This window comes from Asterias rubens, chromosome 12, assembly GCF_902459465.1.
Source record: "Asterias rubens chromosome 12, eAstRub1.3, whole genome shotgun sequence".
Lineage (NCBI taxonomy): Eukaryota > Metazoa > Echinodermata > Asteroidea > Forcipulatida > Asteriidae > Asterias > Asterias rubens.
In genome coordinates, this window is record NC_047073.1 from 15,840,672 (window position 1) to 15,984,850 (window position 144,179).

General features: G+C 39.0%; 5 protein-coding genes, 1 long non-coding RNA gene and 1 other non-coding gene across 9 annotated transcripts in view; 5 read left to right on the forward strand and 2 right to left on the reverse strand.

The window, feature by feature from the left end:
• Positions 1–1,740: 1,740 nt before the first annotated feature.
• Positions 1,741–6,228, reverse strand: LOC117297803 (monocarboxylate transporter 13-like). Its single transcript, XM_033780951.1, has 5 exons — positions 6,033–6,228; positions 5,194–5,337; positions 3,591–4,231; positions 2,835–3,000; positions 1,741–2,284 (listed from the first exon to the last, which is right to left on the reverse strand). Exons 1-5 carry the CDS (start codon positions 6,202–6,204, stop codon positions 2,139–2,141), a joined length of 1,269 nt encoding a protein of 422 aa, XP_033636842.1. The 5' UTR covers positions 6,205–6,228; the 3' UTR covers positions 1,741–2,138.
• A 44-nt stretch (positions 6,229–6,272) lies between these two features.
• Positions 6,273–21,090, forward strand: LOC117297802 (39S ribosomal protein L55, mitochondrial-like). The gene is made up of 4 exons (XM_033780950.1): positions 6,273–6,290; positions 17,005–17,054; positions 18,199–18,412; positions 20,448–21,090. Exons 2-4 carry the CDS (start codon positions 17,035–17,037, stop codon positions 20,595–20,597), a joined length of 384 nt encoding a protein of 127 aa, XP_033636841.1. The 5' UTR covers positions 6,273–6,290; positions 17,005–17,034; the 3' UTR covers positions 20,598–21,090.
• Positions 21,091–23,329: 2,239 nt separating this feature from the next.
• On the reverse strand, positions 23,330–37,699 carry LOC117297330 (spermatogenesis-associated protein 6-like). 2 transcript variants are annotated; one of them, XM_033780304.1, is made up of 12 exons: positions 37,562–37,699; positions 36,720–36,857; positions 35,034–35,258; positions 33,912–34,069; positions 32,839–32,956; positions 31,204–31,354; positions 30,307–30,428; positions 28,412–28,490; positions 27,746–27,887; positions 25,764–25,932; positions 25,143–25,264; positions 23,330–24,208 (listed from the first exon to the last, which is right to left on the reverse strand). In XM_033780304.1, exons 1-12 carry the CDS (start codon positions 37,607–37,609, stop codon positions 24,073–24,075), a joined length of 1,608 nt encoding a protein of 535 aa, XP_033636195.1. In that variant the 5' UTR covers positions 37,610–37,699; the 3' UTR covers positions 23,330–24,072. The 2 variants fall into 2 exon arrangements, with proteins under 2 accessions (XP_033636195.1, XP_033636196.1); XM_033780305.1 differs by having other exon boundaries at positions 24,123–24,208; positions 25,116–25,264.
• Trnan-guu lies at positions 28,229–28,301 on the forward strand. The gene has a single exon. It is a non-coding gene; the product is annotated as a tRNA-Asn (tRNA).
• Positions 37,700–37,885: 186 nt separating the features above from the next.
• LOC117297332 lies at positions 37,886–62,973 on the forward strand. The gene is made up of 3 exons (XR_004519868.1): positions 37,886–37,945; positions 51,313–51,538; positions 62,898–62,973. It is a non-coding gene; the product is annotated as an uncharacterized LOC117297332 (long non-coding RNA).
• A 13,650-nt stretch (positions 62,974–76,623) lies between these two features.
• On the forward strand, positions 76,624–77,103 carry LOC117297808 (keratin, type II cytoskeletal 2 epidermal-like). Its single transcript, XM_033780955.1, has one exon. It carries the CDS (start codon positions 76,624–76,626, stop codon positions 77,101–77,103), a length of 480 nt encoding a protein of 159 aa, XP_033636846.1.
• A 12,717-nt stretch (positions 77,104–89,820) lies between these two features.
• Positions 89,821–144,179, forward strand: part of LOC117297427 (KN motif and ankyrin repeat domain-containing protein 1-like) — a 67,247-nt gene continuing 12,888 nt past the window's right edge. Inside the window, exons 1-6 of one of the 2 annotated variants that reach the window (XM_033780463.1) lie at positions 89,821–89,898; positions 110,338–110,474; positions 126,631–126,762; positions 135,579–139,367; positions 139,777–139,992; positions 143,794–143,899. In XM_033780463.1, the coding sequence (XP_033636354.1) occupies positions 126,687–126,762; positions 135,579–139,367; positions 139,777–139,992; positions 143,794–143,899 (4,187 nt within the window). In that variant the 5' untranslated portion in view covers positions 89,821–89,898; positions 110,338–110,474; positions 126,631–126,686. Of the gene's footprint in view, positions 89,899–110,337; positions 110,475–119,359; positions 119,618–126,630; positions 126,763–135,578; positions 139,368–139,776; positions 139,993–143,793; positions 143,900–144,179 lie in introns of those variants that run through there. The other variant, XM_033780464.1, reaches the window with a different exon arrangement.

The following is a 144,179-nucleotide window of genomic DNA, read 5'->3' on the forward strand; positions in this document are numbered from 1 at the left end:
ATTTAACACATCTTGGCAAATCTGCCATTTGCAAAAAAAATGGCCCTCAGTTTTGCAACGCTAACCTTTTGGTAGAGAGCCCTCGCGCGCCTGGGGTTAAAAAGTGATTGTTTCTCATTTGCCAGTCTCTTGCGCGGGGTGTACAAATCTGACATGCGTTTCCACTTTGTTTTCCAATCGTCGGCTTGGTGATGTCAGGGTGAGGGTCCTTCAGTGATTCTTATGATGTGACAAACACCTGCACATCTCGTCATTTGTACGATTACAAGACAGTTCAAGGGTTGTGAAATGTAGCTGACGCGCTGCAGTGTGTTGGATCATGGAGAAATAATCCTCCATAGTTGGATGTGGGAAGTTTCAAAAAGCAGAAACGAAACCCACTCGGCCAAAGGCCCACACTTCGTGAATCACAACTTATAAAATAACAAACCTGTGAAAATTTAGGCTCAAGCGGTCATCAGAGTCGCCGAGAAAATAACGGGAAAACCCACCCTTGTTTCCGCACGTTTCGCCGTGTCATGACATGGGTTTAAAATAAATCCGTAATTCTCGCTATCGAGAGTTTTCTCAAAAAAGTAAAGCATTTAATGGAATTATATTCACCATTAACTTCTGTAAACCCTGTAATTTATTTGTAAATCTGTGAACTTTAATTTTTTCTTCTGTTCCGAAAGTGTATACATGTAATGGCTTTATGAAGAGAATTTTGTTCCCACAGATGTGTGTTGTGCGAATATTTCCCAAAAAAGACTGGCAGTATTAAAAGAATCATGTAAAGATAATATTTATTGACCTGACAAGCCCTCGTAGGTAAGGTTTGTGTAGTTTGTTGGTTTGTAGTACATGTATACGCTACAATGTTTTATTTTTCAAGCCTACAGTGTGTTCCCTCCATAGAGCGATTATATAGCTCTATGGCTCCCTCTTTTCTAGCGATTATTTGAATTTTCCAAGAAAAAAAATCAAATTATTATCAACCCTGAGACTCAGTTTTTGAGTTTCTCCTACTTGGTTCTTACGCAACTATGGCGTTGTATATACAATGTAGTATGGATATAATAAAGAAAAAAATACTTTTTTGAGACCTGATACATTTTGTGGACGCTTTTGCCCACCAACACGAAAAACACAATTGGTGACCAACCACCCTCGTGTGCTAATACCATAGAGCTTTTATATAGCTCTATGGCTAATACCCAAATTTTGAACGACCGCTAGTAACCGGAAAGTCACCAAAATGTAAAAAGTATTTCCATAACGAACCACAAACGGTAAATGAAGAAGTCAGTCACAACCTACCTTCTGCAACTCCGATTTTCATGTGAAAAAAACCCCAAAAGAACCGGAAAATAACAACGCAATCATAGGTATGGACCTGGCTACACCGTCACTAGGGGCGTAGCAACACCCCCCCCCCCCCATTTTATCATAAGGGAGCAAAAGGGCCAATATTAGTTTTAAAAAAAATCCCATTGTCTCAGATTATTGAGTCATTTATTTGCCGTGTAATTTACGTTTCTTTAATTATCTAAGTTCCACAATATCGAATGCATTTTGTTGAAAAACTCTTGTACAAACTATAATTAATCTGGGACCTGACACCAACCCCCCCCCCCCTTCAGATGTGTAATGGTCCATTCGAGGATATCCATGAACTTGAAAGAAGGCAGAAATAAAAGAACAATGCAAACACAGGCTCTTGCAGAACTATATAAATACAATTATTTATTTATAAATTAATAAATATGGGTACAAATACAAACCAATATTTATAAGTTGCGTCACAAACACTTGATGTCTAGTTTTAATACATATTGCCATATCAAGTAATAAACCACAAGGGAAAATGACAGGGTAAATTCATGTAGTTTTTTTTTTAAATCAGATTTTTCAAACCACCTAGGGCAAGACTAAATTCAGGTGACTAATAACGGCTCTCCCAAGTAGCAAACAAAATAAAATCCCGCCAAAAGTGGTTACACAGAAAAATGCCATTTAAACTTCCTTTTTCCTGAGTTCTTGTCCAGAAGATTCACCTTTCAAATTAGTACCTGTCTTATAAAATCTTATAACGTCATGCAAAAGTGAATTCTCTCTCAAACTCGCGAAAGCAATTAATTCGCTTTCATTCCTTATAATCATTTGGATATTGATGCTTTGCTGTCCGTATTTTTTCGTCTCGATGCTACGCCATCTGCAAACGTCAATAAAACCATGACTACACTCACTGCTGCCAACCCGAAGAACGCAGTGTCGTAACTATGCGTCAAATCGTACGTAGAACCTTAACACACACAGGAATAATATTTATGTTATAAGGTTTTTTTTAGTATCACTGTTAATTTTGTTTCAAATAATGAAACTACCTTGAGTTCAAAAAATATCATTGAAGAAACTGATGAAACTTTGATCAAGTTTGATCAAGTTGTGCTCTCAGTTCTTATCATAGGATAGGTCTGTTTGTGTGTGCAAAAAATATCGCAAAAACGATACCACACAAATGTTCACAGATGCATAATAGGGTACGTGTTATCATTGTTCTGTCTGTGTGTCTGTTTGTTGTTTTGTGTTTCCCCTTTTCACCCTTCTCCCCTCCCCCCTTTTTAATCCTTGGACTTTGAAAAGTGAAATGAATGAACGAAAAACAAGCTTACTATTCACGATTTGACATAATTGCCAATCTGATTTGCTGAACACTACCACGGCATGTCTTGAAATAGCACGATCAATACGCCCAAATCCACGGGAAACAAAACGTACACTTTTTGTTTCCGTCAAGACTACCACTTGATGACATTATCAAATGATATTTTTATAAATTAATGTCACTATACCTTCAATAAAAGTGCCTATAGTCTGCCCTACTCCAAAGAAACAATTCCCCAAAACCAACAGATCAGCATGATGGCGTTCATCGTAGATTTGTTTTGCAACCAAGTAGAAAAGAACGTAAAGGAGTCCAATACAGGCGCCGTTCACAGAAGCCAAGGTCAGCAAAACCTGAATAATAATAACCATCAACATCATCATTATCATCATCATATTCATATAACAGCAATATGGAAATGTTTGCGGTAACACAATGTAATGACTATCTCTAAATGAGTTTGGTGGTTCTGAAAAGAACCGTTGGTTTCAACTCGTCGTTTCGACCAGTATGCTCTGAGATAGTCATTACATAGTGTTACCGCAAACCTTTCCATGTCATATTTACACCATGCAACGTTTCAAATCCTACTTAGCAATACAGTTAAAAGGCTCTTGTCTTTATAAACATCGTGTGAATTATCTCGCGTAGTCACTTGGCCCGGTCCCGACATCGGCTAGACTTGGTTCCAAGTCTGTGATCGTGGTTCGCCCTCTTGTGGATAAACCTCCATGATAGCAAATCTGCGGGGGAATTCTGCGCGGCTGATGCAGAGAAATAACCGCAGTCTCAGACTTGAAATCAAGTCTATCATCGGCACGCTAGTCCACGAGCAAGACACTTAATTTCTAATCTTCAACACTGTTTTGAGCACATTTCTCTATTTATACACTGTTCTTAGGACTAAGAAATAATTATGCATAATATTGTAATACTAACTTACCGTGTAGATTTTCCCAGCAAAGATATCTAGAAACATTGCCACTGCGTTAACCAGGCACGTCACCTCAAACATCAAAAGAGGGCTGAATATTTTCCGGGCAAGCAGAGGAATGCTGACCACCCGTGCGAGAACGTTTCCAACACCGCCCCCTGTTGCCAAAAAGGCCGCATCGCTGGGAGATATACCTCTTGCTTCAGCGTGAGGAACCAGGTAGAGTATCCAAGACGCTGTCGTTACGCCCAGCAGGAAAGTGGCACATAGATAAAGAACCACCCTTCGCTCCTCAAAGAAAATGTGTAACGAGAGCCATGAAGTGACGCAGGATAGAGCACCTTCGAATTGGTCACAAAATCCAGGGCTCTTTTTGCTTTTCTCACCGTTTTCTTTTAACTTTGAGTAAGGCTTTCTTGGTGGCTTCTGAAGTGCCCCAAGCACAGACACGCTGAACATTGTAGCCGCAATAATCATCATAGTACCACGCCAACCGTAGACTCCAATGAGTAAATCAACCATTGGGGGGCAAGCCATAGCTCCCAGTGAGCCACCAACTAAAGCTATGCCGAAAACCAGGGGAAACTGCGTTGTGAAAGTGTCCACCAGAACGGCTAACTGTGGTATGTTAGACATTCCCATACCCACTCCTGTATCAAATCAAATCAAAACAAAAGTTATAGACCCCTATCATGTGACGTCAACAATTTAAACAGCGCCCTCACTGCATTGTTCAAACATTGACTCGGGTTCCGAGTTCCGTTAGGCCCGGAAATTGTTTTTAAAAAATGACCAACAAATCTTTCAAACTGACATGAAGTCTGAGGCAGAATCATTTTTTTGAAAGCCAGTTTCCGGGTCAACTTGACACGGAAATCAGGCTCATCGACTTGGAATCCAGATCAATTCTGACCGGGAATGTTTTATAGTGTGAGGTCATAAAGCAAGACATTGGCAAGTCTCTTAACCATTTACCATGATGCTTTGTCCTGCTTTGGACGGGATATAAAGCCGTTGGGCCCGTGTGTTGTGTAACGCACGTAAACCCATTATATGGTGCTATGTTAAAGAAGTAGTTCTCATAATTTAAAAAATAGTCCCACATTTTGCAGGAAAAATACTGAATGGCGCTTAGAAACAACCGTAGTAAAAGGCATAACGCTATTGGTAATTACTCAAAATAATTATAATCATAAAATCTCACTTGGTAATAACGAGTAATGGGGAGAGGTTGATGGTATAATATACTGTGAGAAACGGCTCCCCCTGAAGTAACATATTTTTTGAGAAAGAAGTAATTTTCCACGAATTTGATTTTGAGACCCCAGATTTAGCATTTTAGGTCTCGAAATCAAGCATCTGAACTTCCACAACTTCGCGTGACAATGGTTTTTTTTTTCTTTCTTTCATAGTTATGAAACTCTGACGACCAATTGAGCTCAAATTTTCACAGTTTTGTTATTTTATGCATATATGTTGAGATACACAAAGTGAGAAGACTGGTCTTTGTCATTTACCAATAGTGTCCATTGTCTTAGTGTTGTATATTATTATTTTTTTGAAATTTGTGAAACTTTTATCTTGAGAATCTTTATGATTAACTTCTATTTACCTGTGGTTATTCCTATGGTGACTGATAACTGGAACACATTCGTAACGAATGCACTAGTGAGGTATCCGACTAAGAGAAACACGCTACCTATCATCATGCACACACGGGTCCCGTAACATCTGGATAAGTTGACTGTGATCGGGGCTGTATAAATGATTAAAACAGAGTGTTGCAACGATTTAAATAACTTGGAAAATTAGTTATACCATACCTCAGTGGCCCGGCTCTTTGTGCTATGAAAGAATAATGCAAGAAGAAAAAAATTGTTGCACAAATCTGTGTGCTTTCAGAAACTTTAAAGGCAGTTGACACTAGTGGTAATTACCCAAAATAATAATTAGCATAAAGCCTGGTAACGAGTAATGGGGAGAGGTTGCCAGTATAAAACATTGTGAGAAACGGCTCCCTCTGAAGTGACGTAGTTTTCGAGCAAGAAGTAATTTTCCACGAATTTGATTTCGAGACCTCAGAAATCAAGCATCTCTGAAGCACACAACTCCTTGTGACAAGGGTGTTTTCTCTTTCATAGATATCTCGCAACGACGACCAATATTGAGCTAAAATTTTCACAGGTTTTTTTATTTTATGCATATCATTATGTTGAGATTCACCAAGTGAGAAGACTGGTCTTTGACCATTACCAATAGTGTTCAGTCTTTACTGATATTTTTCTTCAATCCGCATTACAGGTGATATTTTATGGAAGTTAGTATGGAAATCAATGTGTGTGCTTAAAGTGAGTGTTTGAAATGTGCACTGCCAACCAGTCCCCCTGTGGCCAAAGAGCCGGTGGTCCAAAGAGCCACTCCAAAACTACTAACTATTTTTTTGCTACTTACAAATGATGTATCCGATGCTGTTACCGAGTCCGATTGCCACTCCGAGTTGGCCTGCCGTACACTCCAAAGATCCCAGCATTGGGTTAAACAATACACCTAGTGATTTCATAACCCCCATTTCCAAGAACATTACCATAAACGACGTGAACACGGGAAGCAATCTACCCTCCATTTTCCGAAAACTTAACGCTGTGGTCGATGAGTCGAAGTCTACTGTGGGACCTGGCTGGGTCTGTCCATGGAGGAGGAATTAGACAGGTTTTTCTCAAATCTATTGTGTACATATAATAATGGTATCTTTTAGGAGTTGATTTGATGGAACTTTGTGCTCTCAACCCTTCAGTGCTTCAGAATAAGCCCCCGCCCGTGTCGGCTTTAATCTTTTTTATTACAAATTCAATTCAGTGGTTACCTTGGAGCGTCGATCGCTACTGAAAAGTGGGGGTAAGTTTTAAATACACCTTACATTGTTCTCACCCATACCATTACCTTTACAGGGGGTCACTGTTTGTCCGCAATTCTTTTATTTGAACAAACATTGTCAAGAAAATTATGTATATTTTATACTTTGTTGCATGTTTTCTAATGACAGTCAATCAAAAAGTGGGTGGGGCGGGGGGGGGGCATCTGGTATGCTGTTCCCCCAGTCTGAAAAGTGTGGGGGGGGGAACGTAAATGTTACAAAACACAATACAAAAACACACAAACAGAAATATACCAGTGAACATTCCTCCATGATTAAATCAATTGATCAAGTGTATATGGTTAGCTTTCGCATAAAATAGGGTGTGGGGTTTTAGTGTATCCGAAAAATGGCCGAGCTAAAAAGGGACCCAGTGTGAATAGGGGCCCGTCGATTTCACAAAGAGTTAGGACGAGTAACTCGTCCTAACTTACTTGCTACAGTGCAGGGTTGGGACTCGTCCTAAGTCCTAAGATTAGTCTTAAGTTAGGAAGAGTTTTGTGAAATCGACGACTGTCAAATGGCCCAGCGAATAAGGCCGAGGTTTTAGCGCGTCCGTTAAATGGCCCAGCGAAAAGGGATACTTTTTAGCGCGTCCGTTAAATGGCCCAGCGAATGGGGACAGATTTAATGGAGCGCGTCTGTAAAATGGCCGCGCTCGTATGGCTTTACGTTGCCAACACTACACATTTTTGAACGTGCAGTGTCTGAAATTCTTTATTTTTTCCCCCGAACCAACACATCACATTTGTTATTACTGTATAGATCCAAATAGACTTTGTGCTCCCCGTACAAACCTTACTGTTACTCATGCATTTTATTGCCGGCAATTATAAACGGTAATCTTAGAAATATGTTCATCGAATCAGTTTGATTTATTTATGTCCATACAAAGAAAAATGTCGACAAAGACATGTAATAACGGGATAAGGTCAGTCTAAAAATAAGAAACAATATGTAGGAATAATATTGGCCTATTTTGATCAGCAGAAGCTTGTAGAAAACATGAAAACAAAAAAGCTAACAACCAAACACACAAACAACATAAATTGCAGTGACTGTGGGAACAAATAATTGCATGTAATTGAGTAAGGTTTTTTTACCAGACCGTCACGTGTATGGCGTGCCGTGGCCGAGTGGTTAAGAACACCAAACTCAAGCTCTGATATTTCTGATCAGCAGGGTGTGGATTCGCGTCCCAGTCGTGACTTTTGATTACTTAACCACTATTGCTCTGTCCTTCGGACGGGACGTAGAGCCGTAGGTCCCGTCTGTTGTGTAATGTACGTAAAATAACTCAATGCACTTATATCAAAGCGAAGTTCGACCCGGTGTTCCTGGTTTGATCGGCAGCAGTATGGTACCACAGCACCTTGTAAACCACTACATGGTGCTCCAAGGAAAGAACCCATACTTTATAGGAAGAGCTACACACATACATGTTTATTATTCTGTCCAATTTATGTTGAGGTAATAAATGAGAGAATTGAAGGGACTCCGACCATTGTGAGAGGACTCCGTGCGTGGACTTTAGGGCAGTTGGTCTCATAAAACCACTCGTTTTGTCAGCCCTTTAACCACTTTTGCAAACTCGTTTTAGGGTGAAAGACGGGTACTTTCAACTCGATTTAGAGTGAAGTTAGTTCCAATTTCACTCAAAAAGAGTGGCACAAAAAAATTGACTTTACTCTCAAAAGAGCGGAACTGACACCACTCGGACAAGAGAGTGAAATTTTCACTCTTTTACAAAAAAATAGAGTAGACCTAGTACGCAGTACTCCGTAGGCGGACTGCGTGCAAGACGGCCTTGTAGTCAAGGTTTACGAACACAGGATGATCGTACTGCTATTGTACAATTCATAGAAGGTTCACAACCATTATGACATCGGATCTCGAGTGACACAGAAGGTCGTTGAACTGTAGAGCTGTATAACAAAACACTACCGGGTTATAACAGTGCTGAAAGTCTATCGTGCAAAGATTGATACAAACTACTAATGCTTGACTGACAAGAGTGAAAGTTATTCTTTGAAACCGAAAACAGGTTGGCCTTCATATTAATCTGGCTCTTTTACTCATTGTTCAACACTAACTCTATTACTGTTGCTTTACAATGATAACAAAATATTTGTGTGCATTGGCTCCCGAACCTCCGATTATCTACTCAGCGGCAGTAGAATAAAGCAAGACAGTTCTCTAAGAACAACTCTACCTGGCAAGTAGATACACACATGGGGCCGTAACTACGAAAGCCGTTTAACCCATTAGATGCGTATAAATGAGTAGTCACTGTATAAACTCATGTCTAACTTTAAACATGTACTACAAAGCTTGCTTTTAGTTAACCGCGTTTAAATGACCATTAGAGTTAAACATGTGTTTAACAAAAACAATAACAATTCTTAAACATGGTACGGGGGTTGTTTAGTGAGCATTCTGAGTCATTTAGAGGCCAGATATGTACACAGAAAGGTATAAAGGTGGACAGGATGGATGGGCTCCAAATCTTCTTAATTGCACAAGAGGAGGATGACGAACAAGAAAATCGTCATGGTCGCCAACACCAGCGTGCACCAAGAGTTTTTAGGGACTATAGGCCCATTCACACGAGCGCTGCAAACGAGGGTCCCGTGCGATTTCATAACATCGATGTTATGAAATCGCAAATCCACGTCGTGTGAATGCTATGTATGTTACGAAATTACCTGGGTCCCGTGTTGTTCATAACACAGATCGAGACCTCCTCCAAAAAATCGCATCGATGTTATAATCACGGGGAGCCATCGTCTGAACCGAATGCCTGCGATCGTAATGAGGGACCGCTGCGTTGACACGTGAAGAACTATGGAGGAAGAAATGGGCGAACTATAGCATGCATATGTACATGTACATACATGTACATGTATATCTGCTCAACGCTGGACTACGATCCGTTTGGCTGGTGGGTTTTGTGGCCGGATGCTAGACCAGCCCAAACCTTGAAGCAAAAACATTGTTCAAACGGAAGCAGAATACGTCATTTGGCAAAGCTTTTAAAGTTTTAATTCACCATTTGTTATGTCTCATCAATAATTTCATATCTAAAAAACATTCTCATTCAACAATGTAGCGTTTTTAACGTCCACAAATCTATTTGAATCATGGAATTTTGTGTTTTTCTTCGACTCGATCATGACTCGACGTTGCTGGATCGCTGCATTTCAAGACAAGCTCAAACCTTGAAGCAAAAACATCGTTCAATCGCAAGCAGAATACGTCATTTGGCTAAGCTTTTCGATGTTTTAATTCATTATTTGGTATGTCTCATCAATAATTTCATATCTAAAAAGCATTTCCATTCAACAATGTAGTATTTTTAACGTCCAAAAAGCTATTTGAATCGTGGAATTTTGTGTTTTTCTTTTTTTAGCTTCGAAAACGTAACCCCCTTCCCGCCGGCCGACGGGATGAGAGTTACGTTATCGCAAATGTTTTTAAAATATTCTACATTTTATGTGACTTAACTGATTTCAATGAAATTGATTTGTTTTATTCCTTTTAACTGTAAGGTTTTTAACTCAAGCCTCTTGCTTGTAGACTTTTGTCCATGCAGTAGGCCTACCCAAACGAGGGACGTATGTTTGCGTATGTGTGTGTGCGTGTCGTGTGAATACTCGCTAAAAAAATCGCACGCGGTAAAGGTGACAGACGGCTGGCGCCCTTAACCAGGGACCCGCGTTTGCAGCGCTCGTGTGAAAGGGGCTTTTGTGAATCCCTATAAGAGTATGAAGAAGGGCTTTTTCTGATGGTTTAAACAAACAAATAAACAAACAAACAAACAAGATGGACATTTCTGAAGTGATAGCTTTCCAGGCGTCACCTTTTTTCTGGTTTGCTTTGGTGTCACATCGTTTGTAACCAATAATAGAAATGAAGTCCCTCATGGTCTCAACGAGAGCCATCTTCTCGTCAGCGGTGAAATTGTCACTGCGTTGCTTTTTATCAGCCAAGGCTGTAGAGTATCGCAGTAACGACCTGCTGAAGATTTCTCTATACCGATGCCTATCATTATGTTCATGTTGTTGCGCAATCCTCTATCTACATTACATTGTATTTAACAATATGGACCTCGGTCAATAAGTTTAGACTGTCCTATCCTCGTGTAACTAGCTAGTTACACAAGGATAACTAAGCAACTATTTCAGATATTTCGTTAGTCTTATTTAATTCAGGTGTTTAAGAAGACGCGTGTAACTTGGATTTATCCACGTCTATATACTACACTAGTATAAAGATAAACGGCTTTCGTAGTTATGGCCCTTGGTGTTACCGCAAACCAATTATACATTGATACCTCACCATGCAATGCCTCTAAACCTATATACATTGACTTTTTATTACATATTTTTATACAAAATAATCAAAGCGCATGCATAACAGATACCGGAATCCGTGTGCGGACTATCGGGAAAACTTCAAAGGGTTGCGTGGTTTGGTGGTTCAATGGAGAATGAAAATGGTTGTAAAACAAGTATGAAAATCACAGGTACAGACGAAAGGGTCTAGTGACCTTGATGGCAATTGTAAAGAGAGAGTTTTACTGAAGTGTTTAAAAAATAGCACTTAAACACTTTATCATTAGTTTTGAGTAAACGGTTTTTATACAGCTCATGTTCTCCGGCCATCATCTACCGCCCACCAGGAGGAATTCAACTCTGGTCCTATCCCCCGCACTCGCTATGGAAACCACTCCTTCTCAATCGCCACTCCCACTCTTTGGAACAATCTTCCCCCACGCTGGACTCATTTAAAAGCGCCGCATTAAAACACACTTTTTTTAAATCCATCTAAGCTGTTTATGCTATTTCATCCCACTTCTAATTTATTTTTATTTTTTATCGTACACTTCTTGTTCAGCGCTTAGAAACCTGGTATTAAAGACAGTGGACACTATTGGTAATAATTAAACACTCACTTTAAGCACACACATTGGTTTCCATACTTCCATAAAATATCACCTGTAATGCGGATTAAAGAAAAATATAAGTAAAGACTGAACACTATTGGTAATTGTCAAAGACAAGTCTTCTCATTGGTGTATCTCAACATATGCATAAAATAACAGCCCTGTGAACATTTGAGCTCAATCGGTTGTCGAAGTTGCGAGATAATAATGAAAGAAAAAAACACCCTTTTCACACGAAGTTGTGTGCTTTCAGATGCTTGATTTCGAGACCTCAAATTCTAAGTCTGAGGTCTCGAAATCAAATTCTCTGTAAATTACTTCTTACTCGGGAGCCGTTTCTCACGATGTGTTACACTTACTATCAACCTCTACCCATTACTATAGTAATCAATATTAATTTTGGTTTTTACCCATACACCGATGTGTGTTAGCACTGTATACTCAGTACTTTCCCGAGTCCTGTGAAAAAATATCACAGGCATGTTACTCGGTGTATGGGTAAAAACCAAAATTAATATTCTTTATCCCCGATGCAAATTTAACATCTATAATATCGTTGCGGTACCCACTGCCAAAACATAGGATTCGAACTGCCTCTAGCTGCCGGGCAACCTCGGTAGTCTAGTTGGTAAGACACTGCTCTAGAATTGCAAGGGTCGTGGGTTCGAATCCCACCCGAGTAACATGCCTGTGATATTTTTTCACAGGACTCGGGAAAGTACTGAGTATACAGTGCTAACACACATCGGTGTATGGGTAAAAACCAAAATTAATATTCTTTATCCCCGATGCAAATTTAACATCTATTATATCGTTGCGGTACCCGCTGCCAAAACATAGGATTCGAACTGCCTCTTGCTGCCGGGCAACCTCGGTAGTCTAGTTGGTAAGACACTGCTCTAGAATTGCAAGGGTCGTGGGTTCGAATCCCACCCGAGTAACATGCCTGTGATATTTTTTCACAGGACTCGGGAAAGTACTGAGTATACAGTGCTAACACACATCGGTGTATGGGTAAAAACCAAAATTAATATTCTTTATCCCCGATGCAAATTTAACATCTATTATTATAGTAATCAAGAAAAGTTTAATGCTAATAATTATTTTGAGAAATTACCAATAGTGTCCACTGCCTTTAAGCGCTGTATAAATGCACATACCGGGTAGTATTCCGAGAAATATGTGCTGTGGTCGAAATAATAATAATAGTAACAGTATTTATAAAGCGCCAAATTGCCAAAGGATACAAGGCGCTGAGAAGGAAAGAAGAGGGGAAAAGACAGAACAAAGATAAAGATGACCAGCTACGAAGAGGCAAAAAGGTGGGTTTTGAGAGCACGTTTGAAGGCTGGGACACTGTTTGAGCTTCTGGTAAGGGTAGGTAGAGAATTCCATAGTCGAGGAGCAGCAATTGAAAATGCCCTATCACCTGCAAGTTTATGGGTTTTGTGAACTGAAAGGGATTTACCAGTAGTAGAGTGAAGAGAGTAATAAGAAGATGTCTGGAGTGAAAGGAGAGAGGAGAGATAATCCGGGGCACAGTGATTGAGGGATTTATATGTGTGGACCATTGTACGGAATTGAATGCGTTGGGCAACTGGAAGCCAGTGTAATTGCTTGAGAAGTGGAGATGAGTGAGTAAATTTGGGCAGCTGAAAGATAAGTCTGGCACAGCGGTTTTGGAGCCGTTGAAGGCGGGAAACATCTTTCTGTGAAACACCATTCAGGAGGCAGCAGCCATAGTCCAGAAATGTCAGGCCACCGTCTTGTGAAATCACGCAAAACAACATAACAAAGGACAAACTAATCAGATGAGGCTTTCTGTATCACCATTTGTAAATCTCCCTTGTTGGTTCTGAAATGAAGGTAGGCCACAGACTCAAATTTTCGAGGTGCCAAATTTATCCCTCTGGAACCGCGCCTGGCAATAGTTGTCTTTTGGAGGAAGTAGACTCTGCTCAAGCAGCATCCAGCTTTGCATCAAATCGTATGTCGAACCTATGTATGAAATACGATTTGTTAGACGAGAGGCTGAGCAGGGTGCGTTCCTAACATCAGTAAAATATCGAGGAGAACCATGGTATAGACCATGTGAACTTTGTTTACAATAATTGTGAATCACTACATAGCATAAGCGTGACCTTGTGCAATCTTTGGGGGATAACTTTCCGTATGGCGCCACCACTTTTTCACTCATTTTTACAAAAAGGGATATCTCATTGAGGTAAATTAGATACTATATTATGTATATTATTTCATATCGAATGAAAAAGTGGTGGCGCCATACGGAAACTTTTCCATTCCAAGAATTAAGAAAGTAAAAGCTGGACAAGTTTTGAGCTGTGCCCCCTTTCATCATATCAAAACTTGATAGGAATTAGACAGTGCAATCTTCATATAATGTTTGTATGTTTTATTTCATAATAGGCTGTGCAAATCGTCCGGAAGTCCAGGCTCTGTGTCTCTTTTGTAAACATGTGATGTCCGAGCATGGCTACATCCATGGTCCGAGTCACATCGTCTAACGGGGAAGCATATCCCATTTTCCTAGTCCATGAGCTTTTTCACTATAAGCCATCTCAATTTTTCTTCAGCCAATAAGAGGCTTTTCACTAGTCAATCAGGTTTTCGTTTTTACGATCCATACTTTAAATTCTTCGAGAGAATTTTGACTGGTCCCATGTGTTTACAAACGCAACCCGGTGTCCAAGTGAATTCTTTCCGCCAGAGATTCGCCGTCCCCCGCACGGGAAATTAAAATTGGATTGATTCAGAGCATGGTTCAAAAGTGGGCGCTATCAAAATAGTTTGTACACAGTTAACCATAGGCCTATGGGGGCAGAATCTCCTGCTGCAACACACCGGAAGTTCTGCAAATAATTCGTCTTTTTTTATTATAAAAACGGCCTATCCGGGTCACACACTCTTGGTGGCGTACTTTATTTTCAATCAATGCGCTGTTTGAGGGACAGAATCTCCGGGGGGGGGGGGGGGGGGGCGACAAACACGTTATCTAATTACTATATTAATTATTTTATTTTATTTTGAAATTAGTTCTGTTTTCCCAGGAGCCGTAAAGTTACCTATATAGGCCCGGGCCCAGGCCAATCCTGTTGGTCGGTCACAGAAACCGTCAAGCTCGGTTGCCGTGCATTTAAAGATACAGCATAGGGTTGAAAAAAACTTTATGTCTGTGGTCGGAAAGCACTCGGAGTGCTTTCAATTCAAAATCGGCTTTTCAAATAGACGAAGATAGTTAATTGAGCACGAGATACATCCGCCCACACCATTTTGTCCGACACCTTGCAGCGTGGGAGGACTCGAAGGAAAACAAAGCAAGCGTATCGTAGTAGGCCAACACTCAGGCGGCCTAATCCATAACGGCGCGATGTTGTTCATAAAATGCAGCTCATGTGTTTGCTCCAAATTTATACACTGCTGGGGTTTTGAAATTTACCCCCATGAATGGGTGTTGTCTGTTCGTTATCGTCCGATGGTTATTGATTGCTTCAGTTGTGCCCAGCCGGTTTCAAGGAATTCACTACTACTGATGATCTCGAACATTATTGTCCGGGGAGGGGAGTGAATGGCTATAGAAACAGGGTGTGTACTATTATAGTTTCCCTGGGTCTACCCTACCCCGGTGCGTTTGAATAAATTTGACGACTAAAGCTCGTTTGTTTTCATACTTCCTGCGATAGCGAAGCGAATGTTGACGTCACAAATTCGTAACGAACAATGCGCAGCATCTGCTCGACTAACTTCCCAATATCGCTGGCGAAAGGAGGGTTGTGACGTCAAATTCACGTCAAATTCGCTGCGCATTCACACTCGGATGAAGTATGAACCGGGCTTAAAGGCTCATACTCGGGTCAGCCGGGTTACTAAGTACGAGGCCCCAAGCCCCAAGTGCTGTATCTGCCTGTGGAGTGTTTCACTTTGGGGCTGGCCCCATCGACGTCACCACGAGAGGGCGACCCAGTGTTACCGATATAATACGCAAATGACGTTGCCGAGTCTTGTTAAATTTTTGCACCGATATTTTTCAGAATAAGAGCAACTATAAATATAAATATTAATAGTAAACTTGCGGGTACAACCATGGGTACAAACTTTTTTGAGGGAGTGGTGGCTCTGAAAAGAGCCGGTTTGGTCTCGACGTTTCGAACAGTATACTCTGCTCGTCTTCAGGAGAATGCTGGACTATTTAGGTGGTGGAGCGAATACCGGACACTTCGTCACCTCTCAAACTCGGCACCTGCAAACTCGGCACCTTGCAAACTCGGCATCTTGTAATCTCGGCACCCACACGGCACCAAGAATGTCGGCACCATACAAACTCGGCACCAACATTTTATTGACTAACAAACTCGGCACCAAGCAAAAATAATCTCGAAGAGTCAAGTGGTTAAAATAAAGTAACGTACGTGTAATTACACAATAAAAAAAAGAGTTTGATAATTAGTAGCTTTGTAAATGCTGTTCATGGCAAAATCACTAGTTATGGGAGTTGAAAAGAATTCCGAACTTTCGAGAAAATTTGGGCCCACAGGAAATTTACCGTGGCGCCGCACCGAGTTCAGTCTACAAGTTTTTTTAAAATGTTGTTTAGGCTGATTGCATCCATGTCGGTGAAAGTGCGGTTCAATTTTGTTTTTATGATTTCAATGAAATTTTGCTTTAACAGAGCGTGATTTGCCGAAAGACGCCGGCCGTGACCGGGGACTAATTTACCGACGGACCACTCGCGATAGTTCTGTGCGTCAAATTTTTGACTCCCATAAATGGCCGACCGTGTTAGTTCGCACAGTAAAAGGAAAAACCACGCAATTTCGAGGCAAACTTGTGTGGATCATTGTATTCTACTTTTACAATATCTTTCCAACCATATGCATTTTGTAACAAACTGTTACAAACGCTTTTTTATAGACCAAGTCGTCTGATCCAAGGCAACGTGTTCCTTAAAAGATCGTTTGGTGCACATGATCCTTTCAGTGTTATTTTTTTTCCGTCCCGTGCTATTTTGCTATAACGTCGCTTCTACTTTCTGGTAAATTGTACGAAAGTTAAAATAAGTGTTATAATTTAATAACTTATAACAGAATCAAACTTTTTTATGGGACTGGGGGACTGAAAATCACAGTGTGAAAAAAAAATCGAACTTTTTCAACTGGGTGCCGAGTTTGTATGAGTACATGGGTGCCGAGTTTGTGGGTGCTGAGTTTGCAAGGTGCCGAGGTTGTAAGTGCCGAGTTTGCAAGGTGCCGAAGTGACCGGTACCCGGTGGAGCTTATGTATGACTGGAGGGATGCACTTTTGGGCGCGAAGGATCGAAGCTGTTCTTGTCCGGTGAAGCGTGTGTTGGTTGCTGGCTGGATACTGTTCGAGCAGAGTATACTGTTCGAAACGTCGAGGCCTGTTTTTCCTGTAGTACACGGCAAGGATAAATTATACGAAATTAAATTAATTCTTCCTTCGGACCTGACGTCACGATCACCCACGTGATGATAAGCAAAAGAACTAATTTGCATTTTTTTTTACAATGAGTTTTACGTTTGTTAGAGCGCCCTCTGTTGTTGACAGTATCATTCAAGATGGCAGCGCCCTTGCTGAGGTAGGATTTTTTTATTTTTATTGCACAGGGTATTATTTTTGAATGCAGGGCAACGAAATAATTAACTTACGTGACAATATTCCCAGACTATTAATCATTTTACTGTATAACTCAGCCACTGACTCAAGCTAAGTTTAATTTAAAAAATCCCAGTGGAAATGAAAGTAATGAGCCCAGCTAGGCTAGCTAGCCCTGGCGGCCGTACACTTTCGTACTATAGCCCACCTTGTTGAGCTGTTAATGGCTCCGCTTTTAACATCGGTCTCATCACTGTGGCGACAGTGATGAGACCGATGTTAAATGGATCCGCTTTTAACAATGGCTCTCATCACTGTGGCGACAGTGATGAGACCGATGTTAAAAGCGGAGCCATTTATTAACAGCTCAACAAGGTGGGCTAACTTTCGTATTGTACTAACTACAGCATGGAGGTAGACTACTTACACTGACGTCCTGGACATCAGAGTACATTTCTGGGGCGGAAAATTTTCACAGCTTCATAACCAAAATCTTACCTGCAACTAGCCCCACTTGTTCTTGTGTGGCCAAGGATAGCTGAATCCTTAAAACCTTACTTTTATGCTAATAGTTATTTTGAGTAATTACCAATAGTGTCCACTGCCTTTTAAATGAGTGATTGCCAGCTTGGATATTCTTCATAAAATTTACACTAAAACAAGCTTAAAGGCAGTGGACACTATTGGTAATTACTCAAAATAATTATTGGCATAAAACCTTTTCTTGGTGACGAAAAATGGGGAGAGGTTGATAGTATACATCTTTGTGAGAAACGGCTCCCTCTGAAGTAACCTAGTTTTCGAGAAAGAAGTAATTTTCTACAAATTTGATTTCGAGACCTCAGATTTAGAATTTGAGTTCTCGAAATCAACCATCTAAAAGCACACAACTTTGGTGACAAGGGTGTTTTTTCTTTCACTATTATCTTGCAACTTCGACAATCAATTGAGCACAAATTTTCACAGGTTTGTTATTTTATGTACATGTTGAGATACACCAAGTGAGAAGACTGGTCTTGAAAATTACCAATAGTGTCCAGTGTCTGTAAACATCATCAGCGCCATGATGTTTACTTTTGCTTGAGATTGTGAGTGGATAATCCTTTTTTCCTGTACTTCACATCTAGACTTCTTTCTCAAGAGACAAGATCCACTCTTTGCCAGGCGTGTCAACGAACGCTGTGGTGTCTTGATACATCATCAGTAAGATGGAATTCCAACAGGGCTGTGATAGCTAAGACAAATCGGAAGGTGTACCTAAGGCAATATCCTACAGTAGTTGTTAACCCTGATGGATCCACTTTCAGGATTAAGTATGACGAGCCCAGGAAGATCATTAAGGTGAGATTATAACAAAAATATAAAATATACAGAAAGAGGTTCTGCTTGAAAAGAGTACATTCTGAAGTCCTGAATCTCATTTCTGCTTTGTGTTTCTTTGTTTTGCTGTCCTCTTATACCAATGTTCCTGTTATAGGGTGCGTTCGATTAGCTTCCCTGGGTCGACCCCACTGTGCTCACTCGGGTGAGCCCCTGACAAGAGCTAATTGAACGATCACACTCGCCCTCTAGTTGTGACGTCATGCACCTCAGGTCACCCCCAAGTGACGTCAAAGCTATTCGAACGTACCAGGGGCAGACTGGGGTCGACCCAGGGAAGCTGTGTGAATTCGGGTCATCTCATACCCAAGTCAACTCGTACCCGAGTCAACTCCTACCCAAGTGTTATCGTACCCAAGTGAACTCGTACCCAAGTCAACTTGTACCCAAGTCAACTCGTACCTGAGTCAACTCGTACCTGAGTCAACTCGTACCTGAGTCAACTCGTACCCAAGTCAACTTGTACCCAAGTCAACTCGTACCCGAGTCAACTCGTACCCGAGTCAACTCGTACCCGAGTCAACTCGTACCCGAGTCAACTCGTACCCGAGTCAACTCGTACCCGAGTCAACTCGTACCCGAGTCAACTCGTACCCGAGTCAACTCGTACCCAAGTCAACTCGTACCCGAGTCAACTCGTACCCGAGTCAACTCGTACCCGAGTCAACTCGTACCCAAGTCAACTCTTAACCAAGTCAACTCGTACCCAAATAAATTTTTACCCAATTTTGGGGTTTCAACTCGTACTGATAAATATTGTGGTTTAATTTATTTATTTATGTAAATCATACATTCCTTTTATTTATTCATTGTTGTAATGATTTCGGTATTTTGGGTTTTGTTTTGGTTCATTCATGTTGCAGGTAACGAACAGAATAAGCGAATAACGCAAAAGGCCTAATGTCTTTTTGCTTTTTGTTTTTTACTTGGTTGGGAGCAGTTTCCTGAAAACATTTAAGAAGTTTTTTTTCTTTCAGAAAAAGATAATCAGAACATACGCAAATGAATTAATTGAATGAATTTTTACCATGAAATTTTCTTATGGGAACCCTTTAACAAGAAAAACATGGGACGTTTGCGTATTATACATCGTATTTTGTTTTATATTGAATGAGTTATTTTTTAAGCAAACAAGAGAGGAACATAAAAACAGAAATTACAGCCTTACTGTTTAAAACATTGGAAGAGTATTTCGGTTAAAAAAGTAAACCCTTTTTATGTCTCAGTGTCTTTATAAGCATCAAACATTAAAAACGAAACTACAGCCTGGACTGTTCCTTCGATGAGACCAGTTGTCCTATTGTTACACGCAAGTTTACCACTAGTTTTTCTTATGGTTCACACCGTGTAGACCTTTCTTTTGCCACAGCCCGAGTTTTTGCCAACCCAGATTTGAAAACTATGGAACGTTGTAAGTGCAAATCAAGAAAAGATCGCTATTTTTTGTAACAAAGTAACCAAGTTGATTTTGTTTAAAACAAAACAACTAATTATGAGAGGTATTTTGTTCAAGTTTAAAACAAAACAACTTATTATGAGAGGTATTTTGTTTAATTTTGAAAGTTTGCAGAAAATGTTGAATTTTGTTAAAACACTTGTTTTTACAATTAAGTGTTTTACTAACATTCGGCCGACCATGCCAACCAAGGCGGTTTATTTATCAAAAAAAGAAAGGTCTTTAGCTTATGTTCGTGCAGTAGTACTGAACCAAGCAAAGTCTAACTAATCAAAGTCCAACTGTTTGACTTTCATAGAACAGGGGTGGTTAGGGATCACAAACAATGCATCATACCTTTTGGGACATTTCTGTTTATAGACCTTTTCACTGTTGAGTGAGGTGCATGCTGGTCTAGCTAGCGATCAAACTTGATTGCTGATTCCAGGAATAACACGCCCGTAAAGAGTATTTGCGATAAGGTCAATGATAATCTCTGGCCCTCTACTGACTGCCTTGACCTGTCCCAGAATCTTTGAATATTTCTATTGTACTTTTCAGCTACCCGTTGATGTGAACAGCTTGACCCCTGACGAGCGAAAACTTCGCCTCCAGCGTTACCAGGTGCGGAAGAAGCGAGACATCAAAGATGACATTAAGGATGACGCGGACGTATCGGATAAATACAGACATCTTTGGAAGAGGAAGTGAACTGCCTGACTGAACTAGAATTAAACAAACTAGAACCTAAGCTACAAGAACCAAACCATCTAGAACCATTCTTTGCATTGAATCACTCAGACTCATGGGAGACCTAGACAGATCCATTAGGCTCCGGCCACGACGCATGTGTGAACAAGAATACGCTGGGCTCTCCAATGCCTTTCTGCACAACTCTGCCGCTCGCGCCAAGATACGCGCACGCATGTCGGACCTTATCTGTTGGACCTTTGTTGCGTTGTGATTGGTCAATACGCAATGGGGCGGAGCTCAGTGGATCGGTCTATAGGTTGCGGCCGACTGACTAGGAAACCTAATTGTTTTAAAAAAATGTACACATGCTCAGAATGATATTAATTTAACCAGTTAAGGCTGGGTTATCTTCCATTTCTTCCCTTGGCAGGATTTTTTACCCGGAGTAGCCAGAATTGTTTTTCTTTTACTGGTGGCATGAAGAAACTCCGACTTCACATAGAGGACAGAACAAAGACTCTCTTTGATGCAACGGAATTTGTTTTTTTATCAAGAAAATAAGTTATTCACACATTGTTGAACTAAAACATTGTAGGGCGGCCTTTGTGTCGTTCATTTAATGTGACACGAAAATACAAAAAACAATTTGAAGATTTCTGTGCCATAATGACACCACAATCAATTATAGTGTACTTCAGAGTTTTGAAGCAATGTCGGGCATTGTATGTTAACTTAGATAAATATAAAAGCTTTTGTTTTCCTGTTATAAGGTTCAAATAGTTTACCCTAACACCTGGGTGTCTTGGACTAGAAAACCAGTACAGTCTAAGGCCGTGTTCCCATACATAGGGGCTACAGCTTGGGCTACATCCAGGTTTCCGCATCATCATGCATTGAGGTATAGGGTGTCATTATCGCTGCAGTGGGACCCGGCCTTTAATCTTGTCTTTGTACCACAAAATTCATCTTATGTCACAGGTTTTCAATGACTAATTTTGTTGTTTCTGTTGTCTTTAATTTTTTTGTGGTTTACTGCACCTGCAATACCCAGCAGGGTGGATATGTGCTATAACAAGTCTTTATTATTATTTTTGTGTGCGTGTGCAGGGCCCAGGCTGTGGAAGGCTCTCACACATTAACTGTGATCTAAATGCTTGAAGAGCCACATATTTATGGCAAGCTACATGTATTCATAGACCACTCTCTGTTCATTTAAACATACTGTAAAGCGTCTTGCGGGCCTGTATGCTTCGTTTTTGAAAGGGCAGGGGCACCAAGGCATTTTCTCTATAGGGAAATTGTAAATTTCTACTGGAGCATTTCAAAGGCACGAAGGCATTAACCCGGGGGCGTGGAGGCAATCGCCTTCGTTGCCTTGGTGAAGAATCAGGCCTGGCCCTGATAGTTCCTGCAGTTCTGGCAGGTAAACCATTACCCAACCCACCAAGAACAAAATGTAAAAAATACTTTCCTTTGTTTTCATCACAACTTTTTTTTCAATTCAAATAAGCACTTTTGAGAAATGGTGTCCCATAGGAGTTCACTGTTTGGTTTGTGTGTTTACAGATGAATTTACCCAAACCTAAAAGTGCCCTATTAAAGTGCCCTATTAATGTGTCCACCATGTCTCAACATTGCTTTCATATATAATAATTTTATTTCATATAAAATGCACATCACAAATTACTAAATTAAAAGCAAAAAAATAAATGACTCGGCATTCATCTTCTAATTAAAAAACAATTGTTACTTTTTAGATGTTTGTTTCTTCTGAATAAAGCACATATTCCTGAGGAGTCTAGCCTTACATATAAGAACTCATTTCATGTATATTGTAATTGCTCTATTTCCAAAGATTGGAAGATGGTATTTAAAAACCAATATTTCATATTTTGGTGATCAGACAGTCTCAAAAAATTCCTTACAAGAACCTGTTAAAAAATTCACTTTCCTAATACTGTGTTTTTATTTTATTTTCGGTGAACTGGTGCAACTACATTAACAGAATTTTTGAATACACACCGGAGTGAAAAAAACTACCTGAAATGAAATCTTACTGTTCTATGTATGTATAATAATAAGTTAACTAAGAATAAGTTAACTAATTCTTAATTTTCAATCCGATCCAATTCGATTTGAAATGTATTGCTTGATAACCCCAAGCTTTGTATATTCACATTTGTGGAACAGGATGAATATTAATTTTAACATTGTTGAGATTGAAATTTAACAATAAATGTCTAAAGATTTATTCATAATTTACATGGTAGCAAGATGGTCATGGTGGAAATCTTCCCTTGAAATATTTTTAGTGGGAATTTCATAGTTTTTTGAGACATGAGAATAGAAATTAGTTTTGATCTTGAAAGCATTAAATCTGATGTTTGAAAACAATGATGGATTTTTCTGTGCGACTCCCACGACCAATTGATCTTAAACTTTGAAGACAGTGGACACTATTGGTAATTGTCAAAGACTAGTCTTCACAGTTGGTGTATCTCAACATATGCATAAAATAACAAACCTGTTTGAGCTCAATCGGTCGTCGAAGTTGCGAGATAATAATGGAACAAAACACCCTTGTCACAGGAAGTTATGTGCTTTCTGATGCCTGATTTCGAGACCTCAAATTCTAAACTTGAGGTCTCGAAATCAAATTTGTGGAAAATTACTTCTTTCTCGAAAACTACGTCACTTCAAAAGAAGCTGTTTCTCACAATGTTTTATACCATCAACCTCTCCCCATTACTCGTAATCAAGATCACGGTTTTATGATGATAATTTATTTGAGTAATTACCAATAGTGTCCACTGCCTTTAACAGGAATGTTAATTCATATGTGTACATATCTATGTTGGGTCACAAAATGTTCTGGATGCTGGTTATTGACAATTACCACTGTTCTGCAGGCTTGAAATTTGTAAACTTTTGTTAATCCAACGATTGTAGCATCATAAATTATCACTTGTACATAAAACTGTTGTGTCAGTGTAAAAACCCAGTGTCTCACTTACTTCAGCAAAAATGCTTCTAGTAAAAAAACATGCCTCTCAGCGCGAACTTGATTTGTGTACATTTGGGTTACTTAAAGATACAATGTAGATACAAAACTGTTAAAAGGATTGTGCAAATTTAAAAACTTTCATGCAACATCCCATGTCTTTACACTGACGCCCTGAAATAAAGTTTCGCTAAAATGATGTCATCCTTTATTAGGGCACTTTATTTACAAAATTTTACTAAAACATAACCTGAATCTAGTCATAGAACACAAAACCTTTTGTAGTGGACTAAGTCACTGAATAAAGAACAGCTGATAGGGATGGGCCCAATTCCATAGAGATGCTTAGGCAGAAAAATGATGCTTAGCAATTTTCTGATAAGCAAACAAATAAAGCAGGATTCAAGCCACATACACGTGACAGTGTTTTGAATGGTAACCTTAGTCTGCTAAGCATAATTTCGTTGCGCTAAGCTACTTTTCATTCAAATTCTACTCCTTGATGTTTCTGTACAGACGCTTGTAAATCTTTCCCATAGTATCATCAAATAACTCACGATGAGATTTGCCGGTGAATTCTTGACTTCTGGTCGACCAGTGATCGCCGTTGTCTATGTGCACTGACACACTGCAGATTTACAAAGAAAACAAAATAATCATAACCATAATTTAATAGAAAGATATCTCACAGCATGTTGCTATTCGGGGGATTTGAAATAATATCTAGTTGCAAGTACAGTTTTAGTTTCTTTAAAGAACTTCAATACACTGTACATTACTTCTAACGGGGTCGTTTATACAAATGTTTTATTATAACACCAGCTTTCCAATGCTCTTTATCCAGCAAGTTTTAATGTTTTAATTAACTCTTGGAGTAAATACCAAAAGTAAACCCTGGTTTTATAGGGTTACACCAACATTTTGACAGCTTAGAAGGAAGTTTTAAAAAGTTGGACAAGGCTACAATGTCGCTCATATATTTATTTGCCTCGCCAACAGAATAGTAGAACCTTAACAGAGAATCAAGTTATCTTTCTATGAGTACACAGAATTAAGCCTGGGCGACTAGTGTCAAAGTCAAGACTAATGACTGCTTAATAGTCAAGTCGCAACTACTATTTTTCAACCACTCTGCTAATCATGCCACTTCAATCCTGTCAGCGTCAACTTTACTATATTATGCCTGCCTCAAACAGTATGCCTCAATGCATCTTGGGAATTAAAAAATTATTCGCGACTTGTGACGAAGTTGTTACTATTTGAGTTGCGACTAGACGACACTAGTCACACGGGGTGCGTTTTCAGGGTTGTAACCATTAACTGCATGTCTATGTTTTCTTCTTTGTAGCCCTTAACCTAGAGTGGCTTTAAGCCTCGTTTTGGGCGACTTGCATAAAAAAGAAAGAAAGAAAAAAAAAAAAAAACTGTTTCGGTTGAATTGGTCATTGGTTAATCACCAGCCATTGACCGAAACAGTCATTGGTTACGATCGCGAAAAATACATCCAGGCCTACACAGAATGACACTAAACAAACCTCCTGCATTTTCAGAGGCCCAAGTACCTCCTATCGGACTCCAGTAATGATCGTCTTAAAGATTCTCTGTTTTCGCTTCGCAGCGATGCTGAAAGGTCAGCCAGAGCCTCCTCAGAGGTGACAGAAGAAATATCTGAATCGGATGAAAGCTGAAACAAATAAAGAAAACTAAGTGAATAGGTTTATCAAATATCTCAGTGGTTTTCTTCATTATCTATCTATCCCTTTAAACCTAAGGGATTGTTGGGGGACCACTGAAGATTTTAAACCAACCTTTCTCCATGCCTCTCTGTCACACATAGCCCCCTAAATAGTGCCAACTACGCTGGACTCCCTCTGCTTCTTGGCCCTACGCCTATCTCTCTCCAGGAGGTGTAATCATTTTTCGAACAGAAACACGCTTCTATGCCGATATTTTCCCCCAGTTGTGTCACTTACCGTGGCGTATTTGGGATAGCACATAAACTTAAAAGGGCTATTATTTATGGGGCTATGTCAACCACTGCCCTCTAATTGAAAAAAAATCTTTCTCCATGGCTCTCTGTAGTTCACTACCCTCTGTTCATAATGATCTTTTTATATGCCTCTCCGTCCTGACGGACATCCACATGCTTTCACTCCCCCTACAAATAATAATTATATTCTTACCAAGTTGTGTTCAAGCGCTTTTCGGACTCGTCTATGGATCACTTTAGACGTGTCCAGATCAACAGAACTCTCGTCAAATCTGTCCCTCAAAGAACGCCGTACCAGAACAGGGCTTGGGGAACGTGATCGCAGACGTGGAGACAGGGTTATTGGGCTCAGGGATCTCGTCCTGCCAGAACAAAATTGAAAAAATTATTACTAAAGTATGTGTGAGCAAATTGCCTTGAACGTTCAGCAACATTTGTTAGAATCAATCAGAAGCCATTTATAAAGTTCCAGCCACCGATTTCACAAAACTCTTCCTAACTTAAGACTAATCTTAGGACTATGGACTAGTCCCAACTCTGCACTGTAGCATGCAGACCTTGAGATTAATCGAGTCCCAACTCTTTGTGAAATCGACCCCAGAATCAATAAGTTTGCTGTAAGGCCCTGAGGCTCAGCTGAAAGGTCGGTAAGCCTGCTGGAACAGGTGAGCTTTAGGGAGTGTCTTGAATGAGGCAAGTGAGCTAGCATTTCTTATTTGCAGAGGAAGCTTTTCTACCTTCTCTCAGGTAGTAGTTAAAAAGCAGGACATTTCAGAACTGAGAAAATTCCCAAATTCCAAAACATCTACTCTGCAGTATAGTAGTATATAAAGCAAGACAAGTTTTTAAAAGATCATAAATCTATGTATATTTGGTTTGCAGTATACACACTCCATGTGTGTATCTACTTGCCAGGTAGAGTTTGTTCTTAGAGAACTGTCCTGCTTTATTCTACTGCCGCGGAGTAGATAATCGGAGGTTCGGGAGACTTCTCAGTCCTGAAAAGAACTGTCCTCCTTTTCACTATTACCAGGGCGGATGGTATAGAAAATAGACTGGACTACTACTTTAGCTTATAGGATCGTAATTAACTGTACTGCCGCGGAGTCAGTTCTGAATTGGTCTCAAAGTTTCGACTAGCTTGCTCTAGTCATCATCAGGAGTCATAAATCTACCCAGTAAGTATAGATACACACATGGTGTTACCGCAAACCAAATTAATACCTCGCCGTGCAATGTCTCAAATCCCATATAGGAATCTTATTCCACATTTTTGGGCCATATACTGAGAATGATCTTTATGCAAAAGTTGAATAGCGAGTTCTTGCCTCAACGACAAGAGCTCTTGCCTCTAGCTACCTGGCAATCTTGGTGGTCTAGTTGGTAAGACACTGCTCTAGAATTGCAACGGTCGTGGGTTCAAATCCCACCCGAGTAATATGCCTGTGATTTTTTTCACAGAGCTCGGGAAAGTACCGTGTATACAGTGCTTACACACATCGGTGTATATGGGTAAACCAAAATTCATAAATACCCTAGACAGATTCTCTAATCCTATTGGTGGAGAACACGTCACGTGGGGGTGTTTAAACGGTTGATAATGACCAGTGTTTATAACCGGCTGGCTTCCGCATGTCAGGCGCGTAAGATTATCATGCGAAACGCAATTCATAGCTATTAGTAACAACGCGTAATCTACTTCTAAGCGCGTGTGCGTAATCTACTTCTAAGCGCGTGTGCATAATCTATTTCTAAGTGCGCGTGTGTAATGTATTTCTAAGCGCGTGTGTGTAATGTATTTCTTAGCGCGCATGCGTAATCTACTTCTAAGCGCGCTTGCGTAATCTATTTCTAAGCGCCCGCGTACACACAACCCACTCTGACAGACTCTTCACAAAGTTTTTAAATTTTTTTTTTCAAACCTCAAATTTTCAACTGTCAAAGTGTCTGTAATTGTATTATTAAACGTCTTTTAACAAAAGGGCATTTATGAATGGGAATAAAAGAGTAGTGACTCGTTCTTAAACGTCCGTTTAAAACCTTGCAGGGTTGTTGTCGTCGCTAAAGGCCCTCGCTTTAAACGGCTGTGTAAGAACTCGTCGCTACCCTTTTATTCCCTTATTAATATAGCTCTAGAGGACTTGCAGGTTTGTTCGTGGAGCCTGTCACATTTACCTTGCTCTTGGGGAGGGTGATCTTGATCTTGATCTTGAGAGTCGAGGGGAGTATGGCAAGCGCCCGTAGGACACATCCAGACCTGGGGTTGGATCCATTGTTCTCCGACTCAATGTCAAATCATTCATTCTGTCAAGAAGATCTGAAAAACAACAACAATTTATGGCATAGTCATTCAGTGATGTCCTCTGATACCTAATAGTTTTGTAATTATACTCTGGAAACAAATTCTTCAAGCATTTCAGCATAGCAAAATATTTTGATATCAATATAAACCACAAGGGAAACTGAATTACCTAGTCAGTTTCCCTTGTGGTTTATATTGATATCTGAAACAAAAAGTCTCATCCCTTAGGTGATCCCCTGGCTGCCGCTTCCCAGGTTGTATCATAATTTGGGTGTGATCCCTGGCTACACAGCAGTTTACGGTTGTATGGCTTCTGACTGGCACCGCCGAAGATATTGACAAAATAGGGACAAAAGGGCTGGATAGCTCAGTTGGTAGAGCGCCGGCACGTTAATCCGGAGGTCGTTGGTTCGAATCCCACTCCAGTCAATTCTTTGTTCAACCCCAAAAATCAAAACATTTTGAGTGAACTTATTTTCAGCCAACAATATACCACAACTGAGACAAATTATCTTATAAAATTCCCTAAAATGTTGTACCTTGAGTGTCATCACTGATCTCAGAATGAGACGCTCGGTTGAGCCACATTTCAGCCTCATCAACCAAAGTATCTGAATCCTGTCAAATCAGAACAAATCAAATCATAAGTTTGTAAAAAAATATTGTTATTATTATCTTTCTGGTAATAAAACTGAGGGTCCCTCAAATGTGACAAGTGTTGTGACCTGTAGGCCTGAATTGTATACCAATGTAGATAAGACAAAGACATGTTGGTTTTAGATGTAGGAGGAAAACCCTCAATAGACCATGTAACCTTTGTTTACAAAAAGAGTGACCATGTAAGTAATTCCAAGGCCTTCCTGGCAGGCAAAATACTTTATTGGTCATGATGTAGAAAATTTTACATTTTGAGTAATAAATTCCATACAAATTCAAGATTTAGAACTGTAATGGCTTAGCAAGTTATGAGATGTGCCCCCTTTCTTTAAATCAAAAATTGTTTAAATTCAGACAGCGTGATCTGCATAAGATTTTTCATTTTCTTTCATTGAGCTGTGTACAAAACGTTTACTGGTTGACACGTTTCTGACTGTGTAGTTAGTCCTCAGGCGTGGACATTACTCTCAAAAGTCTCAAAAATGATAACACCTTTTAAAATAAAATTTTCAGAGGCTAGTTTTGCTGTATAATATCCCCATTGTAGGAATAATTCAATGGAACGGTTCCGAAAAAATCAAGGTACACACTTCCTCTCTCAACAGAGATATAGTACATGGTTGTACCCCCAAGTTTCCTATAATATTTATAGTTTATTTTATATAACACCCAAGCCGATCCTTGCCATTTGATTGGAGGATTGTCCGTCACGTGATAGCAAATAAAAGTACCATTGAACGCTGAGTCACTCACCGTGCTTTTTCGTTCCATCCGAAAAGTACCATTGCACGCTGCCAGCGTGCAATGGTACTTTTCGGATGGAACGAAAAAGCTGAGTAAAAACATCACTGCGTGCGCGTCTTTGTAACGCAGCAGTGTTACTGCAAGGAATAATATTAGTAAAATTACTAATACTACTAGCATTCGGATTATACAATCAAAAATTGTAGGCCTACGCTTTGTTTGTTTTGAAAGTTGTGTCTTTCAATCAAAATGACAAAGATCTACTTGGATGTTATATAAAACAAATAATGAATGTTTTTCATTCGTGCAATGGTGCGAATATGTTCATTCGTTGAAAGCTGGAATGTTCCATACAACTCGGCTCCGCCTCGTTGAATAGAACATTCCATCTTTCAACTCATGAACATATTCGCACCATTGCACTCATAAACATTCATTATGTGTATACTATTACATCACTTACTTTGCCTATAAAATTGTATCTGAATAAATTTGTGAACAATATTAATGCTATAAGCTCTCACACCTTCAGTCTTTTCAGAAATTGAATAGCCTGAAGAAGTCTGACCATCATATTAAAGTGGATGCTGACCAGTGGTCAAGTATGATATTTGATATCAGGGAAGTATGATCAATTGAGCATGCTCACAAACCACAAAGGCTTGAGGGGTCTTAGTCATTGCAGATGCAACATCAGTCATCATGAATTTTCAATGATAATCACTCAATATGGGCCCAATTTCATAGAGAAAATATTGCTTAAAAATTTTCACCTAGGCAGTCATGGCAGTAGCAGAATACCGTCACAAGTTGTATGTGACATGTGACATGGTACTTGAGCCAGTAGCCTAATTTTGAAAAATATAATTTTGTTGAGCTTAGCTATTTTTTGTGATGAAGCAGCTCTATGGAATCGGGCCCTTTGGATAGTACATGTACATGTATATTGCATTTTTGCATTTTTGGGGGAGTACATTCCCTGTGTGGTATACCCCCTTAGTGTTTTCTTTATAAAGGAAAATCCACAACAAACCTTGTAGGGTCGTATTTTGACGCCGTGGTTAGGGTGGAAATTCTTTCTGTGGCCCCAGTAACTCCTGCCGTAGTATCGCTTGAAGATCGTACAAATTCTGCAATCATTCTCTGATATATAACCTGTACATAGAAAATATGTTGGTTATACAAAACAAAAATCAATGGCCGACATTTGAGACGCTGGCGGCAGCTGACATAACAATCCTTTTTTGCTCAGTATTGCGCACTACTCAGCATGCGCACTACTGGCAAGAACTGGTAGGGACCGTCTAAAAGTCTCCCATTACATTTGAATTTGTGTACTTGCAATAACAACAATTTGTCCTCAAACTTTAAGCTCAATCGGTCTTCCAAGTCAAAAGGAAAGAGTGAAAAGATGTTTCAGCAGGTGTTGGACTCGCAATATCACATTGCACAAAATCTATAGCATATTGCAGAACTATGATCATACTTCAGTCCCAGCTTGGATGAAGACTGAGTACATCAGGATAGTATTAAATGCATATGTGGAATTTTTTCTGACTGTTATTTTTTCTGACTTGCATTTTGGGCTGGTTACCTGATATCTAAGCATAGCTTTGCCCGCCTGTATGCTTCAATTTTGAAAGGGCAAGGGCACCGAGGCATTTCTTCTTGGTAAAGGGCACCTTATGGGAGCATATTTAAGGGCACCAAGGCAATGCCCAGGGGGCATGGATGCAATCACCTTCGTTGTCTCAGTGAAGTATCAGGCCTAGTTTTGTTGTGTTTGTTTTGCTACTTTTTGTGCTCAGAGCAGCTTATGAAATTGGGTTCTGGACGCATAATACAAAGATTTGGTTGTAGCAGGCCCATTGTACACAAATATTCTTTACATTCAGGGACATGACTTTTATGCTAATTTCAGGGTATTTACTTGATTTTGATGAAGCCATCTTCCTCTTGGGGCTTCTTGATCTTGACAAGGATAGTCCATTTATTGGTGGGGGTGCTGACACAGGTCTGGAGGGTGTGGTATTGAAGGAAACTGATTTACCCGGGGATGCTGCACGATTATGTGAGTTCTCCTGGAGGGTTGAAATAAATTTTGTTTAGTAGATTATATCATGAATTGGAATTAGTTTCATCATGCTTTGAACTAAATGTTTCAATAATGTCATGATCGATCGATGTAGTGCACCGGACTAAAGTTGTGGCATCCACGTATGCAGAGATGCCAACATTGAATTTTAAAAAAGATTAGCATCTCCCAAATGTTAAGGGCAAGCGCAGCTTGGGCTCCCTAAACTGATCTTTCTTTTACTCTCTACAATGCTAATTAGCTCATTTTCAGGCATTGTTGTGAAATAACAATTACCTGTATGCATCAACAGAACAGCTACAAATGTTTATAATGGCCAGTGAAAAGAAACTTGAAAAAAAAAACTGATTTCCCTCATCTTCTGACTATGCTTCAAAAATAAATGTAACATAAAAAAGGGTGGCCTTACTTAAATGTAACATAAAAAAGGGTGGCCTTACTTAAATGTTTTTGTTTTGATGATCGGAAATGCAACAACAAGCTATTGGGAGAGAGAGAAAAAAAAAAAAACGTGTCCGGATTTTGGGCAAAAAATACGTGTCCGTATTTTGGGCATTGTCTGGACATCGGCGCTACAATTACTGGTAGGAAAACATGAAAAACTGTCTAGCTTAGACCTCACAGGCCACTCAGTTGAAGGTATTTTTGTTCAGAAGGTCTCCTTTTTTTGTCGCCATTATTTCGTACTTTTTTTGCCAAGCTTCGATGAAGTACATGTACAGACAGCGTGGGCACAATAATAGTGGATATATGAGGAATGAGGTTACTGTGACACGTTTAGCTCACACACAACCTCATTCCCCACGCACGTGTGCACTATTCCCCATCGTGTAATAGAGATCAATGGGTACGATCTTGCAGCAATCACTAGCGTAAAAAATGCACACTCAGCCGGCCAGCCAGCGGGGGAGGGCACGCAACAATCATTACGTCGAGACACGTACATTCTTCGAGTGAATTCGCCGCTATTATTCAAGACTGCGTTCTAAAATAAAAAGTGTGTTTTTCTTTTCTGTTACAATTGTTTTGATATTTTTCTTAATTTGTATTTCCACTTAATAGTTCATTCGTTGTTTGCATGTATTGTACGATTTAATAAAATTATATTGGGCGGCTTGTTTAGCGTGTTTTATTGAGTATTATCGTAGCGTCGTAGTCACGGCTCGAAATCGTATTTGCTACGCCCAAATCGTGTATGTTGGTATCTCTGCGTATGGGTTAAAATGCAGGCCATGAAACTTATTTTCCCGAGCAAGACACTTGAACTATATTGCTTCTCTTCACCCAGGAGTATATAGGTACGTGTGAGGGCACCGATTGTTCTTTTGATTGCTTTAGCCTGATGCCACTATTTTGCATAATTGCAATCAGCCGAGATTATTAGAATTACATTTCAACAGACATGGAAAGATTTGTCCAACACTGGATTGGTGTAACACTGGTGTATTACATTGTGGTTAGTTAACATACTCGTTTCATGATAAATGGTGGTCGGTCTTCAATAGATGTGCTACTGAGCCTGTTTGGTTTTTTTCTTGACGGAGATTTGCTCCTCCAGGATATGGTAGAATCTCCGTAGCTCTTGGTTCTGAAATGAAAAAAAAAAAAAAAAACATTTCTTCAGACAATGCAGTAAGCAAACATCCAATGGAATTGGACCACAATAATTTAGGAACTCTGTTTTGAAAGGCTTATTCTGCAGTCCGTGTATCTGGAAACGTTGCAATTTCTTTTAAAAAAAAAAAGTAGTAGTAATTCACAACTTAAAATGCATATAACATTACAGGACTTGAAATCTCATACTTGAAGGAACAAAGCAACTGTCCTATGGTAAGGGGAACTATTGTGAGCAAAATTTCAGTTTGTTTTGAAACTTTGCAAAGGGCACCACAGCAAAACCACCGAGCACCATGGCAATTGCTGCGGGTACAGTGGATTATTTCGTGGCGTGACATTGTAACCATTTTAAGACAGTGGACACTATTGGTAATTGTCAAAGACTAGTCTTCACAATTGGTGTATCTCAAAATATGCATCAATCGGTCGTCGAAGTTGTGAGAATAATAATAATAATAATAATAATGCATTTATTATGCGCCATCTATCTAGTGTGCAAGACCCTTTTTCGAGGCGCAGAACAAAAAAACAATACATACAACAAAAAAGAAATGTAGAACATAATAAAAAATTATACAATGAATAATCTACTGTCAAGAGATGTAACGAGCTAAGTGTAAGAGGATTTAAATAAATGAGTTTTCAGCAAGTTTTTAAACAATGGAAGAGAACTACAGCACCTTACACAAGTAAACTGAACAGGCAATCTTGTAAAACAAAACAAAACAATCTTGTGTTCAGAAACCCCAACATACAATCCCACCATACACAAAGCAGGAACATTCAAATTAGCGCAGTCAACCCAATTACATTGTAAGAAACGGTTTAAACACCCCAAGGGAATATCTACATCAAAATACTTTAAGAGTGAGGGGAATTATATTTTGAACAAAAAGCAGATGCCGATTTTTACAACAATGGCTGACCTTGTTCTCCTTCGAGGTTTGCGTTCAGTTGAGACGGCCAGGAAGTCATTGTCTGACATTGACGTCTGGGCGGACAGCTCTTGGTATCGATCGTGGCGGGCCGTGCTGCAATCTCTGACTGTGGTACTACAGGAGAACTCCAATTTGGGGGATATACCCTGAGGACAATTGTACAGGATGAAATTTACATGGTGGATGAAATTAACATGGTGGATTGATGTGGGTTTCGGTTCGCAGTGTCACTGTGTACTCTCACTAGTTACGGGAGTGATTTATCAGAAATTGTCTTCACAGCTGTTTCGTAGAACACATCACACTCTTCAGCCTCTAAATAAATTAATAATAAATTTTTCAATTTATTATTATTTTTACAATTGTCAATTTTGTTTTCTTTCTAACTCTCAGTATTAGCTCCCACTAACTGCGAATGCAAAAAACCAACTGCGGCCATCTTTATGGGCAATTTGGAACACACAATTGGCATTGTGCACGAGAACGGTGTGCAGCACGCGCACATTTCACTAAACTCGTTGCCTGATTGGTTAGTAAACAGCGTGGCTTAATAATAAACCGTTCTTATAAAGCGCATTACACACGGAGTCCCAATGCGCTGTACAAAGTAATAAAAAAAATTTAAAAAACAACCTGCAAGACAAAATGCCCGTAAAGATGGCGTCTATTGCAACTTATCTATAGTGAAGTTCGAGATTCCAAATCTTAAACCTTGATTAAATTGAACCTCATCGATGGTCAATATTGTGTATGAAAACATAAGAGGTACATAGTAGTTGATTACACTAAATAAAATAATAGCTTCCGCTGATGAAAATATCTGGATCAAAATTTCAGGCTTGTAAACGGTCCATATTTTAAATAAGCTTCCTTGTACATTCTGCTCTACCAGACAGGCTCCTAGTGGATGATACCCAACTACATCCTTATGGACTGTGAAGGGAATAACCATGTTTCAGCCCCATCCCAGGAGTAGGTGGCAATGTGTCCCTGGTGGCACTTCATTTGGATCAATTTGGCTTGGATTTTAGGGGGTCTCTCATGAAAATAATGGGTTTTTTTTATAATCAAAAATAATAACAAAATTAAAAATAATCTTTTATGACTTACACTAAACCAAATTGACCTCTGCATCAACACCTCCCTCTCAGAGTCGGCATATGCAGGAATCAAAGCGTTTTGTGGATATAAGAAATCTTTGGCGTCCTCGTAGAAGTGAGCCAGCACCGTTCCATCCGCACTGTAATCCTCGCTGAGCTGGATCAGCTCCACCAAGATGCGCTCATCCTCAAGGAGAAGGGATAAGTGGGCGGGGTCGATGCAGTTCACAAATGTCTGCAGGAATAATAATATAAATAGTAACAATATAAACTTAAAGGAAATGTCCAACATTGGATATCAAATTTCTACAGATCATGTGGATCTAGGTTCCCTTTTTAATCTTATTAAAAGCACTGGTTTCATATAAATACCCCCTTATAATAATATGCAACTATTTCGTCAAAATGAGGGCTCACGTTTTTACAATGTAATTTACTGTGAAAATTTCATTTTATTTCTCAAAGGTGAACTTTAAACCAAGTAGTTTTGTATTGCCATTTTGAAGGGAAAGTATTGGATTGGTAACCATTCTTAACATTAATGGCAACACAAGGTATTGGATTGGTAACCATTCTTAACATTAATGGCAACACAAGGTATTGGATTGGTAACCATTCTTAACATTAATGGCAACACAAGGTATTGGATTGGTAACCATTCTTAACATTAATGGCAACACAAGGTATTGGGTTGGTAACCATTCTTAACATTAATGGCAACACAAGGTATTGGATTGGTAACCATTCTTAACATTAATGGCAACACAAGGTATTGGATTGGTAACCATTCTTAACATTAATGGCAACACAAGGTATTGGATTGGTAACCATTCTTAACATTAATGACAACACAAGGTATTGGATTGGTAACCATTCTTAACATTAATGACAACACAAGGTATTGGATTGGTAACCATTCTTAACATTAATGGCAACACAAGCCTTTTGATTAGAAGCCAACAGCAGCTTTCTCATAACATGTTTCACTTTATAGGCCTATTTCACTTTGATGTAATGTGGTTATAAAAGCTGTAAAAAGATATCAGTTTTATGCCCCAAAATTTGAGAAACATTACTGTCAGAAACATTTCTCAGGTTTTGTATTCCAATTAAATACTATTCTTCCAGCGTGGACTAAACCACTTTGTTTTTCGGCAATATCTAAAAAGTGCTACCACTTTATGAAATTAAAGTTTAATAGATGAAATTTACTGTATAAAAACAGCTGTTGTAACAAAAAAAACGTTAACAAAAACCCAATGTTTACGTTCCCTTTTAAAGCCATTGGACACTTTCGGTAAACAGTATTGTCAAAGGCCCACACTTCGTGTATCACAACTTCTATATAAAATAACAAACCTGTAAAAATTTAGGCTTAATCGGTCATCAGAGTTGGGAGAAAATAACGGGAAAACCCACCCTTGTGTTGTTTCCGCACGTTTCGCCATGTCATGACATGTGTTTAAAATAAATCCGTAATTCTCGATATCGAGAATTGATATTGTTTTAATGTTTTCTCAAAAAGTAAAGCATTTCATGGATTAACATTTCAAGAGTAGTCTTTCACCATTACCTTCTGTAAACCCTGTAAGTTATTTGTAAATGTGTGAACTTTTTTTTTTTTTTTCTGTACCGAAAGTGTCCAATGGCTTTTAAGAGGAAACTAGCTAATTTAGTGGAAGGTTTCATGCCTGACCTTCTCAAACCGAATGACTTGATGAAAGAGAAGAGGGAAGATCGGTGGCAGACACAACGTTCTCTTCTGAAATCCCAAGAAGTGGATACTGATGTAGACGTCATCTCTCTCTCGAAGGACGGTACCTGGGCATGTAACCTGTAGTGTTGTGTTATATAACAAAATGAGTTACAATCAAACATAAAATAATAAAAAAGTAATTTTGTCTTCATTGTGATTTCAATGAAAATTGAGAAAAAGTATGAAAACTTTTCATCACAGAGAGTTCCGAAGCAGGCCGCCTCTTCTCCCTGTCAACTTGTCTTGGTAGTTCGTAGTTGCAAAAACGTAACCCTCCTCCCGACGGCCGAAAGGAGGAGGGTTACGTTATCGCAACTAGGTAGTTCGATGAGTTGTTTCAGCAGTGACTGGCGACTTGTCTAGTTGCATTAATCGTATCGTAACCATCCTCTCGACGTCGTCGGTAATATCTGCTGTCAGAACGAGGGTTACGATTATCCCAACTATATGTCCGTCTCACCCCGTCAAGTTGACTCACTGTCGAGTTGTCTGACGGACAAGTTGTCTGATTCTGAACTCCAATTATATTGTCAAACAAATGTGTTGTCATTTGTGAAAGTGCTATATTTTAGGAATTTTTCATATAAATAGTTTTTTATATAAACACAAGGAAAGCATGCAAAATGGCATACATCGTAACAAGATTCACGAAAAACATGAAAGTTTGTTATTCCATATCGTAAATGGTTAAGGGTGAAACACTCAACAACTGTCAATCTTTACTACACTGACCGCTCATTTTACTTGAAAAAATAATACACAGAAACATATTTCAAACTTACAGCTTGGATGGTCAAATCCACAGTTACTTTAAGTGCTTTGTGTGGCATTTTCACCAGCGATCACGTTATATTTTATTAATAAAAATGTCTCTGAAGACTGAAAATCAGACTGGATTCCACAGAAACGGTCACCCTAGAGAAAACAACGCGTTCGAAGGTCACTAGGTCAATATTTGCATATGGTAAAGATTTCATGATCAGTGGCCAATCAGTGCTGGGAAATGAAATGAATATTCAACATAAACAAGACAACGTGTTTGCGTGGCGAGCTGTCTAGCGCCCTCATTTATTTGTCGCCTAGGATTTGTATATTCCCATCCATCCATCCACACTGCACAAAAGAGCTGAAACTCTGAATCTGGAAGTTCTTCCAGTGAAATCTGGGTGAGTATTCTCATATTTTAATGCATCATAATGATAGTTATAAGAGACACATGCATACAACAGGAAGGGAAAATCGGTGTTTTTTTGTAAACAGATCCATGGTCTCGTCATTCATAAAATAGAGCAAACCTGTCTGTTCTGTTTGTAAACTGCACATGTAATGCACACACTGTGTGACACAGCACTACACTCAATGACAGTTGGTTGACACAGTTTATACACAGTCACAGTGTTCTGAACTACTACTACGACTGCTGCACTGTTGGTGCTACGTCGTGGGAATAGTGGTGGTCAAATTAAGTTTTAGTATTAAAAGTATGGATACTTGCGGGGAAAACTTTCCAATCCTGCAACCACTTGTTCACTCATTTTTACATAAAGGAATTTCTCATTTTACCATATAGGTAAATTAGATACTATTTTTTTATCCATATTTTAATTTCATATATTTTAAGAAAAAATGTATGCTTCTTCTTTTTGACACCGAACTAACTGGAGCTGGATACTTACCCCTGATCATTTTGACCGATCTGCAGGTGTTCTAATGGATTTGTTATATTTAACATTTGGCCAATTCAGACCACTGCTGTTGAAGTGGTGCCCATTCACATTTCAGCGGCAGTTGGTAAAAGTCAGAGGTTGTAGGTAGCAGAGCCAAATTTCATAGAGCTGCTAAGCACAAAATGTTGCTTCCAAGGCATGAAATTTCTTCCTTGATAAAGACAGGATTACCAACCAAATTTTCATTTGTTGCATATTGCTTGTTACTGGTATTCAGCTGTTGTTTGCTTATCCTGAAAATCACATGGAAATTTGGTTGGTAATCCTGTTTTTGTCAAGGAAGAAATTTCATGCTAAGCAAATTTTTGTGCTTAGCAGCTCTATGAAATTGGGCCCAGGAGGTTGCGTTTATTGCATGATTGATATAGATAACATTTCAGCCCAAGTTCCCAATTTTTCGCCTTCCACTCTCTATATTCCCTTTCCCTCCATGGTGCATCTAAACCAAAGTGATACATCCATCAGGGTGAAAGGTCAACACTCTTCTGTCACCTGTTATATCTGCTTGTAGCTTTATTGTATGTAAACAAACGACCCAGTGATTTACAGATTTACTGCATAGAGCAAGGACATTACATGTTACTATGGACTGCTACAAGGCCACCGTAGAAGGGCTGCCTCTCCCACCCCTTTAATGGCAGGTGATTATTACAGGTGTGAAAATGAACAAAGGGACTTGTGTGTTTCATAAGTGGAGACGTGTTGTTGTTGATTTTATCTACTGGTAAATTAATTGCACTACAGTAATAGCAGACCCTTTGGAAATGTTTTGCAAGCTGTTGCTGTTTAGTAGACCATACTTTCTCCATGGGTAGACCATGGAGGCAGCCCTCCATAGGTAGACCATGGGTAGACCATGGAGGAACAGCGTTCTGCCCAGGATTTCTTTAGTGGTGGAAAAATGGTTCCCTGGACACCATGGATCAGTTACATGGTAGATCATACAAACAGACTCCAACTAAAGAAGTGCTCAAAATAAAATAATGTAAAACAATGTTTGCAATATAATATGAGAGTGGTTGCCAGCTTTGCGTTGTAGGAGGTTGCCAAATTCCCTCTCTTTGGGGAGATCATCCAAACAAATAAACAAACAGACCTTTTAATGTGCTGATAAGGATGAGACAGTGCTCGTTTGTCTTGCATAAGAGAACAGGTGGGATCTCACAAACTTAACGGCAATGGACACATTTGGTAGTTGTCAAGTTCTTACTATCCAATATGCATTAAATGACTTAGCAAATAAGTTATGAACATTTGGGCTCAATAGTTGGACATCGGATTTGAAATTAGAGATGAATGAAAGAAAAAACACCCTGTTGCTTTACTTTGTGTGCTTTCAGATGCATTTTAATAAAAGACTTCAGCTGAAGTCTTTTATTATTTGAGTGTGAAATTACCTCTTTCTCAAAAACTACGTCACTTAAAGAAGAAACCGTTGCTCACAATGTTTTAAATACTATCAACAGCTCTCCATTGCTCGTTACCAAGTAAGGTTTATGCTAACAAATGTTTTGAGTAATTATCAATAGTGTCCAGTGCCTTTAACCGTTTTATTATCCACATAGAGTTTAGTTGTTTTTCGTCACACATTACGTGAAACCAGTTGGTTTGCCAAAAACAGGATGGTAATGAAATTTTTAAAAGGAAGTACAGTTTAACTCACTCAAAATTAAATCAAACTTTGGAACAAAATTTGATCAAATTTACAGATTTTGATGAAATTCTGTGCACACCAAATTATTTCTCTTAAAAAGTCGATACTTCGATAGATCCTTCAAACACTGTAGCTAGTAAGGAGGCTTTACATCAAACTGAATTGAAAAACACTGTATTACATTACTGCCGCTTCCCATGGTGCCTTGAGCTTGTTTGTGATCCCTGGCAACACTTACATTATGTAACACAGTTTAAGGTTGAATGGTTTGAATCCCACTCTAGTTAATTCTTTGTTCAACCCCAAAGAAGACAAAATAGAAAGTTGGCAAATGTTTAGGGATAGATAGTTGGTTTAGTTGGTAGAGCGCTGAACGGAGGTTGCAGGTTCATATACCGTTCTTCTCATTATTTCTTGTTCTCTTAAAAATTAAATTGAATTTACTCAGTCAGTTTCCCTTCTTGTGTATTTCTTGAAATATAGACCTCTAGACCTAAGTTAGACAATTTTAAGTAACGTGATAAAGAGACAATAAAAATAAAGCACAATTTTTTATATTTTTATATATTTTTTAGATCTACATAAAAAACATAGGCCTACGCATGCAGGAATGCTTTCCTGGCTAGACCTATTCACATTAGAGATTATGGTTTACAAGTAAAGAAAGAGGTTAAGCCGTTTTAACCCACCCACCGGCCACAGCAGTATTGCTAAAAAATAATCATGCTAAGGTACCTTTTGTGCTTACTCTATCTAATCAGGCCCCTGGTTTCGACCACAGGTTGACCTTGACCATAAAGACATGTTCTGAATCATTTCAATTTAACCTTCCATTTTAATATTTAATCTACCGCATTGCTCAAGAAATTGATTTGTTGTGTGCAAAAACCACACTTTGTGATTTTATGCTAATTCAAAGCAGTTTTTATCAGAATCATTCTGAAGTTCATTTTCTCAAGAGCTATTTTCATAAATTACTCATAGTCATAAAATAATTTTATTCAAACACCTGAAAATAATGAAAACAATATTTTATTAATCCTTCTCTATTTATATTTGATTGATTTGCACAAATGAGATTTTAAAATACAAAATAGGTATTTTTTGCTCAGTTTCATAGCTATAGCTGCTTTTAAGTACATTTAAGGTAGGTAAGCACAACAAAGTTATGCTTACCAGAATAAAGAACCATCCATGTTGTACAAAATTGCTTGTATCCTGCTAATAAATGCATAGCAGCATATTGTTTTTTAAAAACAAAAGGCCTATATTCTCTTAATTGTAAAATTAATAAAGAGACTATAAAATTGTTTCCATGTCCACTTTCATAGAGCTGCTTTTTAAGCACACAAAATTCAATGCTTACCAGATTAATGTTACCAGTTAAGCTACCATGTCACAAGTGCAATCTGTATCCTGCTTACTTTTGCTAAGCAGAAAACTGTTTTGCTTTTAAAGCAGCTCTATGAAATTTGCCCCTGGTCTTTATGGTATGAGATTGGGCATTGGTGACTCAAATGCTCTGACTCACAACACAACAAATCCTTCCGTCTAAACTCAGCACTTTTGCATCATCAGTCTGCATAGCATTATAGTTGACATTCTGATGAGTGTCAGCTATGTACCTATTGAAGAATTTCTCTTTACGCTCGGCTGGTTCCATCGATGACTAAGAATCTAAAAGATGGACTTAGTGTCAATGCGTGCTATGAATCCATCTGTCATACACGTACCATGGAAGTTAAACCTTGAAAGAAAATGATGTGGTTGGCGTAGGGCGGTGTATCTGTTATGGATTGGTACAGTTTGCTTTTGCTTTCTCAGGAATTCATTAAAACAAAGGGGATTTGGGGTTTCTTTTTGGATACCCTGTTTTGAATTTGGACATCCAGTTTTATCGTTTGTAAATGAGCAATTTGGACACCCAGTTATCGTTTGTAAGTGAGGAATTTGGACACCCAGTTTTATCATTTGTAAGTGAGCAATTTTGACACCCAGTTTTATCATTTGTAAGTGAGCAATTTGGACGTGTCCTCAGTTTTTACATTTCCAGCAAAGTTTTGATACCCTTTTACCAAATCCTGGATATTAATATCTTGCAAGTCATAATGAAGACTACTTAGGCATTAAAAAGCTTAAGTTTTGTAAAATTAATTTAATGAAAATGGGCTTTTCATCTTTATACCATTGAACAGGGAAATAAGTTCAAATTTAAATCAGTTTTCATGAATACTACACAGGCCAGCTTTCTGTTTCCCCCTGGTCTTGGCCATCACAAATGGTATGCAATGGATTCTGCGTAACTGCTAGTTGTTCATTTTGATTAAGAACGAGAAATAAATAAAAAACAAACAGATGTTGCAGTAAAAATTTACGACCTAGCAATGGTGTAACCATCAGATAAAAGTGATAAATTCTTCAGTTTTATTGACCTGTACATTTGTACACACTGTAATTTACAGTTGCCTTTTTCATAATTTTCTTACTGTATGTAGGCCCTTAATATTATCCAGTCATAAATTCTGGGATTAACTTGTTGTGAGTGTGTGGGAAATCTTTATGTAACTGTCCTTGTGGGAATCTGTTTCTTGGGTTTTACTACGTCTATAAAAAATACTATGAATAGAAGAGGTGTAAACCACAGGTCCCTATTTGATCAGACTTGTGCAAATGAAGACATATTACATTGTTATGTCTGTGATCAGACTGTGGAGCTTTTTTGATTGCGATGTGACAAGACAAGAAGACAACTTTGACTAGGTAACCAGCCGTCGATTTCACCAAACTCTTCCAAACTTAGGATTAATCCTAGGACTTAGGATGAGTTAAATTCCGTATCCAAATATGTTAGGATGCATTGAACCCATCCTAAGTTATAGGACGAGTTACTTGTCCTAACTCGAGATAGGATTAATCCTAGCATTTCGTGAAAATAGCTGCAGAGGCCTATTAGGAGGTCCCAGAAGTCTGGAATAGTCCTTTCTGAGACAGTCTTACTGAACAGGTAATCCAAGATAAAAATTGAGTTTTTGATGGATAGGCTGCAATTTTTGTAACCATGGGCAAAATTTTTAGGTTTCTATATGTTACTCACATGTTGAGTTATGTATTTCCAAGTACACACAAACGTTTCTTCAATATGGCGGCTAGTTTCGATTTAATTTAAAAAATAAATTATTTTTAAACCACACCGTAAGACTGGATTAATTTTAAATAAAAAAATATTGGAATCACTTAAAGCTTGTCACATTACATACATCAAAAGTGTATTACCTCTGAGCTAAACAATGGATTTTCATTATAACCTCTGCTATCTGAGAGATCTTGAAGTGTACCAATATTGGTACTGAATGAATATAGCTGAATATAAATCATAATCATACACTGTGTAAATGAAAAACCAAGATTAGGCGTTATTATCAAGACATTCTCAAATGAAGTACAATTGCTTCCGTTCTAGTGTGTAGGACAACATTTTTGCATGGAATCGCATAGCAGGCATTACAGCGTGGACTCAATGCCTTTTCAATGGACTTCGAACCTTTATTCTATTGTGTATTATATTTTTGTTATCATATAATACTTTTGTTTACTCGCATTAATTTACTCATCGTTTGCTGCCCAACAATTGAACAGTGGAGGGTGCTACACCATGGCGACACTAGCTTGGTGTTCCAGTCAGTTTTTACAATGCTTGATTTGTGTACCCTCAGAAATTTATAATTTTCATGAAAGCAATCCATACAAAACTAGATATTGAATATTTGTTGATTTACACACATTTAGTGTTTGGATTGTAAACAAAGTTTGCTCTGTGTATGGCCTTTGACGTCAAAAAACATGAGGTTAAATTGTACTTGAAGAATCTGTAATAGTTGAAGGGATGTGAGCTCATTTCATGTTGTTTCCAAAGTAGGATGAATTTTTAGTATTTTTTCACTTTTTGATACCCTGGACCTCTTGTTTGAAACTGTTACGGAACCATTTCTGGTAAATCAGAAAGTGTTTTATTTTAATTTTGCAATGAAGTATGAGGGAAATGTAGAATTTGAGAAAAGAATTTGTTATCAGGAAAAACCTTTGAGATTATTGACCTGAATATAAAAACGTTTGTGGTGAACAATTCACTTTAAAACAAAATATCACTCAAACCCACACAGAAGGAAGAATATTTCTATTGAGTTCATTTTACTCAAACAATATCTTTATTTGTCATTTGAGCAGACAATGTCAGCAGGAAACAATACTGCAGGCATCAGTATTGCTAACATGAACTGCAAAGTGCATCCAATATATTAATATTTTATAGCCTGAAGGAAATATCAAAGATTGGCGTCCGAAAAAAAATCATTTGATCATGGAGATATGACAGAGAGCATCTGCACGATGCTTGAATTTCATCCCTGTCTAAATAAACTCCATGGATAATTTGTCACAGGAAACATTCTTTAACTGTTGGGACATTAATCACAAGTAATTTAAGCTTTCATTATTTTGAACTGAATCACACTGCAGTAAACTGTTGGAGGCTTCTCTTTAAGATGTGTATTGAAACTTTTTATTTGAAGAAAGGGACACAAATGATATTTTTACAATTCAAATGTTGGTATTTAAAAAACATACGTAATGTAGAATTTTTTTCATTATAATGCACACTGAATATCTTGCAGGTGCTCTTATATGCTGGCATTGTCTATAATGGCTGAGGCCTTTAATTTATGGAGATTGCTTTTACTAATTTTATCCTTTCGTGACAAAGTTAATTTCTCAACATCTTTTTCTTGAAAAAATGCTTTCTCCTTCACAAGGCAAATTCATCCCCCATCAATTTAGCATCATGATGTTTTTTATTGCATTCAAATGAGTCTCACTGTCTTCCGTTATCAGCCAAAAATAATTGAAGTCGTGTTTTTATCCCAAGGGTCACCGCGGCAGAGTAGATCTTCATTAAATACAATATCAGTGTTGGTACTCATTCACGGCCAATTTTCCCCCTTGCACGCTTCACTCGCCAGCCCCTTCAAGCTGGTCTGGGGGGCAGGTACCGAAGCTTAGGTGATGACTAAGGGTTAGGGTTTGAATGCTGCACGATGTGCGTGTACTCTCCGCCGTTGATGGTTTAGCTCCTTGAGAATTTCATTTTGTGATTGGGTCGTACTGCCCTTCAGCGGAGAAGCTGTAAGATCCTATCCAGTCTTTGTGTCGCGTATTGGCAGAGGATATTGAGACGGGGCTTTGGGCTACTGGGGAGGGGGGTTGAAGGAATGAATATAATAGAGGAGAGATATATTAAGGGGAGAGAGGTTGTGCTGGGGATCATCAAAACGGCGGGAGGTCAGTGAACCAAAGTTTATCTTACTAAAAATAAAACACTGGTCAAGATCCAATTGCAAAATTGTATACTCTATATAAACCTTGTAACCTTTGCTCACACAAAGAGTGATGACCTTGTACATGATGCTGCAACTGTTTACATTTTGTGCCCTAATTTCTGCATAAATTCTAGAGTTATAAAAGTAACAGCTGAACATGTTTTGAGATTTGCCCATTTTCAAAGGCATCGGACGGTGCAATCTCCATAATCTTGGTTGTTCTTTCATTGGGCTGTGTACAAATCGTGCCTGCAGGACGTCCAGGCTATATGTGGCTCTTTATTTGTAAACATGTGATGTCACAGGTTACCTGGCCTATAAGATGAAATTTCTCTTGGTGCAATCACAGTGGGGAGAGGATTCCTTAGAGAAAGTTCATAAGAAAGGATGCCATATCATGGATAAATGATACGTAGTTTAACCCACTTATGAAATAAGCAGAGGAAAACTTTCAATGATTTCCAAACATTAGTTTGGCAGTATCTCAAAAGACACTACCACACTTAGAATTTCCACAGATTAGTTTGTATTTCTACATTTACAATACGATTAAAACAATTGAACGGTTCCAAAAATAAAGGCCTAATTTGCCTTTAATCTGCAGTCATGTTCAGTCCATTTCAATGGAGGGCTTTGCATTTCCCACTCACTAATCCCTATTGGAATCTATCATGAGTCAGTGATGCAAAACCTAAAGGGGGCTTAGGTTATGTTCCACCCCCATTGTAAATGAAGTACCAATACGCTATATATGTAGTAGGCGGATCGGATAAGTTTCTCAGTGTTAGTTTTCATTTGCGTGTACTCTGTCGGCTCCTGGTGTACTTCCATCGGATAATGAGAAGTGTCTGATGTCTGGTCGCCTAAGAAGCTATCTAGGAACTGGATATCTGAATTTGAAAAGTGCTGGAGTTCCTCTACAGGATACCAGGGATTTCTGCTTGTCTACTCCACTCTTTGAAAGCAGACCTTTAGCATTTGCATTGCACCTGTTTCCTCGATCTCTAAAATCCAACACAGGGATTGAAATTGCTACCTCGTCACTCCAACCATAGTCGGCTCCACTCAGGGATTTTACAGCAGATCTTACGATCACCTTTGCAAGGTTTGAAATTGGAATGTTTTTGAATGCTACCAGACGATAATTTTGTGTTGTTGAGCTTGTGGATTTACAGATGAATTCATCTTTGATGGAATGTCATCCACTATTACCAAATCAAGTTACCAAATCGAGTTTTTGTTTAATATAAATGAGGAAAGTTGGAGTAGGCGGTTCTTGTTGAGTTTGTGGACTTACAGTATTCATCTGTGATTGGAATCTCTTCCTCCATTGCCACATTTAGATTTTGCTTGGGGTTGTGAGCTGAAGTGCTGTATTGTATGTGTGGGTGGAATGTCTTATTAAATGCAAATGAGTGAGATTAAGTTGAAAACATGTAAGAGTCCTGAGAATAATATTGTGGATTTCCAGATCTTTGAAAGATTGCTTTGAAGTATCACAATTTGTCTGAAAGACAAACATAGTAGGTCAGCTCAGGTTTGTGTGCTTTAGACAAACCCAAAATGATTTAGTGGCCATAAACCCAAAGTAATTTAGTGGCCGTTGCGCTGTAAATAACTGCTAGGTATGGTCAATGCAGGAAGCAATAGAGTGACTCAATGTCAGCACCGTGCTATTCATTTCTTGCTGACCACTGTCCACAAACACTTGGATTATTGGATATAAAAAAACGTGTAGGCCTATGGTGCACTAAGTTAAATAGAACAGGTGTAGTTAGAATACCAGTAAAGAGTTCATCCAGCAATTTTGCATTTTTAGACTGCACTTGTTTTGCGCACACTGAGTAGCAACTAAATGATGATTATTGAATAACAACTAATACATTTTGTTAAACATTTTGCTTCGCTATACAAGGGAAAATATTTGATGCCTTGTATATAAGTAAACATCTATGTTGCCATCATAATGTGTGTGTTTGACCACTTATTCCTCGACTAAACTTGACTCATGGAGAAATTAAATTGATGTCATTCAATCTAAGTCACTGTTGGGTATGTATCTATGAAGCAGGGCCAAGAGGGTGACCCAATCCACATGCCAATATGGCTTGTATCTCAAACATTTTACTGGACCAGAATTAAGCAGGCTTGTGAAAATTGTCCAGGGGTGGGTTTCACAAAGAGTTTGGACTAGTCTTCTCTCGAGGTAGGACCAGTTACTCGTCCTAACTTAGGACTATCCATGCAGTTTGTATATCTCCTAGGACTAGTCCTAAGTAAGGACTAGTCCTAACTCTTTGTGAAATCGATCCCAGGCATGCTATTGCTAGACATACACTGGAATGATGCATTGAAAAACACAACCAGGCCTCGAATTTCATCTTTGAGAGGGCAAGCTCATCTTCTTTTGACAAAGGGCACTTCCATTGGAAAATCTTAAAGTTTATGGGAAACTTTTGAAGGAGCACAAAGGCAAAGACTAGGGCAACCGGCCTGTTGTCCAGCCATGAATATCACTGGTCTTTGGACTGGCCAGTGTTATAGCCCCTGTAGTAGCCTTTGTTCAGTGTTGTGATTTGATGAAAACTTTATTCAGGTTATTATCGTCTACATATGCAATTAAAACGATCGAACAGTTCCAAAAATCAAAGGTATCTTTCTCTTTTAAAAAGGCCTCTGTGTTATATAGAAGTTTCCTCCCGTAGTTTATTGCTCCATGCTCTTTACAGCACTCCCAGATTCGATTTCATCCTTCCCCAACATTTACCCACATGAGGATGCTGTTGTACTCTACTTCCAAACCACTTTTGTCCTGTGATTACCGTCTCTTTAGTCCATTGGCCTTCAATACCCCACTTCATGTTACATGGCTTAACGCCTCTTGGAGCTACTCTTTTATCCTTCTTTTTGAGGATTACACTTTCAATTGAGGGAATTATCGGTGAATAGGGAATTGTGACCAGGGATAAGGAGTTGTTGTAACTATGTGTGAATATATTGGGTTATAAGCTAGACCGCAATCAGAAAGTAACTGTTCAGATAGTAGATGATAATGTTGATTTTTTTCTGTAAGTATGATTTATGAACTCTCACTTTGGTGAGAGGGTTTAGGGGGCAGGAGGGCTGACCATGGGGTAGTTGTGAAGCCATGAAAGAGCAAAGGGTCTATTGAAGATGCTGAAGCCTTGGGAAAGTTGTCTACTTTCTGGATAGTTTAAGCTCGGAGGTATGGTTTAGGCTCCATGGGTTGTGCACATAGCAAGGACCTTGGTTGATCACAAAACAGATTCAAACCAAAGAATTACTCAGAATTTACGCAGGTTAGTTCTCCCCATGCCCAAGCGAGGGTATCAGGCCTATTCGTGAGAGTTGCATGCCGATATGCACAAATTTGAGCTTGGGTTTATAGAATGCTCCAGGTTGACTAGTATAGGGCTTTTAGAACCAAGATAAACAGTAAAACCAAGTGCAAAATATTCCAATTACCTCCTTTCAAATTCAGCGTGCTTCGGCCAAAATGGGCCAAACTTCCAAAATGTTAGTCCAGAATGCCCCACAGTTTTGGAAAATCCTGGAGGTGACCCTGTTTTGGCTTTAGATACATTTCTTTTAGATAATCGTTGAGGTACCCAATTTTACATTTCACTCAAAACCTGTGGCTGGTTATATAATAAGAAAGTTTATTTGATGAAGTGGAAAAATGTTTGGCGATCGAGTGAGAGAGAACTCTGCCAGTGGTCAAGGAGCTCTGAGTGCCAGGCAGGTTTTCTTGCACCGGCCAGTACCATTGTCTACAGAAGCCTGCATTTAGGGTCTCAGACTGCAGTAGAGAGAGAAGTTCGCAATGGAACCTGACCCTTAGGCAATAAACCTTCACCAACTTTCGCTGTGAAGCCTCAGAAAGTTACACATCTCAATATGTCGAATGTTAAACCAAATATTGACATAAAGGATTTCACTTTCTGAAATTAACTGGGTCTGTAAAACCATCTGCCCTAGGGTCTGCCATGTTTGAGATGAAAGTACATTTAGGGTTTCAGACTGCACAGGGAAGGTTGCAACGTACTCGACGAACACGACGGACTCAACATACTTAACCCTTGGGCAAGCAAACCTTTGGCAGAATTCACTGTGAAGCCTCAGAAAGTTAGACACTCTGTGTGTCGTATATTGTCGTAGAGGATTTCACCTTTTTTAGGAATTTACTTTGTAAAAACCACCTGGCATGAAGTCGGCATTATTCGAGATGAAGAAAATGTCGCAGGGAAAGAAGTTTGCAATGGAACCATGGAACTTAACCACATTTAGACAGTGCTGGATATGTGGCATTTTGTAACCCCCCCCCCTCGTATTTTGTCTTCCTTGTAATATGGAAATCTTAGGAGTTCTTTTGAGGATTTTAAGGGGGGGGTACTTCAAAGTATGGGAACATTTTCTTTGCAGGGGGGTGGGCCTCTGCACTCTGCAGCATAACGACCATGGTTTCTTTCTATGCTTGGGCCAGCAAACCTTTGCCACAATTAGCTGTGAAGCTTAAGAACGTTACACAGTTCTGCATGTCATGTGTTTAATCAAATATTGACGTAAAGGATGCACTTAGAGTTGTATTTAACCCACTATGTAAATAGCAAAACCATGCAAATGCTGGGTAATTGCAAGGTATTAAAGTACGATCAAAACACTTGACATTGTTGCAAAGTTTAAGATGTTCTGCTGGCTGGTCTGCAACTTCAGCAGGTTGGTGAGATCACTGACTTGGCCTCGTCAAAGCTTTTTGTGATCGTAAAGTAGTCCACCGGGCTAGTATACTTTGCATTTTACTTGTCCCAGCAGTAAGTTTTAGTTGCCCTGATTTCAAACATGTATTTTTTGTATAAATGATGTATCTTTATGATGTAATAGTGGTAGTGATTGCAACCATTTGAATGGTCATCATTCACACACTCAAATTATGAATTAAAAAATTATTATTCAACTTTCTGAAAAGAGCGAAAAATGCGCGTTTTAAACAAGATATGTTGCACAGTTTTAAGTAGTCCACAGGGCAAGCCGAGAAGTATTTTCTATTTTGTAGTATTTTGTATAGACATATGAGCCAGGCCTGAAATAACGTACTTCATGGAGGCAACGGAGGTGATTGCCTCCATGCCCCCTGGTGCCCTTAAAATGCTCCAGTAGAAATGTCCTTTACTACGAAAAAAATGCCTTGGTGCCCTTGCCCTTTCAAAAACAAAGCATACAGGCCTGTATGAGCATAAAAACAAGTATGTTGCACAGTATAGCCCATAAGCTAAGTTGAGAAGATAAGCATAGACAATGAAGGGCTACTGCTGTCACACTTATTGCTGATGCAATGAACAACTTTCTGTTTCTTCAAGATGCTACTTAGAAATTCCCTTTCTTATGTGCCTGGAATCCTGGATGACTGAAGACACTAAACAGATCTTTTCAGATGACTTTGCTGATTCTTTCGAAAAGTGCAGCACATTTTACTCTAATTTGCGACTTTGTCTTTATCCAGAAACTGGTTGAATCACAAGCCGCAAGACTTTGATTTTCTCAATCTCAGTAGTCAATACATTGTGTTGAAAATGTAAATTATCCTGACTGTGTAAGTCTGTCCACTTATTGGACCGCATGACAAGTTGACTTTAAATCTACCCTTACAACCACCCAGCACCTGACAGTCTCAAAAACACAATTAAACGAAGCTGCACCTGTAGGTGAAACGAAGGACATCAAATTAAAACTTTGTCTGCTCTTTATTTTTTCGGTATTAGCTTTTGGACAACCCAGGGATAACTTCTGATGAGACAGGAAGTGAACAGTACAGGTGTACAACGCTTCCAGTCAGCTTTGAAGGTAGAAGGGCAGATGCACTTAGCTGAGCCGTATATGACTTTTGCGCACAATGTTTGGAAAGCTAACCCGTAGCAGTTGATGTCAAGCTAGCTGGGCCTGAGCTGAAACGGCAAAATCTGGAATAATTTGATAGACTATAAATCGGTGAGTACAAAAAAATCTCTGACTTGTTTGGCTGAGGAAAAATTATCTGAAGCACAGTTGGATTTTTGTTTGTGTTTTTTTGGGGGGCACAGTTTTGGAGATGCTTACTGCTCGACAGAAATTTTGAAATTTGCTGATTCTATATATTGTGGACACTGTAGTCAGAGCCATCTGCCTCCTGTTATATTATAACCACAGAGACGCTTGACCTCCAGTTCAGTGTCCCGTCCCTTGAAAACATGGCCACTGTATGTTCTGGGCCAATGAATTTTAGAGGAAAAAACAATAAGAAGGGAGCCGGAAGGAAAGGCAATTCCTCCTCCTCCCCCCCCTTTATTTAAAAAATGTGTCAGGAAAGCAGGAGTTTGATGTTGAACAATGTCATTTAAATCACAAAATGTTGTCCCTTTTTTGTGACCCCACCCTTCCTGTTCATATTGAGCCCATCCTGCCTTTCTTTTGCCTGAAGTTTTGTTTTGCCTTGTAACTAATCAACATTCAATTATGGCTGTTTGTGAGAAATATACATCGTGCTTCTGTTTACGTTGATGAACTTTGTCAGATCTGGAGCAGGAAAATTGTTTTCCCAGAAGGTGACTCAATGAAATGCTGTCTGTTGGTCAGGCAACAAAGGCGACTGCCTCCATGCCCCCTGGTCATTGCCTTGGTGCCCTTGAAATGCTACAGTAGAAATTTACAATTTTTTTCATAGGGTTCCCTTTACCTAGGAGAAAATGTCTTTGCCCTTGCTCTTTCAAAAATAAAGCATACAGGCCTATATGGTGCATGCAAAAGTTCCAATGAAAGGTTTGAAAGATTTCTTATTGCTGGTCTTGGTTTCAGCCGTAAGATTTAAAAAAAAAAAGTAGAATCTGGGAAAAAAAAAATTGTCATCTTAGGGGGTTTACATGCAACTACGGCCGAAATGCTTGGCCACATGACAATAAAATATCCTGCTCAAGTGTTGTTAATCCCAACTAGAGCACAGACCGCACAGTGAGAGCCGGGGTTGAGAACAGGGGTTGGGGGACAGGGACCCAATGAGATATGGATGGGATTGTAGCTGGCTGCACACTTTTCTGCTGTCATGGGTGTAGGGATTTTGTTGTTTCTACATCTACAATAACGACCAAAATGCTTGGACCATGTGACAATAGATATCACACACAACCAACGTTCCGATCTATGCACAGCAAAAACTGTAAACGATTGTAATGAACGAACGTAGCGGGCGCTCTGTTTCTCTGATTTCTGGATCTCACCAAGAAAATATCCAAGACCTTGGAACGTTGGTTGTGTGTGACCGCGCAACACCAATGGTCTTGGAACCAAGACTATGAGAGCCAACAGTAAACGGTGACTGAAACTTGTCGAATCTCTTTATTTAAGACCACTTTCCTTAGAAAGGAATATTTTCTAAAAATGTTCAAATTTTATGTTCATTAATTGTTTGAGATATTGAAAAAGGTATCCTCTCTTTAATTAGCCATTAGCAAACAGTACATAATCCTGTAGACTGACAGTTCAGCGAACTATATTTTGATTTCAATCAATTGGGTAGACCCTTCAAATGCAGCAATACTTCTACGGCTTGTTGGTATGTTGGGATGGGTGGCTTTTGTCATTTTCTGCTTGCCTTTGTGAGGTTGTTGTTGTTCAGATTATGGATACAACCAGAACATTTGAGAGGCATTGGTCCATATCATCGAACTTCACAAGCAAAATGTATTTTGGGGTATTTCTGTTGTTGTTTAAACAGATGGTGCATACCTCAGTTGGAACCCTTTTGGGTTGAAAGCGCTTCACGCAAAGGGCTGCAATGAAAGCTTTTTATGTATAGGGCTGCAATGTCAAACAATATTATGGCCCTAAAAAAGTGTAGTCAGCAGACCATGCAGTGTGTCTTAATAGAAGTAGGAAATAAATAAAAAACAAGGAATGTTAAAATAATCATAAAAACTGAATACCAAAGCTTTTTACAATCAACAAGGGGCCGCAGATTGTACAATTGTAAAGTGTGTTTTTGTTGTAAATAAATATTTTAAGTTGCTCCAAATTTCCAACTGGATTGCAGGTTCTCCCCACGTACAAGCTTAGCGTATAGGGCAAATACTCATTGCGTGGCAATATGCCTAAATTTTGGCCGATTTGCAAAAGGGCAACCAAAAACAAACTAGTATTACTATATTTTCTTTCCCACAAAAAACATCTTGAGAAAACCATGTGGGACACTCCAGATTGCACAAGTAGGGAATACACAATCTGAGAAACCTATGTTTCTCAGATTAAATGTTTGGTGGATAAAAGCTGATACCTGTTTCCATTTATAACCCTATCTCTTTGAAGTGAAATGATTCTCAAAATTAATGTTTCAAACAGTAATTTTTGTATTGTTAGTATAATATTTTGCGGTAACACCATGTGTATATCTACTTGCCAGGTAGAGTTTGTTCTTAGAGAACTGTCTTGCTTTATTCTACTGCCGCGGAGTAGATAATCGGAGGTTCGGGAGACTTCTCAGTTCTGAAAAGAACTGTCCTGCTTTTTAACTATTACCAGGGCGGATGGTATAGAAAATAGACTGGACTACTACTTTAGCTTATGTGATCGTAATTAACTGTACTGCCGCGGAGTCAGTTCTACCGCAAAACCAAATATACATTGATACCTCACCATGCAATGCCTCAAATCCTATATAATATACATGTATAGCAGGTGCTTTTTTGACAGCCTTTTGTTTTTACCAGAGAAGATGAACAGATGGAGTCATGGTCTTTCAGACAAAAATTAGGCTTGAATGCAAGATTGAATTTAAGATTGACAGAAACGAATTCTAGAAATATTGCCTTGTAATGTTGGTATTTGAAAGTCATTGTTCTGTAGCTTGTTCGATTTTCTTGAACCTGCTCATCTCACGGAGCACAATACAATTAAGGATGTATGCATCATGTGAACCACGCTTCTCCCTAACCCTAAGAATCACATTTGAACTATCCTGTATAGGCCAAATAAATGAAAAAAATATGTTTAGCGTCCAAAGCTGCTTCCTTTTAGAGGCCGCATCCTTTTTTTCTTTTCTTTTTTAACGAAGAAAAAAAAAAGGATACGTTTCAACCATAGAGCACGATCTCAGATGAAAACAAATTATTTTAAAAAAATAGCCCAGCCGGTTGTGTTTAAAAATGTGTCGGGTGGCCATTTTGAAACAGAAAAACGGCCCTGGCTCCTTCCTTTTTTTTTAAGGCAGGACCCTAAACATATTTTTTTTATTTAGCTTAACTGACCAAATGTTGACATACATGAATGTTGAGGAAGGATTATGACACCGTCTCTATGGGGAATATTAAACAGGCTTGACTGTATGAGACTGCATTTATTGACAATGCTAACACATTGCATGATCCATTGTGCATGACGGTGTTGAGTGACAGTACATATGTAATGCCCTCTATAAAGCTTGACCCCTCCTGAGCAAGATTTTATTTTCAGTTAGTCTTGATGCAAGGCCTTGTTATTCACTATCACTCAACTATCGCGATCCCAAACCACTTCTCCTCGCTGCGCACATTGCTATCGAACAATAGCAGGTGCTGTTGGAAAACTTCCAGCAAACCTCACCACACAACACTACAAACAACACTTGCTTGGCGGGATAGTGGCTTACAGAAACGCCCCCTATCGGTGGAATAGTCGTGATATGTGTATTTTGAAAGTACGGGGCTTATGGGTTTAACCAACTCAACAAGAACGTCTTGCACCAAGACTAGATTTTAGTCTGCAAGTGTGGCAAATTTACTCAAATCTTGTTTTCTTTGTGCAACCCCCCAAATCATTTAAAACTCACCCAGTCAGTATTACATGTAAAAAATTTGATATCTGAAATGAAAAGATGCATCCCCTAAAGTTGATTCCCTCGCTGCCGCTTCCCTAGCCCAGGTTGGAGTCCTCTGTTGCATACAACGCGTCAGTGCAGTAGCACTGACGTCCTACCAGGGCTATGTTCCCAGTAGCCTTGCTCAAGGCAGTTGCATTATTCGCACTGAAAAGACGCCGCTGTAAACCCACCTGTATACCCTGTGCGTGGTGCTTGCGATCACACCGCATGGCCCACCCAAATACACACTGTCACATCGTACGACTACTGTGCACACAAGTCAACCGCATGCGGAGGCCGTCAGGCCGACAGCCTTGTCGGGTTTGTAACTTCTGGGTTTAATGTGTTGTATTGAAAAATTTCCACTTGTGGAAAAAATTGGGGGGCTCTCGGATATGCTAGTATGCAGCCCATGAATATTTATATCTTTCGTTAGACCTATCAGACAACACAGGATGTGAGGCAAATGAATTATTTATTCTGACGTCCAATCACGCACGCCTATCATGCTCGCTGAGCGTCTGTGGTGGTGGTGTATGATATAGACATGTCTCGTCTTTCGCGGGCATTATGGTAATGAGCTGACCGTGGGAACTCTTCGCTTATTATAGTAATGAGGTCAGTGGCTTCCACACAGACCCTACAAGGCTGTCGGCCTGACGGCCTCCGCATGCGGATAGTGTATGGGGGCATCGTGTCGTGTGATGTTACGCACAGTGAATACGTTTTTTTTTATACAGCGGCGGTCTTTTTTCGGAGTGAATAATTCGACTGCCTTGAGCAAGGCTACGTTCCCAGGTAGTCAGTAGTAAAGTAAACTTTGGTGTGATCCCTGGCTGTGACAGTGATTTATTGGTTGTGGGTGTAGTAGAGTGCCCCGCCCTGCTCGCTGACCAGTGGCTGTCTGGAAGTAGTTCACTTATTTTGCATTGTCACTGGTTCACTTTGCAGCACATTGTGCCAAATCAAACAAAGACTGCCAGGTACCAATTATACACACATAATCTATAAGAATACATTTTTGTTTGGGCCCTTTTTGAGTTTGCAAAAATGGCTCTATTTAAGGTTTGATTTTTCATAAGACTCCATAACACATGTAATTGATTTGGTGCCTTGAAAATGTTCCAGTAAGGAGAGAGAGCTGCCCATTAATTGCCTTGCCTTAACTTTATTATTATTATTATTAGCTGTTTCGTAGCACAGCGCAGCGAAACAGCTCTTGTTTTCGTTAAAGTTTTTTATTTTTTTAATTTTGTTTTTTATTTGTATGTTTCAAACAACGCGTTTTTGCACATACTTCCTAAAGAGCAATTGCAATGAAACTTTCAGCGATGAAAGGTATTGGTGGCCTAATAAACCTAAACAATGACGTCATGGTGACATCGCCACCTGCCACGTGACGTCATCTTAAAGGTACACTATTTGAAATGTTTGAAAATCTATATCAAATCAGCCATAAGAGACCACAGATTTCTGTGGGATTGGGTTGGAATATGCTAGATATTTCTTTTTGAAACAGAAAAGGAAGAGTTTTTATCAGTTTTCCTTGTGGTTGTTTACTTTGGAACAAAATGAGTGAGTTTTGGTTCAGTGAAAGAGATGAATTTGTAAATCATGCAAAATTTCTTCCTCATTTTTTAGTGGAAATTTTGTTTATAAAAAGCAAATGTTGTCATTTAAAATGACTTCCCTCCCTCAGCCTCCAACTGACGCAAACTGATAATTCAAAGTAACCCTGGACGGGGAAAATAAAAAATATGCATCGACCAGGGAGTCGTGAGGAGCAGATTTTCACGCTCCACTGCTGAAAATGATTAATTTTACTCCATGAATATGATGTCATACCTTAAGCAAATTGAGTCAGTCTGACTGATGCAGTGAGGCACGTGTTTGCGTGTTTAATGTGATTATAGAGTGTAATACATGCACGGCAGTCGTATTAGTCATCTGAGCAGCTCATACGTAACTGATTACCACTAGGACTGTTTCGTTGTGAGGGCAGAGAGTTGTACGCATGTGGCGATATTTTCATATCGAAAATGGATTGGCAGTTTTGTTTTTTTCCCCCCAAATTCAAGTCCTGGAAGGGTCTACCCTATGATTGTGTAATTGCTTTTTACTTCCCATCTTTTGTTCTAATTTTTACTATAATTTTAGAGTGTTTTATGTATAGTATATACTTTTTATGAGCTAGGTCTGGGAGGGCACATCTTTTTTGATCACATTTTTTAAAAATTTACTTTTGCCCTTCCCTGGACGGCCTGTGCTTGTTTTATTGTTTGTCTGAAGAATGAGTGTAGAAGAATACTTAACCATTATACAAATGGAGATCAATCTTCTCTTTGTCCTCGTTCAATTTGAAACAGTATTAAAGGAACATTACAGAATTGGTTTTGCTTGCAAATAAATTGCTGACAGTGTAAGGACTTTATGTAATCCACTATATACATAAACTGACAAACCTGTAGAAGTTTGAGATCGATCGGCCATCTGGGTCACGAGAAAATGAAAAACGGATTACGAATTCGGCATTGCATCGATGCCAAAGCAAAAATGAATAAAAGGCTCACTGTCCGATAAACTCAAAAAAGAGAACTTAGGTTATTTGTTTCTTATCAAATATGAAATTTCAGACAGAAATATTTAAAGGGATGTTTTCTTATATCATCATCATTAGACTGTAAAAGTTTTATGTAAATCTGTACGGTGATCTTCACGATTTTTGTTTCTTACCAATTCTGTAACGTTCCTTTAAACTGGGTCCACTAAATATTTTTCTAATTTCAATTCTGGTCAGAATTTAATGTAGTTGTTTAGTTTTCCGATCTGTACATACTTCACATACTACATGATACTGTCACACGTGCGCCTGCATGTCACACATTGCGCAAACATTCAAGTAAACTTAAACAAACAACTAGTAAAATGTCTGTTAGAGCTATAATGATGTACGTGTACAGATATTTTCACACTTATAATGTTAGAACAGAAATTCACAATCATTGGACTTTAATGTGTAGTTCATTCTGATCACAGTTTTAAGCACATTTCTTCATCACAATCGCTTACTTGCAATGCTTTACCCATAATAAAACACCCCCCACAATTTGTTTGCAGTAAGCCTGATGAGTAGGACAAAGCTGCTAAGAAAAACAATCTGCTGAGCAGAGCAAGTTTGTTAAGCAGAACAAATATGCTGCGCAGAACAAGTCTGCTAAGCGGCTGACCTTTCTGCTAAGCAGGATAAATATGTTGAACAGATGAGCAGGACAAATCTGCTTATCAGAGTTCATCTGCTCAGCAGAACAAATTTGTTGAACAGAACGAGTCCGCTGACCAGGATGCCAGGACGTATCTGCTGAGCAGGACAAATGCACTAGTGCTAAGCAGAACAAGTCTGCTGAGCAGATCAATGTCGCCCCAACATTTTTTGAATCACAACAAATGTACTCACTGAATGTGCATTTCATGCCCTCAGTAGCTTATCAGGTCAAGGATATGATCAGTGAGCCGGCCCTGGTCAACCTTTCCAGTTCAGCTTTTCAGATCAGCTTGGCCCCTCGATTCTTTAAATCAGGTAAATATGGCTGTCAAGAACCAAGAGGGTAGTGACAGGTGCTTTGCTGTTGCATCACATAATATGTTGACTCACACCTATGATGCACATGAACTGCGGAATGAAATGGGGTTCGGGGAGACTGGCTGTCCTGTTTTCTCTAAAACTACCCTGCAGCTTCAAACTGTAGAGTGAGTGTATGATTTGGAGGGTGGGCGAAATGTTCTCCCTCGAAGCAAAACGTTCTTGCATAAAGTCTTTAATTGTTGACGTTTGGTCACTAAAAGCTTGAATATTTTAGGCTTCTCAATCCCACGATTGACTCAAGTGTACTGAAGTTTTTTTTAAATTGAATTGTCAAATTGAAATTAGGGGAGCCTAGAAAAATGCATGACCTGTTGAGTGGGATTTGAGCCTGTAGCATCAGGGTCATAGAATTCTTTCTGCTCAATAACAAACCCCTAGATTGTCAGAGGGTTGTCAGTCAGAAGTGGTTCAGGCCTTGAGCATCGCTGCTGAAGGGGCACAGCAATTTTCTTCTGTTGAGGGGCACTTCTATGTGGAAAATGTGAGTTTGTATTGAAACTTGTCAAAGGGCATAACAGCAAAAAGCAAAGGGCACCACAGCAGTTGCTTTGGGTGCCGTGGGTTATTTCGAGGCTTGGTAGTTCAGTTGTAGACATGTGGTTGCAAGGATCAAGAAAAAGTGATTTGTGGTTGAACAAAGACAAATTGACTAAGAGCATGGATTTGAACCAATGACCTCTGGATTAAGGTGCTGGTGCTCTACCAACTGAGCTATCTAGCCCTATGTTGGCAGTCTCCCTATTTTGTCATATCTTTGTTCTGTGGGGATATGTCACTGCCGTGTAGCCAGGAATCACACCCATCTGTAAAAGTATGACAATTACCCCTCATCAGATTGAAAATACCATTGCACCAAAACCATCACCAGGTTTTCCCTCACAACAAGTGTGGGGCATCACAAAACCATTTTTTGCCCATCTCAGTTTCTTTCAAAATTTGTTTGCTTAAACTTTGACTTCCTCCTCCTCCACCGATGTTCAACTCATTGTATTGCGGTAAAAAAATGTAGATCACTTTAGATGGTCGCTCTTAGCAGTTGATATTGCTGTTATCTGCACAAGCAATCTGGGCACTTGGTACCTTGGGTCAATGTCATTGCACTGCTTTGTGCTTATCATTGAAATGTTCAGCGCTCTGGGCGGACTGTAAAGGATTGGATTATTTGGGCAATGAGCACAGAATTCATGGGGGAATCTGCTGTGATAAGAGCCATGAAATTGGTATGTTGTAGTGGAATGGAGTTTATACAAACATTCAAAGCTGGATTAGTACATTTGAATTTTTTGGGAATGCTTGAACGCTAATTTAAAGTGACATATTAAGGACGTTTAACTCGTTCAGTGCCTACTTTTTTTTGCATTTTGAACCTAAAATTTCCATTTGATTGTTGTTTTTTTCTTTTCAAAATAATGTTTACAAATTTCTCAACTTAAAGCAATCACACAACATCGGTAAACAGTATTGTCCAAATGCCCATACTTCTTGTATCGCACAACCTATTTATAAAATAACAAACCTGTGAAAATTTAGGCTCAATCGGTCATCGGAGTCGGAAGAAAATAACAGGAAAACCCACCCTTGTTTCCGCACGTTTCGCCGTGTCATGACATGTGTTCACAATAAATTGTTATTCTCGATATCGAAAATTGATAATTGTTTTAATGTTTTCTCAAAAAGTAAAGCATTTCATGGAATAATATTTCAAGGGAAGTCTTTCACCATTACCTTCTGTAAACCCTTTAAGTTATTTGTAAATCTGTGAACTTTTAATTTTTGTTCTGTTCACAAAGTGTCCAATGGCTTTAAAACAAAATGGTTTTTTTTCTGATTTGTTTTGCGTGTACATCCCAAAGTCAAAGCATTTCCTCGCGTGATAACATACTATGATACAGAAAGGTTTGCAGTAACACCATGTAATGTAATGACTTTCTAATCTCCAGAAGACGATCAGAGCATACTGATTGAAACGTCGATAGTTCTTTTTAGAACCACCCCAACTAATTTAGAGATAGTCATTACATGGTGTTACCGCAAACCTTTCCATATCGTATTTCCACCATGCAAAGTTTCAAATCCTACTTATGTATACTTTGGGTCAGATGTATGATTTATGACAATTTTTAGTACATAAAAAAGATTGTGTGTGTATGATAATGGAATTCTAGGAGTACATAAAATAGATTGTACATGTCTGACCTTGGTAGTGAAAGAGATACATGTATGGACCCCTGAACATAATATGTGAATTTTTCTATCCGAAATTATACTGAAATAAAATAAAAGTATTTCACAAACATTTGAATTTCCAAAACTCACCTCAAGTCAGGTTTTAGAGATTCAAATTTTCTGTTTGTGAATGCTGTGGCTAGAGATGCATTTTGTACCCAGTCACCTTGAAAAGTGGATGGATTTGACTTTCTTGATGAAAAAATGTGACAGTTTTGTTGCCGTTTTCCTAACAATTCTATACACTGTATTCAGCTAAAACGGGGCTTGAACTTCGCTCTTGAATGGGCCAGTGATTTTCCTAATGGTAGGGGGCACGTCTATGAGGAAAATTACCATTTGGTTTGGAACTTTGAAAAGGGTACCACAACAAAAGCACAGGGTACCAGGACAACTGCTGTGGGTGCAATGGGTTATTTTGAGGGCTGTTGTATCTTTAATTACAACTTGACCTACTAAACACCATTACATTGACAAGAAACAATCTACAATCTTACCTTTAAGGCTAGTAGGATACGGACTTGTTGACAAGATATTGACTATTCAAAGTTCTCATACTTATTGCAAAATTTTCCTCTAAACCCAACCCACTACCTGTTTTGTGTTTCCATGGTCTGCTTGATTGAATGTCACTCAATGACCACAGAGTCCCAGGTGTTCTATAGAAATGAGCCAATAATTTCCCTCGTTGAATAAAACAGGGATTAGTTTTTACCAAAATTGCAGATTACGAACGAATGTTTATGTCCCCCGTGGGCAAGTCAGAAATTCACAGTTTCCTTACGTAAATAGCTTAGCAGGGATTGGAAAAGATTGTTAAAGAATTATTAACAGTGCTTTAACTTTTGGCCCGGGGGGGGGGGGGGGGGGGGAGAAAAATGTTTCTACAAGGGCAAGTTACAATGTGTGGTACCAACTGCAATATTGTACTCAATTGTTTTGCTTTAATTTGATGTCCTTGCGAAACAGAAAGTTTTGTTGTACACAAATATTTTTTTACTTTCCTTGTAATGAGAGAAAATATGTAGGCCCCCATACCTTTTAAATTTGGTATTGAATTTTTTAAGTGAAAAATCCGTAAAAAATTTATATTGTGGTAGTATAATTTTATTTATTTATAAGTTATTATCGCTAGCTTTGTATCATTAAATAAAATACCATTGGACATGACAGCCATAAAAACAGTACTGTAGGGCTTATTAATGCATCGTTGCTTTTGTAAAGAAAACCCTGAACAGATTTTGCAAAAACCAATGAGCAGTTAAAACCTCCTTTAATTTTAAACGTCATGGTACTAGTACCACTCGAGTGATTTGCTTCTGGATTTTTTTGCACAGAACTCGGGAAAGTACTGAGTATACTGTACAGTGGTGTAGGGGTAAAAACAGATTCTGAGACTCCATCTTTGACGAATGTACGTGTCAATCACAAAACTGAACTAGACCTTGCTTGGAGCCCTAAGGTTGTGTGCTGCTGTGCTTCGTACCAAGTAAGGTTTAGATTTTATGGTAATTAATTCTTGGAGTCATTACCAAAGGTATAACCCCCCTTTAAATATAAAAGGAAATTTGTTTGCAATGATGTGACCTGTGTTGTCTGTTTATGTTCAACCGCAGGAATTTCGGGAAGAGTTCACTGCAGAAATAGTTCCATCATCCTCAGGACGGACAACACCTCAACTAAGGAAAAAAAGGTAGGCAGACCAAAAATAAACAAACAAACCAGTGTGATATTCATTGTAACAAACAGACAGTTGCATCAAACATGAAAAATAAACAGTTATTGTCTGTGACGTTTATTAGGAGTCCATGTTTATGAATGGTATTGTGTGATATTCAACAAAAAACAACTGTTGAGAAAAAAAAATGAACAGTTATTTTCTGTAGAGTTTGTTGAGAGGCTATGTGTATGGACGGTATTGTGTTTGGAAAGGGAAGAAATTGAGGTCAGGTAGTGGGGCTGAATGGTACAAAGCCAACACAATGACACCTCTTTTGACTGGATGTCATTTTGTAGTCTACTGAATTCCTGCATGGTTGATAACTGAACAATTCAAAGGTGGTTTTAAATGTTTGTAAAAACTCAGCTGTCCAGAGGTGCTTTCAGCAGAAGCAGTCAACGATTTCCCTTGTATAGCAGAGAGCAAAATGCTACACAAATCAACCAATTGCTACTCAAGAATCACCAATTTGCTATCAATGTTAGCATATGGTGTGCAATAAAAGTAGTTCAGCCTAAAATGTTTTGCTATTTTGCAAAAATGGTGGACAAATTCGTTCCCCCTGAGAAGGAATATTCTCATGGCTTAATGTGAGCTTTTTGGGGACCAACGCTGTCAGCCAAAGGGGTGAATACTTTGGAGTTGTACCACCAGCGTCCAACCAATTTCATAGAGCTGCTTAAGCATAAAAAGTAGCTAAGCACAATAAGCCATAACAAGGTTACCAGCCAAACTACCATATCACATGTACAATTTGTGACCGGTATCCTGCCCATTTCTGCTTAGCAGAAAATTTATAAGCAATATTTTCAGCTTAAAAGCAGCTCTGTGAAAGTTGGCCCTGCTAAAACTGTCATGGTCTTTATTGGATGACCCAAAGACCTGCGGCATGGATTTGTACCTTGCCTGCAAAGGGCTTAATTCATGCAATTGTAGAAACAACAGGGGGTCTCTCTCAAGGTTATGGATCCATCACAAAGCTTTCAGCTCTTGATATATCAGTTATGATGACTATAGTGGTGAATCATACAGATATATGTTGGACCAAGAGAGTAAAAGGGGTCGGACACTGGAGTCTGTAAAAGTTCTTATCATGTTCAAGTCTGTCAATGATTAGGTAGAAGGCGTTCCAACCTTATTGAGAGAAGATTTGGACATTTGCTGTATACAAAAATGCGATGGGAGAGCAACATATTGTTTAGTAGGATTTGAAACTTTGCAAGGTGGAATTAGGATTAAGTAAGGTTGGCGGTAGCACCATGTATGGTTAATCTCTAAATGAGTTGGGGTGCACGGTTCTGAAAAAAAATGTAGGTTTTCGACTCGACACTCGGGTCAGTATGTTTTGATCGTCTTCTGGAGAATGCTGGACTCTGATGCTGCATGCTGCTCATTTACTGCACCGGTGATGCGGATTAGCTTGATGTCCAGGTGATGTTGTTGAAGTAGATCTTGTTATGAGCTTTCAAGACCTCTATTTGACCTGTGCAGTTTTGTTGACATACTGCAAGGTGCTCTGGAGCTACAAGTCTGATTTTTTTAGCATGCATGCAGGATAGTGTGGTCGGTGTGGTGAACCCTAAGTTGTGAGTATAACTGGTATAAACTTAATTAGGTTAGAGCATGGAACAGGTAAACAAAAAAAGAAGTTAACCTTGCCCAAATGTGCGGGTATTTTTCGAAAGGTTTGTTTCGGTCACATTCACAATGATTTTCTTGACTTGCATTGTCATGATGCTTGTTGGGTAGTAAGGCAATTGTTTACTGTGGAATTGAAAGACAACTTCCGTTTTAGACAGAGTAAATCCCAAAGGCAATGCCAGATAGAAATTACAAGACTTTTCTACAGTAGTGTTGACGGTTTTGGGTCACTGCCTCCTGTAATCTTTCTGACACGTAGTTACCATGTGTTATAAATGTCAGACTTTGAGATGCTACACTATTCAAGTCTTGTGCATTGGACAATTATGTTGAGTTAAAATGTCTCTAGATAGCGCCCCCTATTGGCAGGAGGAGGAAAGGTACTTACAACTACATTTGCTCAATCATCGTCACAACGTTGTTTGATGAGATGGAATAGTCTGCACAATTTTGTTAACTTAGTATAGGACTCTACAAGATTATCTCTTCCATTTCCAAAAATTACGCAATTTGATGACAAATTCATGCTCCACATTTTTGCGATCCCTACACTTTACCAATGGCCTAGAAAGAGCCCCTAAACAACTCGTTTTTGAATCGCCCTGTGTGCCAAATGATTGCCTTTGGGCAACTTGTTCACTTGATTTTTAAATATCTAGGCATTACTTATTCAAGTTCCTTGTTCAACTTCAATAACTATTCAAATGTTGTGCATGTACTTTGAAGTTTGTCATGCAGAGCTCAGGTCTCATGGAAATTAAACGCGCGATCACTATTGCGTAATTCAATGCACACGATCACTTTTGCGCAGCAGCCGTATTGCGCGAAAGGATGGCTTCCTCTGTTGCCCAGTCAGGTTAAGGAATGAGACTTTCAACTCCATATGGTTGTAAGTACTGTAGACTAGTGAAAAATGTGGCCTGTGACTGGTGACACATCCAGCTATGGTCAGGCTGGATAGTCACTGAAATAGTTAGGATGTGTAATGTGGGCCATGAGGACAAGTGTACAGGTAGTGGGTCATTACAGACAATGGTAGAGCTAGGCTAGTATTGAAGGCAACTTTGTTGTGTGGTTGGTACACCCTTTTATGATAGGTCCTTGGTAAGAAGTGAAAGGGGGCGTCATGGGGGGTGATGACCAATGGAAAGGGAACCATTTGAGTTCATGAAAACATAAAAGATAAATACTTGAAGTAATTGTCAATGACACTTTCAGGAAACGGTAAGTGAGGATGGCGACACCAGTCCCCAATGTGGTGCATGTTTTAGGAAGGGGAAGTAGAGGGACATCGTAGACTATTAGAGGAAACAAATACCTTTTGAAAGGAAAAAACAACAAAATTGTCATTTTATTTACACAGGATCTTATGATTTAAGAGGTTCCAAAGTTTAATTGACGAAATCCTTGTTTTGGGGCTTATGTAATTTAACTTTTACAGACATTTGTTTGTATAGCATGATTACTGGGGTCTTCGAACAGAATGAAATGCCATTATTTAACACTGGAAAAGAAAGTGCTTATGTGAGGTTCTTGTTTTAGGACAAATTTATCTTGTTGTCACACAAAGAGATTTCTGCTGGGTACAGAATGTCAAATAAAGATCGCCTTCGGGTGACTTTGGAGGTTCAAATTCCTATGGTGAACGTTATTGTGATCGGAGTGCTGCGACCAGAGATGCATTTTGATGGGTTTGACATTCTTGACAAAATATGTCAAGTCTTGACAGTCTTTCCCTGTTTTCTCAGCAAATTATAGACATTGTTATTCAGCTGAAAATTTCACAGGCAATAACTTTTATTGTATCTTTATTCATAAGTTTTCTTATAAATCAGCATTCTTTTCTAGCAGAACCGTTTCTTAGATTGAAATATTTTTGGATCCCACTCTCTAAAAACCACAATTTCTTTGACAGATATTTGTTCTCAGTTTGTTATACACAACGTAGTGCTTCTTACCAAATAAGACTTAAAATGGTTAATAATTTTGCGGAGTAGTTACCAAAGGTATCCCTTCCCTTTAAAATTTGGAGACTGGGTATATAAGAGGGTATGTGTAGAGGGGCTTAACAGTTATCCCTCAAGCTCTCCATACACGTACTTTCCTACCTGATAATCAATCAATTTCATATTAGGGGTGATTGAACCCAAATATTAAAGCCCCTCTTCCCCTCCCAGTAATAAGCCACTTGTAACACACAACTTCCTGGAACGACACACGCAATATTCTACCCTGCCACTTAAAAGTATAGCCCCACAAGCGCACCAGATAAGTCCCTGAAAATACTTGGGTAAAACTTTCCTGGATTCTAACCTTGAGAATCGCAATCACTGGTAACCAAATGTTACAACCGGGGAGGGAAAAACAAGCTTCAGGATTAGTGGATTTTCCTGGATTCTAACCTTGAGAATCGCAATCACTGGTAACCAAATGTTACAACCGGGGAGGGAAAAACAAGCTTCAGGATTAGTGGATGGTTTAGTGGATCACGTAAAGTATTCGGTTTGGAGGGATGATAGGAATAAGCAAGGTGGATTTGGATAGATTTGATGGGTAATCTTCGTGTAAAATGACCAGGAAATAACATTTTAATTGGTTTAAGCGCTTGGATCAGAGATTGGAGAGAAACAAGACCAGAGAGTGAAAGAGTGTCACTGTGGACTTGGTTTTGGGATTGTGTTGATTTATAGTTTGAGGGACACCCTTAAGCCCGGTTCATGCTTCCTGTGAATGGGAATGCAAATGCGATCTAATTTGGATGTCACAAATTTGCAGCTCGACTCCTGCGAACAAAAATTGAAGCAAAAACAAATCTGTGACTTCAAAGTGTAAAAATTGTCTCAAGCGTATTGTTTTTTAAAAGGGCTATAATAATAATTTCATCTTCCGGAATTTCATCTTTGAGAGGGCAAGGCCAATTTTTATTTTGTAAAGGGCACTTCCATTGGATAACCTCTTAGTCTATGCTAGAGTGTCACAACTTTCCCACAGTATTATTTAACAAGAATTAATGAGTGATGACCCCGAGTAAACTAAAAATAAAATACGACAGAAGAAATGACTACATGAGACCATGTTGAATTTAGATAATACATTTACAAAACAAATTATTTACAATTATGTACAACATTCAGTGAAGGAGCACCAATGCATGTAAATCCATGTAATTCCATTTTTCTAAGCATGGCAATTTGTTGATTTGCATGAAAGAAAAACCCCAGAGATGGCTACATCAAGAAGGTCTGAACATCGATTTGAGTAGAGAGCTGTTTCTTGTCCAGGGTCGTTCTGGGAACATTTCCAAGACCCAGCTGGGGTAGGCCAACTGACTTGTGATGATTCAAAACATTCTGCTCACACTACCCCTGGGTAACAAATGCAACTTGGTCTTTCATCACTGTCTGATTCTGTATGATTCAATACTGTGAACAGACGATAAAGATAAACATGTATGTACAATATGGTAAGGAGAAAGGGTTTGCCTTGCTGTTCCTGGTCTGATCAGCAGCATGTTATGCCACAGAACCTTGTAAACCATTACTTGATGCTATAAAGGAATAGGTATCATACTTCAGCTCCACGTACCTTGCTAAAAACATACCAAGCTCTTTGATATGCCACTAGGGGTGTGATAAAGGACCAATATAAGAATTACATTGCAAATTGTGTAATATCTCCAAAAAGCAATACGCAAGTACAGCAAGGAATTTGTGTGTAATGAGGTATTTTGAGCTTTCTAGTTATCTGGAATGCATCAGATGGTTGAGCACTTGACTCTCAATCACAGGAGCAGAGTTCATTTCCCTGTGGGGTTGATTTAAGCTCAACACTAGACAGAGTCAATGAAATACCATAAATGCCATATATAATATGATGCATTCTGAAGAGGGAAGGTTAGACTGTGATCATAGTGCCAGAGGCTGCTAGACCTTTTACAAAACTCGGCCAAAGTTAACCAATTTGGAACAAGCAACTGCTGATGCCAGTACAAAAACATAAAATAGGCGATACATCATTATAAAGCAAAGAAGTGAACAGTAAAGCAGAACCCCCCTCCCCTGTCAAAAAGCCAGCCCCCATGCTTTCGCTGCTGAAAAGCCACAGTCCAAACCCCACCACACCACTGAAAAAAAAGTCCTGTCCATATACTGTAACACAAGATAATGAGGCATTGAAATGGGTGGCTAAGTTTGGAAGGAGCTTCGTTCCTTGGAGCCTGAAATTATAAAATATACACTGGTAGTGGTGGTTGAATTCAGGGCTCAAAATACCACTCATTGTTAGTGTTTTACAAAACATGTTTTTTCTGTTGAATTTGAACAATTGGGGCCAAACAAATCTTTGATGGAAAATTTCATTTAGCATGAAGTTGTTATGAAGTAGGCCCTACATGCGTGAAAGGACCTTCAAAGCTCTTTAATAATGACTTCTGAATGAACGTCTTCATGCAAAACAAATTTCATCCTTTCCTCTTAACTGGAAATGTATAATATCCTCACATAGTTAATACATTTGTCTATGCATTTGCCTATACATTTACTTGTGATATGTGTACATAATTTTGGACTTAATAAAATCGGTCAGCGAATCAATTATAAGTGGCAATGATTTCAGTCTAAAAGTGTCTCTCATTCATGAAAACAGGAAATTAATAGTATTTTGTAATTATACTAGCCTTAGAAAATGAAAATGATCATCTAAATTTGGATGGCGTTTTCACAGGATCACCTGTAAGTAGATAAAATATTTGTACAAGTTATTTGACCTTAGTTACCTGGCATCACTACACTTGATAAATATTTGATGTTGAAGCACTGTGCATACAGAACATACCTGCTTTTGGGTTTTTGGAATCATAAGTGGATACAATCAAACTAATATGTGAACATTTCATTTCAAAAGGTCATGTTTTTGATATCTCCGAAAATTCAGAGCGAATATGTCCACGCATGAAGAATAATCCCTGATGGGAATCCACAATCTGCAAAACGTTACTGCAGTAATTAGATTTAGAATTATAATTAGAATGTTTTATTGTCCGCATAATAAAAATACAGAAATTTATTTGGTTATAATGGTTGAAATGTTCAAATTTTTTAGCACAAAAACTGAAAAATCTTTCTACAAACCACGTTACTGCAAAGTGAAAGGTTTCTCAAAATGCTTTATACTATCGAAAGCTTCTGTTGGCTTCTAACCAAAACATTTTTTATTGCCATTAGTTTTAAGGGTGATTACCAGCAACCATTGAATATGTAAAAATGAAGCCCGTCTTTATCATTAAAGACAGGAGTCCCAATCTTTCTACATGTGAGTCTTGCCCCGACCCTGAACAGAAAGTTTCCAATAGAGGACGTAACAAGGGAGTTGAGTTACAAATGTGCAATGTGTGTTCAACCATACAAGTACATTGTGTTTTGTACTAGAAGATTTTAGCCATGAGGATGGTAAAAGGATGTCAACATTTTTGCTGGAAACTTAAAAACTGGGTGTCCAGATTGTTCACTTACAATACATGGGTGTCCAATATAAAAACAGGGTGTCCAAAAGACACTCTGGCTAACACTATGGTGTACAATTTGTAGTGTATTGATCAACGGTGAACCATATTTCAATTTGGGTACTAAAGATTGTTCACCTCAAGTATGCATACAATTACAACCAAATTTACTCTTTTGTCCTTACTCTATGCTCTAACCCCCCCCCCCCCCACCTCACCCCTTTTCTCGCTGATACAATGGGTTTAGTCAGCGAGACACCCAGTCTGAAGATGATACAAGGGGAATACCTGCTAAAAAACAGCAACAGCCCTCATAAGGACTCTGAAAAGGAGGGGGGGGGGTTGCTAGAAGGAAGTGAAATTGTCCACAGGTGCCGTCAGTGTTTTTGTTCGGCTCAACTTGACTAGTGAGTAAATGAGTCCTGACGTACAATTGGTTTATGCAGGAACTACCTGCTGATGCTAGTGTTAGGACGGCCCCATGGTAAATTGAGCTTGTCAGTGGGGATAAAGCTATAGGGCGCATTGACTTGTGGAGACACAGAGCTGGGGTTCTTCAACCCTGCTAAGACTAGAGCTGAAAAGTTTGTTAAGCATATACAAGTGTGCTTAGCAGATACATGTTATATTGATCACAAAATATTGATCACAAATCAATTACCATCTCATAGGTAACCAATGATGAAACAATAAAACTCGCACAGATTTTTTATGCACGCCGGCACTCAGGATTGGCCAATCAACAGCCTCTTTTTGAACCTCCATGCTTCAGCAAAGGTGCAAACAGATGTTCATAATGATACATTTGACCACTGGTGAGCCCGGTTCATACTTCCTGCGAATGCGAATGCGATACGAATGTTGACGTCACAAATTCGCAACGAATTATTCAACTTTGCTCAACTCACTTGCGAATATCGCTGCGAAAGGAGGGTTGTGACGTCAAATTTACGTAAAATTCGCTTCGCATTCGCATTGAAGTATGAAGCGGGCTTTACTCTTATTTTGTGTAACTTCAGATTTCAATAAACGTGTATGTTGTACCATTTTACATTGCTTAGTATTTGGTGGCAGTCCTGTGCTTATGAACACAATAACAAGTGAATCCATTGAGACGTCCATAAGTGACTCTGACATGGTCTTGGCCTTTGGGCTTGATGGCGTCCAGTATCTACAAAATCAATCCAGTCATAGGACTCTTGACTACTCTGGGTGGGTGGCAAGTGAGTGTTGTTGGTGTTAGGCGACCCCCCTCGCCTTCCCTGCCCCTAAGTTGTAACTATACCCCCCCCCCCCCAAGAAGCTTGTAGCTATAATAATAATAATAATAATAATAATAATAATAATAATAATAATAATAATAATAATAATAATAAGACATTTGTAAAGCGCCTAATGCAAAAGCCTCTAAGCGCATTAAAGAAACAATAAAATAAACAATTAGAGAAAGATACAAGATACAAATAGGCAAATTACAAAAAAGAAGCTTTAAACAAATGAGTTTTCAACAAGGACTTAAAACATTGTAAAGTATTAGCTTGGCGAATATGCACAGGAAGACTATTCCAAAGAAACGGTGCGGCGTAAGAAAAAGATCTGTGGCCATAAAAAATGGAAGAAGCTCTAGTAGCAGAAAGCAATGACTTGAAATGTGTCACTATTACCACCCTCTCCTTCTGTACCAAACATCAAAAAGAAATGGAAGACACTATGAAACACTTATTTTAATTGTTATTTCATGTAACAACATTATCTCTACCATCAATAGAGATTTCAGGTTGGAGTGAGATTGAATAAGTGAACAAAGATTTTGACCTGCTTTACATTAAATTTAGGCATGGGAGTAGATTTGCAATACTTTATTTTGAGTGCACATAATAAGTGTTAAAAATGATTTTGAGCGAAATAATTTGGAGATTTGTTTCAATATTTTGTAATGATTTATATGTAGTACATCGTCCGCTCTAAATTATTGTGAGTATATTAAAAAATATCTCAGTGGTAGAGTGGCAGCACATTCATCTGGAGGTCACAACTTCAAGTACTGCTCAAGTAATTTTCTCTTTGTTCAACCCCAAATTAAGGCTCTTTTTTTTTATTAAGGCTCTAATTTATAACAAATAAAAATCTTCAGCCAAAAAGTGAAACGACTTTGAAACTATGTCAAGCTGTCAAATTTTGTCACATATGGTTTACTAACAAACCACCTGATATAAATAGAAAACAACCTGACTTTAAGATCTGTCCTGCTCTGCACACCAGATACCTTCAGGGGTGTCGTGGCCGAGCAGATAAGAGCACCGAATTCAAGCTCTGATGCTTCTGTTCAGCAGAGTGTGGGTTCGAATCCCGGTCATGACACTTGTGTCCCTGAGCAAGACACTTAACTATAATTGCTTCTCTCCACCCAGGGGTAAATGGGTACCTGTGAGGGCAGAGATGGTTCTTGTGATTGATTTAGCCGAGTAGCGCATATTAGTGTTGCACAGACTGCATACTCCCCACCAGGGAGTTGAGATGGGTTAAGGAGTGAATTAAGGCCCAGTGACCAGGGGTAATAATGTGAAGCGCTTTGGGACGCCCTCCGGGTGTGAAAAGCGCTATATAAAAATTATTATTATTATTATTATTATGTTAAATGAAACTTCTAGCGATAGCTGCTGGATTTATACCAGGGCACTCATCTTGACTAGACAGTCACTCAGTCCATGACAGTCACTCAGGTCATGCTTGTTGACCACAACAAGTGACCAGTCCCCCTAGGCAGTATTCTTTTTACCAGAAAGACTGGTTCTTTTTATACAAAATATTGGGCACTGCCAGGATAAATTCCACTTTTTGGGTTATTGGCAATGCCATTTTCGTTTCGAAAGGGCACTTCCATTGGGCTAAGAAACCTTTGAATGGGCACCAAGGCCAAAAACCAGGCCTGGATTGGTGTAGAGCTGACAAAATACCTGCAGACAGTGTTTATGTTTGTGTGATCAACACACATTGATTCCCTTAATAATACCCTTAATAAACTAACATTAATGTTGTTCAAATGTTGACCAAGTCTGATCAATATTTTTCAATTCTGATTGGGTATCAAAATATTTTTATCCATAAAACAAGTGAGATTTAAACCCAAGCAGTTCACATGATAAACTAAAGTTTGTAGAAAGTTTTTTTCTTCAGTCGTTTAGATTTTGGTCTTTTAAAATATGTTCTGGTCCGGTAAAAAGTTCAAGCTACATGCCCTGCTGTCTTGTGGTATTTTATCCCAAATTCGAGCCATGCCTAGTGTATTTTCGTGTTATTATTATTATTATTATTATTATTTATTTGACCAATACAAGGTACAACAAACAAGTTACAATAGCACAAGACAGAACATAAACGGGAAAAAAAAATCATAACAAACAAGAAATAAGGAAAATAAATACAGAATTAAATAAAAGAATAAATAAGGTTAAATTAAATTAACTTAAATAAATTATTTGAAAAAGAAAACAAAAGCAAAAAATAAACACAATAAGAGGGCGGCTGAGGGCGGAGCATGCAGGAGGAAAACAAAACCAAATGGGAACGACAACCAGAAGGGATAAAAAACAAGGACAAACCCTACCTCTAATGTGTTTATTACGAGGGGTTGTCGGAACTTAGGGTTGTCAGAACATAGGGGTAGTAAAAGAATATAGAGCAGTCACCGGCTAGAAAGTTAAATGAAAAACTAGGCAGAAGTATATATTTGTTTTTTCAGTGGCAATTGTCATTTAATCTCTTGTGCCATTGTATTGATAATGAAATGTGGCAGTCTTTTAGGCCTTCCCCAAGAGACAAGTGGTGTGCCTGTAGACATGTTTGTGATATCTTTTGTTGGAGACCATTGATTAAAATGTGACAGCCCTTTTCAACCTCCCCACCCCACGTCCCTTCTCTAGAAGACAAACATTGGAGAAAAACAAATTATCAAGTTGTTTGCCTGTGGCCATTTTGATAGCATCTCTTGGCCCACATTTCTTTCAAAAAGGAAATGTGACAGCAGTAGAGTGTGCATGTCACATTAGATTAAGGGAAGGCAAGGTAAACCAGGTCCGCCTGTCCACATGTCCACTTGAAACTAAAATACCATTGCTGAAACCTTCCATTGTTGAAATCGCACTGTACTGAGATGTGGGGATGGTGTTGCTTCCTGGTTGCCCTACATCTCCTCCCCTCCCCCCTCAATTTGGTATCCCTATCTTTATGGAGGTAGAAATCTATTTCTACCTCAATGATCAAAGGGTCCATCGGACCCTGAGTAATAAGAGAGTTTTTTTTCTTCAGTCACATGCTTGTGTCACAGGCATAGAATGTCAAAGGTCGAGGGTTCGAATCCCACCCAAGTAATATGCCTGTGATTTTTTCACAGAACTCCTGAATGTACTGAGTGTACAGTGGTAGCAGGCATCGGTGCAAGGTAAAACTCAAATTAATGTTATATAGCAACACCTTTTTTCTTCTTTTTGTTAATAACTTGATTGCTGAACACAAATTTTATATCCTCTTTCTTTTTTGGTGGAGGAGGTAAAGTCTGATAGTTTCAAAAGAAACTCACATCCCCTTAAGATGCCGCTTCCCAGGTTGTATCGAAACACTCTGAAAATAGTGATCAATTACGTACGGTTACCCTATAACTACAAGCTCCTTTTGGGTTTGTAAAACAGATACCCAACGCGGGGGCAATACCGTTCCACCCCATAACCTACTACTCTGAATAAATAGACAACGTTACCATCGAACAAACCAAAAAGATAACCTTTTTGTAAAATTATCAGCTCCTTTAAAAACCAGAATTTCTTTATTATTTCAAACAGTTATGAATCAATCGTAAGTTGAAATAAAATTGTAAATCTTATCAAAAGAGGCCAGTTTTTAAGTAAACAGCGTATGGGGAAAGCATATTACATTATTTGAGAAGTGTTTCTATAAAGTTTTTATTTAAAGTCATGAAATTCCTTTTCAATAATTAATGTTTTAAGACGGCAGTCGGAGAAAAGAGTTTCCCAAAAAGATCAGCACAAATATTTGCAAAGCTTTTTGAGCTTCCAAAGGCGACTTTTATATAGTTTTGAAATTTAAGTTCTTACCCTGGTCAACTAAAAAAAAAAACGATCATAAAAAAAACCCTTACATTTGACAATTTCCTTCTAGTTGAAACACTCAACAATGACGTCATCATTCTGCTTATAAACTGAGCTGAACTGAACTGTCCTGAACGTGAATTTTTAAACAATTACAGTTATTTTTTTACACAATCATGAAATTATTATTAAAACAAAATCTATGCCAGAAAGCTCAGTAGTGACCTTATTCGTCGCCAGACTTTCATGGTCTGTATTTTAAAGACACTGGACACTATTGGTAATTGTCAAAGACCAGTCTTCTCACTTGGTGTATCTCAACATATGCGTAAATAACAAACCTGTAAAAATTTGAGCTCAATCGGTCATCAAAGTTGCGAAATAATAATGAAAGAAAAAACACCCTTGTCACACGAAGTTGTGTGCTTTCAGATGATTGATTTCGAGACCTCAAATTCTAAATCTGAGGTCTTGAAATCAAATTTGTGGAAAAATACTTCTTTCTCGAAAACTATGTTACTTCAGAGGGAGCCGTTTCTCACAGTGTTTATACTATCAACAGCTCCCCATTACTCTTTACCAAGTAGTGTTTTATGCTAATAATTATTTTTGAGTAATTACCAATAGTGTCAACTGCCTTTAAGGAACCCTTCATAGGAGCTACAGAGCTACGGGACGTTCACATATTATCAAGATGGATCCACTATCACATTCCCTGTCATGCCAGCCATACACATCACCTGCCGCGGCGCAATCTTCGTCTAGGCCCCCACGACCATCTGGCTCACCATCAGCCCATCTCCCGTCCCGCTTGTCAATAGTACCTTCACCATTCAGACACACCCAGGTATCTGATAAGAGTCAATCAGAAAAAAAAAACTCATTATACTTACCGGTTCAACAAATTGTTGTAAAAGACTTTTTCAAAAGATCGACGGACACACAGTTTTCAGAATAGGAAAGAAGACTCTTGAGGGTGCTATTCCTTCAATAATATAATATGCCACGCCGCTGCATTTTGGAACTCCCTACCCTATAGTTTTCTACCAACTCTGTCACAGTTCAAGGGGAACATCTTTGGATCATATTTGAGATTTTGTTTATGTAGCCCTCAACCTGAGTGGCATTTTGGCCAAGTGTTGTCAGAATTTGTCATAAAATAAAAATAATGATTAGGACTATATATTGAACATCATTTCTAGAATTGTGTACAAACCTTCAGTTTGAATGTCGCTGCAACCAATCCAGATCCATGGCCAGTTGCAACCGCACATGTTGAGGAGGTGTTGTAGCTCTCCTTCGGATTGAGGGACAGCTATCACCCCACCCGACTCAACACAAATCTGCTTGCCCTCTTCCCATGTACCATAGTCATCATGCATCTTGAAGCATTTTCCTTGCCACTGGCTCCATGTTGGGGGGCATGGCGGCGTCGCTACGGTGCTCGGGGCTATCCCTTCGGTGGTGGGGGTCGTCCCTCCAGTGCTGGGGGTCGTTCCTCCGGTGGTGGGGGTTGTTCCTCCAGTGCTGGGGGTCGATCCACCGATGCTGGGGGTCGACCCTCCAGTGCTGGGGGTCGTTCCTCCAGTGCTGGGGGTCGTTGCTCCAGTGCTGGGAGTCGTTCCTCCAGTGCTGGGGGTTGTCCCTCCAGTGCTGGGGGTCATTCCTCCAGTGCTAGGGGTCGTTCCTCCGATGCTTGGGGTCGTTCCTCCAGTGCTGGGGGTCGTTCCTCTGGTGCTGGGTGCCTTCTTCCAACACCGCCCATTTACGGCAGCGTAGTCTTCCATCATAAATATACCAACAACAACCAGCAGTTTGCACGCCAACATTTTGCAAACCATCTCTTCACAGAATAAAATTGCTGCTAGATATATACAAATAGCCAAGAAGGTGCAGCCAAACTGTTCCACGATCCTTCAATTAATAATAAAAGCACGACTCATCGAGTCACAAAAAGAAACAGCGCAATGGGGAGTTTTCCAATAACAGTGATAAATCAATCAATAACAACGGTACAAAATGTAAAAAGTATAATATATTATATGGATTTGAAGAAAAAAATTCTCATCATAATTTTGTGTTTGCATAATAAGTTGTGGCGTAGTACAAAATTAAAATTAGTTGAAAATAAATAACTCAAAGAAAAAATTTCTTGCAAACTGTTTTCCAAAAGACTTTGAAGAAGATATGCCCTGAATTCGAGTGCACACTTTAATTTTTAAAATAATCACAAACATCCTTTTTACCTTTTCTTTGTTTTGTGATTTGTTTCTCAAAACTAGTACTGATTTTACCCCCAACTTGTAGGGTTCCTCATCGCAGTGCATCCTCCAGAAAAATAAATAAATACAAATAATTCTTTTTAAAAGTTAAAAGCAGATTTTACATACATGGAAGGAATATTACACACTCATGGCTGAGATTTGTGCGCAGTGACACGTTCCGTATTCCATTGTTTGTCATAAAAGATGGTTGTCCATGACATCAAGTTAAATCAGTCTATTGGTAGAATTATCCTATTTGACCCAGTTCACCAGGGCCCTCTTTCAGGGCCCTTTTGTTGAGGAATTCAGCGCTTTCACGATCCATAGAATGAAAGGCATTGTAGAGGCTGAAGTAAGTTCTGAGTTATGTTGTAAGTAGCGCCTTTAAATTGGGCCAAAATAATTTTGTTGCACTTTTCTTGGGGAGTCAAGTTCCCTGTGTGATGGTTATACAGTGTAGTGTGTATTTTAGGCAAAGTAGTGTTTACACGCTTACCATTTAATTGCAACTTAAATCCCAACAAGGGTCAAGTTTGAGCGAGGGACTAAAATCGACCATTCAGCAATTTTGGTTGGTATCCAGGATGAAATGCATGCGTAGGTAACCATGGAATATTGACTAGTGGTTGACAAAATGGTCGCTAATCGAACCTGCCCATGGCAAGTGCGACAGACAGTCTGCATATGAGGTTTTTGCAAAGGGTCAATGGGGGATAGTAGGTGACACAAAACCTGTAACTTAGCCCTGAAATAACAGTAAAAAAACTTAATAAAAGAATTCCTGGTCAACATTTGACTCCTAGGGGATTGAACACACATCAATACCTTTTAATGACCATTTGAAACAAAGCAATCCAATCAGTCAACAACCCACAGATCATTAACCAAATATTTGCAGAATGCCCAAGTGGAATTTTTTCCGTGTCTTCACCAGCCTGCCCGTCTTTTCTCAGGGTGAGGGGGAAGATGACAGACAGGCTGTGTGGTATCCCGTCTCGTTCTGGTAACTTCTATACACCTTATTGGATAGGGTACCACTCTGTCTGTGGTGACACATCTCCAAGGGGACCTACCCTTATCCGAAACCGTAGACATAAAAATTAGATGGCATACACCTTCACAGATGTTGCACACATTTTTAGGTTTGTCATGGTGATTGAGACATGAAAACTTACTTCTATACCCAATTTGATTAAACTCTTTCCTTGGCCTCGTGGACACACCCTGTTGTATTTATGGAAGCCGGCCAATACTGTGTATGTATGAGAGGATGGAGAAAGGATGATGTAAGAAATAAGGACCAGCCCTTGTTGAATGAGAGAATTTCTAGGTTGATAACCTTGTTGCAGGTTGTCAGATTTGATATTTCAGACCTACATGTATTCCTTGAAGACAGTCTACTAAGACTGAACAAACAGAGTTGATAACGCAATGATTCTTAACAGAACCCGCACAGTATAGGTGATTCACAATAGGGTATGACCTCTGCAGTCTGCGCTGGAGAGGCCCTTTTTGTAATGCATCATATGAAAGATGTTGATTAGTTTGGGTCCTTATACAACACCCTGCTTAGCTCATTTTGTGGTTTTCGAAGAAGCACTATTAAACTGCCTGATCACTGTATTTGAAAGCATTGCATATGAAGTGTGGACCTGAGAACAAAAGAAGTCGATATGAAGTAGGGACTTGAATATGAGCATGGTGTCGCCTTAGTAATATACTAATGGCATCGTTCACAAACTTGTAGTGACTTCACAAAATGTTCTCTTTTGGCCTGTCATGGCCAAGCGGTCCAGCACACTTGACTCAAGCTTTGGCGTTTTTGATCAGCAGAGTGTGGGTTTTGACATTGATTCCTTAAGCGAAGAGAAGGGGTTTGACCAGGAGTTTTCACGGGTTGGTTGTCTGCAGATTGCGCCACAGCGACTTGTAAACCTTTTATGTAAATAGATGGGTATTACCTTGTAGAACAAAATATGAGCACTTTGAGACGCGCTCACCAGGCATGATAAAGTGCTAAAAAGTGCTGTTAATATAGGCCTAAAAGTAATCGGTACACAAGAACTTTGGAGCATTGCCCCTTTTGGAAAAGGCAAAAGGTTGCCTTGCCTGTCCTACAGACTCTTACACAGCTGCAACAATTCTAAACCAAAAGATGGAGCTGAATAGACTTAACTCCAACACATCAACAATAAGTGGGAAAATGATTAAAAGGGTGTGACACCACAATAATGTAATCACCCTAATTTGTTTTTGCGAATGGTACATTTACGGCACCAAACAGCTGCTTGGTGAATGGCATCTGGCCAGTAGTACGCTTTGCCAGAACTTTTTAAATGTTCACAAATAACTTGTTTACGACTTGAATTTGTAGAAGTTGGCCAAAGTAAGACCTGTTGACAGTGTTTAAAAAAACTGCAGGAAATGGTCTAACGACTAGCTTAAATTAGGGTGCTTAACCAATTAAGTGAAAATTTCTGTTTTGAATAATGTTAAGCATTCATTCCTTTTAGAACAATGCATTTTGACATTAAATTCATCTTCGCAATGGAATTTTGTACCCCATACAAAGTTTAACTGTGTTTTATTGAGGGAATAAATGAGTGGTGACAGCCATTCAAAACCAGCTAGGTCGTGGCCGTGCGATCAAGGCTCGAGCCGTGTTGGTTCTGAGAAGAAAATGTCTTTTGAGTAGTGTTGGTTCTAAGAAGAAAATCTCTTTTGAGTAGTGTTGGTTCTGAGAAGAAAATGTCTTTTGAGTAGTGTGGTTCTTAGAAGAAAATGTCTTTTGAGTAGTGTTGGTTCTTAGAAGAAAATGTCTTTTGAGTAGTGTTGGTTCTTAGAAGAAAATCTCTTTTGAGTAGTGTTGGTTCTAAGAAAAAAATCTCTTTTGAGTAGTGTTGGTTCTAAGAAAAAAAATTTATTTTGAGTAGTGTTGGTTCTTAGAAGAAAATCTCTTTTGAGTAGTGTTGGTTCTTAGAAGAAAATGTCTTTTGAGTAGTGTTGGTTCTTAGAAGAAAATGTCTTTTGAGTAGTGTTGGTTCTTAGAAGAATCGGTAGGATTTGAAACTTTCATGTGAAAAAAATCAGGTGAGGTTTGTGGTAGCACCATGTGTAAATCTCTTTTGAGTAGTGTTTTTTTTTAGAAGAAAATTTCTTTTGAGTAGCCTTCTCAGAACCAACACTGGTAAAAAGAGATTTACACGCAAACGTCCCCCGATAGCAAACTAGTGTAATAAAAAACAGTGGTATATTTGGTAACGTGTTCCTTAGTGATAAGCACTGGGGAGTTTGCTTCAAAATGAATCACAGAGTTCCTTTTACTGTACACTGTAGCATATTAATATCAATATCTTCCTGTCTGGAATTTTATTTAGCTGTAAACATTGTCTGCAACTTGAGTCCCTTAGGATAATTTTGGGTGGATTGTTCCCACTGATTATGATAGGCATTATACATTGTTTCCCACTCTGGCAGGAAGCATTCTGTTATTATATGAGTGGTTTCTATTTATTGAAATCACAAAAGGGACGAACTAAGGAAAGGAGCGTTGAAATCGCACGTGCGTCTGAAACTTCACTACATTTGAACATTTTGCTTGAACCAGCTCAAATACCATGTCACATCTACCAAATGTGAGTGATGTCCTGCTTATTTTTGCTAAGCAGACAATTTTCAAAGGCATGGTACTTTCTGTCATTAGTCCACAAGGTAATGACGGCCATCCAACTTACTTGGTAAAGGGCAATGGGGAGCTGTTGATATTATTAAACATTGTGAGAAACAACCCTCTTTAAAGAAAGAGGTAAATTTTCACCAACAGATTTGAATCTGAGAAAGGGCTTCAGGCATGAATGTAATTTTCCCCTTGGTTAAGAGCTCTTATAGCAGAATTGAAAATCAAAATTGAGCACTTCAAGCAGCTACAGTGTGAAGGCACATGTACAGTGTAATTACTGAGCCAATTATTGAAGCTTTAGATGAACAAAAGGTAATTTGCCATTGCTACTTCTCAAAGCACAAAATACAGGATTTGCAATTATCAAAAGACAAAATTGTTAGCTTCAATTGATCTGAAAGCTTGCTGTACTGATTTTGAAAGTCGTTTGTGAGTGCCGAATCTCAAGAGAAATATTTTCTGTCTGAAATACTGTCTCAAGATGGCAGCAGTGGCCATAGACCTACTACAATCATCATTGCTTATTGTGTTGCCATTTGGGCAAAAGATTCTGACCCCTCAGACCAAAGTCCCAGGATTGCCTAGATTGTGTCTCCTCGAGATAGATTCTCCTATCGATGATATGTCGTCCTTCAGGGTTGACAAAATGATGCCGAGCAACTACGCCAAAAATACCGGCAAAACCCCCTTCTCTTCTACACTAATTACATGTATAACACATGAGACCTACGGCTTTACGTTCCATCCAAATGACGAATAGAAATGGTTTGTTTGTGTCTTACTAAATGAAATAAGAGTTTGGGACTCTACTACTCTCTCTACTGGTTAGAAACACCAGAGCTTGAGTCTGGTGAGCTAGACCGCTCGGCCACGACACGGACATGACACACGGTCAACATTGATTAAAACTTTGTGCACAATATCCATGTGTCTTTAGCATTTTGCCTGAGTATCTACTCAAGTTTTTTCACTTGTTTCGTTTGTGTTTCATGTTTTTTTCCTTTTGGTGTTGAAACTAACAGCCTTTAAAAGTTTTTGTTATTATTTCATCATCTTGCTAAATCTAAGATTCCCTGGACACTGACTAACCTTCTGTCCTGACATGTTGCTGTTTTTGTCAAGATGCCAATTATTATAGGGAAAATGTGTGCGCATGTACAAGTACATCTGGATTTCTAATATTATTCCTACAGTGAATGATCAATGACGTATGGCACAAACTGGGAACGTCAGCTGACAACACGTTTAGAAGTTGCCGTGCAAGTTTTCCAGACAACTTTTTCCCAATCGTAGACGTTCCATGTTGCGAGTGTGCGTGCACGTTAAATCAGGATTGGGGGGGGGGGGGGGGGTGGGGGGAGGTTGCGGTATGAGGGGGGATGTGAAAGTGACTAACAGGCTTCTGTGCACGTCTCGTGGACAAACCCTAACCAGCTCTGTAATATCTGGGATTAAACCAGTTTAATCATATCCTGTACCTTTAAAGGGAATTTTAGCCTGCTTGGATTTACCCTTATATTTCGTTTGAACCTTTCAAAATGAGAGAGCAGACTACAAGTTGGACAGTTTCAAGGGTGATTGTCGGTTAATACTCAAGAAGAGAAATATAAAACAAAATGTATTAGTTTAAAAGCACTGAAAGCTTCTGATTCAACCTCACTGAATGTAACACAATGCACTAAAGCCCAATTTCATATTTAAAGCTGTTCAGCATACGATACTGCTTAACAAATGAGTAGGGTACCAGTTGCAACACCGTAATCTTCTTTGCATTTTGGCTGGTAACCTTTTCCTGCTAAGCGTGGTTTGTCTGTGCTTAGAAAGTTTTTGTGCTAGGCTTATTGACCATAGAGTCCTAGCTCTATGTATTGACATACTGCCTCACATTGCAAGGCCAGATGGCCACTTCAAGGTGAGGGCTACACTTAACTAATTTGAGCTGTTGACCCAAAACCAACTCACCAGGGGAACGTGGTACCACCCACTCTTGGTTGGACATACCCCCTTTACAGTCAATAAATGATGTAAGCTTGGATATCATCCACTAGGATAGGATCCTGGCTGGCGATCTTTGGAGATTCAAGTTGTTTTTACACATGATTGCAAATAATGGGGGCACTTCAGACATTTAATTAACATCTTTACAACACAAGCTTTTGTATAAATATTACACTTTACTTTTTCTTCATCCCAAAGTATGAAATTAATATTCTGGTCTAATAATAAATGTACCACTCCCTCTTTAAAGGCATGGATAGTGGACACCTTTGGTATTAGTCAATGACCAGTATTCTCAATTGATGTATACAAACATATGCATAAAATAACAAACCTGTGAAAATTTGGGCTCAGTTGGTCATCGAATTTGCAAGGGAATAATGAAAGAAAAACACACTTGTTGCACAATGAGTGTATTTTTGGTTTTTTTTGAGTGAGAAATTACAGTTTAAGGCACGGGACACGTTTGGTAATTATCAAAGTCAAGTATTCTCACTTGGTGTATCCCAACAGTTGTTACTTCAGTGGGAGCCATTTCTCAAAATGTTTTATACTATCAACAGCTCTCCATTGCTTGTCACCAAGTAAAATGTTATACTAAAACTAGTGTTATTACCAAATGTCCAGCTGTCGATTTCACCAAACTCTTCCTAACTTAGGATTAATCTTAGGACTTAGGACGGGTTCAGTTCCGTATCTAAATAGGTAGGACGAATCGAACCCATCGTAAGTTAGGACGGGTTACTCGTCCTAACTCAAGTTAGGGTTAATCCTAGCGTTTCGTGAAATTGGCCGCAGTTCCTTTAAAGGCATTGGTTCCCAATCGTATTTGCCAGGCTTGTTGATCGCGTGCAAATGCAATTTAGACAAGGTTACAATAGTAGTCAAGGTGGTTCATGTAAATCACTTACTGTGTAATTAATATAATTTTAGAAGGTGAAGTTCAATTGAAGGTAAAGTTCAATCGAGTTTCCTCATGTTCAAGTCCTATGAATACTCAAAGTTTGTTTAGTAGAAATTGCTGTGGTTTTTTGCGCTTCCTTGCTAAGCACCCACTATACACATCAGGTGTTATTTTGGGCGGTAACCTTGCGGATGCCCTAAAGCAACAGTTTACATCCCAGTGCCAACAAATAAGGCTTGATATGAGTGGATTTGAAGAAAAGCAAATATTCTAAACTTATTATATGGCCATATTAGAATTGGCTGATACAAGTATGGCTACGGCTGTTGCTAAGGATTTCCTATACTTCAATGTATGATGATGCAAAGATCTAGCCATAGCCAAAGCTGTAGCCACTACAGCTGGACATGGCCTAAGGTATTTAAATCAATAATTATTTCAAAATGTCACTCAGTAAGACTTTAAGGAACACATTGCCTTGGATCAGTTGAGTTTGTCTTTGAAAAGCGTTTGTAACCTTTGTTATGAAATGCATATGGTTAGAAAGATGATTTAAAAGTAGAATACAATGATCCACACAAATTTGCCTCGAAATTGCGTGGTTTTCCTTTTACTTTGTGAACTAACATGGTCGACCATTTATGGGAGTAAAAAATTTGACTCCCATAATTGGTCGACCGTGTTAGTCGCAAGGTAACACTAAAAGGAAAACCACGCAATTCAGAGTGACAATTGTGTGGATCATTATATTCTACTTTTAAAGTGTCTTTCTAATCATATGTGTTTTATAACAAAAGGTTACAAACGCTTTTCAAAGACCAACTCGACCCGATCCAAGGCAACGTGTTCCTTTAATCAATAATGTTTTATATAGATGTCTGGAACTGGTTCCATTGGACTCAAGCTCTGGTGTTTTTGATCAGCAGCAGTGTTGTTTTCCTGTGTCACTCCGTGGAAAGATATTCTAAGAAGATGTTTTTGAGTGGCACAAGAAAAGTTTGCCTGAAATAAGATTTTTGTAATTCAAGAATGAAATTTTAGTAGTGCTTCTACATGCTTCCGGATTGGTCTCCATGTTTATTACAGTGTACTGCTCATCTTCAGGAGTAATTAGTTCTATTTTGAAATGAAATCATGACAGGAGAGGGCAAGATGTGGGTGTGGGTAAGGGATGAAGCGATGATTTAACAAAAACAATTAATTAATTACTAATACATGTAGCGTACACACCCTCTATAAGTCAGCGCTTGAGTGTTGGATAGCAGTAATTTCTGCTGACAGCTGTGACCTAGATCCTATGTTATCGGGAAGGGTCGTTTAGTCGCATGACAGCGAAGGGCTCAACAAGTCTTTGTTCAAAACCTCCACAATAGGAAGATCTTAGGGTGGTGATTGATCTGAAAATGTTGCACTCTCAAGAAAGTTTTGATGTTTGCACTTTTGAAATTTATGCGATCTAATGGCACTAGACTTCCTGACTGCAAGGCGCAGTTTTGATTTTTCTAAGAGGAAGTCAGCCATGCACCCTGGGGCATTTGTAAGTGCAATGGGATTATGAGAGTGATAAGAACCTTTCAAATTTGAGTTAACTCCGATCCACACTGAAATCCGTCAGCCTGAACCTGTACCCATAACTGGTTCAAGGCGAAAACTGTAGGATTTTAAGCAGTCTCTTCCATCCATGTTTGAAGTCAACAATGGTAAATCATAGTTATGTAGTAAGCGGCCATGATACTTTGTGTTTTGATAATATAACTTGGATTTTTTAGTGCACATCGTAGGAGCTAGATCAAGACACTTAAAGACAGTGGACACTATTGGTAATTGTCAAGGACCAGTCTTCTCACTTGCTGTATCTCAACATATGCACGAAATAACAAACCTGTGAAAATTTGAGCTCAATCGGTCATCGAAGTTGCGAGAAAATAATGAAAGAAAAAAACAACCTTGTCACACGAAATTGTGTGCTTTCTGATGCTTGATTTCGAGACCTTGGGTTCTAGATCTGAGGTCTCGAAATCAAATTCATGTAAAATTACTTCTTTCTCGAAAACTACTTCACTTCAGAGGGAGCCGTTTCTCACAATGTTTTATACTATCAACCTCTCCCCATTCCATGTTACCAAGTGAGGTTTTATGCTAATAATTATTTTTAGTAATTACCAATAGTGTCCACTGCCTTTAAGAAAGTCATTATCTCTGTTTGTCAGGCATACATAAACCAATTCCAAACTTTTTCCTACAAGGGAGCATACAACCTCCATCGCAATACTGATCAGCCCTCACATGGGACCATTTTTTACACCTCGGGTAAGAGAAGCAATTGATGATGGTCAAGTGTCTTGCTAAAGGACACAAATGTCATGACGAGGATTCGAACCCATCTCCAATGGGCCCTTCAAAACTTGAGTCAGATGCACTTGACCACTCAGCCAACAAAAACACAAGCACCTCAAGGTGGGAATTGAACCAACAGCCTTTATTCTATAGCTGGTGCCATCACTGCTAGACTTCCAAGCCTGCCCAATAATACAAGTCTTCAATTGAAATATCATTTATTGATTCCGGTGGGCAACCCAAAATGTCTCCCCAGACTCGTCCAATAAATTTCTGGCTCAATTGGCGACTTAAGATAAGCTTAGTTGAACCATCTAACCAGAAAGGATGCAACATGAGGTGGCAGTATTAAGAATCTGGTTTATGACCTGTCAACTGACCTTTCATGACCTGTCAACTGACCTCTATGGAAGGTGTCTGAACTTCTCGTCACAATTTTAACAACATAGATTCACTCCCTTCGAATTTATTTCACCTCTCCCCTTTTCTATTTCCGAGCGATCAGCTGTTGCCACGCAGATTCCTGGCTTTAAAACCCATGGCGCTTATTGGCTCAATATTAGTCCTTCAAGCGGACTCACAAAGCGCAGCCACCCACACCCACGGTGGCGAAACATTGCAACAAAATGAAAAGTGGCTGATTCATTGATCACACCCTTCAAATTGGGGCTTAGTAGAGATAAAATATGGCTATTTTGTTGACTATGTGTGCTGTCCTTAGGTTTAGAGTATAAGAAAGCCTAAAGTCATTGTCTGACAGGAGGTTTATTGGCTTTACTAGAGAGCAGACCAGGCCCAATTTCATGGCACTGATAACCGCAGAATTTGGGGGCTTTCCCTAAAGAACACAATTCCACAGGTCGTAAGTGCCACAGGTCGTAAGTGCTTTATTCCATAAAGCTGTTATACAGAAATTACTGCTTTTTAGCAAACTTATATGCTAGGTTAAAAATGTATGGGGCACCAGTCAAAATACCCTGTTCTACGACCTTACGAAGACCATGCCGATCACCGCGATCTCAAAAATGTATCGAGTCTGGACACAATCTCTGTAAAAATCAAGCAATAATGCAAATTAAAGACTGCACGCAACATTTTCATTTTAATACATTTATTTTGTACAACTGTACTGCTTCTACGTCAAAACTGTTGCTGACTCGCTGTCGCTACGATTACCTCTAGACCAATGTCGACCTAGTAGTGTTCTACTTCAAAATAGTTGCCGACGGTGCTGCAATCTCACCACGATGCTACCACACGGCTTGTGCGATAATGCCGTTCCCACTACAACTTTCCCCTGCTCGTTGTTGGCTATGACCCGGCTACGCTTATTTTGAACATGTTCAAAATAAGCCTGGGGACAGAAAGCAGCTTCCCGACCTAGAAGATCCCACCCCGACCAAACTACGCTCATGGAGATCCTCCGACGTTTGGTACACAATTGGTTAGCGATTGGCCACACTCTCTGCCACTTTTTCATTGTAGTGGAAGCGGCGTCTATGTGTTAATGGGGTATTACAAGGTTAACTTTGTAACCAGTTTCCCCAAGGAATGTTTTCCTGTGCTTAGCAAGTTTTCGTGCTTAAAGGCTTCATGAAATTGGGCCCAGGTCAGACTTTGGAGGATTATTGAAAAATTGTTTGGGTACATGGAGTATAAAAGACCAGTTTCGGCTAAATTGTGACAGGATCACATTGTTAATGACATGGTTATCGAACCCAAGTCACATTTGTCAGTAACTCAGACTCAACTTACAATTTTCTGTGACTCAGACTCGGCCATCTATACTTTGGTTACAATAATTAATGAGAAATAGACCTCACATTAATTTTTTTCTTTATTTACTTTTAAACTGTTAGTGTACATCTGTCAGGTTTGATGATTTTTTTCAAAATAAGTTAATCTTGTGACTCGAACTTGACCATTGTGACTTGTGACTCAGACTTAAGTTGATTCACTCAGACTGAACATTGAGGCTACTCATCAGACTCGTGCACTGAGGACTCAAATACAAGAGTGGTGAAGAAACTCAAATGACTTGCGACTTGGACTCCAGCCCAACTGACTCCAGAATTGGACATAACCTTTGTGACTCAAGACAAGGACTCAGAATCAACCTGAGTGACTTGGCCATTTCACTCAGACCCAACACTGAAGCAACTGATCAAACTTGAGGATTTAGGACTCGGTTAAAAGAGTAATGAAGCAACTCAAATGACTTGAGACATTGACTCGTACTTGACCTATCAGATTCTGGACTTGGACTCAACCCTTGTGACTCTTGACTAGGACTTGTACTCAAAATTGAGGCCACTCATTAGACTCGAGGATTGAGGGCATAACTGCAATGAGTAATGAAGTAAACTCAAATGACTTGGGACTCGGACTTGACCCAAACACATTCCGAACCTGGACTCGACTAGGACTTGGACTCAACATTGAGCCCACTCATTAAACTCAAGGATTGAGGACGCTAATAAAATAGTATTGAAGAAACCCCAAGAGTGAAGCCTGTGAGGCAAACTGAACATACACAAGACATGATACAAGGAACTTTAAAATCACTTGGAAGCACATGATCGAGAACATTACCATGAGCCTTGGGGATTGCTTCATTCCGGACCTGGACTCGACTAGGACTTGGACTCAACATTGAGGCCACTCATTAAACTCTGATCAAGGATTGAGGACGTTAATAAAATAGTAATGAAGAAACCCCAAGAGTGAAGCCTGTGAGGCAAACTGAACATACACAAGACATGATACAAGGAACTTTAAAATCACTTGGAAGCACATGATCAAGAACATTACCATGAGCCTTGGGGATTGCTTCATTCCGGACCTGGACTCGACTAGGACTTGGTCTCAACATTGAGGCCACTCATTAAACTCTGATCAAGGATTGAGGACGCTAATAAAATAGTAATGAAGAAACCCCAAGAGTGAAGCCTGTGAGGCAAACTGAACATACACAAGACATGATACAAGGAACTTTACAATCACTTGGAAGCACATGATCAAGAACATTACTATGGGCCTTGGGGATTGCTTCGAGCGTCTCAATTACATCAATCAATTTATGCTGTCATTTTGGCTTAGGTTCAGGACCTACGTCATTAAGTTTGACGTGTTGGAAGTCAATACGTGTATCTGTTGTATTGGAAAATATCGTGCGGGGGATTTAAGGGGGGGAAGGGATTACGCATGCTAGTGAGGACTTCCCTGTTACACTGTAACTTCACACGTATGTACGCATTATAGGACATTGGATAGGCTTTTATATACAGTGCATGGTACCGACTGGTAGGGTTGATAAAATTGCTTGCTTACATTTTCATTTTTCGTCTAAAAGTTAGTTTGGATGTTCTGTGTCTTTACAGGTGTTTATGATCTGAAGCTTTAAATTCATGTTGTGCTTCAAAACTCAGGATAAGGAATTCAAGTTTGATTTGTGAAAATTGACTGAAAGGTAAGTTGTTTAAAACTAGTGTTTCTGGTTTCATTTCTCCCATTGTTTTTCTTTATCAAAGGTGTGCAGTAACTATTTAAAGATTTTTATTAGTTGTGTTTTGGACAAATTTACGTTATTTTTTTTTTTGTCAAAAGAGTTTTATTTTGGAAAAGTTATCACAGTATTTTCACAATTATCATCATAAAGACATATTTTGAGCATCTGATAAAAATGAATGAAAGTTTACCAAGTCAGTATAAACACTGCAGTTTATTAATTGACATCCCTAAAATTGTAAAATTTGATGAGATCCCTTGTTATTCAGCAGTCATCTGACTGCCCCCCCCCCCCGATCAAAGATATTTACAAAGTAAGGATACGGTCAGCATTAGGTCTTTATGCTAAGTTGGTAGAGCTGGCTCGTCATTCCAGGGTTCAATTCAGACTAAAATAATTTTCTTGTCAATTTCCTCTTTGTTCACACAAAATTAGCAATAATTTCTTAACAATTCAAGGAGAAATGTAAAGCTAAAGTTGTGAAAACAATTCACAGTTAAAAAATGTGCTATACATGTATGTGTGTTTTAAAGGCACTGGACATCATTAGTAATTACTCAAAATATTTGTTAGCATAACAACTTACTTGGTAACGAGCAACGGAGAGCTGTTGGTAGTATAAAACATTGTAAAAAATGGCTCCCACTGAAGTATTGTAGTTTTTTGAGAAAGAAGTAATTTTCCACTAAAATATTTGAATTTGATTTCGAGGCATCAGAATTAGATTTTGAGGTCTTGATTTTGAGGTCTTGAAAGCATCTGAAAGCACACAACTTAGTGTGCAAGGATACACCATGGAGAAGACTGGTCTTTGACAATTACCAAAGGTGTCCAGTGTCTTTAAGAAAAGTACATCACAAATAGATAATAATATACACAATAACAAAGAGAGGTTCATAAAAAAACAGGACGAGTCAACGAGGTTTTAAAAATTATCTGATAAAACTACTGTTAGAGCTATGGATGGCTCTGGATATCTCTTATTATTAATCTAGGCCAGAATGTCGGGAAGAAATATGCCACAAATTTCTAGACTGAGCTTCAATAAGACGTAGTATTATTATTAGTGTGCACATGAATTCCTACCAGACATGGAATCTATCATGGAATGCTGCAAGACTTCAAGGAATTTATTGATGGGATAAAAGACTGTGCAGTCTCAGCGCAGATGTGTTTTGGGAAAACAGTTTGGTTTGTTTTTCCTTCAAACAAATTGAATCATAATATTTTGTGGGGTGTGTCGCACTTTTTGAAAAGGGGCATTGGTACATGTGCTTTGTATTATAGTAGATTACAACAGATTTGGTCCATTTTGCAGATAAGGCACTTGTGTGCTTCATCTAGATATTTCGATCTGTGCATTTTAAAAGCACTAATGATTCAGAAAAGGATATACAGTCCCATAAACATGTCCACATATAGTTTTAGAAGTTCTCCAAATTGTTGGAAGGGGCATTTGGTACATGTGCTTTGTATTATAGCAGATTATATTAGGCTTGGTCCATTTTGTTGATGTATTGTTTTTATGTTATGATAAATGGTAGGTGTCAGACAGGGTTCTCTTTTAGGGCATCATGATGCTATCACTAGAGGGCTGTGCGTAAACATCGACAGTTTGTTTTTCTCTGAGTGGCAAATTATGTTCCTTATCGTCAATGGATCTATTGCCGCTTCATCTGGAACAGACCCTGAGCATGGGGTAGCCATCTTGTTTTCTTTCATATCCAACCTTCATTTAAACAAAAACAAGACTAGATAGATGTTTTCGCATCAGGAATAAATAATGTAATTTTTTTGTTTACCCTTATGTGTATTAAGCTCTGTATGGACTGTAGGCCTACTTCCCGAGTTCTGTGAAGAAAACTCCATAGGCAATATTGAGTGCTTAATTATACATATTGGTGTAAGGGTAAAAACAAATTATATTCAAACCAAGGCTGGAAGAACTAAAATTGTTTTGCCGCCCATTTGTGTACTCGTAATTGGTAATCGTAATTGCAGGAACATGACAAATTCGTGTGCTAGGGCTCAAATTTTGAGAGAAAATCAAATAGACACAAGACCTTAGGTCACCAGATTCGAAAGGCGAGAAACAAAACTTGCTAAAACAGTTTGACATGTACACATGACTGCTTTTATATGAACGACGAACGGAGAGGAGATTTGTCTCATTTGCCTTAATGGTATTAAGTATAGCCCCACCTGATTACTCAAAGAATTGAAAGGAAATTTATCAGACTCAACAGTTGAACGGAATTTGTTTCTGTTATTCAGTTGAAAAACACAAGACAGTCAGACATGCTCGGTCAGGTCATAAGTTTGCTGGCCTGACACTAAAACCACTGGCCTCGGGCATGTGGTCCGGTGTATTAATTGAGCGCTGATGAGCATGGTCAAGTTCTATTTATGTCGTTGTTAATTTGTGACATGGAAATCAGATGCAGTATTTACACTCAACCCAAAATGTAGAACTTGCCCTCATTTCTGACATAGACATCCATAAACACAAGGGGGTTAAAGAAAGAAATCTTGCAATAACATGAAAAGACGTTTCCAAGGAAGGACCATTACTTCTTCTGCAACCTCCAGCAAACGTTGAAATTAGACCGGGTTTCCTGCCCCAAGTCGCCAGAATCTGACTGGAAATTTCTGAGGCTAATCCGATAAAGGACAGTGACATCCTGGCTTTAATCCGGTTAAGCTCCGAAGAAAAGTTAGAAAATAAACGCAATTAATTGCGGCAAAAAGGAGTGCACGGATGTTTGGAATTTCTCGCAGATACGTTCTTATTGGTGTACTCTGGGGACGAAACAAGTCTGGCAAAAATTAAATTTGCTGCTTCGAGGGAAGGCACCAATCAGTCTGTGTGTTTTCCTTGAAGCGTTTCAATCTTTGAGTAAATAGAGATTCATGTCAGTGAAAGAAACATTGACATCATCTGTAGTGGACTTTCTTCAATATTTTTGTTGAAAAAAAGTGAGCAATCTAAAATTTCTAAAAGTTGCCTTTTGGCACAACATGTAAACACTGTACACATTTTTTGCCTTGAAAGTTAAAATTCTAGAAAGCACATTGATACTCCTGGACATGTGCTACATTTATTAGAGTTTTCATGGACTGCCTTGTGACATCAAATATTAAAATAAGAGCTACAGAGACTGGACTTCCTGCGGGCACAATTTGTACACAGCTCAATGGGAGACTTACATAAAATCTTATGTTTTATGGAGATTGCAGTTGTCTGTTTTATCATCTTTTGATATGAAGAAAGTGGGCACATCTTAAAACTTGTTCAGCTTAGCATATTGGATATTTGTAATCAAGTCATACAGAAACTGGTCCCCTCTCATTCTTTTTATTTATTATCTTGTGATATATCGAACTCTATGCAGTTTAGGGTGACTATGCTTCCCTTGATCAAAGGTATTGATACGCCTCGCTGCCCTAGGTAACGAGCCTTGTGAACTTGGGTCAATTGAACAAACAGAGGAACTCAATTTTGATTTCAGTCAGTAGAACAAAACAATTTTACTTGTGTTTTGTCTTGAATGGTGTTGGTCACACATACTGTATGTAGAGAATAGAATAACGTTGCTAAGCTTTCTTAATGGTGTTTTAGATTTGTACGCCTGACAGCAAGCTTTCTTAATGGTGTTTTAGATTTGTACGCCTGACAGCAAGTTGTCAGCACAGGGATCTGATAGGGCTTAACTTTCTCTCAAACTTGAACGAGAGCCAACAACATTTTCATGTTTCCAATTAACTTTTAAGAGCAACCTCGGTAACCCTTGAAGAATGTTACCCCAGGAAAAGTTTGAAAGTAAAAGGAAAGAAAAAAAGAAGGAGAAAAAGTCAAGCGGACTCCGGTAGGAACCGGTTGGAAATGACCTACTAATTTATCCAGGATGGGCGTGCAAGGAGACGGTATTCCCTACAGGATGTTAGTTCTTGCCGGCTACCATTATCGGAGGAAGACGGTCTCCTCCACAAGCCACCTTGAGGATCTGTGAGACACCATGGAAGCCCAGTGAATAAGTCGTTGTAATTAGTGAATGTTTCCTCCAGTGACTTTATGTAGTGTGTGACACTGACGGGGGTACCTGGCAAACCTCATTCCCAGGGTGACAGAGGAGTGTGTGCCTCGCCACAACTTTCAGTATGAATTTCCTTGTACACGTACATCATGTTCCTCTGAAACTTTTTGTTAAACTATGTGGGTTTTTATTTCCCAAACTCCAGTTGTGGCAGAGGAAATTATGGAACTTGCCAAGATTCTGTCAGATTGTAGTAAGATTAATGAGCTTGGCATTTGAAGATATTGACTGTAGCGATACGCCATAAGAAGACTGACTCTAGTCTAATGTTATATGCCACTCACAGTTTGGGCTTTAACTTCAGTGACTTGTCAGCAGGACCAGTTAGCATGTCATTTCCCTAGTCCACCAGCTTTTTCACATGTCTATATTTCAAATGAAACAAAGGTGCTTTTTAATACTGCACTAGCCAGACGGAGCGTTTGAAGTGAATTTTGACTGATCCACGGGTGTTTTAAAGGCAGTGGACACTTGGTAATTACTCAAAATAATTATTAGCACAAAACCTATACTGTGTGTGTTGAACTTTTGCCAAATAAAATGTTTCCAAGTGATTTTGATATTTAAGGAATAGACAGGAGATATACACCTCCGTAACTGTCTATTTCTTACCTTAACGGTTTTACATGTAAACAATGAAGTGTTGCATAAACACTCTCAACCTCCATGGTCCTTTTAAAGGTCATCGTTTCACACCTGGGTGAGGGGTGAAACCATAGTATGATGCAACTTGCTCTTATATTGGGGCAAAGGTATGATGTAGGAATGGTAATGCAGGAAAACAAGGTACTTAAAATAGCCACATTACTTTAAAGTGAAATGTTTCTCAAAAAGCTTTATACTTTAAAAAGCTGCTGTATGCTTCTTGGTTTTAAGAGTGATATCAAATGTCTTCCCTTTAAAACACAATGGTGTATAAGGATAAAACCAGTATTCTGCAAAATTAACAACAGTGACCATGCTATTCAGTGAAATGTAGACAAGTTTGTTGCAAAATTTGCTTTTGTTTTAACAAATGTAAACTTTAGAATCTGAATGACTTTATCTTTAATAATAACTTGGGCACTTAGTCCTCCATCAGAAGAAGGAAAAAACTAACTGTTTTCATTTGATTTTAATAAAACAAGTTACCATTGGAGATTACTGGTTTATTTCCTTTTGCTAGTGCTCTGTTTTGTAAAAGCATGGAGGTTTGAAAAATCGTCTCCAGCAATGTTGTTATGACAAGGTATAAATGCAACAGCAAGTCATCAATGGTCTATCCATAAAGTGTGTGTATATAAATCGCAAGTCTATATAATTGGACCTCGGACGGAAATTTGTTTTTCTTGTCCTCCTGCTGTTTGTTTCCATTGGCGAAGTAGAGTGACAGACAATTTGGTCTGGACTGTTTGTAGTCATCAATGTCTCATGGTTGGGCATCATAAATAAATTCAGGAGATGATTTCAGACTGGGCCTTGATCATAACATGAAGTTATTATGATGAATAGGCCCCTATTTATTTCTGGTAATGAAGCCCCTTTTTATTTCTGGTAATGAAGCCAATGATGCTTCCTAATCACTGTAGCTTGCAAGTCTGAGGAAATCTGTGAACTAAAGTGCTTGCTGTGCATGTGAACCCGAAACACCAGAGCTCTATACTGGGATAAGTGTTATGGGTTCTTGTACACAGTACCTATGGCTTAATGTCCCATCATTATTGAGAGTACGTTCAAAGCTGCCCACACTTTCCGATCGTTTGAGATCTTATTTAGTACAAGACGTTTACCAAAATAGCCTTGTAATTGTCTTTATCCGTAAAGCTTTCTATATGTGACGATTTATAAATAATTGTATTCATAACGAACGAGTCCGGACTAAGGTCTGTACAATTATTGTGCAACTTCCTCAATAGGGAGGAAACACTTCAGACATATGAGATCGAGATAAGGTTTATTGACTCGTATTACTTTTCGTGATAACTTTTCAAAGACCAGTCTTCTCACTTGGTTTATCCCAACATATGCATAAAATAGCAAATCTGTGAAAATTTGGGCTAAATGTGGTTATCAAATTTAAACAATAATAGTAATAAGACATGTAATGTGCCACAACCACCCTGCTGGGTGTTCAAGGCGCAGAAAACAATTAAAGGTGCAAGAAAACAATTAAAGAAAAAAACCTGTTGTTTCGTAGAACTGTGTGCTTTCACATGCCTGAGTAAGGCTTCATGCCTAAAGCCTTTCTCAGATTCAAATCTGTTAGTGAAAAACTACCTCTTTATAAAATCTACAATTGTTTGATCAAAGGGTACATTTCAGATTCCTATATATTGGTCTCACATGTAACATAAGCTCTGTTGTAAAATAAGGGAAATTTTGAGACGCCTGCCAGGTGTGATGCACTGATACAAGAACTGTTGTTATTTTGTAAATCCTTTAGTCTCTAGGGCTAGAGACCATTCATTTCTATGAAATCATCACCAAATGCCCAGATATGACTAAACTTGTTCATTAGTTGACTCGGCTGTTATCACATAAATATGTGGGTTTGTTATATTGGAAAATGTTAATTTGGTACATGACCTTTTATTTGACCTCTTGCTCTTGTTTGAGCATAAGTGGGTCAAATCTTGAGGCCCCACTATTGGCTGGCATTTGGTTCAAGCCATGCTTGTGGCCTCTATTTTCTTTAAAGGGTTACATTGTTTGAGTGAATAACCAACTCTTCCTCAACTGATGCTGTCTGTAAGTCTATTTAGGATGATACAATTGTCAGTCAAACTCTTTTTAGAAAAACATATAGGAATGTTAATTTATCTGCAAAGTGACAATCATTGAACCAGTGCATGTGTGCAATGGAGTGATTTATATTGAAAATTCAGCTACATCACTGAAGAGGGAACGAGTTGTTCGCATTTCCTGGCTCTGAAAGCAGTGCCACAACAGTCATGTTCAATATCATGTTCCAGTGTATACTTTCTCAATTACAATGATCAATACAAATGTCATGGAAGTGCACATTACCCGTACTCGTTACAACCTGGCTTTTTAATTGAATAAAAGGCGTGAATAAATTGTACATTTCCTACAACTTTAAGCCGAATTATTCCCTGATGTGTCAAAAGAAGAAAAAAGAGGGAACCGTAAGAGTGTACCGGTAGATATTAATTGTGTACCTTGTGTACACTGTTGACAAATATATACAGTTTGATGCATCATTTAATTACGGAAGAGTAAATCATTCCCATCCTGTAGGTTTCTATTATGAACACAATGTGCAATCAAGCCGTTGAAGTTTCTTCAAATTAGCGGGGTCGAATTGTAGTGACAATAATGAAAACAATATGGTTTTGAGTAATTTCATGGTAAGGTATCAATGTTTCAGTTTGTGGTGACTCCTACTTGTGGTGTAGATTTGTTCTAGAGAACTTATCTTGCTGTTTATGCTACTACTGCAGAGTACATCTTGGAATTTGGGAGACTACTTTAAGATTGTTTTGTTTTGTCCAGAGTTTTCACATGTTTATAAACATACACTTGCTTATATTGATCATTGCAACTACATGTAGTTGCGAGCTTTATTTTAATGTCTGGTCATATTTAAATGACTTGCCTAGTCAAAAGATACCACTTAAATTTGAATTCCTCAGACTGTAGAGACTTTTGCTGTGTCAAATGGTTCGGGGGAATATTTTGTGAGCAAACCCTGGTACTATTGTTTCATACACAATCATTCTAATTTGTGTATGGATAGGTGTTTGCTGTCTCTTACATAACTACGTAAAGCTTTAAAAAGTGATATATTTTTCCATCACCGCAGTACTTTGAAGTAAAATATTTCTCAAAATTATTTATACCGTCGAAAGCTGCTGTAGGCCTCTAACCAATAGTTTTTATTGTCATTAATTTTTAAACAGAGTGACTACCAAACCTATCCCTTTAAGAGACCTTTCCCGACAAGCATTCTAGTTTGCTTCCCTTAAACAAAATTCTTGCAAGTCAGTGATGCTTAAATTCAGGACAACGATGGCATTTATTAGCGATCGATCTCAATGACATTTGACTTTAAAAGAGTTTGGGAAACCGGAAAGAGAATCTTGGCAGAGACCTGCAACTTTATATTAAATAGTTACCTTGGGAACTCCCACAGGGCTCCCTAATATCCCACAGAGGAATTACCTAACAGATCCCTGCACGGGATTCCGCTACACCGAGGGTTTCTACGACAGACACGCAGAGACCCAGAAACGGGGAGAAAAATGGTTGGTGAGATTACACATTGGCCACGTGCCGCGGAAATTCTTTAGAATACATGTATGAAATATGATCGTGGCGCAAATTATCTGTACACTGGAGGAGATGTGTGGCTGTGAATATAACTTTATCTGCTTAAGTTTCATCATGCTGGTTTGATATGTAATTTGATGCTACTTAAGTTGTCTGGGTTATTTGTGTCGTTGGTTTGCGAGAGACTCAGATGTTGTGAATAAGATGTTTGTTGTCTGCTAGTAGTTCAAGAAGTCAATGTTTAAAAGTGTTTGCATGTACATGTACGTAGATGCATATTCAATCATCGCGAATGAAGAATGTGCAAAACATATGGTACACTCTTATGACATTTTCTTTTATGGTATTTGAGAAGCACACAGATAATGACCTTTTGTCGATAATTCTGATATATTTAGAGAATCTTTCCTGGATTCTTTTCTCACTTTTCAAACCCAAACCCTATATCCCAATAAGCATGGCTGTTACCAGTCAAAGAATATATATAAAACTATTTGTGAGATCTTGTGAGATCAGAGTGACTCATTACCATCTTTTGATTTGACTGCTGGACTGTGTATAAAGCTTGGTTAGAGCCTTTTTTCTTCATTGCATCTGAGGAAGTAGTTGATGCTTTGAAACCAAGTTATGCAGATATTTCTTACTTATTAAAGTGGTACAATGTTACTTTCAAATGCCTGTTTGTGAGTTTAAGCGAACCTTGAATCTTCAATAGTTTGCCAAACATACTCATACCCCCTCACTGACGCCAAATTTATACACTTGCACTTGAGAACTTCAACCATTTATCACTAGTCATATTTTGTTCTTGATATTCTAAATTTCAGATAAATTTACAAACTTCTGCACAAAATACAAAAAGTAATAAAAACGTGTCCATATACCTACTGCGTCAAAAATTTCTCTAGCATGACTGTTACTAAATTGTTGCGTTTCATCATTATGGGTCAACTACCAAAACAAGTCAAAAGGCATTCCTAAGTTGTCAGAAACTCCCATAAAAGGGAAACATTTTTTTTGAAGAACGTGGCATTTAAAAAACCCTGTCCAGCACATGCCTGAAGAGGCCATTAGGAATACACGTGCAGCTCCAGACAAAAATTAACTGTCACTAAAAATAATTGAGTGATTGTGACCAATTTTTTCCCCTTCTTGCCAGCTGCCATTTGCGATTAATTGGGAGAGTGTGTAGACTCATCAGTCAAGAAGAGGAAATATTTCATTTTGTTAAAGGGAGAGGAATCTGTATTTGTGCAGTGATTTCAATCATTTTGTTTTTATGACTTTTTATAACATAGTTGCTTCGTAAACAATTCGGAAGGTAGTACATTCTGCTCTTACCAACATGGCTCCAAGTGGATGATACCCATGCCTACATCCTAATGGACTGTGAAGGGGATAACCCTGTTACAGCCCCAAGAGTAGGTCTTGAGTCTTGAATAGGGTGATCCCTTTGCAGCACAAATTTGGCTAAACTGGGATGTTGCAGCGTGGCGTCACAGCCGTAAGGTGCAAGTGAAGAAAGAAAATAAACAAGTTTGTGGGGACAAAAAGCACAAGAAGTTGAAAAACTCCAACAAAACTATGGTGCAGGTTAAAAATCTTGACTGTAACAATGTGCCCCAGGTGTACAGTCGATTCTGTCTGGCCTTATCTCATAACCAAAATAAATTTAAAAGAATGCTTAAAACCAGTGAAAGAAAGAATGTTTAAAACCAGTGTCACCCTTCCTTAACAAAAGTTGTGAACAATGATCTGAAGGATATTAAGTTTATATCTACTGCCCTCACTGCTTTAAATGACAAATTGTTTTTAAAAGGTTCAGTCCTTTCATTTCATTAAAAAACATTATTATTCTAACAGTAAGCAAATTTGCGTGCTTACTGTAGCGGAAAAATTGCTTGAGCCTTAGCATATTTCACAGGTTACCTGAAAAATTGGGCAGCCATATTGCATGTTTACCGTGGATTTACATTGTGACATTTATTTTCTTGCGGTAAGCACCGGAAGGTTAGCATGCCTTTTCGTGTGCTTACGGTTAGCAGCGCTATGAAATAGAAATTGCACAGTAAGCACAAAATCGACCGCTAAGCAGCGCTATGAAACTGGGCCCAGGTTGTAAAGCCAAGTCATGAAAAACATCCAAACAAGTCTTCTACTACTACTGGTACCCTTAATTCTGACAGTTTAACACCATGCACGACACTACGCTGTGAACCTAGCCTAGGACTCCTGCTGGAGAAGGCTTGGTCCATACAGTTACAAATTATGACAGAAACCTGACCTTTATCCACATGCTCTTTTATATCACAATTTTTGTTGATATCCCTTCATTTATGACACAATGAATAATTTCCTTGTCAATTTTCTCCAATTGTATTGGCCACACTGGGGAGCCAATTGATATTAAAAGCTCCTAGAATTCCTGTGGTTTGTGGAATGGTAGGGAAGGTAGGTTTAATTCAGCTGGCCCACTAAACCTGACATAATCCGTGGGTCACTGAACTGGTGGTCAGCCAAGACTGAGAAATCTGTGTGAGGTGTGCCTGGAATATCTCTCTTAAAGGGAAGGTTTAAATCTAAATCTATGTGGGTTCTCATCAAAGCCTGTTCAGCATCTAGGTGAGGAACGGTGTGCAGTGCTTTCAGTAGTGAAGAAACCTGACCATACATTTGGTAATCACTCTTAAAAATTTTTGGCAATAAAAATTTACTGCAGCTTTTGATACAAAAGTATCATTTCACTTTGGAGTAATGTGGTTTTAAACAAAAAGATATCAAATTTGAATCTGAGAAGCATTTTCTGTCAGAAGTTTTTCTCAGATTGTGTAGTCCAAGTTTTCTTCCTGCATGGACATATTTGCTTCGGATTCGGCAATATCTCAAAAACCTTTTGGAAATAAAAAATTACAGGTTAGTTTTACTGTATATATCTGCATTTAGGATAGAATTCAACAATGGTTTGGTAAAAAAAAAAAATATATACATTCCCTTGTATGTGAGTGAAATCTGGATAAAAACATTGCTACCAAAACCTTTGTTTCTCAAGCTCCAGGGCTTCATGCAGCCACATTTTTTGAATGTGCGCCCTTGTGAATAAGCCTTTTTGAGGTATCGCGGACATTATGGGAGTGTTCTGTTGGGTTTGGGTGTACATGTATACATACAAATTTACCCAAACCTTATAGTAGCATCGTGTCTGCCATATCTCAAAAAGGCTTATGCCTTAATGTCTGAGTATTAGGTGCTGTAATTATGTGGAGAATGAAACAGGATAAGGAAATGTGATTTTGTTTCGTGTAGACATTAAAACAGTGTGCGTGGGACACCAACTTGTCCCCCAACAGGTTTTCAAGACTTGCCTGCTTTATGAAAAGTTTACCTACACCTTTGATATTAGTGTTAAACACACAAGGGGTACTCAAGAAAGGTTGCGGCTGACGTAACATTAACAGATGTTATACAAATACAGGAAGAGCCATGGTTTGTAGTAAATCGTGAAGGAATTTCCTTCGTGTGGTGAGCTGTCCATCAAATACACAACTATTACTCATCATAAGTCAAATTATATCAAAGACAGCCATATGCGTTCTTCCTGAGATCGTAAGATCCAGCTTGCCCTATTTATAAAACCATGTTATCTGCTTGTGATTGAATAAGAGAAAATATGGTGTTTTTTTATTGAAAGTGATGGCTGTTCCGATGTATATCTGCATTCAGTAGGAAGAGGTTTCTCATTCCCTTGGGCATATGTGAGTCTTGATTGTTTGCAACAGATGTAACTTTAAAAGGGATTTTACTCTTTTACTGGCTTATTTAAAGTATATAAACAATATTGTTATATATTTGTAGTACAAATGCTGAGTGCTTTTCTGAGTCTTGCGCTGGTGAACAAAAATCCATTGTGTCCGATAACTTGTGTTTTGCACGCATTAGTGAGTGATGCATTCAAATGATGATCTGGGAGTCTGTGCTGTAATCAAGAGCTATATTTTTTTTTGAATTTATGGGTCCAAGTTATCACCAACTCAGACCCTCGAGTGACTTTGAACTGATATTGTTTGATAGATGAGCTACATACATCTGGTCATCTGCATGCAACTCATCGAAAAACAAGACCGGCATTCAGCGAATAATCGGGGACTTAATTCAAACAGAAAGGAAGAACCATTACCAGGCAGAAATTGTGAGTGAAGAGCGTTAAGTCTTCGACAGAGGAAGTGCAAATCTCGAATTGATAGCACTCAATTTGTCTGCGGAAGAAGTCTATATTATCTACCGTTAGTTGAAGGGTGAAGCTTTGATCGAGGCAAGGTGAAGACGTGTAAAGTCTTCGGAGGAGGGAAGTATCAAGTGTCGCTTTGCTTGGAGTCAGACTCCATTCTGGCTGGATGGGTTTTATGATTTGAAGAAGATGTCCTCCATAAATGATGAGTTTCCAGAGGTGATGTCTCTATCTGTCACAAATTAAAGTGCAGACTCTTTCATCTATTATAAAGTCTTATATTTCATGCTGCATTTACGCAAGTTTATAGTAATGCAGCAAAGGGCAAGGGCGAATTATTCTGGAGTCTCCACCACGACGTAACCTCGTTCTTGTGTTCTGAAAATACAGTAAAGATAAAGTGACATACTGTGAAGCATAGAATGTCCAAGCTCCGCTACTAACAAAATCTATCCTGTCACCTGTTTCCACAGTCAATTTTTGAAGCTTAGTGATGTGTTCAACTGTTGTACACAAAACATTTTCTAAGAAGAAGTGACTTGCGTGCAATTTTTTCCCCTACGCAAAATTAGATTTATGTTTGTACCTTATACAGGGCTATCAGCTGTGGTAAACATTCAACTAATCTGATGAGACACACTGTTGAAAAGACGTACATTTGTTTTTTTGGCGTGAATTTTTACTTTATGATAGACCATGCATATGATGTTATTTGAGCAGGTTGCCTTCACCTAGAGGTCTGTCAAAAGTAGGCTGTTTATTGGCCTATCCTGAGTGTTACACGTACAAATTTGTCGCGTAAATAAGATGTACATGCTAAAATAATTTTTGTCTCACAAAAAATTGTTTTTGTGAAATTGTTTTACTAATTTCTGAAAAACTACAGCACCTCAGCAAGTTACTTTTTAAGGGAAGCTTTCTACCATTATTGTCTACTGTGTAAGTTTAATGTAAATCTGAGGGATGTTTGTGTTTTGTGTTTACAAAAAGTACCCAAACCCTTCAAAAAAAGAAAGATACGAACTAGCTTATCAGTCTTCTGTCTTGACCTTAGCAGAGTCTTTCTAAAAAGACTCTGTTCTTTTTGTAATTGTCAGTCTGTTCAGCATTTATTCCATAGATATCCTTTTGGCTGGTTTGCAGCAGCTAATAGATCTCTCAAAAGAAATACACCCCTTTCCAACCCTATAGGGAGTTGAATCAGTTTACTCTGAGGATGCTTCTCCTTCCAACCAACTGTCGTACCTTCCTTTTTCCGATTGTCTAGTCTTGGTACTAATGAGATACAAAGTTACAAGACATTGTCGTCATTGATTTTATTCAAGCTCTGCGGAAGACTTCTCAGACTTTGCTCCTCCTAAATGTAATTTTAGATGTAAATTTTTCGGAGACACAATTGCATAATAGGACGGCGGAGGAAACAGAATCCGTCATTACAAATGAGTCAACCGGTTCCCTCTTCACACATTCTATTCTTATTGCCACATTTATTTCCTTGGTATCCTCTCTTCAAACTTCATTTGGATCTTCTCCGTTTCAGAGTTTGGTTTCCTCCCTTCTTTGGGGGAGTAGAGGATAAAGAGTCACCGACAGTGTCTCAAGCATTTCCTTTCTCTGAATCAGACCTTGGTGCTACTGCTTGGCTCGGGGGGACTCTCAACTGCCTGGGTAATCAGACAAACTTGGCTATCGTTGAAGATCAGGGGTGATGAAGAGAATGTCTTGTCTGTGAAATCACTGATGTTTTACTAGGATTTCTGTCTGCAAGGCTTTTGTTCCTGTGTGCAGTGGCATAACCAGATATTTTCATTTGGGGTGGGGGTAGGCAGGGGCAAAGACCAAGGCCCAATTTCATAAAGCTTTTAAAGGCACTGGACACATTTGGTAATTGTCATAGACCAATATGCTCACTTTACTTGGTGTATCTCAACATATGCATAAAATAACAAACCTGTGAATATTTAGGCTCAATTGATCATCAAAGTTTCAAGAGGATAATGAAACAAAAATCACCCTTGATGCTAACAATTGCTTTGAGTAATTACCAATAGTCTTGACAGATTTCTTCGCTAAGCAAATATTGAGTGTGCACCAGCTACAACGATATAAACTTAATGTAATTTTTGATGGTAACCTGTTCATTCTAATCAATACGATTCTGTGCCAAGCAAGTTTTTGTGCTGACAGGCTTTATGAAATGGGGCCCTGTTGTGCACTTGATGTGACGCATCATATGTGTAATTCATGGAATAACTAGCATTTCAATTTTCTGCTCAATTGGACATTGGAATCAAAAGAAAAAAGTTTAAAAAAAAGTGGTGGGCAGGTGAAAATTAATGACAAGCTAACTTGTCCTGTTGGCCAGTGACTGAGACAGTCAGGGATAAACCCGGGATGTGTAGATATTACATTTATATTTTCCATCTTACCAATATTGTGTGAACCCTTCTACCATCCAAACTGTACACCAGATGATTACAATTTACATTTGTATGGTCATGAGAGATATATTATTGCGTCCATGTTGGCACCTAAACGTCAAAGACACTTAGCCAAGAATAACTCTTAACACAATGGATACTTAGTGGTCGGAAGTGTTTTTGTAACACTTGATTTAAGTTTAATCATTAAAGATGACAAGATGTATGCACAGGGAAGTAAATCATTAGAAAGTCACTTGACCCTTTGCTGTTGCTTCCTTGCAGTCCGGTCCACTTCTTGTTCTTAAAGGGAAGGTACACTATTGGTAATTGTCAAAGACCAGTGTTCTCACTTGGTGTATCTCAACACATGCATAAAATAACAAACCTGTGAAAATTTGAGCTCAATTGGCCATCGGAGTTGGGAGAAAATGATTTTTAAAAAAAAACACCCTTGTTGGACGAATTTGTGTGCTTTCAGATAGAAATAAAAGACTTCTAGCTAGAAGTCTTTTATTTTTTTAGTGAGAGTTTACCCCTATTTCAAAATCTATGATACTTCAGAGGGAGCCGTTTCTCACAAAGTTTTATACTATCAACAGCTCTCCAATGCTCGTTACCAAGTCAGTTTTTAAGTTAATATTTGTTTTGACTAATTACCAAACGTGTACCTTACCTTTAAGGGATAGTGTAAAATTGATTTAGAGGAGAATGTGTTTTTTGTTATACATGTAGGTAGGGTCAAAGATTTGGTCATAGATTGGTCTTTCTCAATGTAATGCTGATTAAGAGCAAAAATTATAGAGAAATAAACCTTATAAGTTACATGAAGGCTTCAGCTGAATACAGTGTCTTCTCGCTGAGAAAATAGCAAACAAAGTTCCAGAAGATAATAGTAGGCACTAACCGCATCTCTGGCTCCATTTTCGCACCGACAGACACCATATACCTCAGAAATCTGAGACACGATTCCTTCATGAATCTTTTTTCAGATTCCTTTGTGAATCTTTTTTCAGATTTAAATGAGAATACTTGCATTTCTTTTGGACTTTCACCTTGCCTTTTAGGACTTGAGACTTGCCCCCCTTTGACTTGAGACTTGCCATTAGGAGGTGATCCATGTAAAACAAGGGCTATTTAAATTGGTTGAGACTTCAAACTTGTCCTTTAGGTTTTGAAAGTTGCCCTTTTAGGACTTGAGACTTGCTTGCCCTTTAAAACTTGAGGCTTGCTCCTTAGGACTTGAGACTTGCCATTCAGGACTTAAGACGTGCTCTTTAGAAGTTGAGGCTGGTCCTTTAGGAATCGAAACTTGCTCAAGCATTCAAGCTTGACGACAAAAATGGCTGGGCATTATATTTTCTTTGGCAAGTATTGCCCCCAAAGTCTATGTTACAAAAAGGCAAAGTAGTAAAATTTACATTGAATTTTTATCATTTTCATTTCATTGAGAGCAAAGAGCATGCTGCTAAAGTTTGAATCTTTTGAAATAATCAAATTACACAGCAGAGATGTTAAGGAGTCTCTTGCGCCTTTGGCTTTATAGACAAATGGGTCCGATACCCCCCCCCCCACCCCCACCCAAAGCCCCCAGACCCTTTTATTAAATTTTAATCCTGTCTTACAGAGCACATGTTGAACTTGTAAATTCCCCTGGATCCACAGTCATCCGGAATGAAATGTTACCTGTAATTACTCCTTAATGCATTAAGGTGCTGTGGATGAAAACTTGGTATCCGTCACAAGTGTTTGTGGCTTGTGGATTTTCCTGTTATTTAAAAGTCGAGTTTAATTATGAACAGCCGTGGACTGAGTGATTTGAAGGCATGAGGACGGTTGTCTGTAATTGGTATCACACGTCTTGTCAGAGAGTACACAGACCCTGTCTTGAACTTCCACTAAGATTTTCCATTTTCACAGGTCTTTTTTAATCAGACTTTTTCATTGAAACCCCTTGCACTATCTCGTGCTAAATTCCCTCGTTTTTTGTATCATATATGCGTGCATAATGTAAAGTAATTCAATTTAGCTACAAACATAGATAAAGTAAACTTTATGAAGATCCTGATTATGTTAATGAGATGGTAAATCCTTGGTTGGGATTCGAACCCACAACATGAAACAACTGCGCCGGGTACTGACACCCCTATGTAAAGAAACTCCTAATGTGTTTTGCTGTTTCTAACCCTAATTCGAGGCCTAATCCTAACCCCAATCCCAACCCTAACCCTAACCCCAACCCTAGCAGTAGCATGTACTGGTGTATCATGAGGGATTATTGGAACATATGGTTGTCTGAACATAGGGTTGTGGGAACATAGAGTATCTGAACATGTTGAGCAGTAATCCATGGAAACTAGTTTCCAAGATTGTTTAAAGGCACTGTGCACTACGGTTTTGTTCTGCCCCCCCCCCCCCCCCCCCCAGTACCTGAGCACTAAAGTATGCAGTGCTTGTTACACATAGGTGTAATGGTACAGGCCTACCATACTTTATCCCTGATGCATTTATTGCAGCTACTGAAACATTGACATTGTGGTTTGGAAATGTTCATAAACTAGAGGATTGGACTGAAATAAAGGTCGGTATACCTGTTTGTATGGACAAATCAAATTATATACACCTTGTCTTCATTTAAAATAATGTTAAGTGGGAAAAGCTTGTGCATGTTTTTTTGTACAACATGTAAAGATATTGCAAAGTAATGCTTAAGAAAAACAACAGGAAAAGGTGATTTTGATAATTTCCAAGTTCTATCAAAGGAGTTAGAAAATTGATGTAGATTTATTTACTGTTGATGGTTAATGGAGTTTCAGCGATTTCCACCTGCTAAAGGATTGCAGACATGTGGTCTATGTTTTGACCGAGCTAGCTATTTAAGGATGTGAAATATTCAATTATAAATTAAAAATTATGTTTTAAATTTTCAAGTCGGCATTTTTACTTCAAGGGAAGCTGCATTAGTCACAGGGGAGGTAGCGTTTCCTTCATTATATCCAAAACTGTCAGCTATTAATTTTCCATCCCACACATAACCTTGTCAGATGGTTGGACCCAAACACCTGGCTGTTGTCAGTTGGTGTGAAGACAATTTTAGCCTCATTTCAAGGCAGCGAAAAACCACAGTGTTGTTGTTTTGACTAGCTGATTGCTAGTGGTAACCCTAGTTGGTTGGGAAACCAAGGTCCCATGAATTTTTTCTTTAAGGTTTCTTGGTTTTAATGATAAGTGGCAAGGAATTATGAGGTAAGCTCAAACCATAGAGTAAGGTCTCTGTCCTTTACTCTATGCGCAAATAAATGAATGTTATATAAGTTTGTATTCATTTCTATATTTTTTATCTGCTCCACCATGGTGTTCAGTTTTTTTTTTTTTTTAATATGTACACCATTTCCACTAAAGCACATTCGTTGTCGCTAAAGACCAGGGCAAAACTTGATAAAGTTGACTGTTTAACAGGAAACAAATTCTTTGATAAGCAAAAATTGAGTGTGGCACCAGTCACAACAATGTAAGCTTAATGTTATTTTGGCTTGTAACCTGTTTCTGTAAGCAATACTTTTCTGTGCTGAGCACATTTTGGTACTTACAGGCTTTATAAAATTGGGCAATGGGCCCATTTTCATGGCTCTGATTACCGTAAAGCAAAAGAACTGTTTGATTTAGAAGCCTAACAGCAGCTTTCAGTAGTTTAAAGCATTTTGAGAAACAATTCATTTCAGAGAAAAGTGGTTTTTGAAAAATGTATCAGTTTATATCCTCAAACTTTGAATGTGGATGGATTTGAATTGATTAACCACTCCGGATTTTCGGTGATATCTCAAAAAACAAGACCACCTTTTGTAATGAAATTTTCACATTTAAATTTATGTGGAATTAAAACAATCAAATGTCATTTCCAAAAACCAAAAGTGTACTTTACCTATAAAATAATAAATATTTTAAGGGGTATATCTCTTAAAGTACTAATAAAAAGGCTTGCTGTACACACATTCTATAGATGGACCTCACTTGCATTTATGAACTATTGCATTGATGTCTGATGCAACCTTGAAAAATATGAATATCTCTCTGAACCATAATCTGAAGTACGTTGGGCATATGTTTTAATCATCTTTATGAATCCATCCCTGACCACCAAATTAAAGCGCTGCATGGCCAGCAGGTGTTCCCTTATCAAAGGATCTGTTAAGTCAATCTTTCAAAAAAATAGTTAAAAGCCTGACGTTTTGACTCTGGAAGGGTCGAGAAAGACTCTGCTAGGGTCGAAACATCAAGCCATAAACTATTCTTTTCATTTATACCATATAGGTCATTTTGGTTGGCAACAGCTAATTCACTTTTTCAAGTCATTCTTACAGCGGTAATCAAACACTGTAAAGCGACGGTAACGGTCAGACATCCATACAGTGCGGTGTGTCGATAAAAACCTGTGATTGTTCTGGTCTAGACACCCCCCTGCCCCTCCCTTAGGAAATGGGCTTCCATGGGAGTGAACCTTTCACTCAAGCAGGAAAAGACACCTTTCTTTTCCCAGGAGCAAGTCAAATTTATAGAGTGAGCATTTTGTGGAAGATTGAAAGATTATTTATGTATTAAGTTATAAATATATCCATCTGGTAATGAAGCAACTAAATCTTCAAGGTAGCCGTGAGGTAAGCCTGGGTAAATTGTGTGACTACTGAGAGGTGCTGGGTCAAGAATAGTGGAAACCCAGACTTACACAAAATTGTTCAGGAATGTTCACATTTTTGTTGGATCTCATCCCCGAAGATGACCGTTAATTTAAATTAGAGACTTTGGTATGCTTGGTGGCGGTAAATTACATTTGTTATTGTTAACGTGGTTCTGAGCATGCGCACATTACCAAATACAGGGGATTTACCTTGTAAAGCCCGAGTCATACATGTTCTTCCTGCGGATGCGATATAAATTTTGACGTGACAAATTCGCGAGGAATAATTAACAGCATTTGAAATGTGCTTAACTCCTGCGAAACATTCGCTGCGAAAACACCCCCGTGACGTCAACATTGGCTTCACATTTATGTTCGCAGGAAGTAAGAACCATGCTATAGTCTGCTGCCACCTAGCATTCAAAAATCCCTCATTGGAGAAGTTTACAAGAGAAAGGGAAGCAGGATACTATGGTTCCAAAGAAAAGTAGTAAATATGATGGAAAACTTATAATACAGTCAGTCCTGCATATTTCCGTAATTTTGCAAAATTTGCTTCTCAATTGGACACTTCCTTTAATCTTATATCAAGAAGAATCATGACACTTTTCCCGCCGTATGCCTTCAAGGGGAGGAAAGACATATCAAATAATCCCTTTAATGTTTCCAGGGTCTCTCACTCCCTCATGGCATGTGGTATCGTTATCATTTCTGCAGGAATATAACTAGCAGAGCCGGATCGGAACTAAGTATTGCTCTCACGCTGGTTAACATGCTCGGCTGATAATACAACTGCACAGCCACGACGTTCAGACTCAAAGTGAAGGATTACTACACACGCGGAGAAACGTCTGGTGAGTAGATAAAATTTAAACAAATTTAATTTTAAACACTTTTTAGACATTCATTTATGTATGATCATCACAAAACACAGAAATATTGCTAATATTGTTCATTTCTTTAATCATGTTTTGTCAGTAAAAATGTTAACAGAAGTAACATGAAACAGAAAATTTATTTATGTGTCAGAAATTGGGATACTATGCTAACATTTCTACAAGTGAATGGAAGTAGGTCAAAATCTTAGGGCCTTTTGCGGCTGGCCGCTATTTTGGTCCAAACCGCTTGTGGCTGTGGTTTGTAGAGGGTTAAATGTTTTCATGTTTAGATTCAAGAATGGGAACTGGTATTCTTTGTGAGATATTTAGTGTAATAAGAGGTTACAGTGTTTCTAGGTGCCAGTGCTTCAATAGATTGTAGAGCTCAGCTCATATGGACATTTATTTACAAGGGTCTGTACAAACCTTGTAGTTGACTCGACCGCTTAAACCACTGTGATTTCAAAGCAAACTGCTAAGTATGACCGCTTAGCTTAAAAAACCTCCCATGCTACTTACATGGTATTATGATAGAGCATCCACTCTTACAACTGATGCATATTTAGAATGATTATTTTCAGGGTTCTCCCTAGGTTTTTTCAAAAGAAGTCTACACAAGCCAATGCAATACCATATTTAGTTCTCAATATGGTTTTTAAATTTTGTAGTCAAAGAATAAGAAACCCCATTTTAAATCTGTTTGCATCATTTGAACTTCTTGCAATTACAAGACTCTTAAATGAAGAAAGTGTGCTCAGACCACTGCACTTAAAAACTTTAAGTTAATTACACCTACTTAGAAAAACATAAATTAGAAAAACATCAATGAATCCTGCCTGTTCCTCTAAGATTGCGCATTAATTAGCTCTTAGGAAATATCATTAAGTAGAAGGCTAATTGATAAGTATGCTTGAAATTAGTTCGAAATTGCTAAAGTGCACCTATCAGCGGCGACTCTTTGCAACGAAGCGTGAAGCTCCAGATTGGTTTGGAGGAGACTTTTGTTTGCTCTTTTTTCGCTAGCATTCCGACAGATAGAGTTTTCACTCTCCTTAGTTTGGACACGTTGAGCCTGAGTGAGCATCACAAAGCCTGCTTAATAGGGATGAGTAAATACAAAAGTGAAGAGTTGTGTTTACTCTGAAATGACAGGGGAAGAGGATTTGTAAAGCGCAAAAGTGCAACTCACTGTGAAAAAGAAGAAGGAACTCGTTCCACCTACTTTCACACATGATTTGGTGTTGACATTTAAAGTGATAGTGTGCATGTATATCGTCCTGTGTTGTTTTATTTTTATTTTTTTTCTGGCTAAGGGGAATATTTCATTTATTTTTTGCTCATCACCCGATGGGTTATGTAGCTAGCCAAGACATAAAGAAACCAGATTGTTGTTGGTTCATATCTTGTTTACCCTTACACCATTGTGTAATACCAGTGCTTTCCGAAATTATTTAAGAAAGAAAAAAAAACAGTTCAAAGACTTATAACATGGGTGGGATTCGAACCTTTGACCTTAGCCATTCTAGAGCAGATGTCTTACTCAAACACCAAGATTGCCTGAATGCAGTTTGAATCCTTTATATTAGCAGTGGGTACCATATAGCGATAATTAAATGTTAAATTTGCATTGGGATAAAAAACACAAATAATATTCATTATCCCTAATGCAACCTATTACAAATATTGAGATTTCCAGTCTCCGAACAAAAGGTCCGATTGATTACACAATACACTTATTATTTATTTATTTATTTTGTCCATGAGAGAGGCAGTAAAACATGTCTGAAATTTTGTTTTCTTGTTGAGTATAGTGTTTTCATCTCCTCCTCCCATCGATCTTAAGTTTATATCGAGTTTTATGATTGTAGAGTCTTCAAAGGCAAATACTTTCATAGGAATTTAGAGTGCCTTTTTAGTAGCAAACAATGTTGCGCATGACATGTACGTTAGACCGCCGGACCAGCTTGGGGAAATGTATTGTGTCACCTTCATGTCATTCAGCAATGACATTTGATCAAATTCTCATTGAACATCTGGTGGGAATGAGAACGCCAGTTTCAAAGAGGGATACTCTTACACAATTCTACATATGTCATATTTAAAGGCACTGGACACTATTGGTAATTACTCAAAATAATTGTTAGCATAAAACCTTACTTGGTAACAAGCAATGGAGAGCTGTTGATAATATAAAACATTATGAGAAACGGCTTCCTCTGAGTAACGTAGTTTTTTGAGAAAGAGGTAATTTCTCACACAAAATTAATATAGACTTCAGGCCTGAAGCCATTTATTTTGCATCTGAAAGCACACATATTTGTTCAACAAGGGTGTTTTCTTTTATTATTCTCTTGCAACTTCGATGACCAAACGAGGCAAAATTTTCATATGTTTTGAGATACACTAAGTGAGGATACTGTTCTTTGACAATTTTACCAAATGTGTCCAGTGCCTTTAAGCACGTCTGCACATACATGTCCATGCACATATATCCAGAGGTACCAGCCAACCATATAAGGGTTAATGACTTCAGCATACTGGTCCACGGTAATGTAGGTATTTTACATCAACAATAAATTGTTCAAATAAAAGATTTCCAAAACCATGAAAGTTTGTGAAAGGTTATACGTGTTTGATGTGATTAAGTCGGGTTGAAGCCGTCTGTGCAATAGTGTTGAAGCATGTGTACTGAGAACATCTATAGAGCTCTTCGTTTCAAATGTCAATGCCAAGCTCTAACATCTGCTGAATATCTCTGTTGATTAAGCAATTTTTTACCATACATGTAGGTGTTCTATAGGCCTACCACTTTCATTAATCTGCTTCAAATACAAATTTGCTAACCACAGAAACATGTTATCAGCAGAAATACCACAAAATTTGGTTTAGTCTGTAAATTCTGCTGAACGGCTCTATGATGTTTTGGCGACAGATTGTACTTTAAAAAGTTCTCCCCTGGCAATCCTCTAGTTTCAGGAAATAAAGTATCATTTTACCAGACTTGTGAAATTCCATAAAGCATTGGGGCCCACCGTCAAAAGCTATATGCAAAGCCATTGGCCAAAATTGTGGGAAATATTGTGTACCAATCTCAGTTGCTATAAACCAATCTTTTGCATAAAAACTAGAGTAATAATATTTTTTTATTTTTTTATTTTATTTTTACCACCCTATACACCGATGTGTGTTAGCACTGTATACTCAGTACTTTCCCCTTACACCGATGTATGTTATCACTGTATACTCAGTACTTTCCCCTTACACCGATGTGTGGTAGCACTGTACACTCAGTACTTTCCCCTTACACCGATGTGTGGTAGCACTGTATACTCAGTACTTTCCCCTTACACCGATGTGTGTTAGCACTGTATACTCAGTACTTTCCCCTTACACCGATGTGTGGTAGCACTGTACACTCAGTACTTTCCCCTTACACCGATGTGTGGTAGCACTGTACACTCAGTACTTTCCCCTTACACCGATGTGTGGTAGCACTGTACACTCAGTACTTTCCCCTTACACCGATGTGTGTTAGCACTGTATACTCAGTACTTTCCCCTTACACCGATGTGTGGTAGCACTGTATACTCAGTACTTTCCCGAGTCCTGTACCCATACACCGATGTGTGTTAGCACTGTATACTCAGTACTTTCCCCTTACACCGATGTGTGTTAGCACTGTACACTCAGTACTTTCCCCTTACACCGATGTGTGTTAGCACTGTATACTCAGTACTTTCCCCTTACACCGATGTGTGTTAGCACTGTATACTCAGTACTTTCCCCTTACACCGATGTGTGTTAGCACTGTATACTCAGTACTTTCCCGAGTCCTGTACCCATACACCGATGTGTGTTAGCACTGTATACTCAGTACTTTCCCGAGTCCTGTACCCATACACCGATGTGTGTTAGCACTGTATACTCAGTACTTTCCCTAGTCCTGTACCCATACACCGATGTGTGTTAGCACTGTATACTCAGTACTTTCCCGAGTCCTGTACCCATACACCGATGTGTGTTAGCACTGTATACTCAGTACTTTCCCTAGTCCTGTACCCATACACCGATGTGTGTTAGCACTGTATACTCAGTACTTTCCCTAGTCCTGTACCCATACACCGATGTGTGTTAGCACTGTATACTCAGTACTTTCCCTAGTCCTGTACCCATACACCGATGTGTGTTAGCACTGTATACTCAGTACTTTCCCTAGTCCTGTACCCATACACCAATGTGTGTTAGCACTGTATACTCAGTACTTTCCCGAGTCCTGTACCCATACACCGATGTGTGTTAGCACTGTATACTCAGTACTTTCCCCTTACACCGATGTGTGTTAGCACTGTATACTCAGTACTTTCCCCTTACACCGATGTGTGTTAGCACTGTACACTCAGTACTTTCCCCTTACACCGATGTGTGTTAGCACTGTATACTCAGTACTTTCCCCTTACACCGATGTGTGTTAGCACTGTATACTCAGTACTTTCCCTAGTCCTGTACCCATACACCGATGTGTGTTAGCACTGTATACTCAGTACTTTCCCTAGTCCTGTACCCATACACACCGATGTGTGTTAGCACTGTATACCCAGTACTTTCCCCTTACACCGATGTGTGTTAGCACTGTATACTCAGTACTTTCCCGAGTCCTGTACCCATACACTGATGTGTGTTAGCACTGTATACTCAGTACTTTCCCGAGTCCTGTACCCATACACCGATGTGTGTTAGCACTGTATACTCAGTACTTTCCCGAGTCCTGTGAAAAAAATGTCACAGGCATGTTACTCGGGTGGGATTCGAACCCACGACCCTTGCAATTCTAGAGCAGTGTCTTACCAACTAGTAGACTACCGAGGTTGCCCGGTAACTAGAGGCTATGTTTTGGCAGCAGGCACCTCAACGATATAAGAGATGTTAAATTTGAATCGGGGATAAAGAATACTAGTTTTTGGTTTTTACCCATACACCGATATGGATATGGTATTATGCTTTTAAAGGAAATCTGTTTTTACACAGGGATAAAAAATTGAAAAAATGTTTTCAAAACCCAGAACAAAGTACATGTAGAATATATTACATTATTTTTTTATTGAAAAAACAAACAAACAAACAATGAATCTATGTATGATTATCAAAATCCAGATGAACTGTTTGCTTGATCTGTTTGTGCACAGTCGTCAAAGCTAATTGTTTCACTATTTCAATCCATGAGATACTGTACAAGTGTGCATGAAAGTTTATGTCAACTACTTCACTATAAACTGTGATCAATCTTGTTTTTCAGGAAAAAGCAACAGTCTGTTATGGCCATGATTAAAGACACTCGAAGTGTAATTTACCCCAGTCACTGAAACAAAGTAAAACTTAAATGACACCGGCTTCATCATAATCAAGGTATATCCTTTTCAGTAGAAATACATCAGCTATCCCAAAGGAATTGTCAATAATCCGGGGGTCAGTTCTTAATGAATGGAAACAAGGGTCTCTAAGGGTAGGAAGAATCCCGCTAATTTCACCAATGTGTACTTGATAGTGGAAAGTATAACCAAAGTGTTAGGCTAAGTGAATAAAAATAACAGTTGGTTGTCCTGGTTTTTCCAAAAAGAGGAGGATAAGAGCCTTTTTTTCGTTTTTGTTAGGTAGCTGCCAAGCATTTTAATTCAAACTGGTCACCAATTCTTCAGTTTAGAGTAAACACATATTTATGTAGTTACAAGTTAAAAGAGTTAAATGAGAAATACACAGAAAATTTGTTTTTTTTTAAGAAAAAAAAAAGAAAGAAAAAATAAAAGTATGCGGCCTCAAAAAAGGACGATGGAGGGGACGATCAACTGGTATTTTTTATTTGGCTCACCATTGAAGTCTGAGGTCACTGGTCTCAGACTTCTTAGATACATAAAATGAAGGAATCAATTTCTTGTCGAATTTGGAATTTGAACTTTTGAAATGAAACCTTCAGTGACAGTAATTTAGATCCCAGCTTAAAAGTCTGACACAATTTCTAGACTTCTGCATAACATGTCCGGTCTCTAATAACCATGATGTAATGTAATTCTGAGAGGTACAGAAAACAAATGCAAAATTGCTTTTGCATATATCTAAGTTCCTGGTGAATGGGTTTATTGATCAAGAGTGATCTTCAAGTATTTGTTTGGCAAATAGAAACATTCGTTTTCTAAGCAAAACAATTATTTTGCATTACACTTTTTTCAAATTAATATTCATTTTCACGGAATTACCTTTTGGTCTTATATGGATTGCAATTTATGACCTTAAAGGCACTGGACACTATTGGTAATTGTCAAAGACCAGTCTTCTCACTTTTTGTATCCCAACATATGCACAAAATAACTCGCTTGTGTAAATTTGAACTCAATTGGTCGTCTAAGTTACGAGAGAATAATGGAAGAAAAAAACCTCCTGTTGCACAAGCTGTGTGCTTTTAGATGCTTGAATTTGAGACCTCAGCTGAGGTCTAAATTCAGTGGGAAATTTCTTCCTTCTCAACAACTACGCTACTTCAGAGAGAGCTGTTTCTCACAATGGGTTATACTATCAACAGCTCTCCATTGTCATTACCAAGTAAGTTTTTATGCTAACAATTATTTTGAGTTATTACCAATAGTGTCCAGTGCCTTGAAATTACTTAGCTGGTGATTGATTGTGAAACCAGAAATCATATAAAATGTAAACCATACCCATATGGCTTTATGTCAGGTTGGTTTTTCGTGAGAGGCCAAGGCTATTTTCAAATTGCGAAGGGTGTTTCAATTTCAAAATAAAGTCTTTGGGAAACTTTTGAAGTGGCACACTGAAGTCAACAGATGACATGATCTAAATGTGGTTCCAGTTTTGCAAATTACTAGTTTCTGTGACAAGCGCATCAGACTCATGTTTCAGTCAGTAGAGCAAAAATGTTTTAAGTTGTTTTTAAGTTTCAAATGTAAGAATGAAAATGAAACCGAGAATGAAAATGGAAAGTACTTTTAAGCAAAACAGATTGTGAAACTTCCCTCGAACCATACACCAATCTATGTGTTTACAGAGTCATGTGCTTAACTTATTAAAAAAGGAAAGTCTGGCAATCCCCATCTTGCGTAATTGGTTACTATTATTCCCTTGGTGAGAAATGATACTGTATCAGTCGTTGGCACAAACAAGTTTAAAGGCGCCGTGCAGTGAGCAATAGCATAAAAACTGAGAAGAAGATGCGCCATAATAATGCTGCAGAGCTGGCATAAAAACTGAGAAGAAGATGTGCCATAATACTGCAGAAGCTAACACCCTGACAAGGCCACCGCCATTCTCATGTTATTTTCTGCGGACCTCAAATCACTGCCAGAATTGGTCATATCTCAGCGAGAAAAGTTTATTTTGACTTTGCTTTTGCATACATATCTTAAAGAAAGGCTATGATCATCTTCTAAGTCTATGGAAGACAGTAGTGAGTTTTTCTTTATGTTCACTCACTGTTATCAATGTAAGAATGTTGATACAGTAAACTGAGTAAGAAAAGTGTGAACTCAGGAAAAAATGCTTATAAGTTTGACGTCCGTGAATCTGACTTGGATCGGGGACGTTTCTTCCTTGTACCACTCGGTGCAAAGTAACAGACCAATGGAAAAAGGATGGACGTGTGTAGACAAGGACCCCAGATGCATCGATGCCGCTGGATGGTGGGTAACAGTGTCCTGTCCCCATGGCACATGACTTCCTAATCAAATTTTCCCAAGTCCCCATTTCTCATGGTCAAGTTTGAAGGGGGGAAGGGGTATGCTTTACTGACATGATCGTTTCTTAGGACGAGGCTTTACCAGGCATTAAAATCTCTGAGTCGCAGACTTGGCCCGTCGGAGGATTCCGGTCTGTCTACCGGGGTAAACTGTGACTAGGATTTCTGGCTGGCTGGTTGATTATCAGACAGTACGTAGCCTGTCATCTTTGTTTGGTTCTTGGGAGGGGTACGCTTCGGAGACGGCTAAATTGGGAGATTTAAGGACTCATTAAGAGAAATGGGGAGAGTTGTTGATTGAGGGATAGGATGGACTATTATGCAAGGATTGGATGCTTAATTTTGAAAGTTAATCAAAGACCTGTGTTAAAAGCTTTTTGAGAATCATTCCACTTCTTAGAAATGCGTTTATGGAAAAAATAAACTTTTTATTCCTAAAAATTTGAATCTGGGAAGATATACTGTCAGCTACATTTATCAGATTGTGTTTTCCAATTATGGATTATTCTTCCTGTGAGGACATAACTACTCCGGATTTTTGGCAATATCTCAAAAATGCTTTTGAAATGAAGTTCGTAGGTTAATTTGATTGCATATGGTATCTACATTTATGGATTGAAAAAAAGGTATCAGTGTAGGATTCAAATATAGTTCTGTCAACAGCATCTTGCAATGTCATGTAAGATTGACAATTGTTTTGCATTGATATCAATTGGTCCTTTTGGTTGGTAAAGCAGTTGAATTTGCAACAGCTAATTTTATTTTATTGTATCTAGAATAATTTTATGTAGAAAACCCTTTAGATAGTTGTTATATTTGTAAAATGAGAACATTTTCTGAGTCTATACTGATGTAGCGCATTCATGATCATCAAAACGGTGTACTTGCGATTGGTTTCCTAGGATTTGTAAAGCAATGTACACATTTGTATCATATCTGCAACAGAAGTCATTACTTATCGCCGCCGTGTAAGGAGGTTCATGTATATTCATGAAGCAGTGCTTTGTGAAGGATTACAGAACCATGATTGGTTAGTCAGTGACAGTGTGGGAGGAGCCAAAGTGACTTATGAATGGGATCTGTGGCCTCTCATGGTTCATTATAGCTGAGTGCCTGGGCATGTGTAACATCCCATAGTGGGAGTGCTCTAGCTTGCCTGATTATCAGTGGCCACTGGCTGTAGGTAGTCTTCATTGTGTGTTCAGATACCAATGTGTGTGTGCTGGGTACTGAAGAGTCTTCATTCTATAGGATTTATAAGCGTTGATTGTTCTCAGTTGGGGAAATACGACAGCGTGTGTTCAGATGTCATAAGGATATTTACTCAGATAAAGGATATAGCCGACTGTTTGTATACAGAGATCATCCATAGAAACTGGTAAGTTTTGTAGATTTTTTTAAAAGTGTTTAGGGCTTCACATGGTGATCAGAATAATTTACGACTGCAAAACAGATTTAGTTTCAGTTGCTTGTAGCTTTTATTGATTATGCTGGCATCTCCGGTATTTATGGCGCCTTGGATTCTGGAAAGGATCCTGATGATAGCGATGCTCACGATGGTGTAGCACAATGGTGTGGTTTGCTTGGGAAAAAATATAAATCACAAATATAAAATGGATACTCTCCACCAATACTATACAAAAGAATTGAATATTTTCAATGGTTTAGAGAAATATCTAGGAATGTAACATTATTCACAAGTGTCCTCCTTATCCACCTATTTTAGGAAAGTAATATGAGTTTACCACTGGACCTTTTGCTTCTCTAGACCATGGAGCTATATGACTGAACATGCCCCAAGTACATTTTTTTAAAGCGTAGAGCAAGGGTTAGATGCAAGTTTTCTGCGTTCCTTTTTGAGGCAGGCGGTTTTGGTCTTAGGGCATTTTTATAATGTTAGACATTCATCTGTGGTATTCCAATCAACTTGGTTTTTCCTTTCCTCTGCTCATAGATGTAGGGTACACAATTTATTGCCTAAATTCCTTTCAAATTATAGAATTCAATTTGTACTCTGTGTTTGACAGCATATCATATGCTGAATTGACAGCTCATGGTCGACTGGGTATGGTTCTCCGTTGGTCCGGGTATTGCTGTAAAGATTGCACAGGCTCTGCCCATGATGTCTTTGTGTCTTGTACCCTTTGTATAATTTGCACACTTTCATCACATTAATATTACACTCTGTGTTGGTTTATGAATGGTTTATGCATAGGCTTAGAACGGTTGAGTACTGGGCCATTGTGATTATTAAAATTAAAGGCATGATAGGCGTTTGGTATTGTAGGACGTGTAACTCTGCTTTGTGGTGGAGCATTTTAACTTGTGGTAAAGCGTTCTAGTGGTAGTACAGTGTATTTAAGTTTCTTCCATTTACAGCAGAGTGTAGGTTCAAAGAAGAACCCAGAACACTTATTGCAGAAAGAGTGTTTCTCGTTCATTGTTAGCACCCTTGTCTACAGGTTCAGCATTTAGGCTTCTAGGTTCAGGCTTCTAGGTTACACTATGTCAGTGAATGAAATTAAAAATTGCATCCTTAGTTATCCAGCCTATTAAAATAATAATAATAAAATTAACAATAGTGGTGGAGAAACAATCTCAAAAAGAGGAAGTTTTTTTTAAAGCACTTCTGGATTTGCGCCACAAAAAGCATTTTATTATTCTGCAACATCGAGTGGGAATGAATGTGTCAAAAGAAAATAATGGTACAATAATTGAGCAAGGGATACAGGTTAGCTCAGTGGTTTCTTTCCCTGCTTTTATTACTCTGTAGACCCTGGTTTGAATCATATACTGGAACCTTGCATGTGTGACGGTTTTCAGTCCCTATACGATTGCTCGAGTTTTCTTTATTTGAGGGTTTTCCTCTCACATCTAAAACTGGCTCTGTGGTTTCTTTCCCTGCCTTTATCTGTGGACCAATTGAATCACAGACCGGAACCTTGCATGTGAATTGGGTTTTCATTACCAACCTGATTGCGTGAGTTTTCATCCATTTGGGGTTTCGCTCCCACATCTTAAACTGAGCATTATTTTCTTCTCATTTCCTATATATCCTGTTATTGGCGCTAATTGTGCTGTTGGATGTTTTTAAATCAAATAAATGAATTCATTACTTCCTTTTATAGAATTGTTTGGCAGTTGTGGTTTGAGCGCCCTCATTGACTTGTTGATCTCATTCCAGCTACTGACACTGTGTTGTGTGGTTTTTGTGGTCAGGAACTGGAGGGTGTACTATTGACCTCCGTGGTTTAAATTGGAGCAATCACACACTTCCTACTTTAGCTAGAGATCACAGATTTAGATTGTGGCAAAATTCAATGTTGGTGGTCACAACAAGATCAAAGGAACTCAGTCAAGAGTGACACTGACTTCCCATGCCTCAATAGTCGCAATTTCAAAAGTATTATATCAGTAATTGGGTTCTGTGGTTCTGTGGTATAACCTTATAGGAAAGCAATTATAACAGTACAAGCAGAGGCAAGTTACCCCCCCCCCCCAAAAAAAAAAAAAAAGAAAAAAGAAAAAGAAAAAAAAACAACCGAAATCACCAAGCGCAAAAACAACAACTCTGGCATGTTGTGTTGTAGCTTGTAGATTTCCATGTTTTGTGAAGTTCCAAATTTCTGGATATTTGTAAACATATATGGCATTCCATCAAGTGTTATTATTATTATTTACGCACTGGCTGAAAATCTTGAATGACAGGCCTGTAAATTAAGCCTGAAAACACCCCAATAAATGTAGAATTAATTTGAGTTGAGTGCACCTGAATTAAATTGCATTCATTTGCTAAATCACACCAAATAAACAAACATGTTTGAGATTCACACAACTACAGCCCTCCACGATACTTTTCCAAATTAAATTCACAGAAACAGCGGGAATCCACTGATAGAAACCTCAACTCTTCACACATCTACAAAATGTTTCGTCTTGGCCACCAATCTAAGATGGCCTCATTATCTGCACAGTCACTCACTGAATTAAGATTGAAAGAATAAATAAGATGGAGCCGGTTCCGTTTCCTTCCGCCATGGTTCCATCATCATGAGTGTGCTTCATGCCGCCTCCGGTGTGATGCCGTATGGATCGTCGTTTACATAGTCTGCATTGCGTGTGTGTGATCATTATTATTCTTATAGATGATATCGGATGCCATGAACATTTTTGTGTTCGGTCGCATAGCATGGGCCCTGTGAACATTCGCCATGATACAGTTACACTTTATAGTTTCCTGTTCATGTCGGTTGTGTTGTCATTTAGCCTTCGAGAAAGACTCTGCTAGGGTTGAAACGCCAGGACATTAACTATTTTTTTGCATGCATACCAGTCCTTTTGGTTGGTAAGTTGTTTGAAGCAGCTAATTTTATTTTCTCATGATACACTGTAGGCAGAGGGATCTTGGGTTTATGTTGTCAGTATCTGTGCGACCTTATACTTCACGGAAATTGCTTCTATGCCTCTCTCTGGTCATTTCCTTGGTGCCCTTGAATTTGCCTTGGTGCCCTTGCAATTCTCTGGACAGTAGAAATTTACAACTTCCTCATAGAGTGCCCTTTACCAAGGAGAAAATGCCTTGGTGCCTTTGCCCTTATGAAGCATACAGGGTTTGCCTTTGTTCGGGGTGCCTTTGAGAAATCATACAACTGCCCACACTGCTCAGGTTTCCAATGGTTGCAACTTTTCTTAAAGTATCAGAAGCCACAAAAAATGTGTTAAAATTGAATCTGTTTTGTGTATAATAACAACTGAAGTCCATTGCTTTCATTTCCCAGCTCTTGATCTAAGCTATGTTGCCTTTTTAAAAACTTCTCCAGCAGGCTTTTTAAAGTGCCTGGTTTCCTCTTTGGATATGACCTAGGTCACTGAACTATTTAGGAATCCCTAATCTGAAGAACCCCTCTATTGTTACCTAATTGCAGGAGAGGAAATGGAAGCCCTTTTGTGTTGATTGGTTCTATTGTAACACATTAAATGGATGAGATCAATTCCATGGTGAATAATGCACATTACTGTTAGGGTTGGACTAGTGTGCTGTCAGAGGGTCTGATGTGGCTCGCTTTGAAGTTCAATAGATAAATAATAAAATAATAATGACGTAATCTATAGCGCCGGTATCTACAAAAAAGTGCTCATGGCGCAATAAAAATATTCCCCTTGGTTGTTCTCCAGCTATGCAAAAAACAAGAACAATTACAAATTCCAATGTCTAGTGAATGGATTACTTGCAGGTAGTGAGTAACTTATTTACAGACCACATTACTTGCTGTATTGGGGAGATAAGCCCATTCATATTATTACTAAAGTACTAAAAATTGTCCAGTTGGGCTTAGGAAACAATCCCCACGTAAACATTTACACGGTAGCACATTTTCCTTTCCAAATACAACTTTATTATAAATAAAAAGTCTGCTTTATGGAGCCCCACCTTCCTGGATCAAATGCTGGTTCAGCGTTCTTCATCATTAACAGTTGTCTGTCGGCCAAATGCCTGTTAAAACACCTTTGGATCAATCAGAATTCTTTCCAGTCTTGCTGGCTGGTCCAGTGTTTAAAAGCATCCCTATTTCATTTGAAAGGCTCAACTAGTGAAATGACAAGCTAACTGTTCCTGCTTGCCTTTTAAAAGTTAAGAGCAAACTATGTGGTTTTATTGAATCCAAGTGGTCCGGCTGGCTAGTTCAGTGTTGAAAAACATCCATGTTTGAAAGACTGGCAAGTGAAAATGCCAACGAACAGATAAGTGAAATTACAAGCTTACTGATCCTTCTTGCCAGAATACAAAAATTAAGGGCAATGGTTTTATTGAACCCATACAGCAACATTTCCAAATGCTCCGGCTGTTTGTTGCACCATGGATGTTTGCAGGTGCACATCAAATGAGGCTTCCCTTTAAAATGTTCTTCCATTTGATCTATAGGTTTGTTCTTAATTGGGTGTTCACACCTAAACTTCTGTCTTTCTGTGGCAATTTCCTGTTTAAATACAGTCGGGACTCCAATTGTCTAGAGTGTATGGGGCGGGAAGGGATTCAATCTAATATCAGGTATAATTCAACTTCCTCTTTTGGATAAATCCTTTCCTGTTAGGTGTCAACACCTTAGATGTCACAGGGACACTAGGCTTTTTAGTTTTCATAGTTTTAGCAGGGTACTGTGTATGTAGCTTTTTTTTATTCATCATGAGACATACATGTAACACCTTACATTTAAAACACGCTTAACACTATGTTTTTTAAAAAGCACTACAATATTTGTCTTGCAAGAATAGATATGTTGAGTTACACTTTTGATCTATGAGACAATTCTCTAAGAGAGCACTATGTAGTTTGGTTTGCAAGGTGCTGTGGCAATATTTGCCAATCAAACCAGGAGCACCGTGCGACCCCCTTCTCTTGACTGTAAGTGCACTCTGGGTTCTTGTACATGCATTACACAACACGAAAAAAAAAAATACAAAATAGGGAGACCGCCAACATAGGGCTAGATAGTTCAGTTGGTGGAGCGCTGGCACGTTATACATGTACCAGAGGTCATTGATTCACATCCCGCTCTAGTACTGTAAATGTTTCTTTTTCAACCCCAAATTATAATAACATTTTGTGTTACTTCAAAACCAGCAAGATGAAGAAGAACAAAAGTAGGACTCTGTACACTTGTTTCATTTTGTAAAACTTTATTTGCTTTTTCAATTAATGCAAAGTAGCACCAGTTTAGATGACAAGGTAGAGGGGATTTACACAACAGGCTTTTAGTGAATTTACTCTCCATCAGTTAAGAGATGACGCTAATTATAATTTTGTAATTGGATTATGCACATAAGCTAAATAAGTAAATGTATTAGCATGTTTCCACCATGTAAGGGTTGCTAGCCACTGATTAACAGTGTTTGAGAAACTCATCCATTTTGCTAATGAGTTTTGCGTGCATCAATTAAACCGTATCATCTAGACGCAAGAAGAGTACAGGATTTTTTGTAGGATTGTTGGGAAAAATAATAAACAAGGTTTTCCTCTTAACCGACAACCATCGGCCCTTGTCAGGGAGTGTCAAATATTTTTTGACATTTGAACACGACGTCTTAAAAATAGATGCTGGAACTCACCTGCTGGAGATGTGAGGGTCCACATGCTGTGATTAATGTGGTAATACGCAGTAATTATGCGTTGCCTGTGTGAGCCCTTGATAGAAACGGAGGCTAATTTATTGCCTCCTGTATCCTTCCTTAGCTCCAGGGAACCTAATATGGGCAACTGGGATGTGCATAGTTTACCCATGGATTCCGTGCCGTGAAGGTTGTACCATGGGCGAAAACCCCCTTGGGTAACCCCTCCTCCTAACACATTCATGCTCTTAATGTTATGGTTGTCCCTTAGGGTAATGTTATCAAAGGCAAATTGCCTGGAACTGGTTGCTTGTAAATTGAATTTACAAGCAACCAGTTCCAGGCAATCTCCAAGAAGAACAGATTCCATTCTTCTGGATCTTAAGACATTGATTGAAAAAGTCCTCCTGTGCTACCAAAGTGGTCCTGTAGCATGCACTGCTGTTGGTTGTCTCCAAGTTGCCTGTACTAAATGATGCCTTGTGTGACCCATGACCACAAGGCCCTCCGATAATCTTTCGCAGAAGGCATTTTTATTGGATTTTTTTCTCAAGTCTTCATGGTCTATGGTAAACCTTTGAAGGGGCACCAAGTCCAAGACAAGAGCAACATAGGCCATTGCCTCTGTGTGCTGTGTGATTCCAGAACTGCAGTGTCATTTAACACAAGTAACTTACTGTTTCAGTTAAGATAGTCTTTCGGACCACAAGCAGCTATTGGCTAAGTACTAAATGCATCCATATACTCATGTCACTTTCTATTAACTGTGATGTGTGATCTGGCCTGAAAACCTGAATCAATGGCCGAGGTATTTGTGAGGAAGGAAATTGTTGTGGCGCCAGCCTGTCCCAAAACCTGACACTTTTCTAGCTGCACGTGAAGCAACGCTCTTGCAATAACCATTTACATGTATTTGTACTCTCCTTCAAACTGTGCTGTGTATTATATCTTAAATCTCATGATTCTGAAACTTGGGGAACGAGGTAAGGTCAACACAGTGATCTCCGTTATCAAAGCAGAAAGTTAGTGTCACAAATACTTTCAAATGATTTTGGGGGTTGAACAAAGAATTGACTAGAGGGGGATTAAAACCAACGACCTCCGGATTAAAGTGCTGGAGGTCATATCCGGAGGTGGTTGGTTCGAATACCACTCTAGTCAATTCTTAGTTCAACCCCCAAAATCATTTCAAAATTTACCCAGTCAATTCCCCTTGTGGTTTATATTGAAAAATACTTTCAAATTCATAATATTTTCTTTTCTATCTTACTTTCTTTTCTGCAGATGTCGCATTTTTAGGATGTAACTGAGAGAGCATCGTTGGGAAGTTTCCAATCACGATGGCTGAGAGTTCCTTGGGGAGAGGTGTCGCCGATGGCAGCCCTGGATATGAGAGAGATCTCCCCCGAAAAGAAGGTGTGTACTCGCCCTCGAAGCTCGGCCAGGCTGTCTGGAAGTTTGTTCAGGCATGGAATGTCACAGAGACAATGGAGGCCATTGCCTCCGTTGCCTCTGGTACTGGCCTTGGTGCCTCTAGAGGTTTCCCATAGACTTTAAGATTTTTCAGTGGAAGTGTCCTTTGCAAAATGAAAATGGCATTTTTCAAAGATGAAATGCCAGGCCTGAGTTTGCAGTGTTATTAAACGTTTTATTTATTTCTGGGGAGGGGATGGGCCCAAAAAAGGAAAATGGCTTTGGCCTATTGAAGATCAAAATCCAGGCCTGTGTTTGCAGTCTTCTTAAACATCTGATATACTATGAGGAATGGGAGGGGGGTTATTTTAACGCTATGGTTGTGTTTCTGGATGTGGTTTTAGGGCCTTACGATGAAGCTACGGAAACCCACATTATGTCATGGGCTCAAGCTGCTATGACATCCAGGAAGGCTGGCATAAAATCGAACTCCTCTACAGCATATGGAATTGTTCTAAACATAGCATTTCTATTTTGGATTTTATGGTTAACCAGATTGCCACGGGTTTAAGAATCCTTTTCCCATTACCTGTGTGATCATGGCCACATGAACTCTGTGAATCAATTGCCTGTGTACACCCACTCCGCCACAGCACCTAAACACACCTGGCTTGTTGGCCGCCAAACACATATTGGAACTTGAATGCCAGTTTTGGGAAAGACTGATGCTGTGACTTGCTTGAGTTCAATTGTGTCCTCCAAAGGCTAATTACCATCTGATGTTGGGACCGTAGTTAATCAGCTGATGATGATATTTTCAGACCTGGATGTTCATCTTTGAGAGAGCAAGGCCATTTTTATTTTTGCAAAGGTTACTTCCACTGGAAAATCTAAAAGTCTATAGAAAACTTTTTTAAGGGCAACAAAGGCCAATGACTCTGTGGCCTTCGCGTCATTCTAAGTCTATATCTTGACATAATGACTAAATGTATCACATTGGGCACATTATAAATAGTGTTTTCAAATTGTATATTGATATTTGAGAAGTCTACCTCAATGTTTCTCCCCTCTACATAGTTTGGGAAACACAAGGGGAATAGCCTTGTTATAAATTGCTGCAATTTGTCAGTAGAGGGCAGCATTCAGTGTGTCACAGTGTGTAATTTTGTGGAGGATAACATGCTACCAATTGCCCTGTTCATAAAAAAGATTAATCTCCTAAAAGGATTACCTGAAAGTGATTTCTGTTTCACTTTGGTTTTCAGATATTTTGTATTTATGTTGTCGCTGTTTATTTTTTATACAGGGACGTTTTGAATCATAAGTACAGTAAAACATATATTGTCTGTGTAAGGTTGTCTGTTTCCATTGTTGGATATAATTTATCTGTTTGCTGGGGTGTGTTGTTTTGCTGTTGGGCATTCAACTGGTTATTTTTTTATTGGAGTTGGACATTCCTGGAATTCAAGGTTGGCTTGGATGGATGAGTTTTGGTCACAGTTTGTGAGTTTTCTGCAATTATTACGATTTTCATTTTTATGGTTTGCATCAACATCAACCCACTCTCCGCCATTTTCAAAATGACTTGGGTCTTTGTGAACTTAATTGGTAGGTCAGTGAACAATTTCTCATTTGAACTACCACTAGCTACCAGCCAATCTCGGTGGTCTACACAATGTAGTTCTTTTAAAGACACTGCTCTAGAATTGCAAAAGTTGTGGGTTCGAATCCCACCTGAGTAATATGCCTGTGAATTTGTTCACAGAACTCAGGAAAGTGAGTAAACACACATAATAGGTGTAAGGGTATTACCTCCGTGGTAAAACTCCCATTAATATTCTAGCAAGGTTTGCCTTTAACCTTTTTAGTGACTTTATGCTTTTCGACACTGAGTAAAATAGTGAAGTGGTGTTTTCTACTGTTACATTGTGCTATGTAAATAAATAGATCTTATGCAAACAATAAATGAACAAAATGTCACACATACATGAACTGCTGAGCAATGATGTGCACCGAAGAAAAAACAGTGTGCTAAGCTTCCAAATTAGAGTGCTTTTCTTGGGTGTTACACTGAATTTCTTTTCACTGTATTTTTATTTTGACCTCTGTCTGATGAGCCTGATCAGTTATATCAGAACCAATAAAAAAGATCTACATATTTGTGGTTTTGTGTTTGGTTGCAATCAACTGAGCATGAAGAATTTCACAAATTGTCCACACTGTATTTTTCCTATCATTTCCTTTCTAGCTACTGGTAGGAAGGCATGCATTGTGCATCCATGCACGTTGTATTTTGTTCTACACTTCAACAAATAAGATATCAAGTCATTCATCCAGAATAAGTTGATCATACTGCCATGCCCCCACACTTCCAGTATCGGCTGTTTATAGCTTGTGTTTATTCAGTAGACAGGTATTTAGAGCATCATCCATTATTGAAACCCAGTTAGGTGGAAAACTTTGGCTCTTGATTTTCCAGCAACAGCAGCAACCTTGGTTCTGGTAGCTTCTTGGGATGAACATGCTTCCCAGAAATTGAGGAAGTTAGAGTTGCTTTACAACATGTTCATCAATCTTACTCCGGGGATAATAATGTTCTATAAAATGCCTTGACCTAGCTTCTATGGAGGCTATATTTTTTAGAACCAAGTATTATAATCAAATATTATATATTTTGCTTCAGGTAAAGCTTGCTGTCCAGTTTATGCAAAAGTATTTACCCAATCAGTGTCTATTGAATTGGCCCAATTTTTGGAAGGTCTATTAGCATGGCGGATTAAATCAGCTTTAAATACATAAACACACCAATTGACCTTCAGATAGTTACTTCTGTGAAAGCTCAAGTTTGCTCTTCCAATTTCCATGTCAAAATACAAACAAACCATGTCAATTTTATAAGATAGTGCCCATCCCATCATATTTTTATAGGGTTGGCTAGGTGATATTATTCTCTGACTTTCCTCAGTTGGCGTAACCAGACCAGAGAGAGGGTTTGGGTGCTGTGTAGGGGTTGGGTCCACCCCAAAACATATGCATCTCCCCCCCCCCCCAAGTCAGTTTGTAGAGATCCAGCACTACATATTTGTACACACAAAAGCGCTGGAATTCACCTCCAGTCAGAAACAATGTAACTTATATGCCCTCGGGTATTTATCAACCCTAACAACATGACCCTGGTATTGTATTACTGTTTACTGCACAGAGGTGTGGACTACCATTGCTATGTTTATATAGTGTTTTAAGGACACAAACACCTCCACTGGGCGACCCCAGCTCAAGAATGGAACCAAATAAACGTTGTCTTTCTTCCATCAACATCGTAATACTGCAGAGTCCAAAAACCTCCCTGGAAAATAAACAGCGAGAGTCTTTTCAACATATCAAGTGACTTTTACACATGGAGTGCAAACGCCTTTTGTGTATGGCAGGGTAGGCGTACCTTTTAGGAGCATCCATGCATGTGCATAACAATAGAGTAAGCTCTGTTGAAGGAGTGGGGCATACTGAAAAAAAAAAACACCACCACAAAACCACCAATGATGTGGTCCATGGGACGTCCACGCATTCCTGGTTGGATTGAAAGTTTGTTAAGCCCGCATTGAAGTTTTGTCAGTAAGGCCCAGGGTTCGGAAAGGATTAAACCTGTAATATTAGGATTTGGGTCACTTCACGTTTGGATTTCAGATTTTGTGGTTTGTGGCAGCAGCACATGGCCATACTGTAGGTTGTGGTAAGTAGAAATGTTCTTGGAGAATTTTGTTAATATCAGATGTCAGTGAGTGGTGCATCAATATTTGCCATTCATGTACTGTCAAGTAATTTTAAGTGTCGCACATTTAAGTTGTGCTCTGTGATTGACTTTTTTTGTGAATACATCTTGTGAGCTTGTTTCCAACTGCTTTTTACTTGGTGGTGCGGCTTTGCATGGTATGAAAAAAAAAAAAAAAATGACTGAAAACAATGACTTGTTGGTGTTGGGTACAACAGGCCAGTATTCTTCGTTTTTGAAAGGGCAAGGGCACCAAGGCATTTTCTCTATGGTAGGGCACCCTGTATATGAGGAAATTGTACATTTCTACTGGAGCATTTTTAAGGGCATCAAGGCATTGCCGGGGACATGGAGGCAATTGCATTCCTTGCCTCTGTGAAGTATAAGGCCCGGTACAACCATTGAGGTAGAAATATTTCTACCTCCATGGTACCATGGGTAAAAACTCTTTTAAATTAACAGAGGAGTGTTGGCTCTGAGAAGATCCGATGTGACATTGAGGTTCCGAACAGTACACTCTGCTCGTCTTCTGCTTTGAGTTGGCTGTTATTATTTTTTATTCTGTAACATACCAGAAAGTCTGCTTAACAAAGATTAGCAGGATGTTGTATGTGACATGATATTTTTTTTTCTTACATGAATTCTTGTAAGAAAATTTTGGTTTGTTTTAAGCTTTCGTTTGTGCTTAAAAGCAGTGAAACTTTGGCCAATTGAGAACTTGCCGTTCGTGTATGTTTTTGAATTGCAAATTGCAGTTTATCGGGGCACCAAGGCATCTTTCAATAAGCCTTTTTGAGGTATGGCGGACGTGATACATGCGCGTCACACGCCGCGACTGATGCCACGCTCACCATGTTGGTGGTCATTAGGTTTATGTGTAAATGCGGCGTCGCCTAAAATGCGCACTTCACTGAATAACATACGTTCTATTTCAATGGTCAATACGCACAAATTTACCACAAATTGACAGTGTTGTACAGTGTGTCCGCCATATCTCAAAAAGGCTTACAGTATACTAGCTAGAGCAACAGAGGAAATGTTCTCTGTGTGGTGTTGGTGGTTCTGGGCCTACTGAATATTAAAATACAGAAGATTGTATCCTGCATTCTTGCTGAAGATTGCTGCGTTCTTGACGTAGTGGCGCTATACAAATGCCCTATATGTATGTATGTATGTATTATGGTTACAACCATCAACTTACCTTGCCTAGAGTATAGCCTAATGTTTATAGCGCTTTATGTAAAAATGCGGGTTTCATTGAACATGTTGAAACGAAAACTTCTTTAAATGTTAAATTTGGAATGAACTCTCCAGCCTGTAGGATTCATTTTGTTGGCATTCCTAACTCGGTGTATAGATAAAGTCCCTACATAACTTGTCTGCTATTCTGTAGATACACTGCCCTTTTAGTCGTTCCTCTGTGGAAGACAACACCATTGTAATGCTCAAACTGCATTCTTATCCAGCTAGACACAATCCCTAGGCTACTGGCGTGAGTCAACACTCAATGGGGACACAAAAACAGATCTCTTCAATAATTGGGACTTTGGTGCTTCACAATCGCCCACAATCTGGTTGTTAAAGTCTTTCTATGTTGTACAAGACTGGAAGATGCTTTAAAGGCAGTGGACACGATTGGTAATTACTCAAAATAATTATTAGCATAAAACCTTACTTGGTGACGAGTAATGGGGAGAGGTTGATAGTAAAAAAAATTGTGAGAAACGTCTCCCTCTGGAGTGACATAGTTTTCGAGAAATTTGTTTTTCTCCACGAATTTGATTTCGAGACCTCAGGTTTAGAATTTGAGGTCTCGAAATCAACCATAAAACGCACACAACTTCGTGTGACAAGAATTTTTTTCTTTTCATTACTATCTTCCAACTTCGACGACCAATTTAGCTCAAATGTTCACAGGTTTGTTATTTTATGCATACATTATGTTGAGATACACCAAGTGAGATGACTGGTCTTTGACAATTACCATAGTGTCCAGTGTCTCTAAAAGCTTTCACATTCTGTACATACACTGGGCTTGCAGACATGCAACTTCTTCAGATTCTAAAATTGGGAGAGGAGGGGACAGACATAATTCAACAGGGGTACTAGGGGTGTGTTGTAGATCTGGTTTAGGGGCAGTCTAAGCATGGTCTAAGCAAATACATGACAAAGTGGTGTCTACAGTATTACATAACAGTAAGAATGCATAATGTGTACATTATGTGTAATCTTACCAATACTTGGAAGTTGTATAAGTTTGTCAGACCCTTCATGGTGTTCACAAAAGTTCTACAATCCTGGCCAAAATGCTTGGGGCACTCATTCCTAACGGTTCAATAACCATTCCTTGACCACTTCCCCCTGACGATAAAACCTTCTCTCCCGTCCCCGCTCAATGTTGACTGGAACGCAGAAGAAGACCATGCATCGAAAGGGAGCAGGGGGACCCAAAGAGATATGGCCGGGATTATAGGTCCATTACATTGGGCCCAATTTTCTGAATTTCTATTTAGGGTGGATTTCTACTATTGCAATTTCTATTGGTACACTGTACTAACACACGACTTGACTTCAAATTACTTTTGTGAAAGTTCAAAGTTGTGAACAAACTAAAATGTGGGAAGTCGGCATTGGACGTGCAGACCACTGTTAAGGGAGAATGCTGTAGTGTAAACCATGTTTGATTGATTGACTTTAAACACTTGTAATGTCGGTGAACATCAAGTATGCTGTATTTCAAAGCCACTTAATGCAAACCAAGCTTCAGGCACCTGTAGAGGGGGGGGGGGGGTTGTGAAAACCAGCCCTACCCTTTACTCTTGAAGTTGTAACAAAACCCTTTGCAGAGCCTTGTGATATAAACAAAATGTGGTTTCAATAACATAAAGGCAGCCTCCTGACCTTAAGATTTCCTGAAGGTTTCTACCTTCACAGCCTGAGATTAAGTGCTATTTTCTCAGTGTTGTATCTGATCGCAAAGAATACATTGCTTTATGCTGATGTATTATATTACCTCAACCCCCCCCCCTCTCCTACCAGAAGGTCCCTCCGAGCTGCGAAAAATATGAAAGCGTACACTGTGTCTATGAAATTTAATTGCGATATTTTTGTTATTGTATTGATGGATACATCCTCGCCCGGAGACGTGGATTGACTTTTCTGGACTTGTATCCTGTCTCTATAAGCCTAAAGAATCCTGATTTGGTCTTGATGGCCTTTGTAGTGAATTACACCCGGCGTAATGCCCTTTGGCTAGTTTCCCTTAGCTAGCTGCCAGTTTATTTATGCTCTTTGTGCAGGTCACACGCAATGGCATTGGTTGATGGAAGTAGTTTGTCAGAAATGTTTGCTTGGATTTGTGGATTAGGGTGTTGATCTGACTGTACTTTTTAGCAGTAAGTTTTGATTTTTTTTTTTGCTCAACAAGTAAAACTTTGTTGCTTTCTTGACTTGTTACGTACAAACGTAGGTTTGTACAATGTACAATGGCGGATACATACTACACTATCAAAGTGTACAATATGTAGTTTCACATTGTATATTAAAAAATACAGTTACGTGTACTTGTTTGACAGCATTCAGTACATGATGTTTGCAATTAGTGGTATAAACCATACATGTACATCATGTACGCAGGTAAATCATAAAGGAATTTGTGGGGTTAAAATCCATAAGACCATGCTGCTTGTTGCTGAATGTTTACTGGACCAGAATTGTTTTTTCACACCAGAATCAAAATGAGAAAAATGTACACATATATTGTACATGTACATGAATGCATTTAAAGGGAAGGTACACGTTTGGTAATTACTAAAATATTAACTTAAAAACTGACTTGGTAACGAGCATTGGAGAGCTGGCATAAAACATTGTGGGAAACAACTCCCTCTGAAGTATTGTAGTTTTTTGAGAAAGAGGTTATTTCTCACTAAAAATATTAAAAGACTTCTAGCTAGAAGTCTTTTATTCCTATCTGAAAGCACACAAATTCGTCCAACAAGGGCGTTTTTTCTGTAATCGTTTTCTCACAACTTCGACGACCAATTGAGCTCAAATTTTCACAGGCTTGTTATTCTATCCTATTGATGGGATACACCAAGTACGAAGACTGGTCTTTGACAATTACCAATAGTGTCCAGTGCCTTAAACTGTTTATTTGAACATTTGAATAAGCACTGAGACATGTAAGATTTGTTTTTATGAGTATCTCTTCAGTATCGGACTGAAAGTCCACATTAGAGCACCATATTACACAGTGAGGTATCGTTATTCAATTGAAAAACCCAAGGTCCTGAATTTTGTCCAGCAGGCTTGTCCAGTCCTCAGTTAACTAGCCAGACATTAAAACTACTTGCCTCAGGCCTGGGGTCTGGTGTAAAATTCAAGCCCTGTTGAACCAGTTAACCATCCATGGCTGAACTGTCCATGGTTGAGCCAAGATGACAGACATTTCCTTCCAGTGAATGGATATGGGTCAGCCTTGTGGCTCTCTGTCTGCAAGAAATTGGTGTTAATCTTTTTCAGCAGTGAAATTGGAAAACATGCAAAATATTGTGGAAGTTTTTCTCACTCACTGTGCAGCATTACTTGTAAGTAGGAATTGAAACTTAGCATGTTGGGTGTATATTTAGATGAGGTTTGCGGTAACACCATGTGTACATTTCTGTTGAGTTGTGTTGGCACATCCATTGAGTTTATTGTTTTGGATTGGCACCTTGAGTTCTTGCTGCACCAGCTGATAGGTCATTGGCCACCGACCTCCTAGTTTAGCCTTCAAGGCTGTAAGAAGGAGCAACCTACTGAAGACTGAAGTTGGTTCTAAAAAGAACAATTCTACCATTCAAAAAAACTGTCAACCATCGGTTCTTTTCAGAAACAAAGCTACTCAATAGAGAGATACACATGGTGTTAACAGCAAACCTCACCTGAGTGTTTTTGTAAATGAATAATATTTGCTTATTTGTTCACAGGTTTACCAACAGGATTTTTATTTGTTTAAATGCACATACCAAAATACTAAATCTTTTGTCTTGTACTTTTTTATTAACAGGTAAAACCAAAAGATCTGAAAACCACAATGCAAGCAACAACAACCTGGTTGAAGACTCTTCAACAAGACGCTGCAGCTGCTGTCCATATGGCTACCACATTGATCTGGACTTCCTAGACTTTTGCCAGGACATATCCTCTGGAGCTAACCTTAAAAAGTTCAAGAAAGTCAAGCGGTCAAGACCTCGGCACGAGGCCGTGAAGAGCATTAAACCCCCACCTCCACTTGTCCCACCGAGGTCTGTCTCCGTTACCAAACATCAGAAGTGGAAGCGGCAGAGAGACAGTCTGGAGGCTGACAAGATCCTGGAAAAGGAGAATGCCGCATTTGCCGCCACATACAGCCAGTTTGCTAATTTGATTCGTCGGCGTTATATGAGTGAGGACGGGAACTGCTCGGACAGTCCTGACCGCAACAGCTACGACCGCAACAGCTATATACCTATGGACACACAGAGCCTACCGCCTCTACCACTCGATGTAAGTCTCAGTGATGTCGAAACAGAGAGTGTGTCGTCCTGTTATAACATCCCACCAGCAATGGACAGGAGACGGAGCCTTCCCGGTGAAAACCCACTCGATGATGAGGACCCAGGTAACTACCTTGGCATTCCTCATCACCTTCAGGCCACGAACCTTCTTAGAATGTCAATGCAGAGTGGATCAAACAGCTCCATCTCATCCACCTCGTCCTTGAACTTTTCACATGCTTCTCTCAGCAACCAAAACAGCAATGGGTACGGGCCATCACCATCCCCACTGCTGGGGCAGGCTTTCTTCAACAGTCTTGAAGGCTCTTTGGCGTCAGGACGGTCAACTCCATCCTCGATTAGCACCACTGCTCTGTCCGGAGTGCGACAGCAGATGGCAGCTGCCCTCAGTCGACTGAAACAACTTGAGGATCAAGTCAAGGCAATCCCAGTCCTCCAAGTTAAAATATCGGTGCTTAAGGAAGAGAAGCGACTTCTCATGCTGCAGCTGAAGTCAAAGAACAAGAGACCAGATTCTCGATCAATTGCGATCGGTGACGGGTACACAGATGGCAATTATGCCAACTCAGAGGGTGAGATGGAACTTACAGATGGCTATCAGAATGATGATTACAATACCAATCAACCTCAAATCTCTGCTGTTAGTGCCTTACAGAGAATCGGCAAAGCCAAACCGGACCTCGCTGCCAAGAAAGCAATCGTTACCCCCGTCCAAAGAGCACCAGTTGCAACCAGATCTGTTGGTGTGGACGTTAACTTCGTGGAGAAATCAGAGACCAAGTCGATCGGTATTAATGTCAGCGCCGATGATCAGCTCAAGACTAGAGTGAATGGCTGGAACGGTCAGCATTTGAACGATGATCTTCTCGCAGAGGAAAACATTATACAAATGAGCAGTGTTTCTCGGCAACACTCGTTGCCACCAAATTACAGAGCCAATGAAACTGATAACAATATGCAAGGAAAAGTAGCAGCTCAGGAACATTACAAACGTGCAATGAAAGCAGAGCGGGTGAACAGCCTCCCAGATCTTTCTTTCTCACCTCCACCTGTCGCCCCCAAGCCAAGAATCAGACACGTTGGGATAAACACTTCATTGACAGAATCTTGTGATAAATCAGTTATGGTGCTCCCTAAAGTGAGTTCTCAAGAAACAAGTACCCTTTACATAACCACTGTTGAGCAGGGAGTAGATACTGAGATAGATGTGGTAAGTCAAGGAACTGGTACCGATCGAACAGTCCATAAAGAGTGCACCACTAATACAGACAATCCCACACTTAAAGACCGGTCTACCTCCATGGAACCTGTGGTGTCATCATTCAGAGATCGCGGTTTGAACACTGACGTCATCCAAACACGGATTTCCGCCACTAATACTGGCCCTATGGTGCTGAAGAAGCCTGGGCAGAGTGTTGCCTGCAATACGGACACTGTTGAGTTTGCACCGCAGACGGTTACGAAAGAATCCGGTACCAACCCAGACATTGTTATTGCTTGTGCTCAGGCAACAAACACAGAATGCGTTGAATGTGTGGATTTTGGAACAGAGGTTCACATTATGGTTCAAGATTCTAGCACATCAACGCTGTCGACACAGTTAAAGGAGCAGTGTGTGGGTGTGGACCTACAGATTACAGTACCAACTACAGATAGTTTCACTTCAACCGAGAGTGTCGCTTTAAATGATTGCACAACGAATACTGAGAAAGTGCCGGTGACGAGTCAGGGAGTTGATTGTATCATCGAGACGCTGGATCATTTCACATCAACAGATTCTACTGAAGTCAACCATGAATCCACTAATACTGAGTGTGCGTCTCAATCACATGTAGGAGTTGACTGTATTCCTGATGTGGTAGAGAGTTCAACATTAACAATTACAAGCGAGATAAGTGATGGATCAACAAACACAGATGCTCCAGAGGTTTCTAGCCGAGGAGTGGACTGCATTGTGGAAACATCAGATCAATCTGTGGATACAGTGGATCAACTAGTGGTTGAATGTGTCGACGAGGATATCATTGTTCAGTCTGTGAATGAAAATCTCATGGCAGCTATGCCAGCTTTTAAGCCTGAAACAGCCGATAAGGCGCTATCCACTTTGATTATTGCTGAAACTGTTGAATGTGGCACAGAGATGGATGCCCAAGAAGGTGTGGAAACTGCCAACAAATCTTCATCGGCTCTGATCAGTGCAGAAACTGTTGAATTTGGTACCGAAATGGAAGTCCTTCAAGTCACGGATGGCAGTACAATGTGTGAATTAACCACCACTGAGTTTGGAACAGTCACTGAACAGCTTGGACTAGAGATGGGTATAAACACTGACCAACAAGAACTGACCAGTGTTGGTTGTAACACTAAGACTCTTCCAACGGTTGCCGATGCTGGCGTCGAAGTCAATCTGATTGAGAAAGTCACAAAACCAGTGGTGTCCTCGGTGGCTACCAGTTACGATGTTGATAATTCAAGAACACTCGGTGTTGGCAGTTGCTCTGTCTATGATACAATCTGTGATCGCTGCACGAACTTGACCACATGCAGTGTAGCAGTAGGATCGTCAGAAAATCCGACATCAACTACGAGAACAATTGGAACAAGTTCCAGCATCGCAACAAAAACTATCGGAGTTGGTCTCAGTGAAACTTCTCTCATTAGCATGGGTGTTGGTGATCGCAACATCGACGAGCCCTTATGCAATATCTGTGATCGGCCGCTCATGAAAACAGTCAGTACGGAGATCACAGGTCCTCAGACATGTGATCATGCTGTTGGGGACTCAAGGATTGCCGGCCAAATCACGGAGGGCGTTGGTGACTGTACATTAACAGACCGAATCTGTGAGCACTGTGACACCATGACTGTGTCTTCAGTCGGAGTTGGGAATACAGACATCAATGAGTATACGAAGACGCAAAGTGTCCAGGTCGGGTTTGTGCCGATCGAGGCTCCTATATCACAATCCTCGGTTCAAGGGACTTTGGCTCGGCCACGCCTGTCCCAACTCGAAGACATTCTAGCATCTTACTCACCAGACTCTACCGACTCGCCTTTCCACGAAAACCCTCTCACCACCGACCCAAACGAGTCCCCAGTTTTCCTCCCACAGTACCACTCTCCTTACCAAGAACTGTCCACCCCGGAACAAGATCCAGAATCTCCCATTCAGAGGGAACTTGTGTCCACTGAGAAATCTGTGGTTCTTGCACATAGAAATATCCCAGGAAATAACAACATTGCTAAGGCAGGGTACCAGGAAATACCAGATGGGACTGACCAGTGGAACAGGCAAGAAGGTAAACTATTGAATACAGTTTCAAAGATAATTCTGCAATAGTTAGCACTGGACTACACATGCGAAGTAATTAATAGAAATTATTTGATTTTTTTTTAATATCGCAAGCAAGGGAGTCTTGAAAACCAAACACTAATTTATTCAGCTTGGAAACCATGTGGGGTCTGTGGTATGTCAAGGCCAAGTGGGCTGTACCGAACAGCTAGCTTTGGTGTTTCTGATCAGGGTTCGAGTCAAGGTCTTGATACGTGTGTCCCGAAGCAAAACACTTCAAGTAACCACAACACCAGATGAACTAGACCTAGACTGCTCTTCCACGCCAGTATTCAAATTTTTTGTTTAAGTTATTGAAAGCCAAGATCGATTCCTTACATTCTTTTGGGGGTTGATTCCTAAATTGTCTTTAACAGATCGAGTCATCTCCATGGCAACATCTAGCCACTCGTCCAGTGAGCTGCAGACGATTCATCAATCCAGCGTCACCATGACAACAAGGACCACTAAGACCACATCCCAGTCTCTCCAGACAAAGACAGAGAAGACAGGGCGAGGAGACAGGGAGCTAGACTATGAGGAGGATGACTTCATGACGGATGGCTTTGCTAATTTACATGCAATACTTGCAGGTAAGGGGACGTGTGGAGATTTTGTCTCTTTTTACTTTTGTTTTTACTTTTAGTGGGCTTCCCAGACCTTTAACAACAACAAAATATTTTAGTGTTGAACTCAGACAATCTGACTAGAGCGGGATTTGAACCAGTTAAGTGCATATTATTCTGAACCACCCAGACCAGAGTTGCCCTCAGTGTTGATGGTTTAACATGTCCTAACCTGAAATCTCATCATAACCCCAATTCCTTCAAATGAACAGTCACTTTCACTTCTGTTTTATATCTGCCTAACTATTTTTGCCTGACAATGTTTATTTTTGAACATGTCGTCCTGCCCTGCTATCTTATCCTACATCCTCCATTCCTATAAATGAAAGTCTTTTGTATTTCTGTTAATCCATTGATTCCCCTAAAGCACATGCTTTATCTACCCCGGTGAGCCTCCGAAGCTTAAAATCATCACAGAGAACTCAAATTCAACCATTTATGAGTTTCATCCAGATTAAAATAAACCCTAAAGCTCCCTGAATTCCCCAGATTGATTAAGTGAACTTCCTTAATTCTTATCTTAGTTGTAGCTTTAAAGTAGCAATTAAAACACTTCCTTTTTTGTGTACTCTGTTAATATTTGGCTATTTTTTTTTTAGTCGGCATCACATGCACATGTACTCACATGCACACACATAGCCACATGGTGCTCTTTAAAAAGTTGTTATGGTCATTAGTTTGTTGAGTAATTACCGAAGGTATAGCCTTTCTTTAAAAAGTTTAAAGCTCTTTACAAGCATGATATTTTTCCTACTTTAGTCTGTTTTTCCCTCTTTCTTGCCCTTGATTTTTATTTTTTATTAAATAGCATGAAAATGCTTGTAAAGCCTACACCATGGGTACGTTTACATGTAGGTCAGTCCTCATACTTGATAAAATCTTCCATTTTTTTCCTAAGATCCAAATATGCTTGAGTACACACTGTTGGAAGGATGGGTGTTAACTGTGTTTGTCAATCAGTGGGTATTTCAAAGATAAAAAGAGGCTCCAATATTGCATTGCTTCAGGGTCTCAAGATAGACACAAGTTTCTACCCTGTTCATGATACTATCTGAGTATGAGATCGGCAACTCGGACATGAATGAATCATCGTATTACATGCCATGTCATGTCGAGTCATATGAGATCAAAGATTCACTTATGTCTTACAAAATGGATTTTACTGATATTTTTCCCTCGTCATTTTAAGATTTTTTTAGGGAAGGTATACTTTTGGTAATTACTCAAAAATTTGATGACCGTAAAATCTTTATTGGTATAAAGGACTGCAGCTGTTGAGCTCATAACATTTTAAAGGTTGGCCTACAGGTATGTGGTTTGAGAAAAAGGGATTTAAAAAATGTTAAAATAGAGAACTGTTCGTGTGAAAATTGCTGATTATTCTTTCTGCAACGACATAACTCCTCCAGATTTTTGACAACAATTCAAACACCCTACCACCTTCTGAACAACTGCCAATTTCTAGCATAATATTGTAAATCTTTGAATGTACTACTGTATAATGCAGCCAATGTGGCACATAGCAATTGGCCGCTTTTTTCTTATCCATATGCAAACATACATAATTTGTAAAAGGTTTTGCCTGAAGCACTTTCTGGCTTGAGTTGGGTTGGGTAAACCATCAGAAATTTTTATTCATGATAAAAAAACTGTCACAAATGCAAACCTAGAGTAGTCTTTGCTGTTATTGCATACAGCAAGGTTAAAGGAACACGTTGCCTTGGATCGGTCGAGTTGGTCTTTGAAAAGCGTTTTTACCGTTTGTTATAAAATGCATATATGATTAGAGAGATATTTCAAAAGTAGAATATAATGTTCCACACAAGTTTCACTCGAAATTGCGTGGTTTTCCTTTTACGTACCTCGGCGACTAACACGGTCGCCATTTATATTGTATGGGAGTCAATTTTCCACAAATGGCCGACCATGTTAGTTCGCAAAGTAATAGGAAAACCACGCAATTTCGAGGCAAATTTGTGTGGATCATTGTATTCTACTTTTAAAATATCTTTCTAACCACATGCATTTTAAAACAAACGGTTTCAAACACTTTTCAAAGACCAACTCGACCGATCCAAGGCAACGTGTTCCTTGAACTCTGTTGACAGTTTTTCATTTTGTGAATGTCAGGTACAGTAAGTGCATAGCATACAATTGTCACACATGCACCGACCGGTCACTAGCAACTGGTTCAAAAACAGTGGTTAAAAAAAATAATAAATACGTACATTCACTCAGTTTTCAGGAAAAGGAAAAGGATCATTGAGAGTGCTATTGTGACCTAATTTGTTGGGAGTCACCATTCGTGAAAAATGAGTAAACTGTTAATAAGTCCATGATCAATTTATCACTAAAAATTAGTGCAGGAAACAGTTAATTGACTTGTTCATGCTGATCTGTCAGTAGCAGGGATATTTCAATGAATTTCCCTAAAACCATGTTTTGTTTTATCCTAAATAGAAATGACTCATTTGCTATCCTACCCTAAAGCCTAATCCCCTCTCCACTTTGAAATCTTATTCCATCAAAAGGCAATCCCAAAAGGCTACCAATTCACACATGACAAAAGGCTTAATTAAATTAAAACCTTTAAAGGCACTTGTCGTTGTTGTGAACATTTCTAAAAGAAAGTTAATGGCAGGGTTCTCCCCATGCATATGCTAGCGTATCAAAGAAAAAATTCCTGAGTCCTGGCAACATGCGTTTAATCACACTAAGACATCTGTAAGAGAAGATTTGTCTCATCTGTTTTTACGCAATAGAACTGAAAAGTATTTTTTTCTTACTCAAAGTCAACAGTTGGGTATGATTTGTTTTTGTTCAAGATATTACAAAGTAAGGCCGTGTCCGAAACGGCGACTTTGGCTACAGCTACGGCTAGATCGCGCGCGTCTGCCTATTCTTCAACACTGACAGACGCGCTGATCTAGACGTAGCTGTAGCCTAAGTCGTCGTTTCGGACACTGCCTTAGGTACTGTTAGGCACAAGACCACCGTGCTGAAGCAATGTTTGAAGCTTGGTATGGTGTGAGTAAATAAGAATGATTTATAAATAATAGTAAACGTGCGGATTCAACCACTGTGCTTGTCCAGTCAAAAGTTTGCTGGCCGGACACTAAAACAACTGGACGCGGGCAGGCAATCCAGTGTCAAATTTTACCTCTGGAAACTTTTAAGAAGTTAACCTTTGTCATTATGCGACCATTTAAAAAAAAAACATAAACCAAAGAAGGAAGGGGTAGTCTAGCCCGAGTTTCGATTGTACACACATAGCATTTTGACAAGATGAAACGGGTTCTAATCAGGCTCCTTTAGCGTACATCCCGTTAACGTGACGTAAATTAATTGTCATGGATATATCCGTATCACCTAACCAGATGATGTCAGTGACCAGTGCTCTGAATATTTTCTTCCTGTGTTTGTGAATCCAAACTTAACTTCCTGTGCGACTCAACGACTGACTCACTCACCCCCAAGAAAGCTTTACAATGAGTACCTACACGCATTTACGCTGCTTGTACAACATGGCCGACTTGGATAAATCTACACTGAATATTTTCTTCTTGCGTTTGTGAATCCAAACTTAACTTCCTGTGCGACTCAAGGACAAACTCACTTACCCAGAAAGCGTTACAATGACTACATACACATACACGCATTTACGCAGCTTATACAACATGGCCGACTTGAATAAGTCTACAGGTAACCTGACTGTAGCCGTAGATGCAGAACTGATACCACTGGGTCCTATTACGCTTTTCGTTTCAGGGTCTAGTCCACAGACCAGAGAGGGGTCCACGCTGATGGAACAGTCCATTCAGGAGAGGGAGACTGAGCTGAGGAAGGAGGTGACAAACACTGCGCCAGGACACGTGTAAGTTTAGCTATGACTTAGAATCAAAGAGGTTAACTTAATTTTTTCTTCTGTTTTACGATCTTGCTTTGAATTGTTTGTTGATATGACAAGTTCCGTTGTCATATACATTGAGAAAGACTTAGCTAGGGTGGAAACATCGAGCCACTAGCTAATTTTTGCAAGTTACTTATGAAGCAAGAAAAATACTGAGCAAAAGTGTGAATCTGTTAAATTCTGTTAAAGTCTGGTGTCAAAGTTCATAACCTTTAAAGGAATGGTTTCTATCAAATTCTATACT

What these genes read in the sequence shown, in the direction of transcription:
- LOC117297330 (XM_033780304.1), bottom strand. Translation starts at nt 37,609, where the DNA reads ATGCCACACAAAGCACTTAAAGTAACTGTGGATTTGACCATCCAAGCT. An exon ending in CACCATTTATCATGAAACGA is followed by an intron (nt 31,355 to 32,838) that starts GTATGTTAACTA and finishes TCAACCCTCCAG; the next exon opens with GAGAACTCACATAATCGTGC. An exon ending in TCAAAATACGACCCTACAAG is followed by an intron (nt 28,491 to 30,306) that starts GTTTGTTGTGGA and finishes CTGATTTGACAG; the next exon opens with GATTCAGATACTTTGGTTGA.
- LOC117297808 (XM_033780955.1), top strand. Translation starts at nt 76,624, where the DNA reads ATGCATCTTGAAGCATTTTCCTTGCCACTGGCTCCATGTTGGGGGGCA.
- LOC117297802 (XM_033780950.1), top strand. Translation starts at nt 17,035, where the DNA reads ATGGCAGCGCCCTTGCTGAG. An exon ending in ATGGCAGCGCCCTTGCTGAG is followed by an intron (nt 17,055 to 18,198) that starts GTAGGATTTTTT and finishes CTTCACATCTAG; the next exon opens with ACTTCTTTCTCAAGAGACAA. An exon ending in AGCCCAGGAAGATCATTAAG is followed by an intron (nt 18,413 to 20,447) that starts GTGAGATTATAA and finishes TGTACTTTTCAG; the next exon opens with CTACCCGTTGATGTGAACAG.
- LOC117297803 (XM_033780951.1), bottom strand. Translation starts at nt 6,204, where the DNA reads ATGGAGGGTAGATTGCTTCCCGTGTTCACGTCGTTTATGGTAATGTTC. An exon ending in CAGCATCGGATACATCATTT is followed by an intron (nt 5,338 to 6,032) that starts GTAAGTAGCAAA and finishes TCATTTATACAG; the next exon opens with CCCCGATCACAGTCAACTTA. An exon ending in CACCATAGGAATAACCACAG is followed by an intron (nt 4,232 to 5,193) that starts GTAAATAGAAGT and finishes GATTTGATACAG; the next exon opens with GAGTGGGTATGGGAATGTCT.